This window comes from Medicago sativa, chromosome 7, assembly GCF_051527215.1.
Source record: "Medicago sativa cultivar Bolivia chromosome 7, Bolivia_mono, whole genome shotgun sequence".
In the NCBI taxonomy this organism is placed as follows: domain Eukaryota; kingdom Viridiplantae; phylum Streptophyta; class Magnoliopsida; order Fabales; family Fabaceae; genus Medicago; species Medicago sativa.
Genome location: NC_140755.1, coordinates 79,648,216 through 79,792,394, shown reverse-complemented (window position 1 = coordinate 79,792,394; position 144,179 = coordinate 79,648,216). Strand labels below are relative to the sequence as shown.

General features: G+C 34.3%; 8 protein-coding genes across 19 annotated transcripts; 7 read left to right on the top strand and 1 right to left on the bottom strand.

Moving 5' to 3' along the window:
• The first annotated feature begins 36,671 nt into the window (after positions 1-36,671).
• Positions 36,672-41,849, top strand: LOC146908992 (uncharacterized). 4 transcript variants are annotated; one of them, XM_085723358.1, is made up of 9 exons: positions 36,672-37,210; positions 38,134-38,228; positions 38,588-38,656; positions 38,826-38,941; positions 39,029-39,083; positions 40,077-40,197; positions 40,650-40,697; positions 41,039-41,133; positions 41,291-41,849. In XM_085723358.1, exons 1-9 carry the CDS (start codon positions 37,126-37,128, stop codon positions 41,291-41,293), a joined length of 687 nt encoding a protein of 228 aa, XP_085579484.1. In that variant the 5' UTR covers positions 36,672-37,125; the 3' UTR covers positions 41,294-41,849. The 4 variants fall into 4 exon arrangements, with proteins under 4 accessions (XP_085579484.1, XP_085579482.1, XP_085579483.1 ...); XM_085723356.1 differs by having other exon boundaries at positions 41,287-41,849; XM_085723357.1 differs by having other exon boundaries at positions 38,119-38,228.
• Positions 41,850-47,312: 5,463 nt separating this feature from the next.
• Positions 47,313-48,391, top strand: LOC146908991 (Mitochondrial transcription termination factor family protein). The gene has a single exon (XM_085723353.1). It carries the CDS (start codon positions 47,313-47,315, stop codon positions 48,165-48,167), a length of 855 nt encoding a protein of 284 aa, XP_085579479.1. The 3' UTR covers positions 48,168-48,391.
• A 559-nt stretch (positions 48,392-48,950) lies between these two features.
• Positions 48,951-53,710, bottom strand: LOC146908990 (smr (Small MutS Related) domain-containing protein). Its single transcript, XM_085723352.1, has 5 exons — positions 53,364-53,710; positions 51,788-52,652; positions 50,276-50,676; positions 49,730-49,799; positions 48,951-49,433 (listed from the first exon to the last, which is right to left on the bottom strand). The coding sequence occupies exons 2-5, from the start codon at positions 52,546-52,548 to the stop codon at positions 49,370-49,372; spliced, it is 1,296 nt and encodes a 431-aa protein (XP_085579478.1). The 5' UTR covers positions 52,549-52,652; positions 53,364-53,710; the 3' UTR covers positions 48,951-49,369.
• Positions 53,711-61,793: 8,083 nt separating this feature from the next.
• On the top strand, positions 61,794-66,465 carry LOC146908989 (cysteine protease ATG4). Of its 3 annotated transcripts, none has more exons than XM_085723350.1 (10): positions 61,794-61,890; positions 62,968-63,146; positions 63,249-63,500; positions 63,585-63,670; positions 63,792-63,842; positions 63,983-64,362; positions 64,976-65,114; positions 65,567-65,622; positions 65,769-65,839; positions 65,936-66,465. In XM_085723350.1, exons 2-10 carry the CDS (start codon positions 63,029-63,031, stop codon positions 66,148-66,150), a joined length of 1,368 nt encoding a protein of 455 aa, XP_085579476.1. In that variant the 5' UTR covers positions 61,794-61,890; positions 62,968-63,028; the 3' UTR covers positions 66,151-66,465. The 3 variants fall into 3 exon arrangements, with proteins under 3 accessions (XP_085579476.1, XP_085579477.1, XP_085579475.1); XM_085723351.1 differs by having other exon boundaries at positions 63,242-63,500; XM_085723349.1 differs by having other exon boundaries at positions 62,968-63,500.
• Positions 66,466-69,391: 2,926 nt separating this feature from the next.
• On the top strand, positions 69,392-76,995 carry LOC146908988 (2-dehydro-3-deoxyphosphooctonate aldolase). The gene is made up of 15 exons (XM_085723348.1): positions 69,392-69,453; positions 69,568-69,620; positions 69,747-69,844; positions 70,487-70,583; positions 71,477-71,542; positions 72,970-73,029; positions 73,137-73,211; positions 73,324-73,408; positions 73,644-73,702; positions 74,161-74,205; positions 74,887-74,985; positions 75,147-75,194; positions 75,320-75,367; positions 76,293-76,357; positions 76,639-76,995. The coding sequence occupies exons 2-14, from the start codon at positions 69,585-69,587 to the stop codon at positions 76,347-76,349; spliced, it is 873 nt and encodes a 290-aa protein (XP_085579474.1). The 5' UTR covers positions 69,392-69,453; positions 69,568-69,584; the 3' UTR covers positions 76,350-76,357; positions 76,639-76,995.
• A 4,882-nt stretch (positions 76,996-81,877) lies between these two features.
• Positions 81,878-87,288, top strand: LOC146908987 (uncharacterized). 7 transcript variants are annotated; one of them, XM_085723347.1, is made up of 13 exons: positions 81,878-81,978; positions 82,128-82,343; positions 83,166-83,758; positions 83,842-83,931; positions 84,054-84,293; positions 85,115-85,336; positions 85,418-85,712; positions 85,798-86,123; positions 86,220-86,329; positions 86,417-86,520; positions 86,611-86,684; positions 86,777-86,879; positions 87,012-87,288. In XM_085723347.1, exons 2-12 carry the CDS (start codon positions 82,151-82,153, stop codon positions 86,876-86,878), a joined length of 2,349 nt encoding a protein of 782 aa, XP_085579473.1. In that variant the 5' UTR covers positions 81,878-81,978; positions 82,128-82,150; the 3' UTR covers position 86,879; positions 87,012-87,288. The 7 variants fall into 7 exon arrangements, with proteins under 7 accessions (XP_085579473.1, XP_085579470.1, XP_085579472.1 ...); XM_085723344.1 differs by having other exon boundaries at positions 86,414-86,520; XM_085723346.1 differs by having other exon boundaries at positions 83,163-83,758.
• Positions 87,289-90,575: 3,287 nt separating this feature from the next.
• On the top strand, positions 90,576-95,066 carry LOC146908986 (uncharacterized). Its single transcript, XM_085723340.1, has 5 exons — positions 90,576-91,068; positions 92,163-92,261; positions 92,680-92,724; positions 93,871-94,008; positions 94,386-95,066. Exons 1-5 carry the CDS (start codon positions 90,694-90,696, stop codon positions 94,710-94,712), a joined length of 984 nt encoding a protein of 327 aa, XP_085579466.1. The 5' UTR covers positions 90,576-90,693; the 3' UTR covers positions 94,713-95,066.
• A 1,914-nt stretch (positions 95,067-96,980) lies between these two features.
• On the top strand, positions 96,981-99,223 carry LOC146908985 (uncharacterized). The gene has a single exon (XM_085723339.1). The coding sequence runs from the start codon at positions 97,738-97,740 to the stop codon at positions 98,896-98,898; it is 1,161 nt and encodes a 386-aa protein (XP_085579465.1). The 5' UTR covers positions 96,981-97,737; the 3' UTR covers positions 98,899-99,223.
• The last annotated feature ends 44,956 nt before the right edge of the window (positions 99,224-144,179 follow it).

Below are 144,179 nucleotides of genomic sequence, written 5' to 3'. Positions count from 1 at the left end.
GAGGGGTTGAAGTAGCACTTGGCACATTTGCCGGATCATCATCATCACCTAAACCACCAATATCCTCCATGTTCGAATCCTCATGACCTCTAAAGTCTCCATCCCCGGCAACGGCACCATTTTGATGAAAGTCTATTTTAGCATCAAACAGGATAAGTATTTTTGTATCGTCTCCACAGGGAATAGTGCGTTATCAATGACAGTTTAACATCGACTATCATTCCAAGTATTAAGAGTACTTGTTTGTTTGAATTGAAATGTAACTAACTAAACTAATTGCAAAAAGTAAAAACTGAGATAAATAAGGATTGAAACTTGTTAGGAGTAGCGTTCCTTAACCAAGCGTCACACGTAACCTAATGATCCATACGAATTCTAGCTTTATAAACAACATTATCACAATCAATTCTAAACTACCCTTCGTGTCCAAAGTGATATAATTATTTCTAAGTTATCGTTTAAACATTCGTGTCCAAATCCCTTAAACGATAACAAAGTCGATCGGATAACCTAATCGACCGTGTCCAGCCTGATTAAGTATCCGAAAGCATTTAACTCTTGATTATGGTGATTATCACAAGATTAACAAAGATGTCAAGTAAGTTAACCTAAGATATATTGCTACTCTAGCTCAAGATTCAAGAGTTTGTGTCCAAAGCATCTTGAATCTCATTGAAAGCATTAACACAAGAATAACAACAATATTGAATATAAATTGCTAGAACCATATATTGCAAGATAAAAAGGATTACATGTTTAGCAAGATCAAGTACCTCTCATCCCAACAAAGGGTATTTAGCTACTCATCATCATGGAAGCCATGCAAGGATGGATTGAAAAGGAAGGATTCATTACACTTGTGATGTCTCAACAAAGTATTAAGATCCAACTTCCAAAACCAATCTCACTCAATGAAGAACTACCTTACTTCTCTCTATGAAAATATCTAAACTAAAACCTAAGAGAAGCTAAGATATGATAAGATCCTCTCCAAAGAGTAGCAAGTGGCTATATAAAGACTTCTGCCCTGCCTGAACTCGCAGATGCGAGCTACATCACTCGCAGATGCGAGTTTCTTGCCTGGACCAATGATATGCTGCCACGTCATAACTGAGGGGATCAAACCGCCCTAACTCGCAGTTGCGAGTAAGGGAGCTCGCAGTTGCGAGTTGCTCGCATCTGCTACTCGCATTTGCGAGTTTGAGTGCGAGCTGCATCTCTCCTGGATCAGCTTCTGCCCAAATAGTGTTTTTTCATGGTTTTGGTCTTTAAGCTCTGTCTTGAGGCTTATTTCTGCACAAATGGATAGAGTAATGATAAGTAAAGCGTAATAAGGCATTTAACGCTTATTTCTCGGCTTTTCCTTCAATAACTTGTAAAACAAGTAACAAAAAGTGTATGAAATATAACATGAATTTAACACTTTTATGACATTCATCAATAATATATGCAAGGTCTGGGGTTCAAACCCTGGACACCACCAAAAAAAAAAGATTCGTTGACTCAAAAATGGTGGTGTGACATGTTTCAATGACACGACTTACACTAGCTGATGTAGAGAATCATCGAAATAGATTAATTATTTACATGTCGTTAATAATATTACAAAAATTAATAATTTTAAAGTACAAACTCAAATGTGTAGAGGATTTTCTTGCAATTCATGGAAGTTTTCAAAAAAATAATATAACACATCACCATTTTTTAATATAAAAATCTTAGGGAGGGACCAAAATTGAGGGTCGGTGTTTTAAACAGGAAATCAATTTCATGATTGACTAAATAAAGGGATCCATATTGCAATTAAGTAAAATTTTAATTAATATATCATTCGTTAAAACTTCAAATCTTAAAAGAGAACTAATGTATTTCATTAAAGATAGAATTAAAAATTTAATGTCATAATATTCATGAATATTTTCAAAAAAAAAAACTAATAATTACTTCATTGTTATTATAAAACATTTGCAGTAAGGAACGGGCCACTTCCTTGCAGAAGGTTGTGTGTTCGATTCCCTCTGCCGATGTGAGGGCAGTGTTGGTGGGTGATCTGTAAGTACCTCTATAAGTGCCCTTTGGGCCCGGAGGCGTGCCCTGACCCTGGTGGTGACCGGAGCCGAACCCACCTAAACTTTTCTGTAACCAAAAAAAAATAAAACATTTGCAGTAAAATAACCCACTTGGGTTGGCATGGTGGTATTGGCTTGGGTCTTGGGAGTGTGCTCCTCCGCAAGGTCTCAGGTTCGATTCTCTCTGGTGCCAATTTGGGTGGGCTATTTAGCTTCTTCAAAAAAAAAAACATTTGCAGTAAAATGATCCTTAGTGGAAATATTTATACCATTATACTCTCTGGTGCCAATTTGGGTGGGCTATTTAGCTTCTTCAAAAAAAAAAAAACATTTGCAGTAAAATGATCCTTAGTGGAAATATTTATACCATTATACTCTCTGGTGCCAATTTGAGTGGGCTATTTAGCTTCTTCAAAAAAAAAAAAAAACAAACATTTGCAGTAAAATGATCCTTAGTGGAAATATTTATACCATTATATAATTTACTTTTTGGTGAAGTTAAATCATATATATTGACAACTCCAAAACTAACTATAACTATTTTTTATCATTCCTCAAAAAAAACTATTTTTTATCGGACATTTTCTTTAATCAATTTACCATTAACAACTCAATATTTTTTTCAAATTTAAATTTATATCATAATCATAGGGAACTCAATAAATAACTTTTTGTTTTTTGAAGAAACTCAATAAATAACTAACTACCCATTTTAGTTTAATATTTTTATGGGCCAAACTTATCCTTAATAACAATATTTTCTTCAATACTTCTATTACTATATTATCATATAAAAAGACAACTCCAAAGTTAACTACCCTATACCTTGTTTCCTTTGAACATGTGAGTTTGGTTCAGTTGGTAGGGACAATATATAATATATACACCGGTCGGAGTTTAAACCTCGGACTCCTCACTTCTCTACATTTAAAATGTGTGATCTCCGACCACTATGCTCCTTTAACCAAAAAAACTTGTTTCCCCTATAATTCCTATATACAAACACATCTTCTTTTTTTCATTTTATTAAAAAAAATTGTAGTGTATTTAATGTGTTCATTTTATGTATGAAGGTACATAAAATACCTTTTGTATGTAGTAAAAAATAATCACTAGTAGTATTTCAATTTTCATGTGATTGGTTTAATTTTTAGATTAGAAGGGGAGGGAACCAAAAAGTGAGCATTGATTAAATAACATGGGATGTATGTTGGACATTTTAATGAAGATGGAAGGATTCGGAAACAAATTGAGCAAAGAAGAGTAATTAATAGGGAACCAAGTAACATATGTGTTTCTTTTTCCTCTTTTAATAGATCTATTTTTTATTATTGCCCAAACCTACTAGTGATTATTTGATTGCATGTGTCTAACTATTAATTGTTAGATGAATATTCACTCAGAATTGCTCATTAAAAAGTTTATACTGTAACTTACTACTATGATTTTAAATACTCCCTCCGGTCCTAAATATAAGCAAATTTAATTTTTTAGGTTCATTCAATTAATGATGTATGTGGTTCATATTATGGACCACATACATCATTAATTGAATGAATCTAAAAAGTCAAATTTGCTTATATTTAGGACTAGAGGGAGTATAAGCAAAAGTCAACCTTAGACAACATTTGTTTCCAATTGCCCTCCAAACCCAATAAGATATTCTATTGGTTCCTATTTACAATAGCAACACATGCGCCTTATGCTGAGTTAATTGACTTGCAAACAACTAGCAAGTCATGTGATAAAAGTAACAACAAATAGACTATAATTTCAACCAAAAAAAAAAATCAAATATGCTTCTCCTTTCTAGCAATAAGAATTACTATTGAACTTAATTTTGTCGATGCAATAGGCAACTAACTTGTAATTCTTGTGTTTCACTCTAAAAGTTTGGAAAATCTCTCAATTTCTCCTATATATCCTTAATAATTTAGACAGCTATTAAATGTGTGAAAAAATAGCCCCAACATTTTGTGCTCCATTGAACACTAAAGAACATTTTAATTTATAACAAAGATACCAACAAAATTACCTATAGAAGCATTCTTAAGAATTTCTATGCTTGTAATTTGGAGACACACTAGTAAACATTGACATGAAGTGTAAACATTATACACATCAGAAACTGATGATAAACTTGAATCTGAACATGAATAATGGAGTGCAAGAACTAAGACATCAAGCGTTCTTCAAATGAAAGTGATAGATTTTACCTAATAAACCAATAAATAAATTACATCATTCTGAAATATAACTCACATCTATCTACACATAAATGAAGGGAATCTTCCATTGCTCACAAAGTGAATAAAAATAGTATTCAGAGCAATTGCATCAACAAAACTGGCATTAACAAAATAGTGGAGTACCAAAACTAATAACAAATGAACTCCTATCACACACCATTACACATATCCACCAACAATAGTAAAATAGAATTAACATGTTGCAATATAGATGCACTATCATTGTCTAGTGATTTAATGCACTATCATTGAAAAATAACTTCTGGCCACTCAAAGTGAAATGGGCAAGAAATAAAAAAACCCTAATCAATTGGATCCTGCATAATTAAAAGCTTGTCAACAAACAAGATATATATCAATGGTTAATTTTCACAACCATAATAGAAACAAACTCAAAATAAATGTGCCTAAAGGATCATGTATAAGCACCCCAAAAATAATGTTAAGTACTTTTGCCATGGTAACTCTTTTAACACCATTTCCACACACTTTAATATATACCTCTTGCTACTAATTTTGTTAGTAATGACAACATTAAAATTGTACATATACACTCAGCAAAGTTAGCATATACACTCAAAATCAACAAAGCAAACAATAACTAAATGTTACATGAAAACAATACAAGGTCGGATCAAATCATTAAAATATGTTTACTTCTCAATATTGGTGATCCTTGGTTTGCCAATGTAGATCAATTTCAATATGAAAATTCATTCCTTATTCTCATTATTGAATGTTTGGTACCATAAAAAAAATGTCCAAATTTACAAATCCCCACGGTGTGCCACTGAGGATCAATTTCACTCTATGAGCCATATACCCATCCTTATCCTTATCATTGGATGTTTGCTGCCTTAAAATACATGCTTAAATTCACAAATGTATGTAATTCAATCCTTAAAATACACGCCTAAATTCACAAATGATATATACCCATTTTGGACAAAAATTAAAGTATTAAATGTTCTCCTCAAATTCTCTAAACAACAAAATATACACTACAAATTTTAAAATAGGCATTTCATAACCTGATATCAATATGAAAGTTCTTGCATTTTTCATAATGAAAAAGAAGATAATTAAACACTAGAAAGTTATATTCTAGCTATGTTGTCTTGCGATGGATTCATTGCATCAGATGTGCATGTTCTAATTTCGAATCTCCTAACCATAACCACACATAACCATATCAAAGTTTATAACAAGTAAAACAAACCAGAAGAAAGAAATCAGCAACAAGAATATAAGAAAAAAAACAAATTAGGAAACAAAAATCTAGACCTACAAAAAGAAAACAGTAACACAATAGGAAAAGAGGAGCATGTTGGAATCTAATCTTAGCACCACCCATAGTTGAGTATCATATTGTGATCTTATAAAATTAGGGTTTAGTTTTAGAAAAAGAAATTAGATTAGGGAGAAACGATGGGTTGGTCTGGTGGTGTTGAATTGGGACATTTGAGTGTGCTCCTCTTTAATCTCAGATTCAATTTTCTCCGGTTTCGATTTGGGTAGGCTAGTTTAGCTTCTTCAAAAAAAAAAAGTAGGGGAAAATATATTAAACAGAGCAATGAATTCTACCTGACACAAGGAGTGCTAAGAGAGAACTCAGAAGTTTGAACAAATAGTTATAAACCCACAATAAACAAAACAGAAGCAACAAAACAAAAAAGCTAAGTGAGAAAACCCAAGAACATTAGGGGTCAAGCCACCAATTATGAAAGAGAAACTTTCAACCACCAAAAAGATTGAATTTTAATTTTATCCAACAAGTGCTACAACGATTCCGACTTATGCTGAAAAAATGTGGCTATTCTTTTTTCCTTCTAAGTCACCTAAATGCACGATTATCAAATCAAATGTAAAGAAGACTGGAGAAATTTCGAAAAACCTCCCAAGTGACCAAATTGAATGAGATAATCTGATAACCGCAACAGAATTACCAAGTAGATGCATATCCATTGCCTAACAAGATTCAAGATGCTCCCAAATATATCACAGCCCAAAAGCAAATGTTCAACACTTTCCCACATACCACAATCCCTCACACAAAGTAGAGAATTAGACTGAATGATACCTCGTCTGACCAAGTTATCTTTGGTAAGAATCGGATTTCGAAGAATATGTCACACAAAAAGAGAAACTTTTACCATGACTGCTTTATTCCAAATAATATTGGTAATATTGGAATGGTCAGGCTGCTCCACCAGAGCCAACAAATGATAAACTCGACTAATTACATAGCCTTTGACCGGCTCTAAATATCCTCTCCATGTGGTATCCATGCCAACTTGCATAACGATATGATTTAACATATCACAACACTCCCTCACCTGCTCTTCCACTCAGGCCAACAACCTTCATTGTCATTTCCATGCCTAACTGCCCACACCTTATCCTAAAGAGTCCATATCAGAAATTGTCGTCAGACGGTTCTCTACTAAATCAAAGAGACGTATGAACCTATCACGCAACGAACCACCCTCCAACCACACATCCATAAAAAAATGTACTTATCCCCATCACCTACAACTTGGATCAAATTATCTTTAGGCAAATGTTAACATGTGCCCCAAGGGCATATGTTAGGGAATTTAAAATAGAAATAATTGTCTTAAAAGTTGTGCATTCAACTTTATTCAACTTTTCAAAGTCAAACTTTTGTTCTTTTCTATAAAAAATTTCTAATTTTAGATTCCTTAACTTGTGCCCTAAGGGCACAAGATAACAAGACCCTTATCTTTAAACCAAATATCCACTCTTGATCCCACACAACTGTCAATACTCCTCAAGTCTTTCCACCACACTGATCCTAACCACCCTCCTTCATTAATCCGCCCATCTTCCTCACTGTAACGTGCAACTAAAAATTTATACCATAAAGACCCTCTATCCATATGCATCCTTCGACATCATTTACCTATCAATGTCAAATTAAACTCTCAGATTCTCCAAAACCCCATCCCCCACCTCGACACTCCTTTTTCGAGAAAATTGTATCCCAGTTAACCCATGGAATTTTCCTAACATCCTCACATAAAAAAAAACATTTAAATATAGATTCAATAGATGAGATGGTATATGTGGAAGCTTTGAAGAAGCAAAGAAAGTTGACCGGAAGAGATGACATAACATATTTCAGAAGAACCAAGTGACCATCCAATTATATGTTTCTACTTTTCCAACCTGATAGTCTATTTTAATACGGTCAACCAATGGATAACAAAAATTTAACCGGGTCAAACTACAACCAATAGGAAGCCCGAGGTGCATCACATGAATGAGAACAGTTTTAAAATTCATCACCATAGATGCCTTTGTCAGCCAAGAGTCTGGAACATTCACCCAAACCAACATACTTTTATGAAAATTTACCTCCAACTTTGAAATTACATCAAATAAAATAAAAGCTCTTACATTTGCCCAACTTTTCTCACCCAAAATTAAAGTATCATTCGTAAATTAAAGGTGAAAAATATGAGTAGGCTTGGTCTGACTGGCCTTATAACATGTAAAAATGTATTGGTTAACTTTTACATGACTGTCATAAAAGCCATCTTTGTGGTAACCAAAGAAAAATTGAAAATAAAAATCACTCATTAAGGTCAAATTGTGAGTGTTTTTTTTTAATAGGGTCTTGCTAACCAGTGCCCTAAGGGCATTGGTTAAGGAATACATAAGTAGAAGTTTTCTCTTGGAAATGTAAGCTGTTACATTTGACCAAGTAATGATTACACTACTTTTTATTAAAAACTTGCTTGTTTTAGTTTCTTAACCAATGCCCCTAGGGCACTGGTTAGCATTCTCCTTTTTAATAATACTATTTCCCCTCCGTCCCTTAAAAAATGTCTCATTTACATTTTTTCTCCGATTCAAAATAATTACCACTTGAGATTGTAATGTAACATTTTTCTTACAATTGTATCCTTATTTATTAAGTCTCATTTAGTTTAAAGGGTGTTTTATGTGAAAAAGGGAGTACAAAATTGTATGGTTAAAGGGGTGTAGTTAACAATTTTTCAGAAGAATGCTTTATTGGCATTAAATCCGTAGAGCCCAATGTACTAATATGGGCCAACTTAAATTTTACAGACTAGCTAGTGTCTAAGGAAATTGCTCTTCTCCCTTTTGTTTTGGCTCATTTACATGCCAACGTGAGTTAACTCAAATCGAAAAATGTTCAAGCGTGAGTTAACTCACATTGAAAGAGCCGAATGTGAGTTAACTCACGTTAAGTATAATTAAGAAAATGAGCAATTTTAAAAGGAAAAAAAAGCAATTTTCACTATCTACTCGTATCAGTTTTCTCATTCCCTCGTCTTATTCACATATCCTGTCAAAGTGGTTTTTTTTTTTTCTCTTTTGGTTACAAGTCGAAGTGATTTACTTAAAGAAAAAAAAAGTCGAAGTGATTTAAGTTATGTGAAAATGAAAAAGACAAAAATTAATTGATAAAATCATTATAGTTTGGAGATCAAATAAAAAAAATGAAGTTCATTGTATTGATTAAAAAAAAGTGAAATTTTAAGTCATAATTCTTTAATTTTTTTAACCTTAACTCAAATCAATTGAGCTACGCTTTAGAAAAGGTTAAATAGTTCAACTAGCATTTGCTAATAGATAGAAAGTTATAGATTGTTGGTTCAATTTTTTACAGAACTAAAGGAGTATATTAATAATCTAAACATTTATATTTGAATAGGATGACCATCCCTTTTTTCAAAAAATTGTCTATTCAAACTTTATAAATTATATATAATTTTGAGATAATATAAATTGAGAAAATTCAACAACTAAATATTGCCTTACTAATACGATTATCATGTTTATAAAATTTCAAATAAGTTACACATTTATATTTTGTAATTTTTGTATAAAAGAAGATATTCAAGTATGAATAATGATAAGAACACATTCTCTCGCACACACATATCAACGCAACTCATGACTCTTATCAACTTATGTGGAACCAGTGAAGGATCCAGGAATTTTGAATAGTGGAGGTACTTTTTTATATAAATTTGTAGCACCCGTGAACATATTTTAGTTGGTAGGGACATGTGACATGAATTTTTCGTTACTAGGCTACTTGATCGGAAAAAGAAATATAAATCATAATTATCCTTTATAATTGTTGATATTCTCAAAAACATTGAATGATTTGTGATAATTTTATTTCATAATAACAAGTTATTGTTTTTTATTTTTAGAAACATGAAGGTTGTTTTGTTACTTGTTGTGTCAAGTGATTGATTGTATGTGTGGACCAAGAGGGAAAAGATTTGTAATATGTGTGGGCTAATAGTCAAAATATCATTTATTTTTTTTTACTATACTATACTACTAAAAAATAAGAAATTAAAAACTTAGTGCAGACACAAGCCTACATAGCTTGCCACCTACATCCGTCCCTGTGTGGAACCCGTATAAATTTGGTGAGAAGCACATAAATTTCAACCGATAGAATAAAATGTGTATTAGACGTTGTGTTGCTAACACTTCTCAGTAAAGTTCATGTGTGTGTCCATGGAAAATGACAATCGATCACAATTTGTCGTCACAAGATAGATAGAATTACATAAGTGTTGCTTCTATTTAAAAACATAATAGAAGAATTGTGATTAAACATTAAAATAACTTTGCGCAGAAATTACACAACTCATGATTTCATTTTATAATGGATATTAGTGTTACTTTAATCCTAAAAAATACATAAAATGTTTCTCACTTTTTTGTAAAAATTATAATGGATATTTACCTATCCTTTTAAAAGTACATTAATATATGTTTATCTTTCTAAAGGAGAAAAGTACAATGTCTTGAACTAGTAAAATAACTCTTTTGAAAGGGGAAAAAACTATAGGTCTAGGACCCAAAACCTTTCTTAAAGCACATACTCTACGTTCATCAATTCAGGTAGCACACCAAACATTCGAAAAAAGTGGTCATTATTCTTTGCATATATCTTATATTCGTATTATTGTCAAACTAAGCCAAGTCTTTTTCACGTGGAGTGTCATATTCTATACCTAACAATATTAAACTTTATTTAAAAGCTAATTCGTTAAAGATGCTTCTATTGTGCCCACCCCGCGACTAGTAGTACATCTGTACATGTTTAAAGTTTAAACCCATAGACTAACCGTGTTAGGAAACTTTCCTTCAAAAACATGTTGCAAATTGTTTTCTCAAAAAATGTCGCATAAACATTCTCATAAAATTTGAGCATTTTTCTTTAGAGATCATGAAATTTGAGCATTCTCATAAACATTCTCATGAATCAACATGTTTAAAGAAGATGAACTTGCGAATGTTTTTGCTTATAAAAAATTTCATTACCCAAAAAAAAAAAGCATACAAACAAATGTTGGTGTAACATGTTATACTTTATGCACAATAAAAAGTTTTTTGAAAAGGTAAATGACACAAATTTTGATTTTTAAATTGTTGTCAGATATTTAAAAATAAAATGCACAAACACATGTCATATATACAATAAGTATAAATAGAAGGAAAAAAACAATTTCAGTAAAAAAACTATGTATATACATTGACTATAGCTAATATGAGTTTGTCGTAGCATGCGGCAATTTCACGTCAAGAGACTTCCCTTGATGTTGATATAGAACTAAACGACTGGAACTCACTATCTTGTTCTTGTCTTCCAAATCTTATGTTTTGGAAACCTTTATTAAGTTACAATCTTTTACTTTTAAATCATGTAACCCTAGTCTTGTCAAAAAAAAAATCATGTAACCCTAGTAACAAAAGAATGTTACCTGTTTTGGTGTGCACTTTTGACACCGGTTCAAACATGTTTGACTATAAGTCTCACGTCATCACTTATCAAAGTACATCTCATTCTACACCTCTCATCCTCTCCAATTACATACTTAACTTGAACGGTGGAGTGTTTGCAATTAAACTCCATCAAATATACACTCAATAATAAATATTATGTTTAGAATGTATACTAATTAACTTTCTCTCAAAAATATGGTCAAAATCATTAATGTGATATAGTCAGGTAAAATTCCATCCAACCATAATCCACAGTATAGCAGCAACCCACAAAATAAACGAAAAGGTACACGTGACTGATAAGTGTTTAAAAGTGATATATTTCGCATAGGAGTTTAGGCGTTTTAGTGACTTGTTTTGCAAGATTCTCTATGGAAAACTCCAAATATTGTGTTAATATGTCATTTATGCTTTTGAGCCTTAGTCTACCCTTTTTGTGCAGGAAATTACAAGCAAGGAGCAAGAAATGTCAAAGTTCAAAGAAGCTACGCCATTAGCGTGTCCTACGCTATTGGCGTGATGAAAAAATGCCAAAGGTCAGAGGGATACGCCATTAGCGCACCTGGGGCGTGGATCTGGAGCACTCTTGAAGAGTACGCTAATAGCGTATTCTGCGCTATTAGCGTACAATGTCCAGAGAGCTACGCTATATGCGTACCTGGAGCGTGGAAGCAGAAGCTGGGTTTGAAGAGCTACGCTATTAGCGTATTTCACGCTATTAGCGTAAATGCTCCAGAGAGCCACGCTATTAGCGTGGCTGGAGCGTAGCAGCAGGGCAAGAACAACGTGGCAGGCTCCCATTGGCCAAATTATAGGCCGCCTTACCACGCTATTAGCGTGAGTTGCGCTATTAGCGCAGGTGCAAAAACACAGGCCATTTAAATAGCATTTTTACCTCTCTTTTAGGTATTCACTATTCCATTAAAAACATTTTACACATTTCTAGAGAGAGGTTAGAGCTATTTCATAGAGAGAAACACAAAGCAAGTGATTAAGGAGTAGATTCAACCCTAGATTCATTGAGACATCAAGGATCTTGGCATGGAATCTTCATCTTTCCTTCATTCCTTGCATTAGTTTACATGTCTATATGTAACTAACCTTCTTTGTAGTATTGAGGTAACTATCAAGCTATTATGTAATCTTTTGATCTTTTAATATATAAGGTTCTAGCTTAATGATTCAATATTGTTGTTATTCTTGCTTTAATGCTTTCAAAGAGATTCAAGATGATTTGGACACAAACTCTTGAATCTAGAACTAGAATAACAATCTATCTTATGTTATATCACTCTTGACAAGTTTGTAAACCTTTGATAATTACTTTTAATCAAGATTTTAATGCTTTCGGATACTTAATCAGGCTGGACACGGTCGATTAAGTTATCCGATCGACTATGTTATCGTTTAAGGAATTTGGACACGAATGTTTAAACGATAACCTAGAAATAACGATGTCGCTTTGGACACGAAGGATATTGTAGAAATGATTGTAATAATATTGGTTATAAAGCTAGAGTCTGTTAATCGATCGAGAGATTGCTGCTGTTATGCTTGCTCGTTATCTTATACCGCAAGCGAAATAGTTCGATCCCCTCTCGTTTTTACTTTAGTGTCAAATATGGATATAGTGTTACAAACAAACAAATTATATCCAAACCCTTAATGTGAACGATTGTGTAAATGCTTATGATTAAACGTAACTCCCTGTGGAAACGATCCTATATATACTCACGTGTACATAGTTATATGACGTGTAGGAAAAATCTTACATCAAAATGGCGCCGTTGCCGGGGAGTAACGGAAATTTTTATCATAAGTATTGAAACAATTTTGTCATGTTAAGTCAATTTTGCACAAAATTCTTTCATGCATATACTTATACACTTATGTCATTCATTATTTTTTATGCTAACCACCTGGTATAGTCTTGGTGAACTTTGTTTATGCGAGGTACCGTTGATAAGGAAGACCTACAATTTGATCCTGAAATTGAGAAAACTGCTAGGTTACTTAGAAAGCAAGCAAAGGAAGCTAGGAGATTAGCCAGGCTGGCTCAGCCGGAATCTTTACTTTTTATTCCTTCTCCGTCAGGTTCGGTGCATACTATATCACTAGGTGATTCTTCATCACATTCTTCTGCACATTCATCTCCGAGGAGTGATCCAGAAGTAGTCATGGCTAATGAAGATGAGAATGCTCTACCTATGTGGGTTAGTCCGAGGAGGCTAGCTAATCTTGGCAACCGTAATGCCAAATCTTTTGAGCTGAAGTCTGGGTTGATAAACTTGATAACTCATAACCAGTTTACCGGTATGGATCATGAGGATCCATATAGACATCTTACCAACTTCTATGTTACCGCCGGTACACTTGGTATGAAGGAAGATGAGGAAGAGGGTGTGTTTGTGCAATTGTTTCCTCATTCTTTGATCGGGAAGGCTAAGGAGTGGTATCTTGATCAACCAACTTCTTTGATGGAAAATTGGGGTGAGCTAGAGAAAGCATTTCAAGAAAGGTTCTTTCCGGAAGATAGGCATCTTGAGGCTAAAACTTCAATTACAACTTTTGCTCAAGGCCAAAGTGAGACTCTTTGTGAAGCTTGGGAGCGTTATAAATCATTGCTAAGGAATTGTCCAAAGCATGGTTTTGATAGCCAAATGCAACTATATCTTTTTCGTCAAGGGCTTCAAGACATGTCCAAGACGATGCTAGATGCAAGTGCTGGAGGTTCTATTGCTTTGAAAAACCCAGCTGAAGCTGTCAGAATCATTAACCAAATGGCGCTCAACACAAGAAAATCTTCTCACAATCGGAATTCTAATCAAAGGAAAGCCGGTATTCTTGAGCTTGAAGCAAATGATGCGGTCTTAGCTCAAAATAAGCTTCTCACTCAACAATTAGAAGCTATGCAAAAGGAGATGAAAGCTATGCCTAAACAAATTCTTGAATCTCTCAAGCAAGAAGGAGGAACCGCTCAAGTCTATACTTGTGGACTTTGTACGGGGGATCATCCCACCGGCTATTGTCCCGAGCCCGGTTCTTTTGAAGGGGAAGAGGTCAACTATGTGGGAAACCAACAAAGGCCTAACCAATCACAACAAGCCGGAACCTCACAACAAAATCCGGGTACTTCCAACTTCCAAGGAAGGTATCCGGCCAACCAAAACCAACAAAGACCTTGGAGAACACCGTACAATAATAACTATCAATATCCACCATCAAACTACTACCAACAACCTTACCAACAACCATTCAATAATCAATACCAAAATCCACCACCAAATAACCCCCAACAACCGAATAATTCCCAAAGCACCGAGGAGGTCTTGAAACAATTCATGCAAGTGTCCATGGCTAACCAGAAAAACACCGACGCGTCCATCAAAGGCCTTGAAACGCAAGTTGGTCAGTTAGCTCAACAAATGGCTCAAGGTCCTCCGCAAGGTGGAGCTTTCACCGCTAACACTCAACCAAATCCTAAGGAGCACAACAAGGCATAGCAGTCAAAAGCTATAGCTACAAGGAGTGGGAGAGTAGTAGGTATAGGGGTAGGTGATGATATTGTTGTTGAGGAAAAGGATGATGAAGTTGTCAATAAGGAGGACAAAGAGGAGTTCGAGGAGGATAGTGTAGAGATAGAGGAGGAAGTGTATATAAAGAATAAAGAAGCATTAGTTGAAAAAGAAAAAAATCAAAAAAGAGATCTAGAGTTACAAGAGGAGATGGAGAGGAAGAATAAAGATGTGGGGAGAGATAAAGGGAAGAAACAAGTAGTTGAGAAGCAAGTGGTGGCTCAACGCTTACCATACCCACATGCTCCATCGAAGAAAGACAAAGAGCGGCAATACGCAAGGTTTCTTGAACTCTTCAAGAAGTTGCAAATTGATATACCATTCTCGGAAGCCTTGGAGCAAATGCCGGTCTATGCAAAGTTCATGAAAGACATCCTTTCCAAGAAAAGAAGAATCAACGATGAAGAGACGATCCAAATCGATGCCAATTGTAGTGCTATTATTCAAAGAACAATGCCAAAGAAAGAGCAAGATCCGGGAAGAGTCACTCTACCGGTAGCTATTGGCACAACACATGTAGGTAAAGCACTACTTGATCTTGGATCAAGCATCAATCTCATGCCTTTGTCCGTTGCCAAAAGAGTTGGTGACCTTTGTATAAAGCGGACTAGGATGATGTTGCAATTGGCCGACAAATCCTTTGCAAAACCACTAGGTATGGCCGAAGATGTTCTTGTAAAAGTGGACAAATTTATTTTCCCGGCTGATTTTGTGGTTATGGATGTCGAAGAAGATGAGGATGTGCCTATCTTAATGGGAAGGAATTTCATGCAAACGGCTCGGATGATGATTGATCTTGATGATAATATCATGAAGGTCAAGGTAAATGATGAAGAGGTTACCTTCAACATCCGAGAAGCTTTGAAGTACTCGAAAGACAAGGGTGCATGTTTCAAAATGGATGCAACCGAAGAAGTCATCTTGACTACTCGGAAGCAAATGCACACTAGAACACCCCTTGAGAGTGCTTTGGTGGACGCACTCAATGCTATTGATGAAGACGAAGCAAGTGCCATTGAAGAGTGTTTAAAGGAGCTAGATTCCTTGAAGGAGGTTCTTCCTAATCAAGCCATACTTGAAGATTTGAAAGAAGAATCCAAGGAAGAAGCCAAAGTTGATGACACCAAGGTAGAATTAAAAGTTTTACCATCTAATTTGAAATATGTTTTTCTTGAGAAAGATGGTACAAAACCGGTGATCATTAGTAGCTCCTTGTCCATCGATGAAGAAACAAAGTTGGTAGAGGTTCTCAAGGCCAACAAGGAAGCAATAGGGTGGAAGCTATCCGACTTGAAAGGGATAAGTCCATCTTATTGTATGCACAAGATCATGATGGAAGAAAACTTTAAACCGGTAGCACAACCGCAACGCCGCTTGAATCCAAACATGAAAGAGGTGGTGCGAAAGGAAGTAGTGAAGTTGCTTGAAGCCGGCATGATCTATCCTATCTCGGATAGTGCTTGGGTAAGCCCGGTTCAAGTAGTTCCCAAGAAAGGAGGAATGACGGTGATCACTAATGATAAAGATGAGTTGATCCCAACTAGAACCGTCACCGGATGGAGGATGTGTATAGATTATAGAAGACTCAATCAAGCAACAAGGAAGGATCACTTTCCCTTGCCCTTCATGGATCAAATGCTTGAGAGACTCTCCGGTCAGTCCTTTTATTGCTTCCTAGATGGTTACTCCGGTTACAATCAAATCGCCATGAACCCAGATGATCACGAGAAGACGGCTTTCACTTGCCCCTTTGGTATTTTTGCTTATCGAAGAATGCCATTTGGCTTGTGTAATGCACCCGCAACTTTTCAACGGTGTGTTCAAGCAATCTTATCCAAACTTATTGGAAAATGCATGGAGGTGTTCATGGATGATTTCTCAGTTTTCGGTTCGTCATTTGATACGTGTTTGAATAGCTTGGATACCGTGCTGAAGCGGTGTATTGAAACTAGCTTGGTGCTCAATTGGGAGAAATGTCACTTCATGGTTACCGAGGGTATTGTCCTTGGTCATAAGATTTCTGCTAAGGGTATCGAGGTAGACCAAGCAAAGGTCGATGTCATAGGAAAGCTTCCTCCACCGGTAAATGTCAAAGGTGTGCGGAGTTTTCTTGGTCATGCCGGTTTCTACCGGAGGTTCATCAAAGACTTCTCAAAGATTGCAAAGCCTATGAGCAACTTGCTCAACAAAGATAAGTCTTTTGTTTTTGATAATGAATGTCTTGATGCATTTGAATCTTTAAAAGAAAAGTTGACCACCGCACCAATAATCATTGCTCCTAATTGGGATTTAAATTTTGAATTAATGTGTGATGCAAGTGATTATGCTGTTGGTGCGGTCTTAGGTCAACGTAAGGATAAAAATTTTCATGCTATTCACTATGCAAGTAAGGTTTTAAATGAGGCACAAATCAATTATGCCACAACTGAAAAAGAGTTACTTGCAATAGTTTATGCAATGGAGAAATTTCGTTCTTACTTTGTAGGTTCCAAAATTGTTGTTTATACTGACCATGCAGCTATCAAGTATCTCCTTACTAAGTCCGACTCAAAGCCTAGACTCATCCGGTGGATGTTGTTGCTTCAAGAGTTTGACTTAGAGATCAAGGATAAGAAAGGCACGGAGAATCTTGTAGCTGATCACCTTTCAAGGTTGACAAACAATGAGGTAACCAAGAATGAACCGGAGGTTCGTGAAGAATTTCCAGATGAACGGTTGCTAGCAATCAATGTGAGACCGTGGTTTGCCGACATGGTGAACTACAAAGCAACCGGGTTCATTCCGGAAGATTTTGAATGGCAACAACGCAAGAAGTTCCTTCATGATGCTAACCACTTTGTGTGGGATGAGCCTTATTTGTTCAAAATTGGAGCGGACAATCTCTTGCGTAGGTGTGTGGATGATGAAGAGGCAAAGAAGATCTTATGGCAATGTCATAATTCGCCCTATGGAGGTCACTTCAACGGGGAGAGAACAGCCGCAAAGGTACTTCAATCCGGGTTCTATTGGCCAACTCTATTCAAAGATGCCAACTTACATTGCAAGCATTGTGATGAATGCCAAAGAACCGGATCAATGTCAAAAAGAAATGAGATGCCTCTACAACTCATCCTTGAAGTGGAAGTGTTCGATTGTTGGGGTATAGATTTTGTTGGCCCTTTCCCTTCATCATATTCAAATGAGTACATCTTGGTCGCTGTTGATTATGTGTCAAAGTGGGTGGAAGCCGTAGCATCGCCTAAAGCCGATAGCAAGACGGTGGTGAAGTTCCTAAAGAAGAATATTTTCACCCGGTTTGGTACACCAAGAGTGCTTATTAGTGATGGAGGATCACACTTTTGCAACGCACAACTTGCCAAGGCCCTAGATCATTATGGAGTCAAGCACAAAGTAGCATCACCGTATCATCCGCAAACGAATGGACAAGCCGAAGTTTCTAACCGGGAGGTCAAACGCATACTTGAGAAGACGGTCTCTACATCTCGGAAGGATTGGTCGGCTAAACTTGATGAAGCTTTGTGGGCATATAGGACTGCATACAAGTCTCCTATAGGCCTCACTCCTTTCCAAATGGTTTATGGCAAATCTTGTCATTTACCGGTCGAGCTCGAACATAAAGCCTTTTGGGCATTGAAGTTCCTAAACTTCGATCAAGAGAAAGCCGGTGAAAGAAGAAAAGTTCAAATGCATGAGCTTGAAGAATTGAGAAATCAAGCTTATGAATCTTCAAAGCTCTACAAAGAAAGGACCAAGAAGTATCATGACAAGAAGATCACTCTGAGACAATTCATGCCGGGACAAATGGTATTACTTTTCAATTCAAGACTGAGGTTGTTTCCGGGCAAATTGAAGTCTAAGTGGTCCGGACCTTTCATGGTTAAAGAGGTCAAACCGTACGGAGCTGTGGAACTTGAGGACCCAGTCACCAAAGCCAACTGGATTGTTAATGGGCAAAGGCTTAAGCCCTACTTCGGTGGTGAAATTGATCGGTGTTTGACGACGATTTCACTAATCGAGCCATGATTTCTTCAAAATGCGTCAAGCTAAGGACGTAAAACAAGCTCTTGCTGGGAGGCACACCCAGTTTTGTAAGTATTTTTATGGTTATTGCATATAGTAGTAGTACATATACATTTACAGCAGAAATGAAAGACTTTGAAAAGCTGATCCTGAAGCCTCACGCCAATAGCGAAATTTGCGCTATTAGCGTGAGAGCTCCAGAGAGCCACGCTATTAGCGTGAGTTTGGCGTGGGAGAAAAATTTTTTGTGGGCCCAGGGGATTAACTCCCCATAACTTCTCACAACCCACTCCTCTTATTCCTTTTACGGTTTCATTCTTCCCTTTCTCACTCTCACACACAAAAACTTCTCTCACTCACACACTAACCCTAAAAATCAAAACCCTTTTCTTTTGGGTCAATTGGTTCCAAGCATTCATCTTTGCATCATTCATTCTATTGCTTGCATCCAATCACTGCACTAACAGGTTTGATTCTCTTCCTATCTTTGTTCTTAAATTTGAAAAAAAAAAAAAAAAAAACCATGCTTTTGACATGATTAGAGATGGTTAGGTTAGGGTTAGAGTTTTGATTTGTGAATAGAGATTGTTCTTTAATGATAATAGTTGGAAAAGGAACAATAATCATAACCCACATGCAACAAACATTCATCTTTTGATTTTGACCCATTTTGTAAATTTGAAAAACAAGGGTTTTGAATGATTTGTGTGCCAATGTTGTGATTCTGATTCCTTTTCATGATTCTATTGTGTTTTAGAGACATAAGATGAAACCTAGGGTTGAAATATGCTGGGTTGTGCTGAGAAATTGCAGGAACAAAGATTTTGAACATTTGAAAATTGCAGGAACGAAGAAGTACGCTATTAGCGAAATATACGCTAATAGCGCAACTTTTCCAGAAAAATTTCGCTAATAGCGTATCCTACGCTAATAGCGAAAGTTTCCCAGAAAAATTTCGCTATTAGCGTGACTGGCGCTATTAGCGTAGTTCTTCGTACTTGTCCAGATTTTCAAAATTTTTGATATTTTTAAATGACCAATTGTAGTTTGTGCTAATATTTTCTATGCAATATGTTGGTGTTTCCTGGTTTTGTTGCAGATGGCACCGAAAAATGTTGAAAAAACTACCGGGACTAAGCGTCCTAGAGGCAAAGGTGCCTCTTCCTCTGCTGCACCTGCAATCCCAAACCGTTTCCCCACCCCTGCCCACTCTGCCAGGTTTAAGAAGATGGCACAGTACAAAACCTGGCACGAGAAAACTTTTGACATTCATCCTAGTGGTGAGCATTCTGATATGCTCCACATTTTCACTGGTCGCAAATGGACCAAACTCCTCGTGCCTGCAACCGAGATTAACACCGACCTAATCAGGGAGTTTTATTGTAATGCTGTCCCTGATGCCTCACCCGCTACCTTTGCTGAGACTTTCTCTTGGACTTCTTACGTCCGAGGAAAGCAAATCCCTTTTGATAGGGATGCAATCAATGATTTCCTTGAAAATGCTTTAAACCTTGAGCCATCTGAGGACCCCACAATGCCCACCTTGTGTACCTATGCTAAGAGAAACGCTCAAGGAAATTGGAAATATCAGCAAATTGAGCGTGATATAATGAACAAGGGTAGGCTATTTGTCAAAAATGACAAGGGAGAGATTAGGCATGCACTTACCAAGGAGATGACAGCTACTGCCCGCTTAATTTTCCAATTCCTTGTCCACAATGCCCTTCCAAGAGCCCATACTTCCGATGCCCCAAAAGCCGTTCTACCACTCATCTGGTGCATTATGAAAGAAGTGCCTGTTGATATTGCTCGCATCATTGCTAATGAGATGAAGGCTGTGGCTTTGAAAGTAGCCACTGGTGCTAAGAAGGTGGCTTTGTTCTACCCGGGTTTGATTATGGGATTGCTGAAGGCTTATGGAGTGCCTATTTCTGGACCCTATGATGAAGATATTGAAGGGGTCATTACTGACACTCATATTCGCACCTGGGAGAAAACAGAGCAAAGGGCAGCCCAATACCATTTCTCTGATGATGAAGGTGGCCCATCTGAGGCTGCTGGTTCTTTTGACTTTTCAGGTTTGCAGACCTTTATGCTGGAGCAGCAGATGCATAACCAATACGTGAGGGACCAGAACAGCTTCTTAATGGACCAGAATGAGGCAATTTGGAGGAGCAACATGGGCATACACCAGGACCTCTACAATGCTCACATGCATCCGGGAAATGCTGAGTACCCGGTTATGACTCCTGAGCAGTACCAGGCTTATGTTCATTGGCCTGAGGGCAGGCCAAATCCTTATGTGGGGGTGGCTGATGCTGTTGATGATGAGGCGACACCTGATGATGCTGGAGTCGTGGGTGATGATGATGATGTGTACCAGGATCTTGATATGGATGATGCTGGAGAGGATGATCAGTGAACTTGAGTTTTTAGTGATGTTTTTCTTTTTGCTTTTTAACTCTTTGTTTTTATTTCATGTTGGAACATCTGTTTATTTTGGTTGTATTTTGTACTCTTCAAGCACTGTGGTTTTTAGTGCTTGATTTGTTACTTTGTTACTTTGTTACTTTGTTACTTTATATTTGGTTTAATAACTTAGATTTTTAGTTTAATAACTTATGCTTGGGATGAAATTTTTGTTACATCTTGCTTGTGTCTCTCAAAAGAAAATTGCTCATGAACAATAAATCTTAAAGTGCTCCATGGAGCCATGTTTGAGCAAAAGCAGGTGAGTGATAATGATATTACTTGTGATAAAGCGTAAGGCCAAGGTATTGGTTTTCTTTTATTCTAGGTTTTTAATAAGAATTTGAAACTTGTACTTTGCACAAAATATATATCATTTAATTCTTTTCATAGACATAAATATTTTTGAACCACTTAGTACTTAACATAAATGTGAGGTAGCTTTAATCTGTTGTATATATGCTGGAGACCAATAATCACCGTCTAACTTGTTTTAGTTATGTTAAATCTGATAATTATTTTGAATTGTTTGAAAGCATGGAAAGGATCAAGGCACTTTTTGAATTGAGAGTAACCTACTTGACCACATAAAGCCTACCTGTGAGAAGAGCGAGTATCTGATACCCCAATCCGAGCCTAATGAATCAAGTCCTCAAACATGAACTGTCAATATTCATAAGCACAATGCTTGTTGAATTTGCCTGAAATTTTTCAAAAATCCAGTTCATGGTTGAATCTTATAGGACTTTGATATTTTTACTTTGTTGAACCCTTAACCTTTTTGTACTTTGTCCCTTGCCTTAGGATAGGGGAACATTCAATTAGAGTTTTTGTTGTATTCAAGTTGGGGAGAAAAAGGAGGCATTATATGTTAAGTTCTGGTGAAATTGTTAGAATAACCTGACAACATAGAATCAAAGAAAAAAAAAAAGTTGTACATTTGATAAAGAAAAGAAAAGAAAAAAGAAGAAAAATAAAGTACAAAATCAAAAATAGAATAAGTTGTCAAGGTTATTGGTTTGATTGTTAATCATCAAAGGTTGTAATCATTGGTAGGGAAGATATTGAATTTCAAAGTATATTACAAAGAATGTTCCTCTTTGATAGGCTTTCTGATCAATTGCCCCACATATGACATTTCTTTTGTAGCCCGGCCAAGTTATAACCCTTGCAAGGCCTTTTGATCCATGCTTTTATGCTTTTTGAGACGATATTTGGATGGACACCTAACTTAAATAGGATGTTAGCATGATTGTTGGATGTGTGTTCATTACCTCATTCATTGTTATCATTATTTTGCATATACTTTCAAAGAAGTGTGTTAGGTGTGGTTCATAGATAGTTATGTTTATGTTTTGAAGTTTGTGATGTATAGTTTGTGCTTAGGACATTTTTCGCATTCTTAGTTTGAACCTAGAGTAGCGGAGGACTTCATGCTTGTCCACGCGATCATTTTTGAATCACCATTTGTTTATTTTTGTTTTGAATTGTTTGACATCATGTTGAAAACCTTGTCCAAAGCCTTGTTAGTTTCCTTTTCAATTGATTTGTTTGAGGACAAACAAAAAGCCAAGTTGGGGAGAGTTTGATAAGTGTTTAAAAGTGATATATTTCGCATAGGAGTTTAGGCGTTTTAGTGACTTGTTTTGCAAGATTCTCTATGGAAAACTCCAAATATTGTGTTAATATGTCATTTATGCTTTTGAGCCTTAGTCTACCCTTTTTGTGCAGGAAATTACAAGCAAGGAGCAAGAAATGTCAAAGTTCAAAGAAGCTACGCCATTAGCGTGTCCTACGCTATTGGCGTGATGAAAAAATGCCAAAGGTCAGAGGGATACGCCATTAGCGCACCTGGGGCGTGGATCTGGAGCACTCTTGAAGAGTACGCTAATAGCGTATTCTGCGCTATTAGCGTACAATGTCCAGAGAGCTACGCTATATGCGTACCTGGAGCGTGGAAGCAGAAGCTGGGTTTGAAGAGCTACGCTATTAGCGTATTTCACGCTATTAGCGTAAATGCTCCAGAGAGCCACGCTATTAGCGTGGCTGGAGCGTAGCAGCAGGGCAAGAACAACGTGGCAGGCTCCCATTGGCCAAATTATAGGCCGCCTTACCACGCTATTAGCGTGAGTTGCGCTATTAGCGCAGGTGCAAAAACACAGGCCATTTAAATAGCATTTTTACCTCTCTTTTAGGTATTCACTATTCCATTAAAAACATTTTACACATTTCTAGAGAGAGGTTAGAGCTATTTCATAGAGAGAAACACAAAGCAAGTGATTAAGGAGTAGATTCAACCCTAGATTCATTGAGACATCAAGGATCTTGGCATGGAATCTTCATCTTTCCTTCATTCCTTGCATTAGTTTACATGTCTATATGTAACTAACCTTCTTTGTAGTATTGAGGTAACTATCAAGCTATTATGTAATCTTTTGATCTTTTAATATATAAGGTTCTAGCTTAATGATTCAATATTGTTGTTATTCTTGCTTTAATGCTTTCAAAGAGATTCAAGATGATTTGGACACAAACTCTTGAATCTAGAACTAGAATAACAATCTATCTTATGTTATATCACTCTTGACAAGTTTGTAAACCTTTGATAATTACTTTTAATCAAGATTTTAATGCTTTCGGATACTTAATCAGGCTGGACACGGTCGATTAAGTTATCCGATCGACTATGTTATCGTTTAAGGAATTTGGACACGAATGTTTAAACGATAACCTAGAAATAACGATGTCGCTTTGGACACGAAGGATATTGTAGAAATGATTGTAATAATATTGGTTATAAAGCTAGAGTCTGTTAATCGATCGAGAGATTGCTGCTGTTATGCTTGCTCGTTATCTTATACCGCAAGCGAAATAGTTCGATCCCCTCTCGTTTTTACTTTAGTGTCAAATATGGATATAGTGTTACAAACAAACAAATTATATCCAAACCCTTAATGTGAACGATTGTGTAAATGCTTATGATTAAACGTAACTCCCTGTGGAAACGATCCTATATATACTCACGTGTACATAGTTATATGACGTGTAGGAAAAATCTTACATCAGTGACATATTCCAAAAAATGAAAAGTGGCATATGAAGATAAGGTGATTGCAACTCTCAATAATACTACATCGGGGTAGATGGTTTTTTTTTTTAAATAATCTAATGGCTTTAAATTCATCTCTTAAGATAAATATATAGAATGTCTAAAATTCGATTTTGATTCTGCATATATTATGAATTTATGCAATGTTCCTCCATCTGAGTTCAGCTCTAATCGATCAGATAAATAGGGTTTTATTGATTGAGTTTGGTGACTATGTCTCTATCTTTCTTCTAACAAATTATTCTCTCATCAAAATAATTTATTTTAATTATTTATCTATCAATTAAAATTTACCTATCAACTTTTTTTGTGGTAGTCGGGGTTTGAACCCTAAACTTTTATATATTATGCATTATCACTACCAAATGAGCTAATCTTACAATGATTGTTTAGCTATCAACTAAATACACTAAAATTATCTGACAAAAATGTGTTTGGATTGAGGGTTTAGGAGGGGAAGGGAGGGGAGGGTTTACTTTTCATTTTTAAATTACGGGCACTATGAAATGTTTTTTAAAAAGTTAACGTATTAACATGATAAGCGATTTTCTAAAATAAATTATGTGTAATTGAAGTATTATATAATCGCTTATCATGTTAATACGTTAACTTTTTAAAAAACATTTCATAGTGCCCGTAATTTAAAAATGAAAAGTAAACTCTCCCCTCCCTTTCCCTCCTAAACTCTTCATCCAAACACACCCTAAAGTTACAAAAACTCAAAACCATTTGCATATTTTCCGGATAACAAACCTTCCTTTTTCCTAATCTTTCCTTTAAGATTCGTCTAAGCAACCACCTCAACTTTTGGAAAGAACCGCACAATCACGTCACTAAAGGAATAAAAAAAGCTTCTTTTTTTTTTCCCTCAACTCCTAGAATCATGTGATCATTCTTGCACAAATTTAACATGATTATCTTTTACACTAAACCCACTAAAATTAGCATATATGCGCACACTCATGAATCACACACTCCAATGCCTTCTCATAATTCCCACGTACACAAGTCACACCTCCACAAATTCCAATCCCATACCCATCTATCGTCAACCCCACATTTGCCCAATATACTACTTGATCCGTTTCAAAATGAGTGTCGATTTAGACTTTGGTACACAGATTAAGAGAAACGAAATGAAATAATCATTGGATATAACGCTTTTACTAAACTGCCCTTACTTTATAAGAAAAAGACAAAATTAAAGTTGCATTGAAAATTGTGTGAGAGAAAAGTTGGAGAGTGTAAAGTTGAAAGAAAAAAGTTAAAGTTGTATTGGAAATATAAAGTGACATTCATTTTGAAACAAATTTTTTTGGCTATAACGACACTCATTTTGAAACGGATGGAGTAGCTTCTTCCTTCTTTATCATATTATTGGTGTAGAGTTTTACTTATGTTTAACGAATCATCGTCAAAATATAGGGAAATGTTAACTAGTGTCTTAGAGATGCTAGTTAATGAAGCAAATATAGTAAAAAAAATTGAGAACTTGTATAATCAAGCATTAAAATGTATAGAAGATGTTGTTAGTGTCTCGGAGATACTAGTTAATATGACCAATATATAGATCACATATAATAAAAAAATTCTTTTACAATCTAATTTTCTCCACACGCAAAAGTGTATTAGAACAAACTAATTCATCACTTGTTTAAAAGATTTAAACTACTTTCCACTTGACATCCTTAATATTTCAATGAATTTTTTTCTTATCCATCTCAAGGTCGACCTACGGATACAACCTAACTCCAAGAATTTATTTTCGCTGAAGCTTTTTGTCTTAGGGTTCGTTTGTTTCAGCTTTACAAAAAAATAGATTTTTGGTTAAAAAAATTTAGAGATTTTTTTAAAAGATTTTTTAAAAAAAATCTAAAGCTATTTATGTTTGTTTAATATCATAAAAATCATTTTTAAAGATTTAAAGCTCTTATACTTGAGTTCCTTGTATTTAGAAAAAAAAAATAAGTTTTGATAAAGCTACTTGATCATTTTGAGGCTAAAAAATGATTTTTTTTAACAAAATGAATTTTTAAAAAATCTGAAACAAACACTAAAAAAATATTTTTTTTAGTTTAAATTTTTTTGATTTCTAGTGTTTGTATGACTTTTCTTCGTGCTTTATAAAAGAAGAAATAAAGAGGTAAACTAGTCAAAACTAAGTTGATTAGTATTTTGCATCACTCTGTCTCCCAAAGAAACATGCTCTCCTTTCCCATGACACCAAATCTTTCTTCAATCAACTCCACACTAGTTTCTCAATTTTTTAAAAGTAGAATTATCAAAATTGCATTGAAGTCATACTCCGTCCGTTTTAAAATATAAGCAAAATTTACATTTTAGATTCATTCATTTAATGATGTATGAATGAATCTAAAAGTGAATTTTGCTTATATTTTTAAACGGATGGAGTATTCTTTCTACTCAGGGGCCATTATTTATATGAAGCCGAAAGGCCTACACGTTTGCATAATTATATCATTCGTGTCTCCATCTTTGATGTTCGGCAATTATAGCTCTGCGGGCCTGATCTTATATTCTTTTTTAATTTGTTGATAATCTAGTCATATACTACTATGTTATGTTATACTTTGGCATGACAACATACCATTATGGGATAAGAAAAATATGCTCACGTAGAGTACAAGCATGAAAAAAATCAGTACCTTATTCTATTTTTGGTTACCAAGTCCAAATCTGTACCTTTCCAAATTTCATTATTTTATCAATTTCAAATTTTATATTAAAGTTATCTACAAAATAATTTTTTTAAATGAAAAACTCAACACCCCATATTTGACCTAATATAATTCTTGAAAAGTAGTAGCGTTGTTATATGGACCTGTCACTGTATCATGAGATTTAAAAGAAAATTTTCACAATCATGACAAATTAAATTTAAAATTTTAATTTAGAGAGGTATCCACATTTAGTATTTGACAAATCTCAAATAAGAATACTCTAATGGAAGAAATTTATTGAAAGAAATAGTAGCGACTTTGTTTCAAAATTGTGGTAGAATGTTAAGCTTTTTATTGGTTCCATCAAAATTTTACTTTTTGGAAATCGATTTTCTTTTTAAAAGACAAACTAGCCCATCAAAATTGTTATTAGAGACAATTGAATCTGAAACTTTAAAAGGAACGCACTTCAGGTTCTCAACCAACACCATAAAAACATCCTAAGTGGGTTGAAAATCGCAAATTTAGCATGTATCTTGTTCTAAGTGAGGATAAAAGACTCAACCTCTTTATCATTCTACACCTTATCTATTTCATCTCAACCACTAAACCAATCTTATATCCTTTCATGTGAAATATATTTAAGTGTTTTATTAAGTAATTATAGTTAAAATATTTCTCAACAAATTAGATCGAGTTGAAAGCCTTCACAACAAATTATGTGAACTGATGCCATTTATAATTACTAAATTTTGTTTAAAAAAATTATCAAGAAACCAAAGTATGACTGAGGATGTGGATCTTTAAATTAAAAAGAGTTTAAAGGTATAAACCAATATAATATTTTATTAAATTTTGCTAAAAATAATAAAGTTCACTTTTAAACCGGGTTGATATTAGATTTTTTTTATGATCGATACTCTATAAATGTTGGTTAGTCTTCAAAAAGCAAAGCACCTAAAATAGTGATTACCTCGATGTTAAATTCACCCGCACGTAAAGTAGTTGCAAAAAAAATTCTTTTTAAAGTTTTTTTAGAGGCTTTTAAAAAGTTTTTATTGGACTAGATATCCAAACACCTATTTTTGACACCTATGATATCTTGTTAATCTAGTTCAATAATATGATTAGATAATTCATTCAATTCACGATTTAAAATCATGGTTAATTCAACTGTATGATTAGATAATTTTCAATTTGATTTATACTAACAACATATATTCAATTTAATTAACTATAATCTTGTATATGCTTAAAAAAAGGTGTCCATGAACTATTACCAACAAAAAGATAAATAGCTGTTAAAAAAACTTTTTAAAGATAAAAACTTTTCAAATAAATTAGCTGAAAGCTCTACACACACTTTTCCAAAGGAACGCACTGCATAAATCATGGCTGGGCCATATTTGGTAACACACCATGTGATCGTAATTTCTGTTTTCAAAAAATTAGAAAGCACTGTGTTCGGCCCCAGCTTACACACACACACATGATGCTGTCTAATGTGCCCAAATAAAGTGTCATTAGTTATAGGAAAACTGATTTACGGTAATGAAACTTTGATTGTCTTTTATGGTTTTGGAAAAGATCGATTTTGATCCTTCACAATTTTTGTACGGGACGATATAATCCTTGACAAAAGTAAAATTTAAAGTATTCTATAACATTTTATACAAAGACAAACTAGTCTCTTACGTAAATAAAGATACGAATTTTTCACTAGAACAAAACGTGGTATACTATTGGCTCTAATGATACTAGAAATATAACCCGTGATTTGCACGGGTATTTTTATAATGTTTATTTTTTTAGTTTATTGGAAATAACAAAATTGGTAGATTTCTATTGAATTATTTTTTGATTAAAAAAATGACTATTAAAATATTTTTAAACTTATTATTCTCCTGTCAAATGAATATAGAGTATACAGAAGATAAAAATTACTTTTAACATAAATAATTTGTCATTGAACTCTATTAAAAATCAATAGAATTTCAGTTGAATAATTACTTATAATAAAACTTTTTTAAAAAAAATATATTTTAGTGGTCCAATTTATATATCATCTTTTCGTTTACCTTTATTTAATACATTTTTAGATTTTAGAAAGGCAATTATGAATTATAATTAGATATTATCAAATTTATATTCTAACTTGAGTCAATAAAACTGTTTTATTTAAAGAAAATAGAACAAAATGACTCAATTTTGAAAAATAAAATAAATAAATCAAATGACTCCTTTTTCATATGTATCATTCAAACACTTCATGACGCTATGGTTTTTAGTAAAAAATTTATAATAATTATTCATTTTTCCCTAAAAAAATTATTCATCTTAATCCCTTTTACAAATAATTTTTTATTAATATTTAATTTGAATAATTATAGTTCCATAATTATATTTTTAACACCAAATATGCATTCTTCGTATCTGAATTTTTTTTAATAAATATTTTTTTATGTAAGATATAATCTTCTATATCTAATTTAAAATATTTGAATAAAAATGAATTGAATTTTCACTTCATGTTATATATAATTAATATTTACCTAAATACTCTAAGTTTACACTATTTAAATATATTGTGGTTTTCATTTTTTATTTTTCAAATATATTATACTTAATTGAAAAATAGAAGCCTAATTTATCCTCCTCTCCAAATTCAAATGAAAATATTTGCATAATAAAATTAAGTAATAAAAGGAAATAAGAAAGTTAGAAAAGTAGATTAATAAACATTATATCAATAAAAGAAAGGATCCAAGAGTAATAATAGGACAATAGAAACTTATAAAATAATTGTAACTAATTCATAAAAATATTCATCAAAAGTTTGCATTAATACAACGAGTGAGTAAATTTGGTTGTGTTTCCTTTTTGCACATCTTGTGCGATTGGAACACCTTTGAGCATTAATATATCATTTTGATTTGTTCAAAAAAAATACAATGAGTGAGTAAATTATCATAGTTAAGGAATGTGAAAAAAAATATAGTTCAAAGATTGGTGTGACAAAGTCATTTTAAAAAGATAATAGGATATTAGTATTTAATTAAAATGTAACTGATGAGTTTATTAACATAATTTATTTTAAGTTCTAACTTACAACCTTTCATTAGCATTTATTTAATTGTTCTTACTATCTTAACAAATACAATTATTTTTTGAATAAATATAAAATAATAGCAATAAATATTATGTTAGTGATAATTTTATTTTGTCAACATTTTTCTACCTAAATTATTTTGTTATTATATATTGTATCTTACATAATCTTAAAATATTGAAGTTGCAGACTTCTATGAAGAAAAAAAAATTATTTAATGAGCTTTTAACATTGTAGTGTTCTATATTTTTAAAAAATTAAATAAACATGAAAAATAGATAAAAGATAGTGAAAATATAAGTGTGAAAATAAATATAGATGGGAACAATTATCACTACATTTCTTACAACCTTTCATTAACCTTTAATCAATCTTTTTTTCTTTTTTCAAAATATAAATTATTTGGTCAACCTAAAAGTAACTTGAGTATCTATTACTCCCTCCGGTCTCAAATGTAAGAAAATTTTTACTTTTTAGATTCATTCAATAAATGATGTATGTGGTCTATAATAAAGACTACATACATCATTTATTGAATGAACCAAAAAAGTGAAAATTTTCTTACATTTGAGACCGGAGGGAGTATGTCATAAAAACCAATGAATAGTCAAGAGGTGAAGAGTAAAAAAGAAAAGAAAAAAATATAATACCAAACTGAAGAGGTATCATCCAATAGTTTCTTGGAGAAAGTAATGATATACAACCATGTTTTATAAACTTAGTAACAACCATTTCTAATGCACATAAAAAAAATTCCACACACACATTAAGAAATAAAAGAAAATATAAAAAAAGTCTGAAAAATAGGCTAACAAACATCATATCGATAAAAAAAAAATAGAGCTCAAATATTTGACCAATCTAAGAGTAACTTGACTCTCTATTATGTCATAGAAACCAATTAATAATCAAGAGACGAAGAGTAAAAATGAGTGGAAAAAACAATAATAAAAAATTGAAGATGAACTATCCAATTATTTCTTGAAAGTGGTGTGTTGAAGAAAAACAAAAATTTGGTGCACAAAATCACACATTTATGCACACAATGTTTTTCAATGTAGGACAAATAGTCTCATCAGTAGAAATTAAAAATACTGAGATCATATTAGTGGCGGTATATATGAGTGAGTGAATGGTGGTCATAGTTAAAAAATATGAGTTATGAAATAAATAAATAAATAAAATAAATAAATAAGTAGTATCCCACATTTGTGCTATCCTAATGTTGAAATTTTTCTTATGTATAGCATTGGGAGAGTTTGTTGAGAAATCCCAACCTATGAAAGTAAAAAACATGAAATAAGATTAGAACATTTGGATAGCATGGTAGAGGAAAAGTGTAAAAAGATGTGGTGGAAAAGTCAAGAGAGAATGAGGTAAATGATAAAATTGATCATCAAATGTTACATATTGAACATAAAAGGAATGAGATTAGTGTTGGTTATTACATAGGTTAAAGGGAAATTAGGATGATCTAAAATGTAACATCTTTTCAAACTTTATGTGAAGAATGTAAATAAACACATCCAATGGTGATTGTGCAAATATTAAAGCAATTAATCGAGCGTTTTAAAAAAATAGTAGCCATAAGAATGAAGGATGCCATGTAACCAAAAAATAAAAGGAACGAAGGATGCCAAAAGTTGTGCAGCGGACAATTTTTCTTTTAATTAATTTTTGATTTACATCTTTTCTTATATAGGTGGCAATTGATTAGTGTAACTCTTTTTTTATCAAAATTATGTATAATGATTTGAGGGAGTGACACATAAGCAAAGTAGGAGAATGATAAGTTAAGAATAAAGTTAGAAAGGGGGTCATTCGTGAGGTGACATGTAAGCAAAATGCACCTTAGAATACATGTATATAAGATAAGATAAGATATATAGATAGATAGATAGATAGATAGATATAGATAGATAGATAGATAGATTTGTTTGTTTTGTTCATCTAATGTTGAACCTCCCTCTACATTCTTCGTGATTGTGAGAGAGTTCAAAATATTTGGGATTTTATGCAGTTTGCTTTCCCTCAATATTCAATATTTTCCAAGTTGGCTGAGCCACACTACCTCAAACCCTCCAATGTACCAGGTTTATTACATAAGCATATCTTATTTAGCATTATTAATATTTTTTGGTCAATCTAGCAACATAGAAATCAAAATGTTTTTGTTGAAAAATCCTTTGCAACCCGAACAATTTTAGATCATATTTGGATTTTGGACCTTAATGGGTGACATTAATAGAGATAATCTAGTTTTCCTTCACCAAGCTGACACTTATACTACAGTGGAATTGCTTGAAAGATCATGTATAGGGGTTGGATCAAATGTAACATCAATGAGACCGTTGATTCTAGACTTTGCAAGGCGGCTTATGGAGAGGTTATTTAGGACTCTGGTGGTTGGATAATTTGGGGTCGTGTTCACTGTTCAATCCTCATGGCTGAACTTTAGGGCATTCTCAAAACTTTTCGAATTTCTCAGGATAAGGTTTTTGTCTTATATCCAAGTCATCAAAGCAGTATCTCTAATTAATAAAGGATGATCTCCCTCTCATCCTTGCGCTTATATTGTCTCCCTCATCAATCGTCTTTGGATTGAGGATTGAAAAGTTCAAATCTCGTATTTATAAGTAGGCAAGCCAAGTTGTTGACTGGACTGCAAGTTCAAATCATCTTTTTTTTTTACGGAAAATAACTATCTCATTTCATTAATAAGAACATCTTGTAATCAGGTAATACAGTGAAATAGTGGATACTAGCATAAAATGTGGCCACCCTAGCAAGTCTATGAGCAACCTCATTTGTTTGTCTCCTAATAAACTTTACCCTTGAGTTTGTGAAAAAGCATGAGAATGTATTCCTACATTCTCTGATAATAGCTCCTAAATCAGATACATCATTTCTAGTGTTATGGAAACTATCTACTACCCTCTTAGAATCGAGCTCGAAAATGACATTATTAAAAATCTGCTTCTTTGCCCATCTGATAGCATATAAAAGACCAAGAGCCTCTCCCTCGAAAACAGCTAAGAGCGGCGTTGACCAACTAGTTCTGGCTTTCACTAACCTTCTGTGATCATCCTGATGCATATCCCTATACCAACCTGGTTGCTTTCTTTGAAGAACGCAACATCCACATTGCATTTGAAATGACCTGGATCTAGCTTTCTCCAAACTGTGTCGTCAATACGATGTTGTACACCCGCTCTATTACGGCTTTCTTGCGCGTTTTGCCATCCAGTTAGAAGATTAAGACCTCTGTCACAAACTGCTGCACTAGTCACTTTAGCCTATGTTATGTGGTCTATTTGGAACAGAGAAATTATTCTATCATCGTCCCTTAAACATCGTGATACTTACTTGCACAAGTAAACAAATATTTGTGGATTAAAACCAATGTTATTGTCAATATATCAAATATTTTTACATTCTTTAATTATATTATATATATGATGAAATGTATTTACAGGACAATCGATGATCTTTTTTAACCCTTGGTATTATTCATTTTCCACTATAAAAAAACGTTTTCCACTCTAGAATGGATTTTAATGACGTGCCCCTTCTTTTTTTTAAGGGTCATGTTAACCAGTGCCCCCGGGGCACTGGTTAAGGAAGCCAAAAGTGGAAATTTTAAATCAAAAAGAACACTTTTTAAGCTTTTAATGCAATGACAGCACAACTTTCAATGCAAGATACTATTATATTTAACTCCTTAACCAGTGCCCCGGGGGCACTGGTTAACATTTCCCTTTTTTTAATGACGTGCCCCTTCTTTTTTTAAAGGCTAATGTTAACTTGTGCCCTCAAGGCACAAGTTAAGAAGTAAAAGTAGAAATGTTTTGTTGTAATTAATGCATTTGAATTTAACTTTTTAACTTTTAACTAATTGAATGCACAAAATTTAAGAAATAATTTCTATATTTGGGTTGCTTAACATGTGCCCCAAGGGCACAAGTTAACATGACCCTTTTTTAAAATACATCACTCCCACAATTAAATACTAAAACATAAAAACACCTTACAAGTTGAGAAATCGCATCTTGAGATACGAGTTTTGTGACTTGTGAGTAGGTAAAAGAAAAAGTTGAGCATTTTGGTATTTAATTAGAAGATTGGGGTCTACGAGAATATTTTGAAGAAAAATGATACTACTTCTGTCCCTATATATAAGACTCTTTTGCCAAAATCACGAGAATTAAGAATGTTGAAATTTGTACTCCCACCGGTCCTAAATATAAGCAAATTTGACTTTTTAGATTCATTCAATTAATGATGTATGTGGTCCATAATATGAACCACATACATCATTAATTGAATGAACCTAAAAAGTTAAATTTGCTTATATTTAGGACCGGAGGGAGTATTAAAGATGTTTGTAATCACTACTCCCTCCGGTCACTATTATAAGCAAATTTTGACTTTTTAGGTTCATTCAATAAATAATGTATGTGGACTACATTGTAAACCACATACATCATTTATTGAATGAATCTAAAAAGTATAAATTTGCTTATAATAGTGACCGGAGGAAGTATTGTTTTTTACAATTTTATCCTTTAAGAGAGAGAATTAGTTTATGTTTTCAACACTATTTATTGTTGATTGAAGAAAAAGATGTATAATAAATAAGGGTATGCAAGTAAAGAAATAATTAATGTAGTTGGAAATAACAAAGGGGTCTTACAAAAAGGGACTAAAAAAATTCTCAAAAGGGTTTTATAATTAGGGACGGAGGTAGTATTTATATAAGGAAAATGTTAACGAATATTTCCGGAGCATTCTTTAGGCACTAAAAGTAATAAGATTTTATGAAAGTTTGTGCATTTATTGCATTGGAAATTGAAGTCTTTAATTTTTTTAAAGAATAAATTCTTTTTTAGGAATGCTTAAAGAGTGTTCCAGAGACATTCGTTAACAAGATCCTTTATATAATTCTTTTTTGAGAATTTTTAAGAAAATTTTTATTTCTCCTATATTATTTTCTTTAGGGGGTTTCTCTTATATTCTTATTGTGTGGCTTTAGTTTCTTTTTATTTTTTATTTTTGAAAAAGTTAAATTTTCCCACTAAAATTGGCACTAAGAAAAATCGAATATGAGAACTTGAGAGAAGTATGCTCCAAGGTATCAAACCAACACCATCAGACCAACCTAAATGAGTTTAGTTTCTCTTTATATCTCTTTTAGGGAATTTCTGTATATATCTTTGTTTTTTTAATTATATTATTAGTATGAGATATTACGGCAATCTTTTCTTTGATGATTTTTTAATAATACTTGTTAATTCAATATAATTTTATTCTACTATTTCATGCCATTTCCATTGTTTCATAGTGTTAATTTTAAGTAAATTACATATTTTTAAATTTATAACTTTTTGCTTCCTTTCAAAAAAATATTTAGCTAATAATCTTTTAGATCGAGGGCACTTAAAATAAAGGAATGCTAACAACATTTTCTTTTTAACACTCTCCTAAACACTCATTTTCTCTCTTATTGAATGAAATCAATGTATGTCCCACCACTTTATGTGGGTTCCATTTTGAAAGGGTTGTGTTAACCGGTGCACCCGAGACACAGGTTAAGGTATCTAAAAAAGGAAAAATTAAATTAAAAATGACATTTTTTTGACTTTTGAAGCATTGATTACACAATTTCCAATACAAATGCTACTATATTTGCTTCCTTAATCAGTGCCCCAGGGGCACCGGTTAACATTTCTCTTAAAAAAAATGTTCAAAAGAGAGTGTTGCTAACACTAATCCTTTGAAAGAAATACCTTACTTCAAAGACATTAATGAAGTTTAAACTCTAACTTCTAAATCTAAGACATGTCTTATCAGGTAGGGATTTTTATGTTGATGTTGTTTTGTTTGTAACATTTTTTTTGGTTAATTGTAGTTTTGGTTTTTTTATTTTACTATTTTGCCGATCTGGTCTCTATAAAATACATAACTTGTTCAAAAAAAAAAATGATATGAATACATAATTATGCATTTATAAAAAAAAACATAATTATTCACCGATAAAAATCGAATAAACTAATAAAATCCAAACGCTTTTGATAATTAATTACGAAGTACAATCCAAATGGAATCAAATCGTACACTATTCAAATTGCTTGATTTGAATTGGATGACATTTTGTTTTTAAACGGATCCAAACAAACAAACAAACACCAATCACTTTCAGCTGTAACTAGCATATATTAAAAAAAAAATACACTCTATTAATAAAAAAATGTGGATATGTTTTTTTACCAACATTTTTTATCTTGATTAAAACGAGATTAAATTTGTCAATGAATATTGACTTAATTAATAATAATGAGTTGTCTCATTAATCGTTGATGTAAAATACTCTATTGAGCTTTCGAATCCAACTCATCTAAAAAAAATTGACAAAAAAAAAAGAGATTAAATATTAATAATAAAGATTAGTATCTTTCTGTATTTAGCTTTTTCTAAACTTTTTATATTAGTTTTTAAAGGCAAGCCATTTTGGTAGTATTATATTTTATTTATGAATAATAAAGTAATAAAATGTGGTATACATGAAGGAGCGCAGGCTGAGTATAGTATAATGAAATCTGTCTGTTATGTTATGTTATGTTATGACAAAACAAAGAAAACGCCTTAACGGCAAAATGAATAATCAATCAATGATGCGTTATGCGTTTTTCTTGTTGTAACTGAAACAGAAACAGATCTTGCATTGCACCATAAACCCTATTAGATTCTTTCTTTTCTCTCCATTTTCTTTCTTTTCCGTTAATTTCTTTCCCGGGAAAATCTACAATCCCAACCTGTTCCAGATCTTTCTTCCACTTTCTAACCGTTTCTTCCTCTTTTTTCCTCCGCATTCGATTCAATTCACATTTTCTCTTTCTTTCTTTCTTTCGATTCATTCATTCATCACACTGCGATTTTCCAGTTCGCGGTCGTGGTGGTGATGATCACGATGATGATGATGCAGTGTTTGTTATTTTTGTTGTTGTTGTAACACTGCATCAATCAAGACGAAGAATTGGAAAATGGATGATAGAGGTGGTTCTTTCGTCGCTGTTCGTAGAATTTCACAAGGTCTTGATCGTGGCAACGCGTACCATTCATCTTCCGGTATTCAATTTTTTCCTTCAATTTTCTCGTGATTTTTTCGATTTTCTCTCTCCTTCAACGTTTATTCCTTTCAACTTTTCAAAATTGCGTTTATTCCTCTCGTGATTTTGTCGATTTTTTTTTATATATATTAAATTAAATTGATAAAGTTTTGATCGGATATAGTTGAGATCTATATTGAGCTCAATTTACTATAGAAAATGATGTTAATCTTAGAGCTAAAAGCTGTTTATTATGCTTAATGGAGTAATTGAGTGCTTTATTATGTGATGAGGTTATCGTGTAGATCTAGCATTCATGTCATTCTTAATGGAGTATATAAGTACTTTATATGATGATGATGTTGATCTTAGTACAAAAATAGTGGAAGAATTGTAAATAAAGCAAGCTAGTGGTGAATCCAGTGGCAAGCATTATGATTGAAATAAAGCAAGCTACTATATTCTGTGGTCATATTTGGTTATCGTGTCTGAAAAGAATAAATGATTAATGAGTTGAAACACGTACACGACACTGACACACACACCGGTAACAATTCGAGAACCGGTAACAATTCGAGAAAATGAATTAATTGAAGTAATCACGGGTTGGTACCGTATCTGACAAGGACAAGTGTCAGTGCCGTATTTGACAAGGACATGTGTTGGACACCGGACACACCTTCCATTAGAAGTGTCGGGGCTATTTAGTAACCGAGAAGGAAATAGAGAGTTAACAATGAGTGTTAGCTCATTGTGGTTCATGTAAACCGAGTGCTTTAAGAAACTGAACTGAACAAATGTATTATGTGATGAAGGTGGTTAATTAGTAATAGAACACATGATTTTTCTCGATTAACTTACTAAAAACTTGTATTAAGAAAGTTGGAAACTCGGTCTTCATTTATGTGCAATTTTATTTTGTTACAGCTGAGTTTGTGACAGGATCAACGGCATGGATTGGCCGAGGTTTGTCTTGTGTATGTGCACAGAGAAGAGAGAGCGATGCTCGACTCTCTTTTGATTTAACTCCATACCAGGTAATATTTGTTGGCATCAAAATTACTGAAACAGCACTTCAACACTCTTTAAGGCATTCTTTTAATTTTTCTCTTTTCATCTTTGTACATGGCGTGCTCTGAATATATGTTACGTGATGATTCTCACTAAATAATAACAAATATTTTTCAATTGTATTTCGGGCTATTCATACCGTGAACCGAATGTTCAATTGCTTTCATCACATGACACCAATGTTTCACATGGTTGGGTTTAATGGTTGCCTTTTTATCTTTGTTCATCTTATTTGCCTATGGGATCAAAATAATTTGTCACTCTCTACTCTTTTTTAATATTGCACGCCACAGTAAATTCACAATGCTGAATTTTCCATTTTCAGGAAGAATGCTTGCAGAGGCTTCAGAGTCGTATAGATGTTCCATATGATAGTTCTATCCCTGAGCATCAGGTAGTCTCTTCTATTAAAAATTTGAAGTCTAAGTGATATTGATTGTGATGTGAGTATGTGACAATAACTATGAAGTCCATCAAACACTTCAAGCCATGTACCACACGTGCAAACGTATATATCTTAAGAATGTAACGTTTACATTTGTCTTTATGCATGATGATCTTAGGAATCCTTAAGGGCTTTATGGAATGCTGCATTTCCTGAAGAAGAACTCAATGGCTTGATTTCAGAGCAGTGGAAAGACATGGGATGGCAAGGGAAAGATCCATCAACAGATTTTAGGTAGATAATATTCTGGTCGATGTCATCTCTTGTCCTCATTCTAACTTATTTTCACTAATGATTTCTATTTATGCATATCATTGGCAGGGGTGGTGGTTACATATCATTGGAGAATTTGCTGTTTTTTGCCAGGAATTTTCCGGTATGATCTGTTTTATTTTTGTTCCATCTTTTCTGTGTTGTAATCAATATTTTGGAGCCTTACTTTTTAGAGTTGTATGACTAAGCCTCATTTGAGTGCCTAGAGAGGTTAACAAAGCAACCACATTAGTATATTTCATCCAAAAGAAAGGGAAATTTTATTTCTTAAAGTTAAACAGCCTGGGTAGGTATACATTTTCATGTTTAATTATTATAGGTTTGGAATCAATGGATTGTCATCCATTTCTTCCCAAATGGTCTTTGTTGTTTCATGCATGCTTAATTAGATGGTTGATGCAGGAACAACTAATTAGCTGAATTCCTTGCTGAATAAAATTATTGCTTTCGGGTTTTAGACTTCATCCATGATAGAAAAATTTGGGCCAGATTGATATGTTTTATTGGTTTATATTTGAGACAGGGATTTTGAAATTGATTGGTCTTGTTTTCTTTCGCAATAGCTGCTCTGAAATTACACCAGCTCCATGACGTGAAATAAAAGTACACAAATTTGTAGTTAAAGTTTCTCCCCAATTCCTTCCATGATTTTCTGTTGAAAACCCAAACTTGTCTAAGCATTGTGGACTTGATGCATATTGTGAATTGTGATAACATTATTTAAATGCTGAGATTCCTCAGCAGGTAATTTCCAAAAATATGGTGTATCCTCTTTGTTCGAGTCTTATCCCGAGCTTCCTTGCATATTTTCAGTTTTTTGGGGTTGAAATAGGACTGCATGTTGTGTTTGTTATGAATGGTTGTCTATTCAATTTGGGGATAGTTATGTTTCAGACATATGGCTGTGATCTTTCAGTTTTTTCTAGTTACATTTTTGCATTTTTGTTTTTTTTTTTAAGGAAATTTTTGCATTTTTGTTTGAACCCTGTTTTCCTGAATTGTCTTTATTAATCTAATTTTGGTTTAAAACCTCAAGAACTGTCCATTCAAACCTTAAATCTATTTTGACTTTGCTGTTCATATGTCTTTATTGTAGAAATCTTTTCAAGATCTTTTGCGGAAGCAGGAAGGAGTTCGTTCAGTGTGGGAGTACCCATTTGCGGTTGCTGGTGTTAACATTACATTCATGCTTATTCAAATGCTAGATCTTGAAGCAGGTTGATCAGTTTCTCCTTTTATTATAATTTTTACTCTCAGCATATATCATGTCTAAAAGGATACATAGGGGAGGCATATATATGTACGGGAATATTTGTTTACTTTATTTGAAAGACCAGAACGTGTTGGTTCTAAACCAATCAAATGACATAAGCCCCACCTGTAACTTTATAATCATTTATGTAATAATTCTTCTGTATTATAAAACTTGTTATTAGTTTTTTCCTCACAAATATTACCAGCTATTTGTGTTTTTAAATAAATTTTGATTTCTCTTGGTTTATCTAACAGGATCCGTCCCAAATTTGACTTGTCAACAACCTTTACAATATTTTTTTCTTATGCTTTCTGATGTGACATATATCGTGAATTCATAATAGATGCCTTCCCCAAGTAATGAATTGAATTTGATTATGATGTGATCTGTTACTAATGTTGTTTTCCTTGACAGTTAAGCCACGGACACTGGTGGGAGCAACTTTCTTAAAATTCCTTGCAGGTAGCTTTTATTGTTCATTGTTAATTATCGATTTCACTCATTTTTTCCTACAATTAGGAAGGGAAATTGGAACTTAACAAAATGGGAAATGCTAAATGTTACAAAAAGTACTCCATAAAGTTGTTGTGATTTTATGAAGGCTTTTTGTAAGGAGCATTCTTTATCACCTCTTTCATCTTTTTTCGCTTACTGTTTTCTGATCTCATTTGATTGGTGCTGCATCATTTGTAATTGAATTTAAGAAAAATACTTGTGTTTACAAGAAACAAGAAATAGTGGCAGTATTCACTATAGCTAAACTTTGTTTCTAGTGACTAAATTCATTTATGTATGTCTGACAGAAAATGAGTCGGCCTTTGATCTTCTCTATTGCATAACATTCAAGCTGATGGACAATCAATGGCTTTCCATGCACGCGTCATACATGGATTTTAATGTATGTACTCTTTGTCCTGAGTTTATTTTGTAGATAAAGGGAAAGATTATGCACGAGCAATTTTAATTGAAGTGTAGTGTATAAGTTTTTGAAGATTGTTGGTGATGATTATAGTTGCTTATATGTATAAATGTATTACTTATGTTGTTACAGACAGTGATGAAATCTACACGCCGTCAGCTGGAGAAAGAACTTCTCCTTGAAGACCTTACACAACTAGAAGATGTACCCTCATACAAACTTCTCACACGATAGATATCAATGCATAGTCCGCCAGTCTAGTTTTAACTTGAAGGTTGTTGTACTTGATGTGATGCTACTCGTATTTCTGCTCTTCCCACTTCAACATTTAACTAACATTTGAGCAAAGGCCAAGGTGAGCCATGTGTGATATCATCAAGGGTCTGGAGGCATAGTTAAGATTTAAATCCTGTTGGAGGATGTATTGCTGGCTGACATACAGTCAGGGGAGTCTGAAATGTAGGTTTGCTTTGCTTGGTATTGAAAAGATTAGATTGTAATGATTGTGGTTTGCCTATATATTTCGTTAATGTCCATTAATGGGAAAATACGGATTGCAGTATCATAATTCAGGCAGGTTTACTAAAGTTGGTTGCAACTGCTGCCCTTGTTCGTATACTGCATATTTGTTTGAGTAAAAACACAACGTTTGAGTTGATGAATGCTAGTATTTTGACTACTCTGTTTTGCTAAAAGTATAGTTTATTTTATACACGCTTCCAATCTTTTGGTATTGTTGCCAATTTTACGATCTTGTTCTGTTCTATTCAACAGGTAGTCTAAACTCAGTTGATCATTTCTGTTTCAATGTTTTGCGTTGCTTTTCTAATAACCTAAGCAAATTATCACTGCTTAATTTACAAGTTTTAATTTAATATCTGTAAAAGCTATGCCGTGCTACTTGGATTTGTGATGAAAATACTCAATATTACAAACAAGATGTCTACATTTGAAGTGGGCACTGGCTGTTCTGCTGTATCTATACATACCAGACTATGCCAGAATGTGAATTTTTCGTTTGAGAATAGTAGTAGATGTGAACATCGATGTTTCTCTCTAGCAACCGGTAGAGTGCTTGTCCTTTGGCATGTAACATTTGATGAGATGCAATGAAGTGTCTAGTCTCTATTTTCCTATGGCATGTAACATTTGATGAATCACTCCCTCGACTTTCAAAAAAATAAGATTGTTGCAATGAAGTGTCTGGTCTCTATTTTCTTGCGAAATACAGAAACTAATCTCCCAAACTATAGGTTATATCATGAAATGTGGCTAATGGCAATGGCAATAACGGATTTTGGGGTGTTTGGGTCGGTTTTGAGATAACAAGTCATCCGATCCAAAACAAAAATCATATGTGATTGGATTTGAATGACTATTAAAAAAAGATCAATTAAGATCAAATTTAAATACAAGCTGTTTAATTTGGATTGACTTTTGGATGTCCAAAAATCAACATGTAATTTTTTTATTGATATGAATATTACACATACACATTAAATGATGGGTTTGATGCAAAATATATAAAGAAAATAACATGTTTTGACTCTTTTGTGCTGACTTTTTCTCTTTTCAAAATTACCATAAACTTTCAATACAAATAACACATATGACAATGACAAAAAGATTAGAGTAAATCCAAATATTAAAATAAAAGTGTAACAAACACAATATGAGTATATATGTCCAGATTATCTATACTTCATTTTCATATTCCCAATTATACCATTAAACAACTTTTTTTTTATAATAAAAATTGTTGTTGGTGTCATTAAAAAAAGAATTTAGATTATATTTTCTTTTTATATTGTTGGTTTTATTAAAATAGATAATCATGATAAGTTTGGTTTGTCATAACTTGAATGCTACAAAAATTTATAGTTTTAATCAAAATCAAATTTCGCAAAAAAAAAAAAAAAAAACACCATTCATAATTTTCAAACGTTGGTGCAATAAAAAGAGCGGAAAGACGGACACGTATAAAGAAAATATGAGATTTTAGGTTGGTTTTTTCATCATCCCAATTATATCCTTAAAAAACTTTCTATAATAATGATTGTTGTTGGTGTCGTTAAAAAGATACGAATTTATATTTTTTTGTTGAATTGTTTGTGTCATTGAAATAGTTTTTTTGTTACAGAATGTCATTGAAATAGAGAAACATGGTTGGTTTGGTTTGTTATAATTTGGAAATAACAAGCATTTTATATTTATACATTTAATCAAAATCAAAATTTCATACTAAAAAAATACCGTTAAATCACATTTTGTCATTTTGGGATTATCATAATACATATTAGTCTTGACTTGTTGGTGTTGTATAAGTGACTCAAAATTGGAGTTTGGAGTGCAAAATTGAAGTTTGTTGTAAGACCAAAATCGGCGCCCGATTTGTGGAGTTTGGGGCCCGATTTTGGCTGTCTTTGGGAGCAGTTTGTTAGTGAAAAATCGGCTCCCGAATGGAGGAATTCGGGGCCCGATTTTGTGTGATAGTATTTTTCAAAAACGTATTTTTTGGACAGATTTGTTCCAATTTTATGGGGGTTACTTTTACTATAAATATAGGCATTGTATCAGTGTAAACCTTTGAGATATAGGGGGCTAAAACAAGGGTTTAGAAAGACAACAACAAAACTAGGGTTTGTATAAAGTTTGTCTCTTGGGAACAAACACTAGGGTTTGAGGGTTGATTCACCTTGGGAAACACTATTTGGATTGAGTCTCTTGGTCACGGGAAGAGATTGGGGCTTTGGGTAGAATTAGGCGGGAGACTTATTCTTGTAACCCATTGATATCTCTTTTGTAAAGTTACTCATTTTAGTGAAAGGAGCCCCCCCCCCCCCCCCCCCCATACTAGGTCAATTTGAACCGAACTGGGTCAACAAATTCTTTTGTGTTCTCTCTTTCTTTCTCTCGCTGTTTTCTACTTTTGTTTGTAATTATAACTTCTATACATTTTGTTTTGGTTGCTTGATTATCCCTTGCTCCACACATCAAATTGTTATTGGTGTGATTTTTCATCGAATTCACAACAGTTGGGATTATCAAATTAAATCACATTTTGTTCTTCATGTAAAAAAAAAAAAAAAGATACAGCAGGAAAATATCAAAGTCACGTTACCACTTACCAATAAAGTCCCAAGTTTCAACGAGTATGAATCCCTCTTTTGGCTGGTAGTTGCAGATGAATTAGAGCATACTGACTTTGAAGGACAATCACCACATGGACAAGAACTAATTTGCATATTCACTCAAAAACGAGAAGTAGGTGAATGAGTGAGTGACTGAGCAAAATCTAGTTTGATTTGAACTGTAAATGTATTGCATCTTACAAGAAAGCCAATATATAATTGAAAATGTATATAACATAAAGGAAAAATTAAGTCAGAGTTATTGTCTTTCAAACACCATCGACTCGCGCTAGAATCAAACATAAAAACTCGAGATACAGAATTATAAATATCCTAGCCACCCCTCATCATTCAAATACAAGCTTACATCCCCTTAGACAAGGAGATAGTTTCTGTAACATATGATATTTCGCGTTTAAGTCTATGGAACGCGCACTGTGAATTGTCATGTTACTTAATACTTTTGAACTGCCCATAACATCCCCTGAGCCTTCGTGCCTTGGAAAGCAAGAAAAGAGGAATAGCTTTGCTATCAGAAAGCTTGGCTGTCACCAAATTAGGCAAGCATTTGATCTTGTCTGCTGTTTTTGGAACAAACTCCGTCAAAGGATATACCTTTACACTATGTGTTTTCAATTCCTCTAGAATGGGAAAGGACAAGAGAAAGTCGATGATATGTTTATGAGTGTTGAAATTAATACGATCCAAGTGGAGAGTTTTGAGTAGTGACATAGTATTATTATTTATCTGAGGAATGTGTTAGCGGATTACTAGCTGTTTTAATTTGAGAACAGTAAGCGTCCTACAAGTGAATATGTTGGAAACTAATTTCATGTCTAAATAACCAAAGAACATGTTAAGTTCAAGGGTTTCAGTTCGTCTTTGTATTTGATTCGGTTTTGAGGTTAAAAGTCATCCGAACTGCAAGATAAAAACATGTAGTTGATTTGATTCGGATTTGATTCGTCTTATGTTGCGGTTTAATTTGGTTGGTAAAATAAAAACCGCAAATTGAACCAAACCGTTCGGTTGAGTAAGAAAACGATATGAATACATCCGAACCAAATGTGGTTTTTTGCGGTATCGGTTTGCATTGGTTCAGTTTGCGGTTTTTCTATTGGATTAGTTCGGTTTTGAACACCTCTACTTTAGATGTTGATTAGAGTAAGTTTGACTCAAATGTGGTAGTTTATAGATAGAAATGACACAATGAACTCATAATGTTTATGTTGAACTCTAGGTGTTTGATAAAATGTCTCAATGAAAAATTGTTTGATATTTTGCATGTTAATGATGAAATTAGTTAGAAATTGAATTGTTAATGTTGATTATAGTGAGTTTGAGTGCAATGTGGTAGTTTAGAGATTAAAATGACACAATGCGGTAGTTGGAGTCCAATGTGAATTGTTAATGTTGATTAGTTAAAAATGACATAATGTCCCTATGAAAAATCATTGATTTTGTGCATTGTTTTATGTCGTGTAGGTATGTCTGACAACCCAAACACACAGAGACTTGGCAAGGAGACGATGACCATGAGGGCACGGGCAAATAGGGAGGTTGTGCGCCCTTTTATTAGAAGGAGACGCGATGGTAGGAGTGTGGAGGGGTCGTGTCGTCCCAGACGGGTCTGGCCCAGGTAGTGGACCCCACACACGGTACCGGAGGTTGCACCCAGACCATAGGCTTTGGATTGACGCCACAGTAAGTATAATTTTTGTTAGCTAAATTTTTGTTTTTTATGCTTCAATTTAATTGTTTATTTTAATTATTATTTTTTAACGATTCAATTGTCATATTAAAATGTTTATTTTAATTTTTGTTTTTTACGTTTTAATTGTTATATTAAAATGTATAATATTTATTTTAATTTTTGTTTTTTGCGGTTTAATTGTTATGTTAAAATGTTTATTTTTTTAGTTATTCAAATGTTTTTATTTTTAACGGTTTGTTATTTGTTTTCTTTTTTCGTATTTCAGTTTCATGAGGACCATAAGTTGACCCCTTCCTCGCATGGGAAGAAGATTAGGGCTCACAAGTTGACAATCTCTGGACCTGAAGCAGATTGGTTCTGGGATCTGGTGAATGGATTTGGTCTTGCCTCCCTCCTTCGGACTAAACATTTACATTTATACATTTAATCAAAATCAAAATTTCATAAAATAAAAAAAAAACACCTCCTTCAAAAAAAAAACACCGTTTGTAATTTTCAAACGTTGTTTTAATAGAAAGTGTCCGTCTTTTTGCTAATATAACATAAAATATATTAAAAATATTAACATTATAGAATAAAAATGGTCGATTATGTTTGAAATATATGTAGTAATAATATAGATAAATTAATGCAATATATGAAATTAAAAATAAACCGAAAATAGATTAATGTAATATATAATACTAGTAAAAGAATAAAAAATTATTAAAATTTACATCTGCGATTTGGTTTGGTTTTAACAAAGTGATTCAAAATTTGTTCAAATCCAAACAGTTTTTGCAAAATAACAACCAAACATGTTAAAAGGATATTCAGTTTTTTTATATCCATTTACAGTTTATTTTAAATATGTTTCGATTCGAGCACCCTTGACGAGTACGATTAGTGTGACATTTAAAACACTAACACACCTGGAAAGCAATATTTGAGGAAATCAGCTACGTCATTCAACTATATAGTTCTACAGTTATGATGTTTATCTCATCACAGTCTCTTGCTAAGTTAGCAACCAAATTACATCAGAGCCTTCTTACACTGTGTCTGATGAATGCAGTCAACCATATCTTAAATTTTGTTTTAAATCCATTTCACACTACATATTTACCAAATGGAATTTTTTTTAAAATACTCTTAGTTTGAATATTCATTTCAAAAATATCTGAGAACTAAGACTTGTTTGAAAGGATAAGGTTATCATCATGATAACGATTGTGTGACATGAAATTTTTGCTTCAAAATTATGTAGCGTGACCATCATATTTCTTTTACTTTTCTTTTGCTCTCTTAACTTACACACTCGAGAGAGAAATAAAATGTTCTTCGTCCAATCTTTCCACCAACGCCAAACTCCATCTTCTTATCCTCCCTCTCAATCATCAAACTCTATAGTACCTAACCGTTATCCTAACAGAAACGGTTACATCAAGTTCAGAACAACCTACAATGAAAATCTCCATTACCTAAAATCACTAACCATAATAAACCCCAACACAAAACCAAACAACCTACCTCACCTTGACACCATCAACCACATCCTCACCATCATCACATTCCTCAAATCCCACTCTTTCACCGAGGCCGACATCCCCCGGCTAGTCCACCATTGTCCCCACCTCTTCACCACCTCCATTTCCCCTACCTCCCTCTCCCCCGTCTTCACCTTCCTCACCTCCGACCTCCTCGCCACTGTGGAAGACTCTCGCGGCCTTATCCTCCGTTGCCCTAACCTCCTCTTCACCGATGTAAACCACATCCTCAAACCAACCCTTCACTTCCTCCGCGAGGAAGTTGGAGTTAGTAACCTGAACAGGCCAACTAACAGGAACGCGCATCTTCTCAACACGCGTGTGGAGAAGATGCGCATGAGGTTGAGGTTTCTTGAGGAAGTGGTTGGGTTTACGTACGAGGAAGCAAGGAATGTTTGTGCAAGGTTGCCGGCGATATTGGGGTACGATGTGGAGAATAACTTGTGGCCGAAGTTTGTGTATTTGGTGAAAGAGATGGAGAGGGAGGTGGAAGAGTTGAAGAAGTTTCCGCAGTTTTTTGGGTTTAGTTTGGAGAAGAGGATTGTTCCAAGGCATTTGCATTTGAAAGAAAGAGGTGTTAGGATTCCTTTGAATAGAATGTTGATGTGGGGTGATGATAAGTTCTATGCAAAGTGGAAGTGAAGAGAACTACCATCATCCCTCAGATTATCCAGAAAAGAAGTAGCAACCTAGGAGTTTGTACAGTAATAGATATAATTACATAACCTTGATAATTATGTATTAGATATGGATAGGAAATTAGGCTTTGCATTACTAACATTCTTTTGGTGCATGTAATTTCACATTCGTTACTTTTGATTAAAATTGAGGCAGCAGACCTGAGAGTACACCCTTCTCTTCTGGCATCTCAATTCTCTTCTCCATGTGAGCTTGTTTTCCATGCAATCCTTCTCATTCTTTGCTTTGTAAGACCCTCAAGCTCATGGTCAAACATACCAGTTCAATGCATTATGCAAAAAGCCTATGCAAACATTTCAAGCTTGTATCAGACAATTATTTATAAAACAAGCTGTTCCGGATTCCTTAGAAGGAAAATGCTAACCGGTGTCTCAGATACACTAGTTAAGGAATCAAATATACAGTAGCAGTATTACATTAAAAGTTGTGCAATCAATGTCTCAAAAGTCTAAAGAGTGTCATTTTCAACTTAAAATATACTTTTTTTGGCTTCCACTAGTGCCACAGAGGCATTAGTTGGCATGACCCTTCCTAGAATCCACTGTCACACGGATTTATTCGGACACAAAAAAAACAGTTTCATCCAGATATTTTAAACATGTAGCTCTGGTTTGATTCTTTAATTTATGTGTCTATCAGGAAATGTTCCCGCTTATAACATCTAATAATAGCTCAGATTCTCAAGAAACTACTATCACTTCCCAATAAAGAAATAGCTACAGCAGGTCAAAAAGATATTCAAGCTTGACATATAATTACAAGAGTTTAGAGACAAGATGTAGAAGATTACAAGAGTGAGACATGAAAAGGATAAATCTCTCGTTCCTAAGTGCAGTCACAAATGATACTTAATTATAGTATTCCCTTAACAAGTATAATTCCCTAAAAAAAGAAAATTAAATCACATAGTTTCCACTTTCCAACGCTAAGACTATGACATGTAACACAGAAAAATAAGAATGGAACAGAAATGCAAGACTGTTACATGTAGAATTAAATCTTCCCACTGTTTTTTATTAAATAACAATAATCTCCCCACTGCATATGTGATATAGTAACTCCAGTAAGAGGTACATGATAAAATTACATGAAGTATACAAACTTTCAGATCCCCGCAGGAATACTCAATGGTATAACATTTGTCGTCAACTCTGACGAAATTTGGGCCACACTGTGATTACTCCTGGCCTCATCTCCTCAAAACGATATCTGCAGAACAATACAAATGAACAAATAGTAAGAGGCAATGTAAGTCTTACTACTATGTTGCTAGAGTTACACAAAAAAGTCAGGATTGAACTAAAGTACGGGATATTTATGATGTAAAAATCATTTTAAATGGTACACCATTACACTGTATGTTAAGTTTAACCATTAGATTCATATAAATTTTCCATAACCAATCTAATGACTAGCATACAGTGCTCAATCCAGTGTATCTATTTTTAATTAGTACACCTTAAGTGCAGACGAAATAAAGTATGAGTACAGATATTATGTTGCACCTGTTTTCACTAAGGAAACTTCTTACAGCTGTAGGAAGAGCAGCTTGTCCTCGGCTGTGATTGCCAACACCTGTCGAAATGAAAAAGGAATTAAGGCCATCTTTCATACCGATTGCTGACTGCACGGATATAGGTTCACTTAATGAATCAAATCATTTGAATTTGGCATGTACTCAAGGTACCATTAATAGACTCAAGAATTACTAAGTTGGAAAGGTAAAAAATAAATGTCCGAGAAAAATAATGCGATAAAAGAGGGGTAAAATGTAGGAAATAGAACAAACACTGAATAGGGGTAACGATTACAAAATTAGATTTGAAGAATATTTGCTTCAATAGAATAACAACTGAATTAACAGACATAACCAGAAAACTGTTGAAAGAAAGGGAATAGGATAGGAGATCTCCCAGACAAATTGAAAATAAAAAAGCCTCCTCGTTAATATAGACCTAGAGTCTATACCTGTGCAATCAAAAAGCAATTCTCCAGAGGCGAAATTCCCTATACAAGTATAAATATAGAATTTACATAAGAAAGCAAAATACCTGTTATCACATGTAGAGCTAATGATCTAAGCCTTAATGGCACTTGCTTATCCAAATTTTCCCAGTCCGTTAAATTAAGAGACCCAACAGTTGAATGTGCATCGCCATTCTTCTTCGCATTATTTGAAGGGGCTGAGCTCTTTGAGAAGCCTTGACTTTCAATTCTATGGAGATGTTCTTGCAATGCTTGAACAGCTTCGGCTGCATGAAGACCATGTAAATCCAGTCTCGAGATATCATTATCGCTATTCCTGATACTTAATATTTTTGTGGCTGCCTCAGAATTAAGTTTGTCGGCATTATGCCATTCCTCCCTGGCTCTCGCTGAATGTTGTTGGGCAGAAAAGTGTTCTCCTTTTAGAAAAGCGTTTAAGGCTGCCTTAGAATGTCGTGATGCTGACCTGTTTAATTATTGGACATAAAGCCTCGATAACACTGATAGATTCAACTAGAATCACAAAGCAAGATTGAAGAAAACAATAGAAATTTTATTAGAGAACCCTCTGGATCACATAGGATTATCAGTTATGAATGTAGTATACAGTCTCCAGGGCTCATTTGAGAGTGCCCTCTTGCAATTCAAACTCACTTCCTAGACATCATCTAATTCTCTCTTCTCCTATTTACTACAGACAGTTGTAGCTGTAGTTAGTTACAACCCCCCATATTATCATCTCTCTTCTCACATACACATAAGTGGCGTCCTATCAAAAATGTGGTCAAATTCAAAAGGCTTCGGCTTTAATTATGAGCAAGGTTTAAATCCCTGTGATTGAAGAATATTATTCTTTAGTAAGATATAAGTATAGAAGATATAAGTATAGATTAGAACATCTCCTACAAAAGCAGTGTTTCAAGGAGACAAATATTACGTGGGGTGCATTAATTAGACTATTTGAATCTCGCAGAATATCTAAAAGAATATACAAAACTGGAATATTCTATTAAATAAAGTCAGAATTGCAAATCCAAACAAAATTATTGACAAAAATAAAAAAGCAATGTTGTGAAAATAAATCATTTAACTTATGTTTTCTTAGTATCACTGATTAAGCTTTGGAAAATTTATCTATGCACACTACAAGGAATTCAGAGACAGAGGGCAGAAATATTGTACCTTATAAAATAAAACAATAAGGCATCATCAATTAAATTACAAGTTTGATTTGGAGAATACATATTAAAGCCAAACTTTGTCAACCATTTTAGCAAACCAGAACATATTCAGTGTAACATAATATAATGCAGTCTAACATATTCAGTGTGTTTAGGATGCATGCAAATCAGAAGTTAACAATTGGCACAAGAGAAGTCATAAATGGTGGCCAGGTTTAAGATGTGCTCCATTCCTCATTATACATGTTTTCCGACATATCTTATATAGAAGTTGACAACAGAAGAGGAAAAAAGATATATATACCATGAGAAAAAATTCTTATAAATAAATACAAGCAAAGACAGAACTAACTAATACCCTCTCAAGAAAGATTACATGAGTTAGCGTTCACACACCTCATTGTCTTCAACGCATCCTTTCGATGGCTTAAGTAAATATCATCCTCCTCCCATTCAGGCTCGACCGGAACAGAATTCAAGAGGTCCATTACATCAGAAAACTTCTGACCTGAGGAAGCATTTTTGTTCTCCAACTCTTTATCGTTATCTTGGTGTTGACCAACAATACTGGAACGGAAGAGAATGCCATCTTTGACCATTTCTAATGCATGACTTTCACCGGTCTTCACCTCACGTGTTACATTATCTGAAATAAGTGGTCTTGGATGGGGATTGCTCAATACTTTGCGTTCTTCGAAATTGACTGCAGAGGCCATTGTTTCCAATAAAGCCACAGCCTTATCAACATTATTATTAACGGCAGCCAAAATATCGTCAATCAAGCTATTTTCAGCCCAAGGATGCTGCTCTTGGAGCTTCTTGGTAGCTCCATTAACATCTTCCTGAGCAGTAGTCCCACGAGTTTCAGAACCTAAGACTGCCTTTTGGCCATTCCCAACCTCCTTCAAAGGAGGGAAATTTACATTAGGTACAAGTACCGAAGAGAACGGCTTCAGAGGAACATGTTTCTTCTTGACAAACTTATCACCATGTCGCATAGAACTAGATGAGCCTATAGGTGGGAAAGGATCCTTGTCAACTTCAGATTCAATACTGTTCTTCATTTTCTGCTTGAGATCAAAAGCTGTCCAACCAGAAGGTTGTTTGCCCCTGGACCACGACATCTTCTTAAGGGATGATCCGGCTGAAACGGTCATCGTGGTCCATACACCATAATTTAAGCAGAAACAAAGATATCTCTGTCTGAAGACTTGTGCAGCATATACAGAACAATAAACTAAGGAAGCCACAATCTGAAGACCTGGCTTACAAAAAGTCCAAGTCAACAACTGTAATAACTAATAAGCACTTAGGATCATGCCACGTAACAGTAAGTCAGACAATCACTTGAAAACATAGAGCCTGGTTAAATTGACTTATTTAAGTCTATCCACTAGCAATAGTATTTATGAGACTGTTTGAGAAAGTTTATAAAAACAACTTATGACATGTCCATAGGACCTGTTTGGATAAAAAACTTAATTTGCATCTTATAGCATGAGCGCTTATGTATAAGCTATTTTTATTTTTATAACAAAGGATAAAATAAAGCTAAATTATTTTCGTGTAAGCTCTTTTTATAAGCTCATTCAAACAGTCTCACAAGTGCTTATGTCAGCATATAAGCTCAAATAAGTCAATGAAAAAAGCTTATAGCTTATATGAAAATATTTTGACTTTTGCTGTTGAAATAGTTTATACATAAGCACTTAATTAAACAGTTTATCCAAACAGGGCAATCATAATGATAATTTAAACTTCTCAAACATTTTGATATTAAAATCCATAATTTAAACTAACTCAATTTTAAAATTAAACCATGTAAAAATCACCAATTTAAAATAAACAGAGAATTCAAAGCAAGTACAGCCCAAAAAGTAAGCTTAATAATCTCAAAACAATAGCAAAACCCAGAAACAAAAAAATTCAAATTGAGGTGAAAGAAGAGAACCCAGATGAAAAAAAAACGAACCTTTATTGAGAGGAGAAAGAAAGAATGCTACTTGTGAAGGCCAAAACGTAAAAAAGGAAAGCCAGGAATGGATCTATCAAAGGGTTGAAAAAGCGACGGAAGGTGTTTAGCGACGGAATGAAGTTGACGTGAACCAGAATTGCACCTATTATCCATAAATTTACTTTGTGAATATTGCGGAAGAGAAGACGAAGAAGAAGAAGAAGAAGAAAATATTTTGGGTTTTTCTTTCTCCTTGTTCCTCTTCCAAAAGGGTCTCTCGCTTTCAGAGAAAAAAACTGTATTTGAGAGAGAGAGACAGAGAGATTTGGTAGCCGCCGACGCTGTCACGAAGAAGATGCGACGATAACTTTGAATATTTTTTCGTTATTTATTTTCTTACGTGTAGCTTTATTTTCCACCCAATTTCGGCCACTTTTTTAACTTTTTTATTCAATAATTGAATTTTTTTTTTGACAGAATTCAATAATTGAATTTTTAAAATACTACTGTATGCCATATCTTCAAAAAATATATATGCTATATTTTTTTAAAATATTTGCATAAAACTTTGTAAAAAAAAATTACGATACTTTGAATTATTTTTTTAAACAAAAGTCAAATGAATATGTAGTATATTCTATAAAGCGGTGAGAGGAAGAAAATTAGATGAAAAACCAATCATTGTGAAAGAAACTATTTTATATTGCATTTAAACAATGCTATAATGACACTTGTTAACATTTGAAAAGGAAAACAAAAAGCAAAAATATATCATGAAAATGGATTACAAAAAATTTCATGTCATAGACATATTATGTCTCCAAATTGCACGAACCAAGATATAAACTAATCATAAGAAATATTATGACTCAAATAGATAAGGGATCGAAAATTTGAAATTCCGATGATAAAAAAGAAATTAAATTTCATCTTCTTGGACGTCATCCTTCATCTCATACCGTCAAAAATCAAAATATTTATGGTTTCCAAAGCATCCAAATGCATATTAATCAAATAGATGGATGCATTCAGGAATCTTTCTAGCACTTGATACTAAAGTGAAAATTGATTGGTCATGTACCATACTATTATTTGATAAAACACTACAAAATGCAAGCACTTAACTATTTTCATCCAAACCTTTCAAGAAAATAAACAATAAAAAACAAATATTGTGCATTTTCAATATACCCACATCCACTAACACGCATGTAAGACTCCAATTGGTTAAATACTATGATGCACAAATTTGTTCCATGGAACATCATATATCCTAGTCATCCAAGTTAACTGCACTTATGATTATATGGTAACCTTCTTTCATAGAGTAACCTTTACATGGATTTTGATTCCAAGACCAAATATCTTTCACATTTTTATTTTTATGTGGTTAGTCAAACAATCCCTTCATTCACCCACTAAATCTTTCTCCTAAAGGAAAGATTCATATGCCACCTCCAATCCATATCGCTTAATCTCCATCCACTTTAAACATATTCACTACCGCGGTCGCCTGATTATTGGTGGATAGACTAAAAATTCCGTTAAATTTATCCTTAAGAACTTCAACCCCCTGCCTTACGGTTCAAACTAGAACAAAATGCTTCTACCATCTTCAACCACCTTTGACAAGCAACAAGAGATCCAATTATGAAGAGAACTACCACCACCCCTCTCTACTCCACACAAATATTTCCACCAAGATTAATCTAGACAACCCCGTATGCAAACCACCATTCCTTACCCAATATTTACTTGATAAAATTTTGAACCATAAACCTCATTCTCATCATTCATTCTCCAAAACCATTTTTTCAACAAAGTGATATTAAATGCCTTTAAATTATGTACCTTAACCTCATTCTCTTTAGGTAAACATATCTTACCCCCCCTCCCCGAAATAAATAAATAAATAAGAGATTGTGTAAGGATGACACTTCTCTTAAGATGGTCACAAGTTTACAATCTCAAATATTTGAACGGAGTTGTTCTTCCCACTTTACAATTCAGAAAGGATGACACTTTATTTAACCAAAAACTACTTACATTAATCTCAACCAACACACTCTTTAAAAATTTATCTTTAATCCAAAAACATGCTCAAAAAACATGAGACAAGCCTTTCTCAAACAGATATTTTACCAAGACTTTTCTCCTGTTATCAAGGTAACGCCAATTGAATTTTTATCGCCAATTGAATTTTAGATAGTTTTTTTTTCTTTTCATCAAGTCATTTCAATTGATAAAAACTTACATGAATAAATTACTTGCGGTGAATATAAAGATATACAAAACCAAAAGAATCCATATTTATTAATGGTGGCATTGATAGGATTAGAAACCTCATTCACTCATTACACTTCCTAAGTTTATCACCATTCATTTTCACAACTGATGAAGTTCTCAATTAATCTAACATGAACTCAATGTTGTTTGTCAAATTTTTAACTTGCGAGAAGTTTACATTCAAAGAAATTGGAACCCAATCGATTTCAGAAATTCATCATTAGCCCAATTAAATTCACTAAAGTAATATTCAATTTGCTTGAGTATTATACTTGAGGGAGTGGTCAGAGGAGTAGCCGAAGAAAACATCATCAAAGGGGATGAATAGGTCAAGAATAACATGTTCAAATCATAATGTTGGATAATAATAGAACTCATGAAATCAACGGTGTTTATAAATGGTTTCAAGAATTAGCCCTAAACATTATGAAGTATGATAGGGGAATGTCAGACACCCAAATGCATCCTATGTTGGGATGGATGGGTATTTCCTGTGTGTTTAGTGTACTTAATGTTTAAAGCATCGTAGTTGGAGCAATTAATGGTGACGGTGGAGCAACCATTTGTTCAACGTTCAAACAAAGGACCAACTCATTGTTATTGTTGGGAAGATGAATTTTCACCGTACAAGACATGACTAGTGTGTTCATGTGGCATAGACGTCATAATTTTATTTTTAATATTATTTATTTGTTTATTTTAAGATACTATAGAATATGTTTTATTCATAACTAGTGTCGGACATGCACAAAGTCCGTTTGTATGCTCTATGATAATGTATATAAATTACGTTTTTGTGTAATTTTGATTTTAATTAAAATTATATGTGTATATATATTTTATATTGTCGTATCGTAACAAACTATATTATATTTTTCAATGACACCAACAAATTTTTTTTTTTGACAAGAATGACACTAACAATATAGTAAATATAATATCAAATCTAATATTTTTGAAAAAAAAATCAACAATATAGCATTCTTATTAACAAATTTGTTTAAGGGTATAATTGGAAGTGAAAAAGGCACACCAAAACCATGCATTTCTTTCTATGTAGTAAGATCATATAGAATATACATAATATTGTTCCTATTGTAGTGGGATAGTCCTATTTTAACTTGATTTGCTTTTTTTAATTATGTTTTAAATAATATTAGTAAATGATAAAATAGTAAATAAAATAGTTTAATTGAAGGGTGGAATAGGTAAGAAAAAAGTCACCCTAAACTCATTGTCTTTATACATAGTTTTTTTTGTGGTGGTCGGGGTTTGAACCCCGAATCTTGCATATAATATGCATTGTCCAAGCTCACGAGGACAAGTCTTTATACATAGTTTAAATTATATGATAAAGGTTAAAAGAAATTTTCCTCTCCATATATTTATCTATAATTAATGTGTATAATATTTATATAAAATTATGATTATATATATATATATATATAATTGTAAAGAAATTATTTCTTCAACTGTTAATCGTGCTATAAAATAGAGGATTGGGTAGCTCAACGAGGTTAAGTTAGAGGTAACAAGTAGGATGTCTGTGTTCAAGTCTTGACAAAGAGAAAAAACAAACAAAACAACTAACATACTAACATTGCCGTTTAAATAAAAAAAATGCCATAAAATATTTTAAATAACTGACTTCCATCCAATAATAGATTCAAATTATTTGGTTTAACTATGCAAGTAGGGGCGTGGTTCTCACTACCGTGTCAACCCTTCAAGATAACTCTCATCCTCGCTCACCAAGGCGGGGAGATTTTCTCTTATGTCTCCATCTTCACACAACCTTACGGGTCTCTACGGGCCCGTTCACAAAGGGCAATAATTTTTGTTTCATAATATATATATATATATATATTACAAATATTTAGATGTGAACTAATTGTTTTTAATACTATATATATGTCAAATAATTAGAGGACACCAATCTTTTGTGTTTATATGTTTGCAAAAGTGTCTTATTTTATGCATTGTGGAAAAAGAAAAAAATAAATAAATATAAAAGAATAGATGGAAATAAATAGGGAACAAATAAATAACTTCGTTGATATTCCCTCTTAATTTTAAAGTGGTAAATGATGTACTTTATAATTTCCCTTAAAATAATAGAATTTGCTAAATCTTATGCGATTATTTATAAAAAAAAAAATTAATTCAATTATATGATAGAAAATAGAAACATAATACATAAATGTAATAAGAGTTAAAATTGACGATCTCTTTTTTATTTCTGACATATAATATTTATTCTCATCTGACATGCATGACTGAAAGAGAGTTATTTAATACATGAAGAATGAGAAAAATATGTATTCTTTAAAAGATATATTGGTGGTTCATGCATGTAGTTGATGTTGTTGTTTGTGATTGAAACACATGACTCAAAATTTCATATTTTCAAGATATTTTTGTGGTTCGTGCATGTAGTTTGTGATTTTGTCTATGATTGAAATATATTACTACAAAGTCGTGTTTATTTCATTAGTATAAGAGAAAATTAATTGTGTTTAGTTCTTTTGTCTACAAATTGTCACACAAGAAAATGATTTTGTTTAAGTCAAGTTGTACGTAGAATATGAATTATATCTATCTATAATTAGTAATTTCTAAAATGATGCTCACATCAAGTGGGATGGATATTGTATGTCTTAGTTTGTTGGAATTAACTATATCAAAGTCTTATTGTTTTTGAGGACATGTTTGAACAAATTATACCCACTGATAAATTTAAAAAAAAAATGAAGTTCAATGTAGGATTATACGTAGGTAGAAGACAGACAAACAATGACCGATTAAACATACATTTTTATTATAAAAGGTTAATAGTGTTTTACTCCCTGTAAAATATTTTTTTTAGATTTCGTCCTTGTAATTTGAAGATTTTTGGTTTTGGACCTTCATGAATTTTGATTGTACAAAATTGAAGATATGGCAGGGGGTAAACCAAAATTTGCTCAAATTAACAAGGGGTAAATAGAAATTTGCTCAAATTACAAGGGGGTAAACCTAAATTTGCTCAAATTACAGGGGGTGAAATTTTTCGTGAAGGTCCAAAACCAAAAAATCTTCAAATTACAAGGATGAAATTCAAAAAAGATATTTTACAGGGGGAAAACCGGAAATGACGTATATTACAGGGAGTAAATTACTATTAACCCGACTAAAAAAGTAGATGAATATTTTTACAGGGTTTTGAATATTTATGGAGACCAAAAGTATATTTAACCATGGGTTAATAGGTCTTTACCCCCTGTAATATAAGTCATTTCCGGTTTTCCTCCCTGTAATTTTTTTTTATTTACCCCCTGTAAAAAAAAATTGTTTTGATTTACCCCCTAATAGGCCAAACAAAAACGAAAATTTCTTAAAAAAAATAAAATTGGTTTTTGTGAATTATCAAATCAATCTTTAAAACTAAAGATCGCCAATCAATTTAGTCCATTTGTAATCTAACAAGGTTAACAATGTTGAGTTGGCACATTGTTTACAACACGAGGAATGCTAGCAACACTCACTTTTTAACACTCTCTCTAACACTCACTCTTTTATTAGATGAAATCAATATATGTCTCACCACTTTGCGTGGGTTCAATTTTCAAAGTGTAGACTCATAATGATTTAAACCAATAAAAGAGTGAGTATTAAAGAGAGTGTTCAAAAGAGAGTGTTGCTAGCATTACTCTTACAACATTCTTAAGTAGATTTTGCTTTCATATATTGTTCCGGACCGTCAAGAGCCTAGGGAATACCATCCAAAGGCCTAAGCCCAACAACACACAAGGCAAAAGACTGTGAGGGTGCACCCAAAGGCCTATGTGGACTACCGTACATGAGCAAGCCCTAAACTAATCTCCTCCATCCAACACATTTCTAACTACTCCCCTGGATCACGGGAACAATTAGAGCCCTCCACGTCTATATAAGGGTGACTCAACGTCACCTTCAAGGTATACCTTCATTTTCACCACTCTCTGCACATAACCACATCTCTCATATACTGCCTCGGGCGTATGCATGGCAACAAAACCCGTACCTCCGGGCACCTGCCTAAACTAAACCCAATTTAACGGGTTTTACCCGCTTTGATTGGGTTTGCGTGTGTGTTTCGCTTTTCCCTGATTTCAAAACACAGGTACAGACTAGTAACGAAGATATATGTACCCACCTTGAACCATGCGTAAACTCGTCACAGATGTAGAAAATATTACTCTTTTATATAAATAGAAATACAAACCCTACATCATTTCATTCACATAATGAGTGTCAGTCTATTAAAAGACACTCCCTTATCTAAGTTCTCTCTCTTCTCCTTCCACATCTAACACCCTCGGTCTCTCTTCTCCATCACCATAGTCATCGATCGTCATCATCTACTTGTTGGATAATACATTTCGACATTACATCCGTGGCTAAAAAAATAATTTTTTTTATTAAACAAAAATCCAATGCGGGGATAATCAAACCCATCGGGGACAAGGATAAAATTCTATTTCTTATACCCGTTAGGGATGAATAGGGTAACATGTAATTATATAAGAGTAGGATACGGGGACAGAGAAGGTAAAACTCGTCCCCACCCCGCCACATTGTCATGTCTACTCGGGCATTAGAGGGGTAGCGTGCCTGCAAGGTTAAAAACAATGGTCGCGGTCGCGTATAAGATTTCGCGATTTTGGCTATTACAAGGGTTGCAATACAGATTGCGGTTGTCGCGGTGTGAATCAATCACAACATTGCACAACTCTTAAATAGTGATAGTAACTTAAATAACTTAAACCAGAGATAGATTTGGAGTTCTAAACTATATAAGGTATCTCAATTAAAAAAATATCCAGATTCTATATCTATTGTCATGAACAACATTTTTTTGCAGCCTTGACAGTGTTTCGTCTTGATTTTTGTTCACTCTGTAAAAACTAGTGAAAAATGGTAACGTCGACTACCTATACCTTTTTGTCGCGACCTTTTTCTCGATAACAAATCGTTTTTTAAAACCTTGCCTGCATGCACCTTTTTCCTTCGCTATGGAAGCTCAACCTCCTCCACACCAGAGCACCGTGAACCACCACTCTACATCTTCGATCTTCACTAAATATATCATAAATTTATCTAAAGCTTCCACTGATTTATGTTTTGTAAATTTGAAAGACTAAATTTATAACCCATGATTTTAAACACTGAAATAAAAAAATTAAACACTAAAAAATATTGACTCTAATAAGACATATTTTCCAACTTTTTTTTTTAGACATATATTAACTAATATGTTAATTAATTATATATTTTTGATAGTTAACTAGTACCCCGGGACACTGGTTAAGAAACTAAAAGTTGAAAGAAAAGACATGATTTGCATTGAAAAGAGCAATATTTCAACTTCTAAAAAATACACTATCCAGTTACTATTATAAACAAGACTTTGTGTTTTATATTCATTCATTAAATGATGTATGTGGTCTATAATAAAGACTGTATATATCATTAATTGAATGAATCTAATATGCAATATTTTACCTATAAACCGGAGGGTGTAGACTATATATATCATTAATTACTTCAATAGGAGCTCCACGTTTAAAAAAAGTAATAAAATATGTATTATATGGTCCCACTTACAAAAGAAGTAATATTTTAATAATTAATAGTTGTTTTAAATATTATTTTATCTATTTGTTGTCATTTTAAATAAAATGTAATTCATGCAAATTATTATTATTATTATTATTTTTTAACGAAATAATGTAAAATTTGTAATGTTAATTTTTGCATTTTGGGCAGAAATTTAAGTTTATACGAATAAATAAATATTTTATAATTTAATTTTTTTAAGGATTGTAATTAAATATTATGAGGTAATTTATAATTTAATAAATAAATTATTTTTGTTTAATGAAGTAAAGTTAGTGGGGCCTTTTTAAGTAATTTTTATTGGTTGAGTCCTTAATATATACTTTTATTAAAATATTATAAAAAAATAATATGTAATGTAGGGTCCATTTTTTTTTTTTGATAAAAATAATGTAGGGCTCATTTAAAGAGTTCCTTAAGAATTACCATGCTCTAAATTCCTTTAAAAATTTCTCTGTCACACTTTTACTCAACGAGTTTTACATAGATTTAGCGACAAATACCTTAAAAGTTGAGAAGAAAATCAGAAATTGAGTCCGAACGAAGTCGCATACCTGAACAACAACAATTCACGATCCAAAATTTCTTCATCATTCTCTTTCAGCTACAAATCCTTATCCACGTACGCTACCAATCCCTTATTCTCTTCAATTTTCCATCTTAATTCATTTTTTTATTTTTTAAAAAATTAATTTTTTTGTCTCAATTTTCGTCGTTTTCGTTGCAAAGGTGCTTAACCTTTTCCATCAACGTTGGTTTATACGCCTTCAATATAAATTCTATTTTGGGTCTCTCAAAAGATTCCTTTTTTTTTTTGGGTTTTCTTCATCTTTCAATTTTCATTCATAGTTTCGTGATGTTTATTTGTTATCTTTGAATCTCTTATGAAATTTCAACTTGTTTGATGATGTAATTGATTCTGTGCATCGATTTTGTGTTTGTATAATGTGTTTTCTTTTTTGTTTTGTTTAAGATGGTTATGTATATTTGTAATAATTGATTAATGATTGTTATTCATTGATAAGATTACAAGTTTTTATTTTCATGATGTCAAAAGTTTCAATTTTTTGAACTTCTATAGCTTCCCCAATTTTATTGTTTGTTCAAAAAGCCAAATTTAATGAATTGGATCGAAATATGGTTTATGATAGAACATTATGGCGTAATTTAATCACTTAAGGAGAGATTATGCTTCTGTTTAGTGGTATATATAGGATGCCAAAGGGGCTGGCAAAAGTCAACCTACATGATTAAATTGTAGGACATTTTTAGGGAGCGACAGCTCCATATTTCTTAAAAAGCACACATGATTCCGGAAATACACATCTAGATGGCACGAAAACTGTGTTTTTTCAGGATGTGTACATTTGAAGTGTGAGGATTTTAACTTGACCTGGGCTTAGGGGATTTTGCGGGCGAGGGATGATCATCAAGTTGGACTTCGAGTCAAGGGGGGGATGGAAAGTCTCATTTGGATCCCTTTAACCAGTTGAACTATTCTGTGTTGCAGTTTCTCGACTTTTCATCAATGCAGATTATGATGGCATTTTAGGGTAGCTGATGAATATTTAGCTTAGCTTGAGAAAAGTTTCTTGTCTTATGTTCTTAGATGTTATCTTTACACTATTGGATTGTCTATGAATAATAATCAGCTTATATGTTTGGATGTTTGTTTCATTATTCGTCTCTTTACTTGCAGATATTGACACAAACTTGGTTCGCTTCTATGAGCCAAATTCTATGTTTTACGTGGCTTCATAATGGTATTGAAGGATTTATGTGATAGGATTGTTGCTGCAAAGTGTTCTTCTAAAAGCTCAACCGAGATTGTTGATAATACTCAGGTGCCCGCCTCTTCAAAGGCAGGGTCTAGTGATAGTAAGTTTCCCAAGGCTTCCTTATGGTCAACCTTCTTTACATCTGGTTTTTCAGTCGATGAAACATATAGTGAATCATCATCGTCTTCTGAAAAGAAAACAGTTCATTCTCGAAATAGTGGGTGGGCAGCTGCTGTGAGGAAAGTCGTTAGTGGCGGTTCAATGAGGAGATTTCAGGAGCGTGTACTAGGGTCATGCAGGACTGACGTTTCGAGCTCTGATGGCGATATATGGCTTCTAGGTGTCTGCCATAAAATTTCACAGCATGAATCAACTGGAGATGTAGATACTCGTAACATGTTTGCAGCATTTGAGCAAGATTTTTTCTCTAAAATATTAATAACTTACCGCAAAGGTCTGTTAAATGTATACTACCTTTTTATGCGATGTTTAGATGATAGATAGTAAACTAACCAGTTTTAATATACATACCTTATAGGCTTCGATGCAATTGAAGATTCAAAGTATACTAGTGATGTTAATTGGGGTTGTATGCTTCGAAGCAGTCAGATGCTTGTTGCTCAGGTATTATGCTTTCTATTAAATGTTTGTTTATCAGCAATTTTTTTGTCGCATTTTACCTTAAAATCTCTGAATTTTTTTCCCTTTCGAACTAACACTACCAATACTGCTTTGTCATATTCAGGCATTACTTTTTCACAAATTAGGTAGATCATGGAGAAAATCTGTTGACAAGGTCAGGTGATTGATATGCAACGTGTCAGCAATTAGATTGTTCTTTTTATTCCTTTGTTTTTGTTATTTTTGTGTTTGCGCCTTTGTGTTGAGGTATAACAGCATTAGGTTCACTCATTATTGTATATTTATAATTTACAGCCAGTGGATAAAGAATATATTGACATCTTGCAACTATTTGGTGATTCCGAGGCGGCTGCTTTTTCTATCCACAACCTTCTTCAAGCTGGTAAAGGTTATGGTCTAGCTGTTGGGTCATGGGTGGGGCCATATGCTATGTGTCGCACATGGGAAGTTTTAGCTCGAAACCAGAGGGAGAAGAATGAGCAAGGAGAACAGCCACTTCCAATGGCTATTTACGTTGTTTCTGGAGATGAAGACGGAGAACGAGGTGGAGCACCAGTTGTCTGCATTGAAGATGCCTGCAAACGCTGTTTAGAGTTTTCAAGGGGCCTAGTTCCTTGGACACCTCTGCTTTTATTGGTTCCTTTGGTTCTTGGACTTGATAAAGTCAATCTAAGGTGTGTGGCATTTTCAAGGTTCTATGGTACAGAATAATTGATTCACATTTGAACCTTTTTATACGATTATGCTTGTTTTATTGTGTTGCCTGCCTATTTGGATTCTTTTACACAATAGAAGTGGTAATCCGTAAAGAGAAGTTCCTTTATCATAATTCTTAAATCAAATAAGCCAATATAAACATGGAAATTTGCATTACATTTTACTACAGAGTGACAAAAATTGTTCAAAGCTACAATATTTCATTCCACCCTTTTCTTATACTATCAATTACACCTGTTATGGACATTGAATCAAAGATAGAAACTTCCCTGTCGGTAAAACTTCTATGTTGTAATTATGCCTCGTCTGCCTTACAGAGACACATCTATTAATAGGTTCAAACTTGTAAGTATATCTCTCTCGTGATGTAATATGATTGGTTTCTTTATCTTTGTCTAACGAGTCAGTACATAGCAGAGATAATAACCGGTGTGATGGATGCACATAATATTTCATTCTTGTAGTTGTCTATTTTGATTGAATATGTAGTTTTTAAAAAATAATTTGAGAGTTGTTCAGTTTTCATGATAGTGTAATCACTGATAACTTGCTATTATAAACTGTCATCAGGTACATTCCTTTATTGCAGTCAACTTTTAAATTTCCTCAGAGCCTTGGAATCTTGGGAGGAAAACCAGGTGCTTCGACATACATTATTGGTGTTCAGAATGACAAGGCATTCTACCTTGATCCACATGAAGTTAAGCCGGTATGCAAAATAATCCTTTTTCAGCATTTTTTTTTATGTAATTGTTGTAGAATTATCGTTATGCAAGTTATGGAAGCAAATGTGATAGCACTTACAGGTTTACAAGAGAGCTTGAGATGTATTTTCGTGCATAGGAGAAAACTATACATTTTGATTTTCACTAAGTACCAATATGAGCACCGGTTGTAAATTAAACAAAACTGGCATCATATATAAAGGAAACAAAAAGAGAGTGCAATATATAAAGGAAAGAAAAGAAACAAGTGCATAACAATACAATTGAAAAATGAAGAATAGAAAAGACTACACAATGATGGCCTAGTAGTGGTTGGGAGGAGTGAAATCCTATTTGGTTTCCTTGCTGTTTGTTGTAACTTAAAAAATAGTGTTCAGACTGTTGTTTGATAGGTGAAGATTTGCAGATCACTAAGTACATATTAAATGGTTTTCAGGTTGTTAATATTACTGGGGATACTCAAGAACCTAATACATCATCATATCACTGCAAGTAAGCTTTCTACTAATATTGATTTTCTTATAGTCAACTGCAATTTGTTAATTCGTCTTTATATATATCGTTTATGCTGACCCCCTTTAGTGGGATAAGGCTTGGTTGTTTTTGTTGTATATCTAACTTTTATAGACTCCTAACAGCATTAGCAGGCACATGCCCCTAGATTCAATTGATCCATCTTTGGCTATTGGATTTTACTGCCGAGACAAAGGTTTGCCGTTATTTTGCTATAACTAGTTTAATTGTAGCGAGGCTAATATCTAAACTTTCTGTCAACTGACATTACTTTGTCAATGTTGTCTGCCAGATGATTTTGATGATTTTTGTTCCCGAGCAACTAAGCTTGCAGAAGAATCAAACGGTGCACCATTATTCACTGTAGCTCAGTCTAGGAGTCTCCCAATGCAAGTCACAAGTAATTCTGTGTCAGGTGACGACACTAGATTTGAAGAGGATGATTCGCTTAGTATGAACCTTGTTAATGATGCAGGCACCAATGAAGATGACTGGCAATTCCTATAAATGTCGGGCTACAATATGAATTAAGTAAGGTTGTTGCTTGATTCTCAAGATTGTTTACCACTGCCGAGTTCGGTTGATGCTTGACTTTGCACTCGCACTCTTCAAACGTTTAGTAGGCTTGTAGAAATTTGAACTCATTGTGATTCTTTGGCTTAAATTGTTCACTCATTTGTTCATATGGCTAACCAGGTATTTATTGTACATTAAACTAGTTCGATCATTTGTTGATGAACCCGTTTATTGGCTACAGAATTGTAGTGGATATTACTTTGGCAATGTCAAATAAGTGGTAGAGTAGTTCATATTGAGATGGAATGTTTTCTTGCAATTAAGATGGTATAAACGAAACACGAGCCATTAACTTTTTATTTCGGGTAAATTTTGATGCATTGCAGCTCTGTTGTATCTGCAACTGATGCGAATGATGTGGATAACAATAACATGCCAACGCTACCATTATTTTCATACCACTTTAGTGAGTGATCTTAATATATAAGCCATGGTGAATGTTGTTGGAATGAGAACACAGTTAGGGATCATATTATTCTGGAGCTGAAAATGTTTCAATCAACTAAATATCAAATCTCCACCGCTACAAAATCCTACACCGAAGTCCACCATAATCATTTACCTATGGTTCAAACTCCACCATATAGACAAAAAATAACTCACATACTCACCCTAGAAAAGATCAACAACAAAATACCAGAAAGAAAAAAAAAAAGAACAACAGACGAACGAAGAGATGTAAAAATATCTTGAGCATTATCTTGTATTGTTATTGTTCATTAGGGTTCATTTAACTTACACCACCTAAACTTTGGGTCCAACTTGGACCCATATTTCTCACCATTAGATTCATCTAATACAGATATTTTATGATAGTCCATCTACACATGATTTCTCTCATGCATCTTTTCACATAGTATGTACTCTATTAATTTCCAGAAATCGAAGGCTGGATCTTGAAAGCTCCCATTAACTTCTGCAACAATTTCTTTAAAAAAAACAATTTCTAGATATTTATTTCTTTGGTGAAAATGGAGAACTCTAACACATTGACACTGTAGTTTTTGTAAAAAAAAAACTGCAATTTTTAGTAAAATAAAATAAAATAAACTGTGGTTTGATGCTTCTAAACTCAGAGATTATTGCCGCATAAAAGAATCACAAAGAGGATCTTATACTACTAAAACCATACTTATACTACTGTCAACTGATATGTAATTGCTCTGATTCAACACAAATATGTATTGGTACCTTTGGCATATATGAAACCCATAATCATCAATAGATCCATCATGATCTACCAACCATTGTAAGAAAAAAAAATTCTTAATATAATTACAGGTGTGAGGTAAAGTTGAAGCAAGAAGGTTGAAGAGGGAAAGTAAGGAAGCCTTTTTGCAGTGGAGATTGTGTTTCGCTTCCAATAGTGGTGGTCGGAACTCATCGCGGCAGAGTAGGGTTGAGAAAGAAGGTTGCATGTGAAGTTGAGATGTTGTAGAGGAAAGGGAGAAACAATCAACTGCGGAGGGAGTATCATAGAATAGTGAGGATTAGATGAATCCAGTGATGAGAAATATGGGTCCAAGTTGGACCCAAAGTTTAGGTGGTGCAAACTAAAATCACCCTGTTCATTATAATGTGAGGACCACTGATTGTCCTCTCTACCAACTCTCAAAAATTTAGTTAGAATATTAATTTGTAGCTGAATACTCCCTCTGGAATGAATACACGTGAAAAAAATGAGGAAAAAGATTTTATAGGCTCAAGCTTGTTTTGCTACAAAAAGAATTAAATTAACGTTCTCGCTAACAAGTGTCTTTTGGACACTCAAATGTATTTATTTAAAAAAGTTAAACATTTTATTTAGAATGCATTGAATGCACGCTTTTATATAAAGGGAAATGCTTTTTACAGCAAATCATACATTTGTGGAACATCACGTCAGAGTGATAACAATAATCCTTTGTTTTTTGTCACCGCATGATTGCCAAGTGGGAGCTGATTTTTTTGTTTGTTTTTTTGTAACAAAGCATTTTAGCATTTGGGATACATTTGTGAGACTTTTCTCACGATGTGTAGCATTACTCTTCTATAAAATCTTACTCCCTCCGTTTCAAAATGAGTGTCGCTTTAGCCAAAAAAATTTGTTTCAAAATGAATGTCACTTTCAGTTTCCGATGCAATAATAACTTTTTCTTTTCAATTGTACCCTCCAATTAATACTCTGCACACTACTTCCAAAGTATTACTTTTAAAACTAACAAATAGTTAATAAGGATAATTTGGTAAAATAACCATTCTCTTTCTTTTAATCATTGCATTTCTTAATATGTGTGTAAACACCGAAAACGACATTCATTTTGAACCGGAGGAAGTACTATTTTAAACTTTTAAAGAGTGTCCTAACTCCGTAGCATTTCCCACTAAATTAACGCATTTTCGAAATAAGTTAAGCCAACTTTTTTTAAACAGAGGTGTAATTTTCTCCATAAATTAATAATCTATAAAATTTATTTTCATGCTTGATATGATAGCATATTATTGAAAAAAAAATCCCAGTACACAATACATATGATTGAATTTGAAAGTAAAGATCCAATTTATTTTCAATTTTCTTTCAACCAAATTTTATCTCTTACAAAAAATGATACTCAAGTCAGTCTTTAATATTTCTATATGAATGACAAACCATCCCAACTTATTATAAAAGATGAGAAACTAGTTTTTTCATAAGTTAAAAATGTTGGGAATTAGTGTAGTATTATTATTATTTTTCAAATTAAATTGAAGTGAGAAAAAAATATCATAATTATAAAATTGGGTAATAGTCACTTTGGTCTATGAATATGTAACGATTAATCACAACCGTCCTCATGGTATCAAAATTTCAAAATAGTCTATAATTGCACTTTGTCAGTCAAAAGAGTCTCTAACGTTAAAATAATATCTCAATACCCACAACAACTATTTTCATATAAGGACTAAAATGATAGTAAATAAATATATCATTCTAATATCATGGTTATTTTGACTAATAAAATGCACAATTATACACTATATTTTAAAATTTCTATACATTGAAAGATTATGGTGATTAGTTGTTATACAATCGATCAAAATAACTAACTATTACCCGTAAAACTGGGTGTTGATTAAAAAAGAGAAAAAAAAAAAAAAAACTTCCTAGCATCTTCCTCTTTACTGATGAGTAACTGAAGCATTCACCGACAAATTATTTAGCAACAAATTTCTTTCCTTTTGCAACATCATTCTATCGTTTTCATCTTCACCAAGGTACTCTCTCTCTCTCTCTCTCTCTCTCTCTCTCTCTCTCTCTCAAAGATCAATCACATTTCTGTCTTTTTGAAATCACTGATCAGTGTTTCTGTGCTTTTCATTCCTCTGCAGATTCATTTTCTGTCAAAATGGATCCATCGGCATTGTTATATAACCAGCTCAAGGTTCGTGATTTATTTCTGATTATGAATTTACAGAATGTTAAATTTTGTGGGTCATAATCAAAATGCTAATTTTTTTTTTTTGTTTTTACATCTGATGGGTTGTGTTTGTTTGTTTGAATCCATTAGGCTGCACACCCGTTTTTCCTGTTAGCTGGTCCCAATGTGATTGAATCAGAACAGCATATAATGAAGATGGCTAAGCACATCAAAACTATTTCATCTAAGTATGTTGCTTTCTTTTGAAGTCTTATGCTTTTTTCATAAATGGAAAAACATGACACATACACAGACACGGCACATGCCACTAACACTGACACGTAGATGTGCAATGTGTCGGTGTCAGACACTAGACATGACTTCAATCAGAAGTGTTGGTGCTACTTATTCGGGAAATGAAGGTGATCAAATGGAAATCCTTTAGGTCATTGATAACGTAGGCATGTGGAGATGTGAAACATCTATTTGTTGATTTCGCTATGAATTTTTGGAACTATGTCGAAGTTTAATTTAATGAACATTAAGTAAATGTTTCGCAACTCATCCTAGGTAGTAGGTACTTGTGTAAAACCCTTAGGTTTGAAGCCAACTACTTTCTAGTATTTTGTGTGAAATTAAATCATTTTTCTTCACTATATTTGGAGTAAAAGACTTAGTTTTGATCCATTGTCAGTGTAATAGTTTTCTACACTGCTGTCATTCAAAATCAAAAGTATAGACATGATAACAACTATAATCTTTAACTATAGAAGTACAAGGTTGCATGGTAGTGCAAATTAACTTGTAAAGTAAAATGGCTGGTAGATTTTATATTTGGTTTTATCTTTATTGACAGCTGACATGATTATGAATATATACGTATCTTTCAGATTTGGAATTCCATTGGTTTTCAAATCAAGCTTTGACAAAGCTAACCGGACATCATCAAAATCATTTCGTGGCCCAGGGATGGTTGAGGGATTGAAGGTTCATATTTCTAACACTTAATTGTCATAACATAATTTTGTTGTTTGCATCTTGAGGATTATAGTTGTTATAGATTATCTGATAACATAAGCAATAGAAAATTGTATGATACTGACACAACCCCAAAAGCAAGCTCAAAGGGATACGGCCATCCAATTCATTGTAACCTATAAGGGGTACTTTGGCCATATATCTGCCTATATGGGATCTTAACATTGTCCTTGATATTGTGCATTGCTCCACTCATCCCTAGAGGTTTTTGTGTCAAATGTTACTGGAGGTAGCATATGTGCACCTTCTGGCAGGACCTTTAGGGTATATTTGGATGGAGGACTTGGGATGGGAGAACTTATTTTTCTTTTTGAAGTTAAGTAAGCTATAAAAATATTCTAAAAATAAATTAAGTGTGATTGAAAATTTGAAATGTATGATCATCTATTGTGTTATTCTTTCATTTTATTTTTTAAATCTCAAATATATAATCAAATATAGACTTAGCTCTCCAAATCCTCCCCTCGAAGACCTTAATCCAAACATACCCGTAGAAATGTGGTTTCCCTTGTAAGGATTTGCAAGGATATAAAACAGCAGTACTTCAATCGGTCAATTAACATCTCTTGCGGTCCTAGATATTTCTGTAGCCAAAGCGAGAAAAAAAAATACTATGATAACACTAGTAAAGTTTCAAGCCATCTTGTAGTATATGAAGAACTATGGCATTTAGTTAGCACAAGTGTCGGTATGGCAATACACATCTAGTATGTTTGTTTGACATGTAAGTTGCTTCATAGTAATGTTTAACTATGTTTAAATCAAATAATTTTGCACTGGATAAAGCTCTTTTGTCTTAGTTAAATGAATTTCCTTCTTTATTTTTGCTGTTTTTTCCTTAGATACTCGAGAAGGTTAAAGTAGCTTATGACATTCCTATAGTGACAGATGTCCACGAGGCCAGCCAGGTAAAAACCATTTTACTTTTCCAAAATATAAGCTTTCTGGTTTCACATTTAATTTTTGTCTGCTTTGTTGTGTTTTGTATAATTCATATTCCGTAGCCTTGTTGCCCTTAACTAAACTCCCATACAGTTTTTGGCATATCAATTATAGGTTGTTTGAAGGGATATCATTACATATTTGTTGGTGCTAAAGGAAGAAAATTGGCAAGGTTTTCTTTAAGTGATGCTTAGATGAGTGGGATTGCTACGTAAATAAAATTAATATAATGAAATTGTTTATACCTGGATTAAATTCTTATATATTGATAGGAACCAGACAGATTTTGAAATATAAACTGAATTGAGGGAGATGACTCCTACACCCTTAGGCTGTTACAGATAAACCAACAAATGCAGAAATTGAAAATTACGTAAATAAATGGAGCAATGCTCAGTAAAATGAATCAAAGAGATTAGAGAAAACTAAGAGAGAAAAGTGATAAACTTGTTGGAAAGGAACCCTGCATTCCTCATCCAAAGTTTCCAAATCCACAATTCTACTCAATTCTTGCCTATCCCATTGACCCCCATCTCTCTAATGTATACAAATGATTTTCTCTCTCTCTCTCTCTCTCTCTCTCTCTCTCTCTCTCTCTCTCTCTCTCTCTTCACTCAACAAATGCCACCTATCCCATTATTTTATGCTCCTTTTCCTTCAAACCATTTCCGACTATTGCACAACCTATCATTTATTCCTTGCATGGGCAGATAACTCATGACAAAAGGAATCGGTGAGGTCTATATACTGTATAACAAAAACTACTAGAAAGACATTTTTCTTGGTTATTCCATTATTAGATATATGGTCTTGATAATACTTATAATGTTGGACGATCCTCACTTTACAAGTTGGATTTGTGGGGTTAAGTTAGACTGCAAGCCCAAATTCTTATATGGTATCAAAACCTATGCTAGATATGTTATTGGGTCAAGATCTCTTCTATTTCACCAGCATTTGTCCACACTCTAGATGCCTAGTCCTTGGTGTGAGGGTGTGTGTTGAGAGTCATGCATCACCTGGAAATATGAAATTATGTAGTAAGACTACCAAGAACATATCTAGAGAATACGAAGGACTCTCAGCACACTGCCTCATGCTCCGAACTGAACATTTGAAGTGTGAAATAATGTGGGGGAATAATAGAAATCTGAACAGTTATCTCATCATCAATTATATTTTCCTTAACAATTGACTTACCCATTTAAATTTGGAAATCCAGAGTGGTTAGTACCTATTTTTATTGGTAATTCCATTATATGTGAATTGGTAATGTTAAAATGATCAAATTGGTTATTCCGACATATACTTGGAAGTTGCAAGGAGAATGTGTTAATATGTTTTAGATTCTGACTCTCGATCTGATTGGCACATTTATCTTTGCTTTTGCCAGTGTGAAGCAGTTGGCAGAGTTGCAGATATCATTCAAATTCCAGCCTTCTTATGTCGCCAGGTAAATTTTGTTGCATTCGATTTAACTACCCATCTTTATTTTCTGGCTATTGAATTAAATAAATGTGGTAACATCAACTATTTCTTTTGTTTTTCTTGTAATAACAGACAGATCTTCTAGTTGCAGCAGCCCAAACTGGGAAGATTATCAACATCAAGAAGGGCCAGTTCTGTGCTCCTTCTGTAAGTATTTCCAATTTCATTACTTTCAAATTTTTGAATTGTTAGCAATGACTTAATGAGCGTTGCCTGTTTTTAGCATTATTCATATGATTCTTAATTTTGTTATATATAGGTGATGGCAAATTCAGCTGAAAAGGTTCGGCTAGCTGGAAATCCTAATGTGATGGTTTGTGAGAGAGGAACAATGTTTGGCTACAGTGAGTTGATAACCTTTTTTTAAGGTCTTTTGTATGTTTTCATTTTTTTGAAGTTTTTTGCTGTATTACGTGACGTGTTTTAACTAAGAAAAGGCCGTATCGAGTGATGCTAGTTATTTCTATGACTGAGGTTGAACTTTAAAACTGTAATAAAATTTGCCTTTAAATGGCAAACAATGAAATCAATTTCCCTTTGTTTTCTGATTGATTAAAATATTTTTCCTTTTTTATATAGATGATTTAATTGTTGATCCACGTAACCTGGAGTGGCTGAGAGAAGCCAATTGTCCTGTTGTAAGTAAATATTTCTTTTATAATATCTCTCTGATTATCTCATGAAATTAGTTTCTTTTTTCAAAGTATCTTAGACTGCCTCTTAAAGTTAAATTCCATATTTCTCTGTTTTGCCCATTCAATTAAAATTTGGAATCTTGTATTAGTATAAATAAATAAGGGTAAATGGTTGGTCTTTTTATATAAAATAATAATCACCAATCATATCAAACGGTATTCATAATTCAGTATTTGTTCTTTCTCTTCCTTCTTTATCTAAAATCTTTATTAATTCAACATGCCTATTTAACTGAATGAGATTGAACATCATTTTTCATTATGTCCTTGTTATAAAGAACGATTCCGAACAAGCCCGTTGGCAATGATCTAAAATAATTTCATGGTGAAGTTTCTTGCCACTATCGCTCTCTCTGATGTCTATTTTCTGAAAAACTCAAAATTCCTGTGTTTTGTCTCAGGTAGCTGATATAACGCACTCACTACAACAACCTGCTGGAAAGAAGGTTAGTTTAATATTTCTAATTCCCATGCTTATATTTGATACAAACATAGTAACATGGTTTTGCAACCTTTTATTGTTATTATTGCCTTAGCCTGCGATGCTTCTGAAAATCACAAAAAGGGCGTAATAAACTTGTATCGACGAAGTATTGGTGTTGGCAATAAACATTAGAATATTTGGATTCATAATGTCTTATTACCTTAGTATTGATACTTTTTTTTTTGTGGTTCTCTTTCACATTTTTCCCCTTTATCTCAACAATTTTATTTTTTATATTTGCATTGGGGTTGCCATCGTAAGTGAATACATCATACGCCAAAATGCCCTAGTTTAATTTCACAGAGAGTATAGTAGTTTTCTTTTCAGTTTTGTGATATTAAGCATTCGTAGATGTGGCTTCTATTCTTGGTTGATTCATGAATATCAGGTAGAATCTTCAAGTATTGTTTTTTATCTATTGTGAGTGCGTTTCGTAGACTCACTTCTATTCTATGCTTCATTAATATAATAAATTAGTAATATCGTTTTGTATTTTGTTCTCTCTAAATTGGAGTCTTGCACCATCTTTAAGTATATTTACCTTGAATCCAACTATCAAATCTGGCTTCTTTGATTCCAGCTTTTAAAAAACTTCCTCAAAATGGTACTCTTGGTTGGATTAACATTATACTTTCATCTATAGTTGGATGGAGGAGGTGTTGCAAGTGGAGGTCTTCGAGAACTAATACCTTGCATCGCAAGGACATCAGTTGCCGTGGGAGTGGACGGGATCTTCATGGAGGTACGAAAAATAGTTAGGCTTATTATAATTTGCTAGTAGTGTAAATAAACAAAAGTGATTCACGGAAAAATTCCAAAATGTATTTACCATGTTGGTAATTCCAAAAGCTTCTATTTACTTTTTCTATCAATGAGCTTCTAAAAGATTTCTTGGGTTTTCAGGTGCATGATGATCCACTGAAGGCACCTGTAGATGGTCCAACACAGTGGGTGAGTTGTTGTCTATAAATGTTTTTCAGATTTATAAACACCCTTTCCTCAACACGTGTTTTCCTTTAGATGCTTATTAAATAGTGTGTTAAATGACATATATACAAAATCCCTTTATTTGACAGCCCTTGCGCCACTTGGAGGAGCTACTTGAAGAGCTTATAGCAATTTCTGTAAGTTGTTGCTTGAAATTTATGATTCTAGGTTGCATATTAAATTTTTAGGATTTGATTAATATGCACTGACAATGCAAAGATTTTTTATAATGTCAGTCAATCATAAGTCATAACCATTTGATCATTAGAAGAGTTTGACTTTCATTGTATCTAACTTAAAAGTCGTACGAATGATGGTGTTATATTGGTTGATAGTGTAAATTTTTCACACTGGTAGTGCATCAAAATTATTCTCATAGCTAACTAAACTAGTCTTTGGTACCCTTAGGGACTAGGATTTATTAAGATTTCTTATTATACAGAGAAAAACTGATTTTTAAGTATTTTGTCATTAAAGATATTGAAAACACCCTTAGGGCCTAGGATGTATTAAGATCTTTGGTGACCGGGAGGTATGTCGGTAAGTGCTAGTTTAGATTATCATGTCAAAAAAGATAGGATCCTCGTAGATCAATGTCGAGTGAGTCTTTTTTGATAATTAAGTTGGTAATGTCAGAAAAGCTATAGTATATATGACTTGAGAGTGGCAAAATCAGAATCCATACCAGAGGCTAGCCCTCCATGTATAAGCCAGAAGGTTCATTGGTTATGGCCTAGTTAAATTCATTGCGGAGAAGGTAGTATTTGACTGTGTAGAAAATAGTGAGGCAAAGATTGTTGTACTTTATTCTCTACCTTGAATCAAGGAGAGATTTTTGGAAACAAAATCATTGAAAATGTGCAGTAAATAAAAAACGAAAGAATCAAACGGATTCTCCAACATACCAAATGGTGTTTGTCCAATGTATACAGTATGGTGCACACATAGTGAAAGTGGCTATACATTTTCTTTTCAACAGAAAGACAAACAATTTGAATGTTCTGTTTTGCTTAGAGTTTTAAGCCGGTATATTTGATTTAATTCCTGCTTCATTAATTGTAGAGGGTAAGCAAAGGGAAGAAGCCGTTTAGCATTGATCTCACGCCATTTCGTGAATAAGAAGAATGGTAAGAAATGCTTTGTTTTTCTCTCTGTGTTTTAGTTTCTCCAGCTAGTTAACAATCCTTTTTCTTTGTTGGTAGTTGAAAAAATGTCTTAAAACCATGTATAAAGGATTTAAAAGCAAATATTTTGCATACTTACATGAAATATCCTTAAAAAATCATATGATTGATAGGCTTCCATTGATAAAGGCTTCAAAAGAAAAATTGAGCATTCAAGTATAAATGCTGTCTATTGTAAAGTATAAATGCTTGCACCGAAATTTTAATGTATTTTCTGTCTGCAGGTGATGGTTGGGTTATTCTAAATACAATTTCCTGAACATTGTTATTTTAAGATCTCGTCAAGATTGAATGCAAAACTGTCTCTATTTCGTGGTACAAGTTCAAGCACCTCATAGGAAAGAGGGTTCATCGTAAAAACTTTGTTTGATGATCTGAGCTTGTTTCTTCGTGTAGTAACACTACCAATTGATGTTTGTCACTGATCATGTGTAGCCTTAATCATGTCAGTTGCTATACTTGAGGTGAATAAGTCTAAAATATAGGTAGAGATTGTTGATTATATCTCTTGTTCGTTAAACTGATTTTGTACTTTGATTAATTAATATACCATCTAAATTAAAAGCTTCTTTGAAACTCAACTTTGTGTAGTTCTTTCAAGGTATTTTTCAGCAACACTTTCAACTATTTTGTTCATTTAGATTTTCAAAGTTTAGTTCATGTTTAAGCAAATAATTCAATTAATGAACACAAATATTAACTAACACCTATGTTGTTGTATAGAAGTTGATTTCTGGACAGTAATTAAACGGGAATAACTAACAAGATGTGGTCTAGGTAGCTTGTATTTTGACCCCTTTAACCATATGTCTGAAGTTCAAAACCTTGTGACAGGAATAGAGTTGTATATTTTGGAAGATGAATTGCTATATTATAAGTTATATATTAATACTTGATCTCCTTAATAAAAAATGATAAATTTAAAATTACAAAAGAAAAAGAAATAACTAAAAGCCGTCTCACAAAACAAACACACCAACTTCACTGCCAAAAAAAAGAAACATAACAACAAAGACAGAAACACCACATGGGGTATTTCGAGTTTTGACGTATTGAGAATCATCTCAATTAATCTTTTCCATTTGCTTTTTTACCTTTTCCATTTTATCTCCAAATACCACATAGGTTGCAGTAACTACCTTATGCAGTTTTTGCAATTATGTTCTCCTCTCACATTGCCCTCCTCCAGCATTGCAATATTTGGCATCATTCTAAAGTTTTTCTTCCTTCCCGCTCTATAAACAAATCTTCCTCTAGAAGAGGCATGATATGGAGAGAAAGCAAATAATGATTATTCTAGTAGTGTAAAATAGAAATAATTTATTCTCGGTGTGTATATGGATTAACGATGAAATTAGCAGAATTTCAACGAACCACAATAGTTTTAGTAAAAGTTACGCTTTTATTACAACCGATAATACCTAGATGCTTAGGAGAGGGAGGCTGCAAGTTCATATGGAGTTTTGGCATCCAAAATCTTTGTAGGGGTTCAATGGATCATGTAACATGTGGTAAGAACCCTAATAGTTACTCTTCCAAAAGATAGCACATGATTACATGTTGATTTTCTTTTATGTGCTTTTAAAGTACTATTCTACCGCGTTGTATGAAACAAAATGTATGATGAATGCGAATTGAAACGATATTGACCAGATTAGATGTATTTAAATAATGCATAATTTTTCTGTGTCATATTTTGACAAGAGTAATTGATTCCTATGCAAAAAGAATTTCTTGCGTTGATATAGGTCGTTACCACCAAAGTGGGACCGCCTCTATTGATTGATTGATGAAATTTCCTTTTGTAGTTTGAGGAATGTTTTTAATTGTAACATGTAGTTTCCTGCCTAAAGGTGGTTATTGCATTTAACAATTAAAAATTTATTTGGGATAAGTTATTGGAGAATGTTTTGAACTAAGGAATTTGCCTACCCAAAGGTGACAAATTTCTGAATTCAATGCATGCTCATTGATTAACTTACCTGAGGTTTTGACTAGGGTTATAACCTTAGTTTGTACATTCTGCCCAAAGGTGATTGTACAATTATATTGGCCTCATTGTGATAGCTTGTTTATTTTGAGCTATATCTTGTCAACTGATATATTTTGATGCATTCAAGTTTTGTCTCATATATTTCCTCAATGGATAATTGTTATGCTTTTATTATGCATGCTCATTGATTAACTTATATAAGATGGAAGTAAGGTTTGGAGTTATCTCTAGGAGAACATGTCTGAACTGAATTAACCTTTTGGTAAGTGGGAGATGACTCACAAGTTAAAGTATCTGACCATAATGGTCTCCATGTGTCTAATGAAAAGTTATTGGATGTAACAATGTTGTAATTTAGGAGTAACTGTGAAGTCAGTGGGAGATGTCAACTTAATTTCAGATTAATATGATCTAGGAGTAATTGTGGAGTCAGTGGGAGATGTCACCATAATTTAACATTCTAGTTTTTTTTTTTAACTTGTTTTCTAGCTTTTTTTTAACTTGTTTTGAAAAATATCTTTCACGTAACCTTCATTTAGGATGAATCCTATTTGTGTTTTTTTGTTGGAGCAACTTTGTTTTAGTTTTACTCTTGGAGGTAGAAAACTAAGTTTGAGATTAAACTCACATAACCTTGCTTCATCCTTTATTCATCTATATAAATTGTCTCTAGTAGATGGTTCATGACTCCCTGGATCTTTTGTTGATCGTTTATTTAAGTTGTCTTTGACTTCACATAACCTTGCTTCGTCTTTCATTGTCAAAACTTTTGTTGCTATAAGGTCTAATGTTGAGGAAGACATCCTTTACTTTATGACATAAGCACTTGGATCATATTTATTAGGGAAAGGGCTGAGAAATTAATCAAAGTAAATATTCTACCTTTCTTAAAGTTTGATGATCCAGGTACTTATGTGGATTGCATTAGAAGCAAATTTACTAAAACCAAAGGTTACACATAACATTTTTGAACCCTTTGAAATTGTCGAAAATGAAATTAGTGGCTCCCAACTCCTATAATTTATGGTAATGAATCATTTATTACATTCATTGGCTTCCTAACCTTGACATTAATTGTTCTTTTAACCAAATGACTTAGGTTCATTGTTTTCAAGAGTCATTTTGAATAACATGAATATTGTGAATTCCTTTGATGCATTTGGTTAGTGGGAGTTTGAATTTTATATTATTAATTTTTGATGATGAATTTTTCTTTCACTTATTTTCTTTGATATATTGATGTGAATTTCCATTCAATTTAATTATTGATGATGAGATGAATTCTTGTATACATTAAATATCAAATGTGAAAAATTATAGCTCAGTGTTGAAGGGATCACTATGCCGGTGATCGACACTATTTTGGAGCTGAGGCATTACATGTGAAAAATTTGAGCTCAATGTTGACAGGATCTTTATGCCGGCTGTTAACATTATTTTGGAGCTGATGTATTATGTGTGAAAATTAGAGCTCAGTGTCGTTGGGATCACTATGCCGGTGATTGACACTATTTTGGAGCTGAGGCAATGTGGTTTTCCGTGGACCACATAATTTTTCTGGCTTTAAGGTATTTGAGAGAAATCACATAATTTCTTTGGCTTTAAGGCATTTGAGAGAAATCACATAATTTCTTTGGCCTTAAGCATTTGAGAGAAATCACATAATTTCTCTGGCTTTAAGGCATTGAGAGAAATTGAGGACCAACAATGAAAATGATAGTATGGTCTATGATCACGTTGACATATCATCTCTCCCCTAAATTGAATTGGAATGCTGACTTGAAACCGTAAAGCACAAACAACGTTAAGGATGAGGCGATGCTTCCACTCCACTCTTCCATTTTGTTGTGGTGTCCCAACACATAATGGTTTATGAATTATACAATGACCATGACTATATTCTTTCATGCAAGTTAATTTAGTACCATTGTCACCACGAATGATTTGCACTTATGCGCTAAGTTTGCCTCTCAACCATTGCTAAAAATTGACAAAGATGTTTAGAGACTTACGTTTTATCAACGAAAAGATAAATCCACACTATTCTCGAGCAATCATCAACAATAGTCAAAATATTATTTAAAGGCACAAAAAGTAAGTATGGTTGCGATAAATCCCCCATAAATCACAATGAATGAAATGAAAAACAACAATTGCTTTATTTTTACCAATGGAAAATTTGTCTCGTGATTGTTTTACTTTAAGGCATATGTCACAAATCTGAGTACATAGATTATTGCTTAGGCTAGGACTAACATTTAGAAGCCGTTGCAGAGCTTTCAAAGATGCATCTCCTAGTCTTTGATGCAACAAATTAAACTAAAGTGGGGCCATGTAAGAGACAAAATTTGTATGTAAAATGGACTATGTAATTAGTTAGTATCTTTATGCAGTTGAGATACTGAAATCAATTTGCATTGCAGATTGGATTGTTAGTTGCAGTCTTTTTATGAGCACCACATTTCCTTCTTTGATGGCCACCGTTTCCTCACCATTTGATAGACCAATGAAATTTAAAATCTAAAAAAGACCAATACTATATTTTTTTTGTTTTGTTCTAGTAGCCTAGTGGCTACATCTCACACATTTATATGTGGAGAAGTGGGGTGTCCGGGGTTCGAACCCTGACCCCAACATAAATTATGCAATGTCCCTACCAATTGAGTTAAGCTCACGGGGACAAGACAAATACTATATTAATTTAGTGATTTGATTAAATTTAGTGAGGGTTATTTCAGAAAATCGGTAGTAATAAAAAATCTTATGAACCATTCGGTCAGTATTATAATCCATTCAGTCACTATTATAAGCAAAAAAAATATTTTTTAGATTTATTAATTAACTAATGTATCTAGTCTAAATTATAAATTAGATAGATCATTAATCAATGAACCTAAAAAATATTTTTTTACTTATAATAGTGACCGGAGGGAGTACATCATTTTAAAAAATATATTTGTGTTTTATTATTTGTCGCTTTGCAATACCAATATATCATTAATGTTTTTTTTATCATACTATTTACTATTTATTGTTATTTCTTCTTTTAATTTTTTGTCTCAGTTACCTATGTCATTAATGAAGGATAATTTTGTAAAATAACTCATAATTTTTCTTTGCAATACATAATTAATTATAATTCTTAATATGTTTGAAAATGTCAAAACAACTTATAATAAAATACGGAAACGAGTTTAAAAAAAAATGTATAAAAATTTGTTAACATTTTTTTTTTTTTTTGAAAGGAAGTTTGTTGCAAAACATGTTTTGTCCAATTATGGATTTTTCTTTTTTGATTTAACACTACACATGGGTGAAAAAATATTGAATATTAATAAAAATATGTTTTCATCTCCTTCCATATTTTTATTTTAAAAATAAAATCTCCTTCCATATTTTTATTATCAAATCTTAATAAATTTATTTTATTTAAAAAAAAATATAATTTGTTTTTTCCTCTAAAGTTTTGGGTCTTCCTTCTTTGGTTCCTATTTGATTCATCCGCTCTCTGTGGTTTTCTATATAATCTCTCGATTCCCAAATTTCTCTCTTTTATCAATTTCAGAATTAGGTTAACTTCCAATTTTATAATTTCAATTCGATCAATTCAATATTATTGGATTCGGTTCCTTTCATCTTCATCAATTTCAGATTTTGATTTTAGGGTTTTGTAATCCGAATAACACTTTCTTGTGTTGGGAATTTCATTGCTTCGATTAGGGTTAAGAAATCTAATCCAAACCATGCCTCCGAAAGTGGTGAAAAGAGGTTCTGCGGCAAAGAAAGCGAAGGTTTCTTCAAAAGCCACAACTCAGAATCAACAGCAAGAACCTGAACCTGAACCTATCCAGAATCATGAAGATAATCATGTTGTTGATGCTGCGGTGGAGGAGAATTCAGCTGAAACAGTACCTAATGGTGTAGCTATGGTGGAAAGTGAGTCCCTTTTCCTCTTTTTATTTTTTATGATTTTTTGTGGGATCTTTTCATTCTTTGGATATATGTAGTGTTTTTTTATTATGTTTGATGCATATTGTGGCTGTTATGTGATATGGGGTTGTTCAAAATTTCAAATTTTTGTTTATATTAGTAGTGATGATTATCAAGTGAATTTAGGTTAGGGAAAATTTTCTACTGGTGTTGTTGTCTTTATTGTTGTCAAATAGTGGCTGTAGGCTATAGCACATAGCGGAATTCGAAAAAACAGACATTGTTTGTTTCGCGATACGAGTGTTGTCTAATAGTGGATATAACATTATATCATAGCGGAATTCGAATAAACCGCTGTTTCCTGCGATCATGGATTGCCAACTTTGGTTGTCTTGTGAATTTTGATGGTTTTGGGAGACTACTGGTGATAGTGAATGAAGTGATGGAAATCTGTACATGACATGTTCCACCAGCCCTTGGTGTACTTTGGAAGTTATGGGATTTTTGGTAGAAACTAGAGAGCGTTTCTTTGATAGACCGTGATTAAATGGTACTGCACATTATCGTTTGTTTTGTACTTCTGTCATTTTGGGAACTTGAGGTAACAACTATTGTGTATAGGATCAGATATACCGTGAAGTTCTTTTATTTTATTTTTTAAATTTGCTCTAGTTCTTTCTCTATCTTGTGTTAGTGTTTTATCTCATGTGATGCGGGATGCTGGATTGATGTTAGAAAATGGACTACCCTAATTTTATAAATACTATAATGTTGGAAAATTCGAGAGTGTTTTGATCAGGATGGCTTTAAATATTTATCTTATAGCAGACAATGTAGAGGAGGTTAAGGAGTCCACAGATGAATATGAAAAAGATGAACACTTAGATTTTGAGGATAATTATCAGGAGTATGATCCTGAGGAGTATGTTGGTGATGACTATGATGAGAGGGAAATTGAACAAGACGAGGGTCAGGAGGTCGAAGGTGAAGTGGAGGAAGAACCTGAAGAGAATGTGGATGACGAAGAGGGTGATGCAGGTGATGAGGAAGTTGAAGAAGTTGAATATGTTTATGAAGAAGTTGAGGGTGATGATGATGATGTTGATGGTGATGTTGCTGGTGATGATGAGCATGCCAGTGAGGAGAACGTGCATGAGCATCTGGCTGATGTAAAGGAAGAGGAACAAGTTGAAGTTAGAAAGGAAACACAGAAGCAGAAGGAATTGGAAGTATTTGTTGGGGGCCTAGACAAGGATGCTACAGAGCATGATCTGAGGAAGGTTTTCAGTAAAGTTGGGGAGATTACTGAAGCCAGGACGACGTTGAATCCTCAGACTAAAAGGAACAAGGGATTTGCTTTATTGCGTTTCGAAACTGTTGAACAAGTGAAAAGAGCATTGACAGAGCTAAAAAATCCAGTGGTAATCTTTGATCTTCTCATGGTTAAAGCAGATTTACAATTTGCAGTGTCTTAAATCATATCTTTTCATGACTACAATTTCAGATAAATGGCAAACAATGTGGTATCACCACATGTCAGGACAGTGATACTCTCTATTTAGATAACATTTGCAAGACATGGAAAAAGGAAGCTGTAAGTCTTTTTTCTGGGTCTATTTCTTGCCGCCTTCAAGGCCCGAGTAATGCTTACTACTATTACATCTTGCCACCTTCAAGGCCCTTGTTTTTAACTGTTAATGAAACTTCTGATGCCAGTTAAAGGAGAAATTGAAACATTATGGAGTTGAAAGTTTCAAGGATTTGACTATAGTAGAAGATGGTAACAATGAGGGAACGAACTGTGGATTTGCACTTTTAGAATTTTCGTCTCGTTCAGATGCTAAGGAAGCCTATAAGCGATTGCAGAAGACAGATGTTGTTTTTGGAGTTGATAAACCTGCCGAGGTTTCCTTTGCAAACTCCTTTATTGACCTGGGTGATGATATTATGGCACAGGTATATTTCTGGATCTCATTTCCTTGCTTTTGTCAAGGGCCTGATATATTGAACCTGCAAAAGATGGTTCTTTGATCTCATTCAAGCGTTTGGGAATTGGGCCATCGGTACACATTTATGTTGGCTTAAACCTCAATAGTGGTTCAGTTTTATAGTAAACTATATTTTTGGTGTGATTATAACTTTATTTTTCTACTAATTACTTATAAAAGCAACACTGGGTTCAGTTTAAGACTGATTAATTTAATAAATTTCTACATATTTAACCTAGTCTACTCTGGAGGCTGGACAAGCAACACAAGATGAAACCTAAAGTAGTTTTAATGTCTAGACAAGCTTGTATTCCATCCTTGCCATGTCCATTGCTTTTCAGATTTTATTAATCAAATACAACTTAAAGTTGTTGATTGCTATGATGCATGGACACGACACAGATATCGACATGTACATACTGCTAATCTGCAAAATACAAGACACTGACAGAAATAAGATGATGATCGGAGAAGATTAAGATGTGTGTATGTGCAAAGATGTGCATATGCAGAACTTCCTAATGTCTAATTAAAATACTATTATCGCAATTTTAAAAGTGGTTTTTTTATTTATTTTTTAAAATGTGCTCTCACTGTCTGTAGCTATGTCAGAGGTATAATTTTCAGGGACACTCATGTGAGAGATGTGATACATGTTGTATGTTATCGTATGATTGTGGCTGACTGTTGGACATATGGACACACCTAATAAGAGTTTTGTGCTTCATAGGTTGGTGAAGTTGTGCCATTTGTTTTTGGTGTAACTGATCAAATGCATCTAAATTGCAGGTTAAAACAGTATTTATTGATTTACTGCCCCCTTCATGGGATGAAGATTATGTCCGAGCTCTTCTTAAGAAATATGGGGCGGTTGAAAAAGTTGAGCTTGCTAAGAACATGCCAGGTGCTCGCAGGAAGAATTTTGGATTTGTTACGTTTGGTACGCATGCTGCTGCTGTGGAATGTGCTGAGAGCATTACCAGTGCAGGGTTAGGCGAAGGCAACAAAAAGGTCTGTTTGGCTTTTAAATTTGATGTACATGTGCAATAGCTAAATATAGCTTTTTACAACGCTTCTTGTTACTTCTTTCAGGAAAAAGTTAGGGCTAGATTGTCGAGACCTCTTCCGAAAGTTCGTGGTAAACATGTTACTCACAGGGACATTTCTAGCCGCAAGATTGGAAGATTGGCAAGGCCTTCACGTGGTCGACCTGCACCACGTAGTCGACCTGCACCACAGAGTCGACCTGCTCATGTGTTCAGAAGACTTGGGAGTCGTGTTCCACCAGTTAGACCTTCTAGTGAGAGAAATAGACGTCCTGTTACGTCGATGCCTGTAAGAGCTAGGCCAGCCTCTCCTCCAGCTAGATCCTACAGGAGATTAGCAGGTATGAATTACATTTTTTCCATAGTAGAGATTCTGTTATTAGTCTTTCTTTATGATAATATATTATTATACTCTCTTGTTCTCAGCTGCGTATCCAAAAAGTAGCACGAAGAGAGATTATGGTCGACCTGTGGATCTGCCACCTCCAAGAAGTAGAGTTTCTACAGATTATGGCTCTCAGGTGGCCTCTCAAAGACGTCCATCTTATAGAGATTATCCAGCCCGTGACTCTGGCTACCCTGACCTGCATAGGGATACGTCTCGTACTGCACCAAGGAGGGGTCATCTGGATGATGGTTATGATCGAAGACTTGAAAGGCCTCCTTCTCCACCTCCCCGTCTAAGTTATCGTGAAGGACGCCCCCGCGATTATGACACACTATCTGGCTTGAAACGTCCTTATGCTGCCATAGTAAAATTCTATTTTAAACATTCATTTTAATGGTCTCATTTATTTTATTTCTGATCTTAGCAAATTAAATTCTGCTTATTTTTCATTTCTCATCAGGATGATATTTCTCCACGGTATGCTGATGCTGGTGCTCGCCAATCAAGATCTCGTTTAGACTATGACTATGGAGGCAGTGGTTCCCGATATAGAGAGGCTTATGGTGATGGGTTAGTTACCTCCAAACAACGTTATGCATTCCCTCAACCTGATCCTGTTGTTCTTTGCTAACTTATTCCTCACATTTTGATTAGTAGGCTTGAAAGATCTAGTCTAGGATATAGTGGCAGTAGAAGTTCTCTATCTATTCAAAACTCACATGGGGCGTACAGCAGTCGACAGGAACCGAGTTATGGCAGAGGTGAATAATATTGCAAATAATCTGATATGTTGTTTTGAACATCAAATTTTATTTCGTAGTCTTACAACTTTCTTGTATGTTGTGTGTCAGGCTCTCTTGGTGGTAGTGATGGGGGCATCTACTCATCAAGTTATGGTGGTGATTACTTATCTCGTGGAAGTGATGTAATGTTACTATCCTTTCTGATTGGAAGTAGTGTTTTATATATGGCTAAATATTGGTGACATTCTTAAATTTTATTCTGCTGGTGGTTTAGGTTGGTGGCAGCTCATATTCGTCCATGTATTCTAGTAGGGGTATGAACGGTAGTAGCAGTTATATGAGTGGTAGCGGTGGTGGATCTAGATCTTATTATTGAGGTAAGTCATCTTATTCTTTAGGCGGTTTTTCTATCCTCAAATGACATCTTTATATTTCTCCCAATGGGATGACGTCAAAGATTGCAGACCTGGTCACTGGTGAATTTGTCTAAACATATCTAAATGTAACAGGCTGGCTGCTGTTGGATGTGAATTTTGTAGCTTATGGACGTCCTGATGCCCGTCATTTTGAAGAAAAGATCATTGCTGAGTTATAGACTGATTTGGAATTTTCCACTAATCAAGGATTACTTCAATCCAAGATATCTTGGATCTTCTCTTGATACAGTTGAAGTTATTCAATATATGAGGTTAATTCTAAATGTAAAGAGGAGTGTCAAACATGTGATGTGTAATTAAAACCTAGTTTTATATGATAGCTCCTGGCTCTGTTCATTTGGAAAGAAAATAAGGTCCATGGATTTGGATTTTTTTTTTTTTTTTTTTTTTGCTGTCGAAAAAGTTGGTTTATTAAATTGATTTTTTTTAGTTTTGATTAGTTTATTCTTTTGTCAGTGGAATTATGATGAACATGAGTGAACTATCTAGCATTTCGTTGACCTCAGAAGAGAGGTAACTAAGATAACAAAGGGGGGATGCGTTGACTCCAGAAATATCTCAATTAAAAGTCTATTATTTTTTGAAGATTTGATAATCATAATTGATTGACAATGTTAAAACTCTATTTTTTTTTTGGTGAACCCTCGTTAAAACTCTATATTAATAATGTATATAAAGTAAATGATTTTTTTTCAAATGTTCAAACTATGTTTATATTCATAATAATAATGAGTACTTTTTAGTCTATGAGCATAACTCAGTTGACAAGGATCCAGAGTTCAAATCTTGGACAACCTATTTATTTACTTTAAAAAGTGAATTTTAGCCACTAAACTATTTGACAGAAATAAATAATGAGTACTTCCATTCATATCGTCGGTGTAAGGCTACATATACCGGGTGCGTGTGTCAATTAGTATTGGCTTATTTATTTAGTACTATTTTTAAATTTGAAAAAATAAAATAGTTTTTTTTTTTGACGAATACTTAAATTTTTTTTTTATCAATACTTAAATGTAGTTGTATTCATTGTATTTAGTTTCATACATGATTTTAGTTTTCTATTTCTAGATTTATAATTCTGGTCCTCAATTTTAATGTCAAAGTTTTAGTTAGTAATAGAAAGTTTAAAGGTTTAAATGCTCTTTTGGTCCCTTAACTATTTATTTGGTATCGCTTTGGTCCCTTAACTAAAAAAAAGATTGTTTGAGTATTTTATCTTTATCTCTGTTACCTGTTTTGGTCCCTTCCGTTAAATAAATTCAAAAAAACGTTAGGGTTTGTACCAACCCATATTTTGGGACCAAAACGATACCAAATAAATACTTAAGGGACCAAAATAACATTTAAGTTTTTTTTATCATCTTCTTTTTCTTCATCTTTTTCCTTTCTCCTCTTCAACATTTTCTTCATCATCTTCATTTAAATCTTCATCAAAAAACTGGTGTAAAAAAACATCCTATTGTTTTCTTCTTAAATCATTACACCATAACCATCATCTTCATCCTCTCATCACTACTATTAACAACAACACCTAATATCATCATACCCATAAATATTCTAACAACAACACATAACATTGAGTTCAAATTCTGCAGAAATCTTCATAAATCCAATTGTTTCATCAGCATCACCAAAACCATACCTACATATCATCAGAACCTCAAAGCTTCATCATTTACCACTTTCTTCACCCAAAGTCACAAATTTTTTTTTTCATTTGGATCATAAAGATCTACTTTTTTTTAAAAAAAAAAAAAAGAAGAAGAAAAAAATGTTTGATTTGGAATCTAAAAAAAAGAAGAAAAATATGTTTGATTTGGAACCAATTAGACGACCTAATGTTGTTTGTGTTTCTTCAACTTGTTTTCATTTCCAGAAAATCAGCTTGGTGATTGAAATATATAGAATTGATCCAACAAGTTTTGATCTGTGTTGTTTAACTATATTAATTTTGATATGATTCTGGATTTGAAGTTTGAACTCAACATGATAAAAATTAAGAATTTGAAAGGGCTGGTGTAAATAAGTTTTGATTTAGGTAAGGTTTTTTAATCACAATGGGTGATTTTGCGATTGTTATATTTAATTTGTAGCTCTGGTAATAAATTTGAAGAGATGAAGATTGAAATTTACAAAAATAAAATTGAGTTTTTTTATTTTTTATGGGTTTGAAGATATGTGTATGTATATGATGAAGATGACGAAGAAGAGGAGGGAAGAAGATGAAGATAACTAAAAACAATTGATATTCTATGGGTATGATGATATTAGGTGTTGAAGATGTTGAAGAAAATGTTGAAGAGGAGAAAGGAAGAAGATGAAGAAAAAGATGATAAAAAAAAAACTTAAATGTTATTTTGGTCCCTTAAGTATTTATTTGGTATCGTTTTGGTCCCAAAATCTGGGTTGGTACAAACCCTAACGTTTTTTTGAATTTATTTAATGGAAGGGACCAAAACAGGTAACAGAGATAAAGATAAAATACTCAAACAATATTTTTTTTTTAGTTAAGGGACCAAAGCGATACCAAATAAATAGTTAAGGGACCAAAAGAGCATTTAAGCCAAGTTTAAATGAGTTGGATTTCAATGACTCGTTAGGTGAAACTTTGTAATAGTAATTATTATTGTTACTCCCTCCGTCTTACAATTATTGTCTCTTTAACATTTTTTCTTTTTCTCAAAATAATTGTCACTTTATAATACCAATGCAGCATTTATTACTTTTTTCCATTATTATACCCTTATTTATTGAATTTCATCCAACTTAACTACTCCACTAACTACAATTAATAAGGATGTTTTAGTAAATGTTACTAATTTTACTATTGAAATCAACACAATTAATCATTTCCTTAATAACCGTGCACAAACCTTAAACGATTAATATTGTGAGACGGAGGGAGTATTATTTTTAGGGAAATGCTAAAGAGTGTCCTTGGAGCATTGATTAAGATAATATAAATAGAAATAATTTGTTGAAAAATAGTGAAAAGTGTTGAATTCAACTTTTTAAAAGTCAAAAAGTTGTAATTTCCAATGCAAAACTACTATTTTTAGTTTTTTGGGTTAATATATGTTTACCCACAGTAATATTAGCGATTTCCGGTTTACCCCCTTTTAAAAAAATTTGTTTAGATTTCAACCTTGTAATTTGAAGATTTTTTGATTTTGGACCTTCATGACATCAAATTATAAAATTTAAGATACTTTCGCCCCTTGTAATTTGAGAGAATTTCAATTTACCCCTTGCCATATCATTGATATTTCGGTTTACCCCCTGTCATATCATCGATTTTGTACAGTCAAAACTCATGAAGGTCCAAAACAAAAAATCTTCAAATTACAGGGTTGGAATCTAAACAATTTTTTTTACAAGGAATAAATCAGAAATCACTAATATTACCGGGATAATCATATATTAACCCTAGTTTCTTCAACCATTGCATGAGGGCAGGTCAACAAGACCCTTCTTTTTAAGGAACTTTGTAATAATTATCATGCTTAGGAGAAAAAGACAGACAAAGAAAAAGACACAAAAATAGTAGAAGAAAAAAGAAAAAGGAAAACATGAAACGTGTCGTAAATTGGTAGTTGATGGTGACAATGAAGCATTACTTTTAGCATTTGTATCCAACAAGTTCATCGTGAAAACAATATGAAAAGTTACCAATGTTGTTGTTCTCCTTCTCATCACACTGTCCTTCGTCAAAAAAACCGAACAAAGCCACCAAATTTTCCATACTCTGAAAATGGGTCGTCGCCAAAACGACTCAGATTTCGGTAAATTCACCCTCCTCATCTTTTTCATGATTGGTGCAATCTCCTGTTCCGCGGTGTACCTTTTCCTTACCATGGTCTTCAGACAGAGCAGTACTGAATCCGTGTCAACAACGTACGAGGTTTTGGATGAAAAGAATGGTTTTGAAGGAAAATGTTGTAGAGGGGTTGAGCATTTGGAACTATGGGGTGAGGCTGTGAAATGGGGTGATGATTTTAAGGTGAATTCTTCTGAGGAATGTTGTAGGGCTTGTAAGGATATGTGTCGTGGTGATGGTCGTGGTTGTTTGTGTAATTCTTGGGTTTGGTGTGGTGATAGAAATGCTTGTGGACCTAGATTTGGTGAGGTATTATTGTTGCAATTCTATCATTTTTATTGTCTCTGTATTTCTTTTGTTGATATCCTTAATTAACCATATTATAACAAAAACTTTAGGATTTAATCCATATATACAACATTGTGAATGATAGAACATTATGGGGCTGACCCCACTTAGTAGGATAATGATTGGTTGTTTGTCGCTGTTACAGCGTCGTGAATGTAAAGATTTTTTATAGTGTAAATTAATGGTCACACATATGTAATTGAGAGTAATTTGTTGACAGTGTATCAAAATTAAACTCAAACTTGTATGTTATGTTCCGTTCCGCTTTTAGTTATCAAACACCAACTTTGTAGGCATTTAGACTCAGCTTGAATTGTTGATTGATTAATTAATTATGATAAATGAACATGGGTTTAGTTGTTGATTATTTTTTGTTTTTAATAACAGAAAGTACAGCTCAATGATTTAGGGAACCTTTGACTGACTAGTGACTGCTTTTTGTTGTACATTTGTCTGTATATATGAAGTAACTTTATGTTGGTAAACTGTTGCTTCTTTTACACCCTTGCCAATTCATTCCAATTCATTTTCTCATAGGTTTATTTATTACCAAAAGTTGCATAGTGTTTAAGAAATTAAGATTCATTTTAGTCAGTTGGAAGCACTTAAATGACTTGATTTAGTTAAATATTTTTTGAAAATGTTTCCCTTCTGAAGATTCTTAAGTTGTTAGCTACCTTTCTTATTAGTAAATAATTCTTTCAATTTTTGCCTACTTTCTGGTTGGTATGTTTATTGAACACTTGACGCATAATGAACTTGTAGAAAAGCTTATAACAAACATCATTTTTGATCGATATGATTCTAGGTGGCTTAAAGCCTTTTTGCCTTAACTGAATTATACTCATAAAAGGGTTATGATTTATATATTTTTTCGGGAAACCTGTTTCGTACTGCAGTACCACCACTGTAAAGATATTCTCTTTTAGCTTGTGTAGTTTATGATTGCTTGAAATGTAGAATAGTTTGAGGATTTGTTCCAGTCTCTTAGGCATAGAATGTCATATGCACTTTACCTAATATTATACCATTACCTACTTAAACTTTCATTTCAGTGTTGGTTAAAAAGACAAAAAGATGCTTTAAACCCTGATCGATTTGGCTCGGGAGATAGAGTTATGTGGACTTCTGGATTTGTCTTTGATAAGGGCGAGGTAAGAATATTGTGTTATTGTAATTATTTCTCTCATTGATATGTACTAAACATACCTATTTGAGATATGTATCTGTGTCAAATTCTTTTATATGGATTTAAAAGTATTACGTCTCTCATTCTCTACCAGCTATTTAATCAATGTTTTGTGAATCCAACTTTATGCTTGAATCACTTCATTCTAAGAACTGAATATGTATTAATGTATTTTGTTTTTTCATGATCTTGAAACTGTCTACAAGTGTATTTAATTTGTTAGCAATGCTTTATTATGTTCATGATAATGCACTCAAAGTATATTTTTATTATACTTTTGTTCTGTGTGCTTCTTTAAGCTATGTGATTGTTACATATGGATTTTTGTTTCTCTACTTTTTTGAACTATATATTTATTTTTTCATTATACGTTGTACTTTTAGGGAGTTGTTGGGTTGGAGACTGACTACGGGATTCTTCGCATACAAGTAAGTATTTTTCTACATCTCCACTTTATTGTTTGTCTATGATGCTCATTGCACACTTTGCATTGTTATTTTGTATTCAAAATGCTGAATATGTCTTGCATTTTGTCATATTTCTATTGTCTATTTCTTAACTTTTAATCTGGCAAATGAGACATGTCCAATGCGGATGCAAAACCCATCTAAAAAGTTTACAGTATCCGTAGATTGCTTCTTCTTACCTCTATGTATTTGTGAGTGTCTTACAATAATAAAGGACTTTGCTGAGCTTACGTTAATACTTGGCTTGGTTGATAAACTTTACATAAAAAGTTCCTGCTGATAGCATCAGCCACAGGATTGAACAGCACGGATTGGAAACATTTTACTGGGTAGAAGATCACTTTGAGGACAATATTTATAAAAGTCTGTAAGGGTAGTTTTTCGTTGCATTTAAGCTTTGATTGCAAGTGTTTAAAAGTTCCAAGGAACCTGGTTTCTTACTTGGGTTGATAAAAGCCCTATTTGCTAAACAGAGTTTGGGACATGTTCAATATCAGAGTGCAACTTTAAATAGCCAAAAAGTGACTCTAGTATTAGTGTAAACCAGTATACTCAAATAGCGGCTATTGTGTAGCGGAAATTGAACAAATTGCTATTGTTCTGTGAAACGCTATTTAGTATGGTGTTGTCAAATAGTAGCTATAGCAATGTAGCATAGTGAAATTCAAATAGAGCACTATTTTCCGCTATCCGCAATTGACAACACTGGTATAAACTGTACCGAGCAGTAGTTATATACCTTTAAGACATTCCATACATCCTCATCTTGTCTTCATACTTTCCATTTGTTGGAGTGTGTGGCTATGTGGAAGGAGGTATTTAGGTTTGAATTCTGCTTCTAGTTTTTCCCTTGTTAGAATTAGGATAAGGATTCTATCCTCTCTAGGTATCAATCATGCTGTTAACGTGACTTGTAATGCTATTTCACGACTGGTATATGAATTCTGATAATCTAATGTTAATATAGTTTGCTTGTAAGATAGGTTGAAAGTTGGAAACTGGAAACTTGTGTTCTTACCATAATTAGTTTTTTTTTATCTATGTTTATTACTAGAGTTAAACGTGAATGTCATTTCCTTAATCCTTTATGAACTTTTATTTCTACAGCTTTTGCCACACTGTGCTCCACATTCTGTTTCCTACATTCTTGAACTGTTGGCATTGCCAAATTGTGTTGGTTGCCAGATTTATCGCGCTGAAACCCGGGGAATTCTTTGGGATGAAGAGGGAAACCACATAAAAAAGGTAAGGTTCATCATGTAAATAAAAGTGCAAATTGTCATGGCAGAGTCCTGAAAGTGAGTTTATAAGTGGTGACAGTCTTCATCTAATAAGACAATTTTGTAAGGGTTGACTTAAGCCCAACCCAAATTCTAAGAATTTTAAACAGTCTTTGCATTCGCAACAGGTTGATTTCACAGCTTATACTTGTGATCTCCTAATCACATGGCTGCAACTTTAACTTACACGAATGATTATACATAATCGTGCATCTATATCATGTGGACATTGCTAAAGAACCTAGGTCTACCTTTAGTTAAAATGTCTTGAAGATGCTCATATGTTATCCTTCTCCCTTTTAAAATTCTAATGTGTATTTTCAAATTTGAATGATGATGTAGGCTACATTTGGACCTCCATTTGCATTAGTTCAAGGAACATTGGAATCCCATGGGTTTGAATTCAAGGATATTCCAAAAGAACACTGTCCTGCCATAAAAAGAGGATCTGTGGCATGGGTTGGTTCTGGTCCAGATTTCTTCATCAGCCTTGCTAATCACAAGGAATGGAGAGATTCATACACTGTCTTTGGCTATGTTCTATCCGAAGATATGGAAATTTTAGAGAAAATTTCTCATCTTCGAACTAGATCAGAGATTTGGAGTAACATTGCTGTCTCTCTCTTAAAAAAGCCGATTTTCTTACGGTTCCGAAGAATAAACACATGAGCCACGAGGTGCCGAATCTGTTAGATTGTTCCGTTCATTATCTCAAAACTTGTTTTTCCCTTTATTAAGTGATAATGCTATCAATCAAGGCGACATAGGAAGGGATCTCGTCTCAAGTTCCTTCTCTACATACTTGAATGCATAAATGGGATTCAAATAAATTTAGGTGTTACAACACAAAAGTTATAGGTGATTGCAAAACAAATAGAGTTGAATATGCTTCAACTAGTTTGATAGGTATGTGACTTTGAGGATTTTTCTTGATTTGTTTATCTCTCTTTTCCTTTAAAGAAACTGATATAGATGTAAAGAAAAGGAATGCATACAGGAAATGAAAAAAAAAAAAGTTTCAAAGATACCAGAAGCATTATGAGCTATAAAAATTAGTGGATATTTCATAATTATGTGGACATCGACTTTTATTGTCTATAATATTCACCATATCTTTCATAATGCTCATCAACTCTATCTTTTTTTATTTTATTTTGAACAAGCCAAAATCTCATCAACTCTATCTTGATAAGGCTTAGTCAAAAGAGTCCTGGTCACGTCTGTATTTTCTCTATTTATTTGCTGCACTTTCACATTCAATAAACAGGTCATTCTCATAACTGTTGATTGGTTTCTCTTTAGTTCTTATTGAAATAATGAACATAAAAAATTCACATATATCATTATGTATAATTTCAACAAGGTCACTACTTCTTGTAACTTTTTTTTTTGTTTATTTTTCTTTAATAGTACTATTTCCTAGGTGGATTCTAGGACGTGTTGGAAAAATTAGACATAAAATAATTATAAAGTGTAAAAATCAAATAGAAATACAACACAAATAAATTGACTTATAAGATAAGAAAAACTTATCGATTATTGACTGAGGCGTGCTATTTATTAGGCTTAATAGTAATTCTCCACTATAGGTAGGTTATCCGATGCGGTTGATCACAAAGCTAGCACTCATACAAAAATCAATTCTAACTAGCACCGCATGTGAATTAGTTAGGTCTCATGAACAATTTTATCAATAAAGTTTGTTATAAGAAGGAAAGAAAATTGAAAATCCATTCCCAATGTTACGCCTATTAACTAGGTTTGACATGGCAAGTAAATAGCAACAGTTTGTTTGACCAGGTAGTGTAATCAAAAGAAAACGTGCAGCCACTTAGTAAAACAGAAAACTAATTGATTATAATTATGGGTCTTGTTAACTAATGCCCCGGCCGCCGGGACACTGGTTAAGGAATCCAACAAAGGAAAATTTGAATTAAAAATAACACTTTTTTAACTTTTGAAAAAATGGTTATACAATTTCCAATACAAAAGCTATTATATTTGCTTTCTCGGGGAAAAAATGGTTATACAATTTCCAATACAAAAACTACTATATTTGCTTTCTCAGGACATTCGTTAACATTTCCCTATAATTATTAATAAAATTAATAATAAATATAATAACACTTTGAAATAAATAATCAATTAAAAATTCCTACAAGGTGATGACTCGATACTATTATATCTCTAATGGTTGAAGCATTTGAATCCTACGAACATAGTCAAAACATGAGGACAAAATTGTGTGTAATAGATCTAGTTCATATGATTAAATCTGAAGGTGAATCTTTTCTGCTCTATTGGTGAGAGACCTGATAGAGTCCTCAACCTAGAATCTATCATATTTCCGATGTCTCATATTAATTGATCTAATTTGGTAATGTATATTATTCAAGTAACATATTTTGATTATACTTTTTTTTCTTCTGAGTCTTGCTAACAAACAAGTGTTCTAAAAGACAATGTTTAAGGAATCCACAAAAAGAAATTTTCTTTGAAAATGTGAGTCAAACACATCTTAAAGTCATAAATACATAATTTTCAATATGAAAATTACTACTTTTAGATGTTTAAACAATACCCTAAGAATACTTGTCATCATATAAAAACAAGCCTTTTTGTTTATAAAAACAAACGATAACCTATAAAATGTTGGATTTGCCTTGATGAATATTTTTAAAATATTAACTTTTATAATTTTTGTTGATAGATAATTGAAGATCAAAATAATTCATTAAAATACTTAAGAGAATAAACTATATCACTCAAGTGTTGAGTAGTTCCATTAATTTGAGTTAAAAGGAGAAAATACTTCATCAGGTGACATTTATAAGCAAAAAACCACTTCTTATATTCATTAAACAACTAATGTACTCGATGAACTTAAAAAGTTGTTTTTTATTTATAAATGTAATCGGAAGGAGTAGAGTCGGAGGACATCCATTTACACTCCATGAGATGACAAAAATGTTTGGTTTGAGTTCCCAAGTCCATTGTGAATGTGATGACGTGAAGCCAAATTCACCCAAAATTCTCAATTACCCACTTTAGCAAAATTGCACACCCATCCCTCTCCAATAAATACAATGTACCCCCCACCACTTATAGTAAATACTAGTAACACCACACCACGTTTTATTTATCGGTCAATCCAAACCAAACCAAACCCCTATTGCCACCACACACCATCACCCAAAATCAAATCATCTCACCCCATTTCCCATTAAAATTGTTGGTTGTTGCTACTAAAAATCACTAACCAAAACCCAACCAAACCAAATCACATACATGTCACCCCACTTATCATTTTGTAATTTTTTTTGCTCTAGCCTCTAGGCCAACCACAAACAGCTAATTTTGATGATGATGACAAGAAAATTGAAGAGATTAGATTTGGTGGTGATGGGCAAAGTCAGAAGTGTGGACCTCACCACCCCTCCGCGCACGTTAGCCCTCTCACCTAAACGGTGGTCGTCTCCTCATCCACCCACGTCACCTTATCATGCCGCACCACCCTCTTTCTTTTTCCATACCCTCCTTTTTTCTCTTCCACCCTAAAAAAATTCTCTCTTTTTTCTCCTCCACCATAACAACCACCACTCTTCATTATAACCCTAAAATTCTAACCCTAAAAATTATTTAACCTTTTTCTTCTTCATCTTCTTCTTCTTCTCGCTCTCTGCTATCATACGCCATGGCAACATCACCACCACCATCTTCTCCAACTGAATCGATCCCATCACCACCATCAGCCGTACCTCTCCCTCTTTCCCTCCCAGCACCACCACCACCAACCTCATCTCGCCGTCTTCCACCACCGTGCTGGACACCGGAAGAAACTTCTGCTCTGATCGATTCCTACCGCGAAAAATGGTACTCTCTCGGTCGAACAAATCTCAAAGCAACCCATTGGCAAGAAGTTGCAGATGCCGTCGCTGTTCGTTGCCCTAACGCTTCACCCGTCGCTAAAACTGCCGTTCAGTGTCGTCACAAAATGGAAAAGCTCCGTAAACGTTATCGATCTGAGATTCAGAAACTTAGATCTCTTCCTGTTCCGAGATCTCGTTCTTCTTCTTCGTGGGTTCTCTTCAAAGCTATGGATTCTATGGAGAAAGGTCCTTCTCCTCCTTCTCCACCGCATAAACCAGAAAACCCTAATCATAATCATATCCATTGCCATAACCTTATTAACCACCGTGAAACACTAAATAACGACGATTATGATGATGATGATCTTTATGAGGAACTTAGAAGCGCTGCGGGTGGTGGTTCTGGTTCTGGTAATACCAGAAGTCTTGATAAGCTATACCGGAATGGAGTTTCCGGTGGTTCGGGTGGTTTTGGTGGTTCCGGTGGTGGGTTTCGGATTAGGATTCCAACGGGTGTAAGCGTGGCGCAACCCGGATCAAAATTCTATCCAAAAATGAACAATTCAGAATCTGGGTCTAGGATCAATGGTGGAACAAGGCTTGTTAAGGAGAGAGTTGTGTTGGGGAAGAGAGAGAGGGAGAGAGAGGTTGAGAGAGAAAGGGAAAGAGATCCAATTGGTGAAATGGTGAATGCTATTAAGGTTTTGAGAGATGGGTTTGTGAGAATGGAGCAGATGAAGATGGAGATGGCTAGAGAGATTGAAACTATGCGTATGGAGATGGAGATGAAGCGTACTGAGATGATTTTGGAGTCTCAGCAGAGGATTGTTGAAGCTTTTGCGAAAGCTGTTTCGGAGAAGAACAAGAAGAGGAATCTACGCAAGGGTAATAGTATCAACAACAACATCAACAACGATGTCAACAACAACGACAACAACAACGACGACAATAACAATAACAACATAGCTTCACCCTCAGAATCGTAGATAAATCCATATAGTCAATAGTGGTGGTAATAAAAATCGAAACTTCTTCGATTCTTGTTTGCATTTGCACCCCCATGAGATAAAATCATGTTTTTTCCAACTAGTTTAGTTTTTATTTTAGGTAGGTTGACACAATGATGTTGCTATATTCATCTGTCGACCACTTTTGTTTATCTTTGGTAAATTTTGGAACTTGATTAGTTTTAGATTGATGTATTGTTTGGTGAATTTAGTAGTTTTTAGTGTTTGGTTTTCTTTGGTAATTATGTTGCTGCCTTGTATTTAAATTATTATATGATATGGTGATGATTTGACTCCGGGGGAACATGGATTCATATTGATCTTGTATGGTATCTCGATGAAATTATGAATTTTATGTGCTTAATTTGGTAGGTTTATGTTCTGTTCTGCTGTTGTGTTTTGATGGCGACCATTGTCAATTGTAGTTAAAGGGAATCTTGATGAAGATTTCGTTGTTGAAAATACTGTTGTTTTAGTTTAGGAGTTCACAAATAAGAATGGAAATTGAGAATCTCAATCTATGGTGCTGTTTTCTGTTGTTTTTAGGTGCTTTAGCAATCTGTTTTTTATAGTATAGGACAGGATTCAAGGATGATGGTGTGTGTTTTTGGATTAAAGTGTGGTTTGAACAGTATTGACAGAACACATTATGTTCTGTCAATTGAATTGAAAACTTGGTTATCTTAGTTTGGTGTAAGAATGAATTTGAATTTTGTTAACTATCTGATGTATTCAGCAATATACATCATTGGCTGCTTATTTTTAGATTCTTTCTAATTCGTGCTTATTTGCTATGTGGAATGGTATGTGTAAATGAATGATGCAAGAGTAAACCACACTTTATGCCAAGTATCTCAATGAATGAGAATACATTGTTCTGATTTCTGAAGTCACTTTGGCTGTATTTAGGTGTGTCAGTTATCCCTTGCTTGTTGGAGAGTACAAGCCATGATAACACAAAGTACATTACTCGGTGTCAAGGGTGTAGTTCATTTTTTCATCGTTTGCTGATGTGTGTGTGATAGCGGATAGTTTTCCTTTTTGACACACGCAAAGCAATTTATTTAGTACAGCTAATCATTCTCGATAATTATACGATGAATTTATTAAGTCTTGTCACCGTGTGACCTGACAAAGACTGGTACAATCATTTATCAGGTTCTGTTTGTAGAAAAATATACTCCCATAATATACTTATTATGCATGCCAATGCATAACTTTGAGCTTAAATATCTTGAATAATGTATTAGAAGGGTCTTATCTTGTGTCCTTAGGGCACAAGTTAAGGAATCTAAAATTAGAAGTTTTTCATAGAAAACATCAAAATTTTGACTTTAAAAAATTGACTAAGGTTGAATGTACAACTTTTAAGACCATTATTTCTATTTAAATTCCTTAATATGTGCCCTTGGGGCACATGTTAGCATTAGCCTGTATTAGAAAAAATTATGAAAATTTGATATTTTGAAAAGGGGACTGTTAACTTGCACCCACCTAAAAACATTAAGGTGAAAGTTAACAAGATGCATCTACTTGTACTTTATTAAAACACCATTTTGTTTCTATTAAACTTTATTTTAATTAAAATGACATTTTTGTAAATAGCATAAATAATATTTGTTTATAATAGAAAAACATGAGTGTTTTGGTAAATAACTAGTAGGTGCAAGTTAACAAGCTGCACCTACTTGTACTTTACTAAAACACCATTTTGTCTCTATTAAACTTTATTTTAATTAAAAGGACATTTTTGTAAATAACATAAATAATACTCCCCCTGTTCCTTTATATGTGTCGCTTTTGCACATTTTGCTACAACCAATGCATAGCATAATTAGCTCTCTTTTTCCTTTTCTACCCTTATATCTTTAGTTGAACTTTTCCTTGGTACTCCAAATGCATGGCTCACTTTTTTGACAAGAGCATTGGAAGCCCAAAAGCCAATGCAAGGAGCTCATTAATTTATATTTTAGTATCTCACCATTTTATTTTCAATGCAAGGAGCGATTCAAGAAAATATTGAAGTCACATACCATGATTTGGACAATGGTATAGATATGAATTTGGCGTGTATGAGTACTGTGACAAATTCTTTAGCTAAAGATATGCATTTAGCTCATTCATTAAAAAAAATTCTTAAGATATGCATTTAGCTCATTCATTAAAAAAAAATCTTAAGATATGCATTTAGCGTGTATGAGTACTGTGACAAATTCTTTAGCTAACGATATGCATTTAGCTCATTCATTAAAAAAAATTCTTAAGATATGCATTTGGCTCATTCATTAAAAAAAAATCTTAAGATATGGATGTAACTTTGCACCTTTGTTACACTACTAAAGTTTTCTTATTCTTCATTTTTCTTTAACGTGCATACTGTGACAAATTCTTTAAATGTAATATCCCGCCTAGCAGTATCGGTGTATTACCAGTTGATCGTGTCAGAGGAATTAAATTCATGGAAAGTAAGTTATTGGAAATATTTTATGATATGTCAGCTATTTACGGGAAAAGTGTCAGAGACGTTTTAAACACGCTAGAGGCAAGGGCATAATCGTAATTTCACGCAGAAAGGATATTTAAATGGTTTTTGGGAAAAATATCTCATTATCTCAATCTCTTTCTCTCTCTAAGATGGAAGGAGTATTTTCTCTCCCTTCTCTCTCTCCTTCTCACGCCACTTTTCCCTTCTTCTTCTCCATCAATTTTCCAAATCTTCTTCCTCTCCATAGCAAGTGAATGATATTACTCCCTCATGATCTCTTGTACAAGTAGAAGCTTGATTAAGGTTGGATTTCTCTTTTTCCACCTCTCATGAAGTTCATTCCATCTTTTCTCCTCTTCACCAATCTTAATGAAACTTCATCCTCTTTTGGTAAGTTTCCAAACTTGTTCTCTTATGATCATTTAAGATTAAGGAAGTATGGATTATGTTTGATTTTCTTCTATTTCTCCTCTTGAAGAAGTGATTGGAAATCTAGGGTTTGGTGTATGGTGAAGGTGAATCCTAATTGGTGCAAGGTATGGTCTCCACATGAACAAGGTAATAATAATAAGTTTGAATGGATAAATATCTCTATCCTTCCTCACCAAGAATTCCTTTTGACATTATGTTTTGAATATGTGTTTTGAGGGTAATGTTGAAGTATGGTTTTGAGCTTGAAATGGTGTCTTGGTTTGCAAGAAAAGGATGATAGGTTTGAATGGTATGAGTAAGGAAGCAAAGGGAGCAAAACTAAGGTTTTGGGCATGTTTGAGCTTGGCGCTTGGAGTTGCTTCAAGATTATGATTAGGTGAGTTCCATAGATAGACTTCCCACCCTTTGGGATTATGATTATGCCATGTATGTCTATTATGAATAATATGAAATTCTAGGGTTCAAGTATTAGTCTAGTTACCCCTTTTTATGCCATGAATGCTATACATGATAATTCTTGCCATATACATGTTTTACAAGTTTTATATGATCAATTATGTTCCAATATGCTTAGAGACAATTGGTTTGAGGTTTTTGGGTCAAAAATACCAATTTGCTCGCCCCCAACTCGCAGCTGCGAGCTGCTGCTCGCCTCCCCAGCAAATCTACTCGCCTAGGCGAGTAAGACAGGGAGAAATCCCATTGTTTTGCTTGCTTCAGGCAGGCGTGGGGATTCGCGACGCAGTTTTCTCTGTGGTGTCTTTTAACGAATGTAAACCCCTCAAACCAAGGTCCTAAATGATTATCAATGAAAGCATGATTTTTTTATGATATGAGGCAAGTATTAAGCATGTTAGTAAGGCATGGCATACGAGAGAAATCATGTCATGAAACGGGTAGCAAATATTCATTAAGCAAGGGAAAACTAGAGCCTCGACATAGTCGTTGAGAACTAGCAAGTTAGCAAAACTTCTAGAATGCTAAGACGCGAAGTATAAACTCTTCGCATATGCTAAGAGTGTTTAGCAAGCATGATAAGATGTGGTTTGATTAGTTAATCACTCCACCACGATTAAGTATGTACATGAACAAGTATAAGTTTACCGCTAATCGGATCGACTCAAGGGTCCGAGGTAATAAGCAAGTAAGTATGTATATGTTTAACTTATGCACGACAAGACCATGACTAATAAGTGTAGGTGACATGTCTCTTGATATCCACATCAGGGGGATACAAGGGGTTCTCATTATGAGAACGATTTAAGCCGTAAGGGACCCGCATGTCACTGAGTAACAAGACGTAGGTGCTCGTGTCTCTTGTTATCCACGCCAGGGGGATACGGGAGGTTCTCTACCTAAGGGGAACGGTTTAAGCCGCAAGGGACCCGCACGACACCGAGGGAGTCCGATGTACGTACATCGGTCATGTATGGGATTGATCTCGGGGTTACTCCACCCGGGACTATCCGTAAAATGAACCAAGATAATTGTTTGTTCAACGCTAACATAATAATGAATGAACTTAGATACGTTTATGTATGATATGATTATGATTACGTTATGTTCATGATTATGCAAGAGTGAATCCATACAAGTTTATGTTTAAGAATAAGAGCATTAGATGCTACATGACAAGTACAAGGCATGGAATAGAACAAGTAAAGAACATGATACCGATGACGATCTTAGGATTCCCCTAATCGTCCGGTTTAGAATCGTGCCATGATTATGTTATGTTTAGGCCTTGATACATAGAGTGTATTCTTGGCAATGCGGTTTTAGACTCCCCCTCGACCGCCATGACACGTATAGGAAGTGAAGCCTATAACAAGATAAGATAAAACTATGACGGCTCTAGTATGCACTACCGTCTAAGTATGCAAGTCCCCACACACGTATAATCAACCGTCAGGTTGTAAAGTAGACACGTGGTGACCGTAGGTTTCCCTTGAGGTTGCCTATAGCCTAGGATTAGGTGGAACTCACTGAGACATTATGTCTCATCCCAATCCTTATTTTGTTTCAGATAAACAGGTCGGACGTAAAGCTAGTTGCCAAATGGATGTATCAACAAGTGTTCGTTCGTACCGCTGGAGAATGATATGGATGTTCAAGGATGCACCTTTTATGTTTTGGACAAGTTGAGTTGTATTTTTATGTACGAACACATTTAGTCGTATTTTGTATTCATTCGAAGTATTATTTGTTGTAAATTTTTAATGTATCCAGTACTAAATTAACGCACTTGCTAGAATTTCTAGATACGTCTAGTATGGGTGTTACATTTGGTATCAGAGCAGGTCGATTCAGACCGTGCCTTGGGTCATTAAATTACAACTAAGGTAGTGGGACCATTGGGTTCCGGGTAAATGTTCTAGTTGTTGTTGTTAGTTGAGCCTGATCAACTCAAATTAGCATTCAACGATTAGAATGGATGCCTGAGAGCTGAATAGGACCCAGGAGGAACGAAGTATGGGATGAAGTAGTTGATCGTGCCAAAAGGTGGCCGGTGAACTAATCAAGTGGAAGTGTGAATCCTCCGGGAATGTAAGGCATGTTAAGAAGGGATGTTCCGACAATGTCGGGTAAGATGTTAGTAATACTCCATGTACCCGAAAGAGAAGAAGTTGGATATATGTATCTAACCATGACCGGAAGTTTCGGTAAGAGTTGTTGTTGGAACGAGTTTATGATATTTTGAAATGTCAGTACAAGGCTACAAGGTAGTAAGAGGTCGACATATGTTGACGGAGACAGCAGGTTCTCAGGAATAGCAATATGTAAATGAAGTTAAGGACATGAAGGTTTGTCAAGTTGCGTAAGTGGCAACGTAAAGAAGTAAGCTATTCGTAGTGGAGGAAATTAAGGATTCAAGAGAAAGTTTTATGTTATCATGATTAAGGCATTGATTTCCGACGTGCCAAGAATTGTATCGAAAAGGTTGATGTTGCCATGCAAATGTTATAGAATGTTTTATGATGCTAGGAATGAATGATGTGCATTGGTTACTTGAGAAAAAAATAATAATAATATAATTGGAGAAACTCATCCATAGCGAACTTGGAACGAAATTTCCGTTTTTATGAAATTTACCCGTTCGTTCCAAAGGTTTGCAATGACTATTGGTGAGATGTCCTCACAATAATCTTTTATGTGATGAAAATCTTTTATGACATCAAGTAACGAATGCATATCATCTCCTAAGATTTTCAAGGAAAAAGGCATAGGCAACGATCAACGAAATCGATATGGTTTAGGGTAGCTTTGGAAGTTAATGTGTCAAGAGTCAAGAAAGAGCTCAGATCAAGAGATTGGAAGTTCCGGTATTGGTACGGAAGTCATAGATGTGAAGGTATGAAGAAAGAAGTTAAAGCGGTGCAAGTTATGGAAAACACAAGGTTCTCAGAATTATGACGTATCTCTCGAATCTATGTTTTGCTTAATAGACTTGCTAAGGCTCGATATGATGTTGAAATATAAAGTTTAAATAATTTTAGAAAGATTGGTGCCTATGGGTGATTGAAGTTGACATTTGAAAAATTCATAGGAAATTTTCTAGGAACCGGGTTGCTACGACACTTGTAGAGCGGGCTAGACTCATTAGAGTCTAGGTTTGGTGACACGTATGTGTTATCAACTCGTTCTATGATTCCCGAAGCAATGGCCGGGGCCTAAACTTGATATATATTTATAAAGTAGAAAATCATCAACGTCAATGACCCATGCGCTATTTTATGAAGTTTTCTTAAAGGAAAAATTAACGAGCAAGCAATGGTATGGTTCAGCAAAATATAGTATGCGAGAATGCGAAGGTACAAGGATTAGATGTTCAAGAAAGATATGTTCAAGTGCAAGATGAGTTTGTCAAAGAATTTGAGTTTACTCGGAAATAAGTTCAAGTATGATATGTATGATAAATGCAACCAGCTAGAACGTAAGGTTTACCCCCAAGTCAAGTATTATGAGTACAAGGCAAGTGTAAGGTGGTGATGTTGGTTGCAACATGGAAGTTCTCAAGAAGTAAGTAATCAAGTGATAAGCATGAATTGAAGTCTCAATTGCTTTAATGGATTATAGTATTTGTTTAAGCCAACCGGAGGGAATCAGAGTAGCGCCATGAAAGTTAATCGGTAATCATGAAATATGGAAAACTTGTAAGATTCAGAAGGTTTGACTTGCGACTCAAGTAAAGAATCAAGTTTAGTGTTCCGAAGAAGAGGAACAATGTTAATGTCAAGAGGTTCAAGGATTTCCTACGGATATGTAAGCAAGTTATCATGAGAGAGAAGCAACTTTTAAGTGATGTGCAATGAGATTCATACTCTTGTATGAAATACTTGTTGAGTGAAAACGATACTTGTTAAGACATTTCAAGCCATGATTTTATAACTTTTAAAGCTAAGATTGGTATTTAGGAACTTGGGAACGATACTTATTTTTTTTACTCATGAAATTTTACGTTTTCAAAACTGATAAGATACATCGTAAGTAATCTCACTTAAGACGTACAAGCTTCAGAACCAACTTGTCGTGGACAAGTTTGGGGCGAGTTGTTAAATCTTTTTCAAAATATAGAAACTCGTCTGGTGGTTCTGTGGTACCATTACACAATCAGTTTTGGAAATGATAAAACCTTTTTAGTCATGTGTACATTCGTTCCAAGAACCCGAATACCAAAGTTTAAGAAAAATTTCTTTAAGAAAGATTTTAGAACACGTATCGTTATCATTTAACAAGAGACGTCACTTGAAAGAATGCCCATGCTATTGGAACGACAATATTCGTATGAAGTCAATATCATATAGGATACACGGAAGTGTATTAAGAGTATACGATGTATGTGCAAGTGGATATGTTAGGAAGTTTCAAAAGCATGTGAACCGCAACGTTGGTTATTAGATTGTCAGATGAAGTGGCTAGTTGATTTCACTTTTTCAGGTCAGGCAATATGAGTTACCCATTAGTTCGGATGCGATAAGAATGCAATGAGATTGCAATGAAGTCGAAAGATTTCCTAAGGTTCTGAAAAGAGATAAAAGATTCATGAAATCGTTTACATGAGTAATACAAGTAAGGAGCATGTGTCTAGAAGTACAGTAAGTAAACCGATGTAGGAAATATACGTTTACCCGATAAGATTATGTATGCATGGAAAGATGATTCAAAGTTACAAGTAAGCACTGTAGGGCAAACCTGGTTTCCGGTAGGACTCCAGTTAAAAGGCAAATCCTGATTGTTCATGTTTATGATAAGATACATTTATGAAAGGTTTATGTTAAGCGGGTAAGATACGAGTTCAAGACAATGAGTCTATGTGTAGCAAGGAAAGTTCTAAATCATGATGTATTAAATGCCTTCAAGTTAAGTGATATTAAGGTCAAGAAAGCTATATGCTTAAGTATGTGGATTGAGAAACAGAACGAAACACAAGTAATGACGAACTTCTTCAGAATCTGTGTTTTGAATATGTATGGTGCAGACCAAAGATGGTAAATTTTGTCATGATGATAGATAATCGATATCTAAATTTCGAGGACGAAATTTTTTTAAGGGGGGTAGAATGTAATATCCCGCCTAGCAGTATCGGTGTATTACCAGTTGATCGTGTCAGAGGAATTAAATTCATGGAAAGTAAGTTATTGGAAATATTTTATGATATGTCAGCTATTTACGGGAAAAGTATCAGAGACGTTTTAAACACGCTAGAGGCAAGGGCATAATCGTAATTTCACGCGGAAAGGATATTTAAATGGTTTTTGGGAAAAATATCTCATTATCTCAATCTCTTTCTCTCTCTAAGATGGAAGGAGTATTTTCTCTCCCTTCTCTCTCTCCTTCTCACGCCACTTTTCCCTTCTTCTTCTCCATCAATTTTCCAAATCTTCTTCCTCTCCATAGCAAGTGAATGATATTACTCCCTCATGATCTCTTGTACAAGTAGAAGCTTGATTAAGGTTGGATTTCTCTTTTTCCACCTCTCATGAAGTTCATTCCATCTTTTCTCCTCTTCACCAATCTTAATGAAACTTCATCCTCTTTTGGTAAGTTTCCAAACTTGTTCTCTTATGATCATTTAAGATTAAGGAAGTATGAATTATGTTTGATTTTCTTCTATTTCTCCTCTTGAAGAAGTGATTGGAAATCTAGGGTTTGGTGTATGGTGAAGGTGAATCCTAATTGGTGCAAGGTATGGTCTCCACATGAACAAGGTAATAATAATAAGTTTGAATGGATAAATATCTCTATCCTTCCTCACCAAGAATTCCTTTTGACATTATGTTTTGAATATGTGTTTTGAGGGTAATGTTGAAGTATGGTTTTGAGCTTGAAATGGTGTCTTGGTTTGCAAGAAAAGGATGATAGGTTTGAATGGTATGAGTAAGGAAGCAAAGGTAGCAAAACTAAGGTTTTGGGCATGTTTGAGCTTGGAGCTTGGAGTTGCTTCAAGATTATGATTAGGTGAGTTCCATAGATAGACTTCCCACCCTTTGGGATTATGATTATGCCATGTATGTCTATTATGAATAATATGAAATTCTAGGGTTCAAGTATTAGTCTAGTTACCCCTTTTTATGCCATGAATGCTATACATGATAATTCTTGCCATATACATGTTTTACAAGTTTTATATGATCAATTATGTTCCAATATGCTTAGAGACAATTGGTTTGAGGTTTTTGGGTCAAAAATACCAATTTTAAGTGTTCTGGACTGTCCTAACTCGCCACGGCGGGCAATTACTCGCCATGGCGAGCTAGAACTGCGAATGGGGGGTTTTGCTCGCCCCCAACTCGCAGCTGCGAGCTGCTGCTCGCCTCCCCAGCAAATCTACTCGCCTAGGCGAGTAAGACAGGGAGAAATCCCATTGTTTTGCTCGCTTCAGGCAGGCGTGGGGATTCGCGACGCAGTTTTCTCTGTGGTGTCTTTTAACGAATGTAAACCCCTCAAACCAAGGTCCTAAATGATTATCAATGAAAGCATGATTTTTTTATGATATGAGGCAAGTATTAAGCATGTTAGTAAGGCATGGCATATGTAACACCCTATTTCTAATAAGCGGTAAAACGCGCGAATACATCAGACATATTCTAGAAATAGATGCTACGTCTTCGAATAAACCACAATACAATACATGCATAAAGATCTTGTTACACAACATAGCAGCGGACATACTTAAAAATCATAAAACATCTCCAGATCTCAACAAAATACAATTGTATTCTCCAAATCCTAAATAACAGAATATATCAACAACTCCAAGATACATAGTCAAAATGGAACAACATACAAGGACTATCCTAGATCAGAGCCCTAATCTAGACACTTGCATGAAAAAGAGGAACTCCACTCCTCGGCATCAACAAACAACAACTAAGCATCCTGCACGCCGTCTACCCATCCATACAGAGAGGTAGGCGGTCCACCACAGACCACTGAGGGTTAGCATTACATCATCATAATTCATAAAAGATTTAAACAAGAACATTGGAAATGAAAGATATATTCAAGAATACAAAATAACAAATCATACATGTATTCACAGTATTCATGATTCTCATACCATTCAAACCATTCCATATCATCATTCCAAGTTCATATCAACAAGTGTATCATACACGTATCACATATACATAACCCTCCCTCCTAGAACACTAGCATCACATGATCATTATTATCCCCCATCACTTACATTTCAAGCTATCACATTATTATCATAGCATAGCATACATATTTAACCTCTAATCAAGTCATCAACAAAACCTCATCATTTATCAACATTAATCAATGAAAACATTACTCACTTCATTACTCATCTAGCATGCTTATCTCAACAAGTACAATTCATCATATCGAAGTTATAAGCAAGCCATCATCATTATCAAAGAACATCACCACATCATATATGTATATATACATCCATCCACACAATCACAACATTCACCAAATTTCACCAATACACAAATTCACCAAGTCATATATTCAATTATGACACAACTCATCAATTATTCAAATGCATGCAATGTTCTAGACTCTTCTCTAGATGCATGTGGTACCAAAACACCTCAAGGTCGTCACCTTCGATGCAACAAAAACATCGTACTCACCTCAATTGGATATAAAATCCGCCACCATCAGTCTTGGATATAAAATCCACCACCATCAGTCATGAATGCATGAACATATGACTCGACTCAATGCATATGTTCACACAAACAATAATCACCTCAACATCACCAATACTTGTACATATGCAATCAACAACAATTCACCACCACTTAACATATGTACAATCACCAACCACATCCATAATTCAAGCAACATATAGTTGTCACATATATACACCACCAACAATCAACAATTAACATGTTCAACAAATAACATAACATAAACATGTTCATCACCCTTCAATTAGTATATATGCATCGACAACATTCACAATACAAGCAACATATAGTTGTCACACGCATATACATCACCAATCATCTCCACATAAATCGACATATAGTTGCCACATTTCCATATAATTCTTTACAATCCAAATAAAGGAACAAATACAACATATGATCACAAACATCATATTCATCACTCAATAACCATTAATACACCATTTCATAGTCATATTAATCTATTCATAAAGGGTTCATAAGCAATTGGCTCTCAAAAATCATTTTATACCAAGTTCGTCTCCAAAAACACAACGTTGAAAATAATTGAGCACCTAAGCCAAAACCAAGTAAACGAGCTCAATTGCCTATGCCATGTATCCTCACAAGTCACACATATGTGCAGTAGAGGTTACATAAGCATTTCATTGGCCAAATACGATGAATTCATAAAAATCACAAAGTTCGTCTCACCGAAACACTTTTCACAAAATTTTCCATTTTCAAAGCAAAACAAGTTAGATCCATCACCTCATAGATTAGATAGTATTAAACACCTTAATTGAACTCATAAAACTCAAGTTTGAAGTTTGGAAACAATCCATAAGGTTTGGGTTGACTTAGAAATAGTTATGCGGATTTTTCGTAAAATTTTCTTAAGACCACCTTGGAGTATTTTCCTCATAACTCACAAACCAAAAATCATTTGCAAGTCAAACCAAAGCCTCTGGAAAGCTAACAAAATTATCTACAACTTTCATGTTTACGTCAAAAGCCAAATCAAAACAGAAATGTGAGAAAAAGACGCAAGAACACAGAACAGGAGTGCTGGCTTCTGATCTGGATCAGCTTCTGATCAGGATCAGCTTCTGATCAGGATCGCTTCTGATCTGGTTCGCTTCTGAACTTGTTCGCTTCTGAACAGTAGCGCTTCTGAACAATGCTTCTGAACAGTAGCGCTTCTGAACAGTAGCAGATTTTTTTAACCTTCACGTTTTCGCGCATAAAAACCAAACCGTTAATCCGTTTTCGACGCCGTTTTCGCCTATACGCTCCTGACACTTAGCTCTATCATAATATACAAAAAAATTCAAGTTTCAACCATCCCAAAATCATTTCTCCCAAACCTCACATAATCATTTTCTTTGCAAAACCGCTTAAACACCGACATTTCATACGAAAAACCCGTTTTCTCCCAAACAACTCGACTAACACAATCACAATATGAAAACAGAAATTCTACCAATTCCAATTCATCCAAAAACATCAAAAACTCAGTCAACAACCTCATATATCAAAATTTCATTTGGGTCCTTCACATGAACAACTTGACACAAATTTCACCAATTTGAACAACAACAACAAATCTCATCATAATTCATCATTTCAATGATACCCATTGCATCACTTCATCAACAACACATGTTAAAACAACAACAACAACATTTGAACATGAATTCATCAACAATTCAACAACCACAACTTCATTCTTCATCAATTTTTGCTCAAGAACACAATTTACCCACAATTATGCATTTCAACATGTTAATTCACATACTAGCTTGCAATTATCATATAAATCATGTTCTCAAACATAACAACAACAATCATGCACGAATTTACAACAATTAGATTCAATTCATCAATTTCATAAAAATGGGTAAGAAAGAAAAAGTTATGAATTATGGTTGAATTCTAACCCTCTTACCTCTAGCACCAAGACTCTCTAACCCAAGCTTCAATTTAGCTCCTAGATGATGAATCCTCTTTTGCCTCTAACCCTTGTTCTTGTTCTTCCTTCTAGCCTCTATCTCTTTTCTTCTCAAATGAAAAATGTTGTGGAAAAACCCTATTTCTCTACTAACATTAGTTTATAAAGGCTCACTTAATGGGCTTATCTCACAAACCTTAATGGGCCTAACCCATTTCTATTCCAACCTCAAAAATGTTATTACTCTCTTAACGGTAAAATACATCACTAACGGTCACTTACCGGTAAATAAAATAATTACTACGCTCTCTAGTAAGTTGGTGAAATAATGACTCTCACTAAGTACTAAAAATAGTCCTCAACTAATTTACAAAATTACCCCTACTCTCAAAATGACTAAAATGCCCCTAAGTCCAAAATGACTAAAATACCCTTCTAACTCCGAATTCTATGAATCCCAACCAAAATACACACAAGAGCAAATAATCACAAATAAACATATATAACACACATAAATAAATAATTAAAAATAAATCTAACGCAAAATCGGGCTGTTACAACTCTCCCCCACTAAAAAGAATTTTCGCCCTCGAAAATTACCTGAAGGAAACAACTCCGGGTACGCAACCCTCATCCTACTCTCCGATTCCCAAGTGGCACTCTCACCTGTCGGTCCAACCCAAATCACTTTAACCAAAACGATCTCCTTGCCACGCAGACGCTTGACTTCACGATCCTCAATCCTAACTGGCCAAGTCTCAACAGTCAAATTATCCCTTACTTCCAAATCATCCACTTGAATCACATGAGACACATCATACACATATTTCCTCAACTGAGACACATGAAACACATCATGAAGATTCGATAAAGATGGCGGTAACGCAATTCGATACGCTACAACCCCAACCTTCTAAACAATCTCAAACGGTCCAACAAAACGAGGAGTTAACTTCCGACACTTCAAAGCAAGTCCAACACCAGTTACAGGATTTACTCTCAAAAACACATGATCACCAACCTGAAACTCAATATCCTTCCTCCTCTTATCATGATAACTCTTCTGTCTACTCTGAGACGCTTTCATCTTCTCTTGAATCATCTTAACCTTTTTCGTAGTTTCTTGCACCACTTCCGGTCCTAACAAGGCACTTTCTCCTGATTCATACCAACACAAAGGAGTTCTACACCTCCGACCATACAAAGCCTCAAACGGTGCCATCCCGATACTAGAATGAAAACTGTTGTTGTAAGTGAACTCAATCAACGGTAAACATTCAATCCAACTGACACCTTGCTCCAACACACAAGCTCTCAACAAATCTTCCAAACTCTGAATAGTCCTCTCTGTCTGACCATCAGTCTGAGGATGATAAGCAGAACTCAATCTCAACTTAGTTCCCAAAGCATCTTGCAAACTCTCCCAAAACTTAGAAGTAAACCTCGGATCCCGATCCGACACAATACTAGAAGGAACACCATGCAATCTAACAATCTGCTCAATGTAGATCTCAGCCAACTTAGCCACAGACATACCGGTCTTGATAGGAACAATATGTGCCGACTTCGTCAACCGATCAACAATCACCCAAATCGAATCAAAACCCTTAGCAGTCTTCGGCAACGCTCCAACAAAGTCCATTGATATACTATCCCATTTCCACTCTGGCACAAACAACGGTTGCATCAAACCTGATGGCTTCTGATGTTCAATCTTAGATTTCTGACAAACCAGACAAGCATACACAAACTCTGCGATCTCTTTCTTCATTCCAAGCCACCAAAACAACTTCTTCAAATCCTGATACATCTTAGTCGCTTCGGGATGAATACTCAAACTACTTCTGTAACCTTCTTCCAAAATCTGCCTCTTAAGCTCAAGAACACTTGGTACACAAACACGATCACGAAACATCAAAACACCGTTCTCATCCAACCTGAAGTCTCCACCCTTACCTTGGTTAACCAACACCACTCGATCTACAAGTTCCAAATCCTCCTTCTGACCATTCTTGATCTCCTCCAAAATATTACTTGTTAACTTCAACATTCCCAACCTCACACCATTCGGTGTCAACTCACTAACCAAACTCAAATCTCGAAACTGCTCAATCAACTCTAACTCTTTAACCATCAAAGAAGACATATGCAACGACTTCCTGCTCAAAGCATCAACAACAACATTAGCCTGTCCAGGGTGATAACTCAACTGGAACTCAAAATCCTTAAGATACTCCAACCACCTTCTCTGCCTCATATTCAACTCCTTTTGGTCAAACAGATACTTCAAACTCTTATGATCACTGAACACTTCAAACTTAGAACCATACAGATAATGCCTCCAAATTTTCAACACATACACAACGGCCGCCAATTCCAAATCATGAGTCGGATAATTCTTCTCATGCACTTTCAACTGCCTTGAAGCATAAGCCACCACCTGACGATTCTACATAAGCACACCACCAAGACCCATCTTAGAAGCATCACAATACACAACAAATGATTCCTTAGGATTCGGCAAAATCAACACCGGAGCTGACGTCAACCTCTTCTTCAACTCTTGGAAACTCTTTTCACACTTAGCATCCCAAACATAAGCTTGTCCTTTCCGAGTCAACTGCGTCAATGGCAACGCCAACTTAGAGAATCCCTCAATGAACCTCCGATAGTAACCTGCCAATCCAAGAAAGCTTCTAACCTCAAATACGGACTTAGGTGATTCCCACCGCAACACTGCCTCAACCTTCGACGGATCCACGGCAATACCACCTTTAGAAATCACATGACCAAGGAAACTCACTTCCCGCAACCAAAACTCACACTTCGACAACTTAGCAAACAACTTATTCTCCTTCAAGACTCCCAACACAATCCTCAAATGCTCGGCATGTTCTTCTTCAGACTTCGAATATACCAAAATATCATCTATAAACACCACCACAAAACGGTCCAGAAAAGGATGAAATATCCTATTCATGTATTCCATGAAGACACCTGGCGCATTAGACACTCCAAATGGCATCACAGAATACTCATAGTGTCCATACCTCGTTCTGAACGCAGTTTTGGATATATCTTCCGCCTTTACTCTAATCTGATGATATCCTGACCTCAAATCAATCTTACTGAACACTTCTGCACCAACCAACTGATCCATCAAATCGTCAATCCTCGGAAGCAGATACCGATTCTTGATTGTCACCTTGTTCAACTGCCGATAATCCACACACAATCTCATGCTTCCATCTTTCTTCTTAACCAACAACACAGGAGCTCCCCACGGAGAAACACTCGGCCTGATAAACTGTTTCTCTAACAACTCTTCCAACTGCTTCTTCAACTCTCCCAACTCTGATGCAGACATCCGATACGGCGCAATCGAAATAGGACTCGTTCCAGGCACCAAATCAATTGCAAACTCAACCTCTCTCTTCGGCGGTAACTCGGTAATGTCGTCCGGAAAAACTTCTGGAAACTCTTGCACTACCCGCAAATCACCAACTCCTTTCTCACCACTCTCCTTCAAGGAAGCAAACATCATGAACACACTAGCTTCACCATCCAAGGACTTCTTCACTTGCTCCGCGGTTAAGAACCTTCCGCCTTCTTCAGCTACCGGCTTAGAAAACGTTATACTCTTGGTCAAACAATTAATGTTAACACCAAAAGTCAACATCCAATCCATGCCAAAAATCACGTCCATATGCTTCAACGGAAGACACACAAGATGCAACTCAAAATCAACATAAACCTTAACACAAACCACAACCAACTGAGCCTCCGCAGCCAAAGATAGCTTCCCTTGCCAGACCCAACAAACCTGAAGCAACCTGCTACTCCCCCACTAAGCTCAAGCCCACCTAAAAAAAACGGAACAACAAAACAAGTACCGACAGTACTTCCGTACATGTCGTATACAAACAGGAAAATCAACGGGTTTTGGTCTGGACAAGACCGACCACGGCTCTGATACCAACTTGTAACACCCTATTTCTAATAAGCGGTAAAACACGCGAATACATCAGACATATTCTAGAAATAGATGCTACGTCTTCGAATAAACCACAATACAATACATGCATAAAGATCTTGTTACACAACATAGCAGCGGACATACTTAAAAATCATAAAACATCTCCAGATCTCAACAAAATACAATTGTATTCTCCAAATCCCAAATAACAGAATATATCAACAACTCCAAGATACATAGTCAAAATGGAACAACATACAAGGACTATCCTAGATCAGAGCCCTAATCTAGACACTTGCATGAAAAAGAGGAACTCCACTCCTCGGCATCAACAAACAACAACTAAGCATCCTGCACGCCGTCTACCCATCCATACAGAGAGGTAGGCGGTCCACCACAGACCACTGAGGGTTAGCATTACATCATCATAATTCATAAAAGATTTAAACAAGAACATTGGAAATGAAAGATATATTCAAGAATACAAAATAACAAATCATACATGTATTCACAGTATTCATGATTCTCATACCATTCAAACCATTCCATATCATCATTCCAAGTTCATATCAACAAGTGTATCATACACGTATCACATATACATAACCCTCCCTCCTAGAACACTAGCATCACATGATCATTATTATCCCCCATCACTTACATTTCAAGCTATCACATTATTATCATAGCATAGCATACATATTTAACCTCTAATCAAGTCATCAACAAAACCTCATCATTTATCAACATTAATCAATGAAAACATTACTCACTTCATTACTCATCTAGCATGCTTATCTCAACAAGTACAATTCATCATATCGAAGTTATAAGCAAGCCATCATCATTATCAAAGAACATCACCACATCATATATGTATATATACATCCATCCACACAATCACAACATTCACCAAATTTCACCAATACACAAATTCACCAAGTCATATATTCAATTATGACACAACTCATCAATTATTCAAATGCATGCAATGTTCTAGACTCTTCTCTAGATGCATGTGGTACCAAAACACCTCAAGGTCGTCACCTTCGATGCAACAAAAACATCGTACTCACCTCAATTGGATATAAAATCCGCCACCATCAGTCTTGGATATAAAATCCATCACCATCAGTCATGAATGCATGAACATATGACTCGACTCAATGCATATGTTCACACAAACAATAATCACCTCAACATCACCAATACTTGTACATATGCAATCAACAACAATTCACCACCACTTAACATATGTACAATCACCAACCACATCCATAATTCAAGCAACATATAGTTGTCACATATATACACCACCAACAATCAACAATTAACATGTTCAACAAATAACATAACATAAACATGTTCATCACCCTTCAATTAGTATATATGCATCGACAACATTCACAATACAAGCAACATATAGTTGTCACACGCATATACATCACCAATCATCTCCACATAAATCGACATATAGTTGCCACATTTCCATATAATTCTTTACAATCCAAATAAAGGAACAAATACAACATATGATCACAAACATCATATTCATCACTCAATAACCATTAATACACCATTTCATAGTCATATTAATCTATTCATAAAGGGTTCATAAGCAATTGGCTCTCAAAAATCATTTTATACCAAGTTCGTCTCCAAAAACACAACGTTGAAAATAATTGAGCACCTAAGCCAAAACCAAGTAAACGAGCTCAATTGCCTATGCCATGTATCCTCACAAGTCACACATATGTGCAGTAGAGGTTACATAAGCATTTCATTGGCCAAATACGATGAATTCATAAAAATCACAAAGTTCGTCTCACCGAAACACTTTTCACAAAATTTTCCATTTTCAAAGCAAAACAAGTTAGATCCATCACCTCATAGATTAGATAGTATTAAACACCTTAATTGAACTCATAAAACTCAAGTTTGAAGTTGGGAAACAATCCATAAGGTTTGGGTTGACTTAGAAATAGTTATGCGGATTTTTCGTAAAATTTTCTTAAGACCACCTTGGAGTATTTTCCTCATAACTCACAAACCAAAAATCATTTGCAAGTCAAACCAAAGCCTCTGGAAAGCTAACAAAATTATCTACAACTTTCATGTTTACGTCAAAAGCCAAATCAAAACAGAAATGTGAGAAAAAGACGCAAGAACACAGAACAGGAGTGCTGGCTTCTGATCTGGATCAGCTTCTGATCAGGATCAGCTTCTGATCAGGATCGCTTCTGATCTGGTTCGCTTCTGAACTTGTTCGCTTCTGAACAGTAGCGCTTCTGAACAATGCTTCTGAACAGTAGCGCTTCTGAACAGTAGCAGATTTTTTTAACCTTCACGTTTTCGCGCATAAAAACCAAACCGTTAATCCGTTTTCGACGCCGTTTTCGCCTATACGCTCCTGACACTTAGCTCTATCATAATATACAAAAAAATTCAAGTTTCAACCATCCCAAAATCATTTCTCCCAAACCTCACATAATCATTTTCTTTGCAAAACCGCTTAAACACCGACATTTCACACGAAAAACCCGTTTTCTCCCAAACAACTCGACTAACACAATCACAATATGAAAACAGAAATTCTACCAATTCCAATTCATCCAAAAACATCAAAAACTCAGTCAACAACCTCATATATCAAAATTTCATTTGGGTCCTTCACATGAACAACTTGACACAAATTTCACCAATTTGAACAACAACAACAAATCTCATCATAATTCATCATTTCAATGATACCCATTGCATCACTTCATCAACAACACATGTTAAAACAACAACAACAACATTTGAACATGAATTCATCAACAATTCAACAACCACAACTTCATTCTTCATCAATTTTTGCTCAAGAACACAATTTACCCACAATTATGCATTTCAACATGTTAATTCACATACTAGCTTGCAATTATCATATAAATCATGTTCTCAAACATAACAACAACAATCATGCACGAATTTACAACAATTAGATTCAATTCATCAATTTCATAAAAATGGGTAAGAAAGAAAAAGTTATGAATTATGGTTGAATTCTAACCCTCTTACCTCTAGCACCAAGACTCTCTAACCCAAGCTTCAATTTAGCTCCTAGATGATGAATCCTCTTTTGCCTCTAACCCTTGTTCTTGTTCTTCCTTCTAGCCTCTATCTCTTTTCTTCTCAAATGAAAAATGTTGTGGAAAAACCCTATTTCTCTACTAACATTAGTTTATAAAGGCTCACTTAATGGGCTTATCTCACAAACCTTAATGGGCCTAACCCATTTCTATTCCAACCTCAAAAATGTTATTACTCTCTTAACGGTAAAATACATCACTAACGGTCACTTACCGGTAAATAAAATAATTACTACGCTCTCTAGTAAGTTGGTGAAATAATGACTCTCACTAAGTACTAAAAATAGTCCTCAACTAATTTACAAAATTACCCCTACTCTCAAAATGACTAAAATGCCCCTAAGTCCAAAATGACTAAAATACCCTTCTAACTCCGAATTCTATGAATCCCAACCAAAATACACACAAGAGCAAATAATCACAAATAAACATATATAACACACATAAATAAATAATTAAAAATAAATCTAACGCAAAATCGGGCTGTTACAGCATACGAGAGAAATCATGTCATGAAACGGGTAGCAAATATTCATTAAGCAAGGGAAAACTAGAGCCTCGACATAGTCGTTGAGAACTAGCAAGTTAGCAAAACTTCTAGAATGCTAAGACGCGAAGTATAAACTCTTCGCATATGCTAAGAGTGTTTAGCAAGCATGATAAGATGTGGTTTGATTAGTTAATCACTCCACCACGATTAAGTATGTACATGAACAAGTATAAGTTTACCGCTAATCGGATCGACTCAAGGGTCCGAGGTAATAAGCAAGTAAGTATGTATATGTTTAACTTATGCACGACAAGACCATGACTAATAAGTGTAGGTGACATGTCTCTTGATATCCACATCAGGGGGATACAAGGGGTTCTCATTATGAGAACGATTTAAGCCGTAAGGGACCCGCATGTCACTGAGTAACAAGACGTAGGTGCTCGTGTCTCTTGTTATCCACGCCAGGGGGATACGGGAGGTTCTCTACCTAAGGGGAACGGTTTAAGCCGCAAGGGACCCGCACAACACCGAGGGAGTCCGATGTACGTACATCGGTCATGTATGGGATTGATCTCGGGGTTACTCCACCCGGGACTATCCGTAAAATGAACCAAGATAATTGTTTGTTCAACGCTAACATAATAATGAATGAACTTAGATACGTTTATGTATGATATGATTATGATTACGTTATGTTCATGATTATGCAAGAGTGAATCCATACAAGTTTATGTTTAAGAATAAGAGCATTAGATGCTACATGACAAGTACAAGGCATGGAATAGAACAAGTAAAGAACATGATACCGATGACGATCTTAGGATTCCCCTAATCGTCCGGTTTAGAATCGTGCCATGATTATGTTATGTTTAGGCCTTGATACATAGAGTGTATTCTTGGCAATGCGGTTTTAGACTCCCCCTCGACCGCCATGACACGTATAGGAAGTGAAGCCTATAACAAGATAAGATAAAACTATGACGGCTCTAGTATGCACTACCGTCTAAGTATGCAAGTCCCCACACACGTATAATCAACCGTCAGGTTGTAAAGTAGACACGTGGTGACCGTAGGTTTCCCTTGAGGTTGCCTATAGCCTAGGATTAGGTGGAACTCACTGAGACATTATGTCTCATCCCAATCCTTATTTTGTTTCAGATAAACAGGTCGGACGTAAAGCTAGTTGCCAAATGGATGTATCAACAAGTGTTTGTTCGTACCGCTGGAGAATGATATGGATGTTCAAGGATGCACCTTTTATGTTTTGGACAAGTTGAGTTGTATTTTTATGTACGAACACATTTAGTCGTATTTTGTATTCATTCGAAGTATTATTTGTTGTAAATTTTTAATGTATCCAGTACTAAATTAACGCACTTGCTAGACTTTCTAGATACGTCTAGTATGGGTGTTACATTAGTCATGACTTCTTCCAACTTATTTGTTCATTTATTGTCCTTCTTATTGTTAATTTTAGGATCAATTCAAGAAAATATTGAAACCAAATAGTGAAAGAAATAAACTAAGAGTTTTAAACAATGAAGAGCGCAAATCTGTTTATCATGAGCTACTGCAAAAAAGTGTTGAATAATGAAGAGTGGGTTTATTGCATTTATTAGCAGAAAGCTTTTTTGTGGCCTCAGTAAAAATGTTTATGATGGAGTAGAGGAATTGGATTAGGCTCAAATAATAATGCAATTAATGTGGCAGATTTAGTAATTGATAGGTTAAGGGTATAATTGACATATTACACTCTTAAACTCTAAAAGTGACACTTATTTAGGAACAAATTTTTTTAGCAAATGTGACAGTTAAAAAGGAACGGAGGGAGTATTTGTTTATAATAGAAAAACATGGGTGTTTTGGTAAATAACTAGTAGGTGCAGCTTGTTAACTTGCACCTACTTGTACTTTACTAAAACACCCTTTTGTCTCTATTAAACTTTATTTTAATTAAAAGGACATTTTTGCAAATAGCATAAATAATATTTGTTTATAATAAAAAAACATGGGTGTTTTGGTAAATAACTAGTAGGTGCATCTTGTTAACTTGCACCTTAGTGTTTTTAGGTGGGTGCAAGTTAACAACCCCCTTTTGAAAATACTCATCGAGACAGATCTAACGACATCTTATATGATATTATTTATCTTTGTATATTAGTAGAAAAATACGGTCAAAGTAAGTTAGGTCAAAATTGCACATTTTCAATTGGGTCATCTATTGCGGGACGGAGGGAGTACTTATTTGTGCATAAGCTTAAATAAAAATATTTGGACACACATTCAAAACTAAATTTTCTAACAGAGTAAAATTAAATAATGTCAATTGATGTTAATAATTTTTTGATTAATTTTGTTCATTTTATGTGAATGTATCTAAATATTTTTATTTGGGAATGTGTTCATGGAAGACTTCTTTGAAAAATCTACTACTTCTTTGAAAAATCTACTACTTTGATATGTTATGTTGATGTTTTTAATTTAAAAATAGAATCGAAAATTAGAAAAGGGGACATGCACATAAGTGTTTTAAGTGTTTTTTTTTAAACGACAAATATTATTGAAACCGAAACTTTAGCAAGATGCTTAGAGGCGGTGAAAAAACTACAAAGATGCTGCATATAAGCGTAACATTTACAAAAAAAACACCTAATGAAGCACGTATCCGTAAAATGGGGAAGTACTCGGTGACTTATTAAACTCTTAGTGTGATGTTTTTGTTGCGAATTGAATAATTTATCTCTTACATATTATATTATATAACAAAACATGATTATATTGACATATTCGTATATTATTATTTTTTAAATTTGCTGTATTTTTGTATCGGATACAGTATCCATACCTATTGCAACATAGATAAGAAGTTAAACATTTGACAATTATGTTTAAAAAGTGGTTATAATAAAAGCTTACATGTGTAAAATTGGACTACATTGTGGGTGCATCTCCTTTAAATTCATAGAAAATTATCTTGTTTCGAATTGAAGAGTAGAACAGAATGGAGCTATAGGATAGAATTTCAATGAAATTTCTAACCAATTCACAATATTTTATTCTATCAATCCAAATATAGGTGTAAATCCTTTGTTGTTTTCATCATGGGACCATTTTTGTCTTGGCCTTCACTATCGTCAGCGGTGCAGGCATTCAAATTCAAAATTATAAGGTAATGTGTGGCTCATTCACAACAGAGGAACATATACCTTTATAACGCAGACCATTTTTGTCTTGGTCTTCACTACCGTGTCTTCAGAATGAAAAAAAATTCAAATGTACCAATCATCCACACTCATTCTATTTATCAAAAAAAGGAAAATCCATATTCATTTCAAGCTTCAAATTAAAACGCCCAACAAAAGCGCCAAAACAAGGAGTGTATTTAATTTTTTTACAAGATCACCATCAAGTTTTAATCACCATCATATGATCAATTTCATCCTTCTAAAACCTCAGCCAAATCATCAAAACTAACCTCAATTCCCCTAACTCTTGATTTCCCTTTATATAAGAACCTCCAGCTCAAGTAAACCATTAGAAACGTCACTAGCCCACAAATAATTGAAATCCCAACAGCCCCTAAAGTTGCAAACCAAATCAGAGGCATCTTGAGTGATCCACAAGCAACACCAGCTCTTGAAGCCTTGCGAACAAGCTCAGGGAAGTAAAAAAGGGGTGCAGATATCAATAGTAGCATACAAAAAATCTGCAGTCCAGGTTGTAGTAGAACAACCAACACCAATGTCAGAAAATAACATAACATGAACTTTGCTATATGTGTCATTTCTGGAAAGAATGCTTCAAATGCTTCCCCAAGGCTTAGTACTAGTGATTGTGGTGCATTAGTTGATTTTTTGAATACTAAATCAAATGGAGCAGTGGTATTTTTGGTTTGATAACCAAGGAAACTTCCACATAGAATGAGTAAGGCCCCATGATATTTTGGAGGAATGTTAACTACACTCTCACGTGTGTAACATATAAAATCGTTCCAGGTCAAAGATGTTGCTCTTAAATCCTTCCGGAATAAAGGAAGAACATATTCTCTATTACCCTGAAGAAAAGCATGAAATATACAATCAATCAATGTAGTTTCACAATAGTTTTTTTAAAATTAAAAGCAAAAACTTATTTTACTTCCTAAATAAATGAAACCATGTTCAGTTCTTTCTTTAAAAAAGTCTACAAAATACAAATAGTAAGTTTTTTTAAATGCTAATTTGAAATACAACAGTTAGTCTTTGACAAATTTTTATTATCAGTACCCCCGATATAGGATAAACTCGGGACATATTAGTCCCTAAAAAAAAATTAAATGCAAAAATAATGCACACAATACCTACAAATGGACTAATTTATCCTAATTTTATATTTATCAAATTAGTTTCTAATAGATTCGGATTAATTTATAAAGCTTTAACAACACAATTGAAAATCTTTAAATGGAGTGCCAACATAGTTAGAAGTAAGTCACAATGACGAACTTTCAATTGGTTTAAAAAAATAAAATCTTAAAAGTGATTTTATGAAACAGTCTTTCACCAATGAGCACTAAAATGTTCCTAAAAATATCATTCAACCCTAGTTAAAATTTTGAAGGACAAATTTTTATTTATTTTTTATCGACCAAATATGTCTATTCATTTTTACACATAAAAAATAAATAAATGCAGACCGTGAGCTTATTAAAAAGTGATTTTATGAAACAATCTTTCACCGATGAGCTCTAAAAATGTTCCTAAAAATATCATTCAATCCATAGTTAAAATTTTGAAGGACCATTTTTTTTTTTTTCTATCGACCAAACATGTCTATTCATTTCACACTTATTAAAAATAAATAAATGCAGATGTTCCTGTGAGCTTAGCTCAGTTGGTAGAGATATTGCGGAAGAGAGCATTAGAATGGTCTTAATTCTTGAATATTTAGACAATTAAACAAAACATTGAGACAATTATGAATTCCTTTGAGTTTCCTTTACTTGATCAAAAAACCAAAAATTCAGTTATTTCTACTACATTAAATGATCTTTCAAATTGGTCAAGACTATCCGGTTTATGACCACTTCTCTATGGTACTAGTTGTTGCTTCATTGAATTTGCTTCATTAATAGGATCACAATTTGACTTTGATCGTTATGGACTGTTACCATGATGAGTCATAGAACCCCAGACACCCCACTTCTTCACATTTATTAAAAAAATAAATGTGTGAGCTATATTTTTTTTTAATGAGATATCATTCTATAAAGTTTTTTATTTTTCGAAATAATATCATTATATAAAGTTGGTCAGTATATTCTAAACTCATTATAGTCAAATTTCCTTGTTTTATCAATTTGAAATAAAAAATCTTTCTCTAGATATTTTTTTTCTTTGTTTGACTGTAGTATATATGTTTTTCAACATGGTATAATGTGAAGAAACAGAAGAGTAAGCAAAGTAGCAAACTCACATTCTTCTCAATAATCTTGGTATTATAATCCTTTAAGCTCTTAAAAAATGCGTCGAACGAACCCCAGGAAGATTTATAAGGAGGCACTGCATACAGCAAAACATTAGAGAATCCATAATACACCATACAACCCTTCATCAATTGTTTTGTAACTAATAATTAAAATTTAAAACTCCATAGCTTATGAAAATGGGGTCTAACGAAAATACGACACAAATTAAAACTTTTGAGAAAGAAGGCATACCAGACGCTTCAAAATTACAAGATGGATAACTACCACACCATGACCAAGTACTGACAGTACTGTCAGCACACCAAAACCACTCTGCAACACCACTCTGCAAAACCATAAATAATAGTAAATCATAATAAATAATTTTGGTCGAATAATATCTTGAACACACTATGTGAGTTCTACACTCAGTCAAATTCACTTCTATATGCAAAAGCCGATGTAGCTTCTGATATCTTCGTTGTGATCCATCGGGTGCCGAGTAATTTCTCGCTTTATGAATTAAGATAATGTTGGTTAGTTTTGGATTTTAGTTATTGGTTGTTGATCTTATTTCAAAACTGTGCTGATGCAGAGTTTGCACTCTTAAGTGATCTCTTGAGTGGGAAACATATCCCACCCAGCCAGCCATGTATGATGTATGCTCCCTTACTCTCTGCTTCACTTTTTCTTGTTTTTATTTTATTGCACTTGGTATTTTGTTTAGTGAATCTTTGATTCATAGAAGTTTTGGCAACTTGTGCTTGACATTTATTTGATTGAAAAGTAGCATTCTGGATTAAATAGGCACCATTGAGGTAACAAGAAATGAATACCTTTGGAGAATGGTATGCCAAAACACAAGGGGTAGTGAAACTGTTGGAACATGTGTGGAAATTGAGTAAAAAGACTATAAACACAAATTCCCATGTTGGGTAGAACTAGTGTTGTGTGAATTGAAAAAAAGTGGAAGTCCCACATTGGATGGAACACACACATTAGTAGTGTTTATATAGTGGGGGTGTACCTCTAATTAATGGGGGTACATAAGCACTAGAGAAAAAAAATATATATTGATATATATTTTTATTATTTGGAAATGATAAATTAAATAATTAATTTAATCATTATTAGAAAGTGCTTTCTTAGTCCCCAAGTTTTGCTAAAATATTTTGGTACATAATATAATATATTTTTGTACTAAATTTAATATATTTTAGTACTCAATTAAGATATTTTTGTACTAGATCTAATATGTGAATTACTTAATCACAAAGTAATATGTTACTTGTTCCCAAAGTTTCTCATACTACTTGTTCCCAAAGTTTCTCACTTATTAGTTGTGAGTTTTCCCTATAAATAGAGAACTCACATAGTGCATTCCACACACCGAAAAGAATTTCATTGAGTTGTCGGGAATTCTTTTCTTCTCTTCTCCCTCCGACTTGTGTTAACAAGTTTCTTCTGCTTCTACTCTTTTCTGTCCCTTTCGGTATCAAATAGAGCGGTTACGTACCGTATCGAGTGGCTTCGATCAATCGATTGAACCATATTTTAAGAGTGTTCTTAAGACCATAGTCCCTATTTCGGTTTAATGTCCCTTCGGAATTAAGAGTGGTCTTAAGTTCATAGTCTCTTTCGATAATATATGTCCCTTCGGAATAAAGAGTACTATTAAGATCATAGTCCCTTTCGTAATAATAATGTCCCGTCGGAATTATGAATGATCTTAACAGTATATAAATTATTTAAATATTTTTCTATTTGAGGAGAAATGGTGGTATCACCATATTTGAGTGGTCGTAGTACCATATTGAAAGTTTGGAGAACTTAAAAGTTAGAATGGTGGAAACACCATATTTGAGTGGTCTTAGCACCATATAGAATGGTAATAATACCATATTAAATTGGTTTCAGTATTAAAGAGTGGTCTTAGTACCATATTTGAAGGTGTAATTCTCGAACGGTTTTCTACGGTGCAGTAGTTAACCGCACAGTTGTAGCTGGGCTTGTTTTATCCTGGAGGCGGCTGAAGGTGAGAAAAACACAAGAAGGGGGGTTGAATTGTGTTTTGAAAAATTCTTCGTTTCTCTAAATAACTGAATACACTGATCAGAAGCTAAGTGAGACAGCTTCTGAAGTGATGATCAGAATCTAAATGCAGCGGAATAAAACAGAGAGAGAGAAGAAGAACGACACAAAGCAATTATACTGGTTCCTTCCACAATCCGGAAGTAGTCCAGTCCCCCTTGCACTTCCAAGGAGATTTCACTATGAGTAATATCTGATTACAAATGCTCAAGCACACAAGCAAGAGACTTCCAATGCTCAAGCACACAAGCAAGAGACTTCCTTTGCTCAAGAACACAATCAAGAGACTTCCTGCTCAAGCACAACTGCAAGAGACTTCCTAACTAAACAAAATTACACAGAAAATTGTTTAAGGTTGAACACTTGATATACAATCAGAGGTGCTCACAATACAAATCAGATACAGACTCAATGGACTTAAGAATTTCTAAGATATGACTTTGAGACACAGAAATTCTAAGTGAATGCAGAACAATTTCAGCAGAGGTTTGGTACTTGTGAAAATCTTGTGAGTCTTTCGTTCAGCGTTCTTGCATTACCAATTCTCTAGGTCTTCACTCCTTTATATAGAGGTGTGAAAGAGACGTTGTGAAATTGCCAGCACACCAAAGAGTCGTTGTTGAAGCTTGATCTTTCACCAATGATCTTTTGCCTGATTTGGTTGTTGTCCTATGAAGAACAAATTTGAAATCCATTCCTTATCCAAAGGAACATCTATGCAGGCGAGACCGTATTCTGGAGCTGTTTTCTTGTCTTGAAGTGCAGACACAAAACAGAGTAGTGGAGAACGTGGTTGTACAATTCGTACAAAGTACAATGTCAACGCTTTCGTCCAAATTGCAAACACACACCTTCAAACACCTTTGAAATGACCGTTGCAAGCTCCACTAATCCTTTGTTTGTGTTTTCGAATCCAATAGACAGCTTTTGCATTGATGATTCTTCAATTCTTGATTCTTTGCAAATCCAGTTGATATTCAGCTTCTGGTGAAATGGCTTCTGATGAGGCAGCTTCTGATGATGCAGCTTCTGATGAGATGACTTCTGCAGCTTCTGATGATGCAGCTTCTGATGATGTGACTTCTGGACCTCTTGTCTTCAGGAGCACTATTCTTCAGGAGCGCTATTTCTTCAGGAGCAGCTTGACTTCAGGAGCGCTTTTTCTTCAGGAGCAAGTTGCCTTCAGGAGCGTCCAAGCTTCAAATTTTTGTTGTTTCCATAGCTCTTTATTTGCTCATTCAGAACCAATGATGATGTAACTTTATAATTATGGTCCTGTACACTTGAACAAATATTAGCTAATCCAATTTACAACTTTTAATACCTTGTTATCATCAAAACTCTTTAAGGTTTATTGTTAAACACATTTTGTTCCAACAATCTCCCCCTTTTTGATGATGACAAACAAAAGTATTTAAAATTGATCAATTGTTGTTAATCTAATTAACAAGTTGACTTTGGGGTTCTGAGGTTTGTAAGCTCAGAATCTGAGGTTTGTAAGCTCAAACTCCCCCTGAGTCTGATAGTCTTTAAGGTGAGGTTTGTAAGCTCCCCCTAAGTTCTATCCAGGTTAATTAAATTCATTTTGCGCGCAATAATTATTATCAGAGCTTAAAAGCAAAATTGAATCATTGAAAGAATTTACTTATAGATAAGAAGAATGGTTCAATTAACTTTACTTGAATTTTGATACTCCTTCGTTCATTCATAGCTTATACCAATAAGGTAAAAAGATAGAAGTTTTTCAAAAATTTCAAATGCCATTAATGGGGCTCAGAGCCTTTAAATACTTGTCACATATACTCCCCCTTTTGTCATTATCAAAAAAAAATTAAAATAAATCTAAGCACAAAGACAAAAAGATATGAGAAAAACTCAAACGTGAGAGAGTATACTAAGCAATGAACTAAATAAATCAGAGCAAAAATCATGTATATTCAATTGTCAGAAGCAGCTAAACAGTCAGAATCAGTAAGCATTCAGAAGCAAAGAGAGTTAAAACAGAATGATTTCAGAAGCAAGGACTAGGAATTCAAAACAAACAACAAACAAAAAGAAAAACACAAGGGTGTGCAACTAAGTGTTGGTTTGATGTTGTTTCTTCATCTCCTCCATTTCTTCAATCTTCTTCTGCAACAGTTCTTCAAGCTGTTGTTGCCTCTGGAGAAGAGCCTGTTCCCTTTCCTTAGCTTCTTGCTGCTGCTGTGCCATCTGTTTCTTCAGAAGCTTACACAACCTTGCTTCTCTGGTCAAGTAATCCGTTTCTAAGAAGAAAGGCTGGTTTGCCAGGAGCAGTGTAGAACTTCTTACTCTGAGACTCTGATTCAGATGCTCCATTAACTTCCTGACAGAAGCTTCCTTGCTTCTGATGCACTTAGCCCTTAAGCTTTCAATTAGCTCAGTTGCCCGGTTCTGAAGTGATGCCCAGGAGTCTTCATATGCACTTGTGAGATCAATTGTCCTTCGTTGATCCACAAGATTAAGCAATTGACTAAGGATTGTCAGAAGCTCAGAATTGATATATCCAGATTCCAGGATGTTTGTGGGTGGATGTTCAAGGATTTCAAGATCAGAATCACTGATTTCTAAGTCTTGAATAGGGTTAGGAACTGGAATGGTAAGGTGTGTTTGTGTGTTAGAAGATGAGGGCTGGTCAGAATCAATGTGTGTGGTGGAGGTTGAGGCTTGAACATTGACTAGAGAGATGTCAACATCCATGGGAGTTGGTTCAGGAGAGTGTTCAGGTAAAGGTTGAAATTCAGTTTCAGATGGTGGTTGTTGTGGTGAAGTTGATGTTTGAGTGTTGAGTTGGGGGTCAATGGTAGCTGTTGGTGATTGTGGGGGTGTTGTGGGTTTTTGTGGTTCAGGTGTTTGTTGATGGGGGTTTTCTGAAACAACATTTTCAGAAGCAGCTGCTTCTGGAGTTGTTTCAGAGGCTTTTTCTGAGGCTTTGTCTATGGGTAACTCACCTGAGTAGTGGAGAGCAAGATTGTCTAAGACAGAAGTGTCTTCTATTGGTTCAGGTGCTAATGGTGAAGAGGGTGAAGTGGGGATGGAGGTGACTGGAATCTGGATTACCTGATCTGCAGGGCCAGCTTCAGAAGTGATAGTACTAGGTGCTTTCAGAACCGCTTCTGAAGCTTTAACAGCCACTTCCTTGACTTCTTCAGACTTCTTCTTGAAAAATTCATCACAATTCTCCAGACCTGAAGCCTTGAGCCTTTGATCCCTCTCCAAATTGTATTGAGCTTCTTTCCTTTTTAATTCAGCTAGCATCTGAACAGCTTGCCCATCAGCTTCTTTCTCCATATCAGAAGTTACTTCAACCATTGGAGTGAAGGTTAGTTCAGATGCCTTCTTCTTGTGCTCATTTGCCTTTATCCCATCAAGAGCTTTATTCAGATGCTCTTCTGTGATGACTGACTCTGATCTGTCCTTGCTTCTTTTTATGGGAATAGAAGCAGCCCTAATTCTCTTCTTCTCCTGTAACTCTGATAACTTAAAAGCAGCAAATTCCTTAGCCATTCTGGCCTTGGCAGGAGTCAGCTCAACCATAGAGCTTTTTATATCAACGGGTGCCTTTTTCTTCTTCAGCTTGGGCTCAACTTCCTCCTTTTCTATTTCATCCAAAGCTTCATCCAGTTTTTCCTTGTGATAAACTGTTTCAGCTTTCCCCCTCTTTCTTTTGACATCCTTCTTTTGCTTGCCCTTATCAGTAATTGCTTCTGATGCAGTGGCACTCTTTACCTTCTTTACTTTAGCAGGAACAGCTTCCTCCTGAGTGCTTGCATCTTCTTCCAGGACATACTCAGCTACTGATTGAACTAGGAAATCAGAGTCACTTTCCTTAACGATGGGAGGAAAGTCCCTGATTATCTCAGTTTCAGCAGTTGTCATCTCTAACCACTTTTCATCTTTAGGGGCTTCTTTGATGAACTTCATAGAGCATAAGCTCCTGCTACTGATAGTCCTTTCAGCAGTAGAGACTTCGAAACATCTATCAGAAGCACTCCTTGTCCTTTTTAAGAACTCCAGCACCCTTCCTTGATAAAAGATTTCAGACAGCAATCTTCCATAGGGTACTTGTTTTCTTCCTCTGATAGTGCTTTCATTTATGGCCCAGCAGAGATGATCCATTACATATCTTGGGAAGTTTATCTTTTCCAAAATAGCCATGAAGTAAATTGCTAGCTTCTGTTGATTGTTGGGTTGGTCAGATCCTCCTTCTCTTTGAAAGAAGCAATCATTACTGAATTTCACCAACATCCTGTTGTGAATCTCCATTTCAGAAGGCTTTGCATCCTTCTTCCCACCCAAAAGAGTGTTGTAGTAACCTTGTAGCAGGACATCTTCCTTCCTGACTATTTCTTGGAATCTTCCCTCTGCATGCCTTCTACAAGCTTTAGCTATAACTTCCTCAGTGATGGTTATAGGAATGCCCATCACTTCAGACCTTATTTCTAAGCTGTCAAATGATGTAGGATTCATATCCATGACCATTTTCCCTTTCTTTGACCCAGCTTGTTTGCTTACAACTTTTGCAGGCTTTTCATTGTACACTTCAGCTTTTAACCAAAAGTCCTTGACCAAATTCACATATGTTGGCCCATTTAGCATTCTGAAATACTCAGACAGCTCCTGTGTTTCTATTAAGCCTTCCATGTTTACTTCGTACTTCTTGAGTGAAGTAAAATCCACTGGTGACTCTATTTGGACTATCAAGGATTCCCATGGAATATCCATAGTCTTTTCTTTGTAGATGGACCCAGATTCTGATACGCTTTGCTTGTTTGAAGTAGATTCTGAAACTTTTGAGCTTGATGATGCCATTTGATGATTGACGAAGATTTGAAGAAGATGAAGATTTTTAGGGTTCTAAGGTTGAGAGAATGCGCTTACTTCGCAAACGGTTTGAGAGCAAATGTGTTTGTTGTGAGTGAGTAGTGTGTGAATTGACAAAGTGTTAAAAGTAAAACGATTGCAATTCAAAAGAGACAAACAAACATAACATTAATGACAAAATTGGGGGCGCGTGAAAAGTACTTTCAAAGCTTTTAAATCATCATTGCCCTTTTTAGTTATACACCAACACATACAGGCCACGTAAGAAGTTCACAGAGTAACTACCAGGTTAGTGGGCCAGAAGTTACTTTAAAAAGTAACTCCCAACGTTTCCACTTATTCAACTATTCAGAAGCAACAAATCCAGCTTCTGGACTTCAGATGCTGATGTCATCATCAGAAGCGAGTTTTCCTCAGAACCTCAATAAAGAGCTTCTGATGGACTACTGCTTCTGAACTAACTTCAGAACCTAAAATCCTATTCAGGAGCAAGCAAACATTTAATCAGACACGAAGTGCATGTTCAAATTTTTCTTTATAAAATCAAATCTTTCAACAGTTAAAGGCTTAGTAAATATATCAGCCCATTGATTTTCAGTATCAATGAATTGTATATCTAAAATTCCTTTTTGAACATAATCTCTGATAAAATGGTGTTTGATTTCAATGTGCTTAGCTCTTGAATGCAAAATTGGATTTTTAGACAAACAAATAGCAGCAGTATTATCACAATAAATGGGAATACTGTTAGCAGTTATCTGATAATCTTCCAACTGATGTTTCATCCAAAGTAGTTGTGTACAACAACTTGCAGCTGAAATGTATTCTGCTTCTGCTGTAGACATAGCAATAGTTGTTTGTCTTTTGCTAGCCCAGGATATAAGATTATCACCCAGAAATTGACAATTGCCACTGGTTGATTTTCTTTCAATCCTATCACCAGCATAATCAGCATCACAGAATCCAATTAGCTTATAATCTAAGGATTTCCTATAAAGGAGTCCAAGATTAGTTGTTCCCTTCAAATACCTGAAGATTCTCTTGACAGCAGTCATATGAGATTCTCTAGGATCTGATTGGAATCTTGCACACAAGCATACACTGAATAAAATATCTGGCCTAGATGCAGTGAGGTATAACAAAGAACCAATCATACCTCTATACAGCTTCTGATCTACTTTAGCTCCTTCATCTTCTTTGCTCAGGTTGCACGTAGGATGCATTGGAGTGTTCATCACTTTACAATCTTCAAGTTTGAACTTCTTCAGAAGCTCCTTTGTGTACTTTGATTGATGAACATAGACTCCATCTTTGCATTGATTGATTTGAATGCCAAGGAAGAACTTCAGCTCTCCCATCATGCTCATTTCAAATTCATCCTGCATTAACTCAGAAAATTCCTTGCAAAGAGATGCATTAGTAGAACCAAATATTATATCATCAACATATATTTGCACAACAAGAATATCTTTCCCAAGGGTCCTTCTGAAGAGTGTAGTGTCAACCTGTCCTCTCTTAAAATCATTTTTGATTAAGAAATTACTTAGTCTATCATACCAAGCTCTGGGAGCTTGTTTCAAGCCATATAGTGATTTCTTCAGTTTAAAAACATGGTCAGGATATTTAATATCCTCAAATCCAGGAGGTTGCTTAACATACACTTCTTCTTCTATGACACCATTGAGAAATGCACTCTTGACATCCATCTGATATAATATTATGCCATGATTAACTGCATAGGAAAGAAGTAACCTGATTGCTTCCAATCTTGCAACTGGAGCAAACGTTTCAGTGTAATCAATGCCTTCTTGTTGACTATACCCTTGTGCAACAAGTCTGGCTTTGTTTCTTGTTACTTCACCTTGCTCATTCAGCTTGTTTCTGAATACCCATTTTGTTCCAATAATGTTCTTGTGCTGAGGTTTGGGTACCAGATCCCACACATCATTTCTTTGAAATTGATTCAACTCTTCTTGCATAGCTAGGATCCATCCATCATCTGAAAGTGCTTCATCAACTGTTGTAGGTTCAATCATTGAGATTAGTCCAATCATTGACTCTTCTTGTCTGAAATGTGATCTTGTTCTTCTTGGACTATCTTTGTTTCCAATGATTAGCTCCTCAGGATGTGAAGACTTGTGTTTGAATGTGTTTTTGGGAGGATCTTCTTGATGTGAGCCATCTTGTGCTTCATCAGAAGCAGTTTCATCTTGCGCTTCTGATGTGGGTTCAGCTTCTGGACTATCTTCAGACTCAGCTATCTGATCAGGTTCTGGAGTAGCTTCAGGAACCTGTATCTCTGTAAAACTTTCACCCTGCTTTGAAGTTTTATCTTCAAGCTCCTTGTCATCAAATTTAACGTGCATAGATTCTTCAACACAGAGTGTTTCTGAATTATACACTCTGTATGCCTTTGACCTTTCAGAGTAACCTAAAAAGATTCCTCTTTGGGCCTTGGCATCAAATTTCTTTAGGTAGAGCTTGTTGTTCAGAATGTAACAAGTACATCCAAATTGATGAAAGTAAGAGATACTGGGTTTTCTTCCTTTAAAGAGTTCATATGCTGTTTTCTCCAAAATAGGTCTAATATAGATCCTGTTTTGAACATAGCATGCTGTATTCACTGCTTCTGCCCAAAAATGTTTTGGTAAATGGTTTTCATGAATCATGGTTCTGGCCATTTCTTGTAAAGTTCTATTCTTTCTCTCTACAACTCCATTTTGTTGTGGTGTTCTAGGAGAAGAGAATTCATGGAAAATTCCATGTTTTTCACAAAAAGCTTCAAATGGCTCATTTTCAAATTCTCCACCATGATCACTTCTGACTTTCAAAATTTTTGATTCTTTTTCAGATTGAATTTGAGTGCAGAAGCTACTGAATACATCACACGCAACATCTTTACTCTTTATGAATTTCACCCAAGTCCATCTGCTGTAATCATCAACAATGACTAATCCATATCTACTTCCATATAAGGATGCAGTACTCACTGGTCCAAATAAATCAATATGGAGTAATTCTAAAGGTCTTGAGGTTGAGACAATGTCTTTGGTTTTAAAAGATGATTTCACAATTTTCCCTCTCTGACATGCACCACAAAGTGCATCTGAATGATAGTCAATGTCTGGTAGCCCTTTCACAAGTTGTAACTTACTAAGCTTAGAGATTAACCTCCAGTTAGCATGTCCCAACCTTCTGTGCCACATCCATTTCTTATCATTCACTGATAGTAGGCAGATCACCTTCTGATCAGCCAGTTCAGAAAAATTGATTTTATAGACATTGTCAACTCTCTTTCCCTTGAACACAATGGATTTGTCTTTCTTGTTGATTACTGTACAGTTGGGTTTTTCAAAAAGCACATCATAACCATTATCACAAAATTGACTTATGCTCAAAAGGTTATGTTCAAGACCATCTACCAACCATACATTATTAATTGAGGTAGAGGAATTACCAATAGTTCCTGTACCTATGATCCTGCCTGACTGGTTGCCTCCAAATTTCACATTTCCTCCCTCTTTCATTGTTAGGCTGAGGAACATGGACTTGTCTCCTGTCATGTGTCTTGAGCAACCGCTGTCTAGGTACCATGATCTTTGCTTTGGCACTGCTCTTAGACATACCTGCATCATTGACATTTTTAGATTTAGGTACCCATTGTTCTATGGGTCCTGGAAGGTTAGTACTTAAGGCTTTACTCTTCACTTCTTGTACCTTGTGCTGTGAGTTGGGTTGCTTCTGATTAACCATCACCTTTGGTTTTGGTACTTCAGAAGCAGTAACTGTCTTCTTCTGAAACTTAGACTTCAGAACCCCAGATTTTGGTTTCACCAAACTCTGAGGAATAGGTTCTGATCTTTTCAGGATCCTAACCTTTGAAGTTTTGGAATCAGATTTGATCATAGCCTTTGACTTAGAGTTCTTTGGCTTTGAAGTAATCTTAGCCTTAGAACTAGAAGCTTCAGGTTCTGATTGAACAACAGTTTCCAACTCAGCCCCTTCTGGTACAAAGAATGTTTTCAGACCTTCCTTGATGCATTCACAACAAGACTTTAGATTGGTTTTCTCCAGTTTCACTTCTGGAAAACCAATTCCTCTGCCATTGTTCTTGTAAATGCTATAAATCATAGAAGCCACTCTGCTTCTGTCAATGCCAGATATAATAAAATCTTCAAGAGCAATTTCATGGTTACTTAAAGGTTTTTCATTACACTTTTCTTGTAGCTTCTGACATAAGAACTTGAGCTGATCTTCATATGTTTTACACATGAAGTCAAAGCCCCTAAGTCCCTGTTCAGAAGCTTTCAGATCCAATAGAGTTGATTTTTGCTGTTCTACCAAATCAACATATTTTTCTTTTAAATCCTTCAACTCATTGGTTCTTACTTCAAAATGTGTAAGAAGTTCTTTAAGTGACTCAACAAGTTCATCTCTGGGAATTTTGGAATATACCTCATTTTCATCTTCTGAGTCTGAATCTGATCCAGCTTCTGAAGTTGCTGTTGCTACCAACCCAACAGCTACCTTTGCATCTTCATCAGCTTCCTCTTTATCAGATCCAGATTCACTACCCAAATCATCCCAGGTTGCCATTAAACTCTGCTTAATCTGCTTCTTGAGTTTGCTTGGTTTGAAGGTAGACCTCTTTGACTTGTCCTTTGACTTTTCTCTTTGAAGATCAGGGCATTCAGCAATGAAGTGACCTGGCTTCTTACAGTTGAAGCATCCCTTCTGATCTTCTTTCCTTGAGCTTCTGGAGTTACCCCTTCTGGAGAGAAACTTTCTGTTCTTCTTGGCCAGATATTGAAGTCTGTTTGAGAGCATGGCCATTTCAGCAGCATCTGGTTCAGAGTCTGAACTTGACTGTTCTTCCTCTTCAGATTCAACCACTTTGAGAGCTTTTGATGACTTGCCTTTGGATGGAAGAGCTATTGATTTACTCTTCTTAGTAGACTCATGTTCATTAAGACTTAACTCATGAACTTTGAGAGAACTAACAAGATCTTCGACACTTAAAGTGTTTAAATCTTTAGCTTCCTCAATGGCAGTCACTTTTGGTCTCCATCTGGCAGGTAAGCTTCTGAGTATCTTGCTTACATGATCAGAAGCAACATAGCTCTTCTTTAGAATCTGTAGACCAGAAACTAAGGTTTGAAACCTTGAGTACATCTCCTCAATAGTTTCATCATCCTTCATTTTGAATAACTCATACTGATGTACAAGCAGGAGAGCCTTTGCTTCTTTGACCTTCTTGCTCCCTTCATAATTTGAACAGAGAGAAGCAAACATAGCTTTAGCAGTGGATTTGTCACTCATCTTCATGTATTCTGCTTTGGGTATGGCAGTGACAAGAGCTCCTCTGATAATATGATGCTTCTTGTAAAGTTTCCTCAGTTCTGGAGTATGTTTCTTTCTATCCACAGCAGCTCCTTCTTCATCAAGGACTAAACCACCAACGCCGTCTTCCAGAATATCCCACAATTCTTCATCTAGGCTCATGATGTAACTGTAAAAATTGGTCTTCCACCAAGAGAACTCTTCAGCATCTCCATTGAACTTTGGAACTTTTCCAACACTGGTTTTCTTACTATCACTATAATCATGTGAGACATTTTTATAGCTAGTATCACCATCAGGAGGAGGAGTAGTCATGTTTTTCTCAGATCTTTGACTGTTGCACGGTTAAGTGATACACAACAGACCAAGGCTCTAGATACCAATTGAAGGTGAGAAAAACACAAGAAGGGGGGTTGAATTGTGTTTTGAAAAATTCTTCGTTTCTCTAAATAACTGAATACACTGATCAGAAGCTAAGTGAGACAGCTTCTGAAGTGATGATCAGAATCTAAATGCAGCGGAATAAAACAGAGAGAGAGAAGAAGAACGACACAAAGCAATTATACTGGTTCCTTCCACAATCCGGAAGTAGTCCAGTCCCCCTTGCACTTCCAAGGAGATTTCACTATGAGTAATATCTGATTACAAATGCTCAAGCACACAAGCAAGAGACTTCCAATGCTCAAGCACACAAGCAAGAGACTTCCTTTGCTCAAGAACACAATCAAGAGACTTCCTGCTCAAGCACAACTGCAAGAGACTTCCTAACTAAACAAAATTACACAGAAAATTGTTTAAGGTTGAACACTTGATATACAATCAGAGGTGCTCACAATACAAATCAGATACAGACTCAATGGACTTAAGAATTTCTAAGATATGACTTTGAGACACAGAAATTCTAAGTGAATGCAGAACAATTTCAGCAGAGGTTTGGTACTTGTGAAAATCTTGTGAGTCTTTCGTTCAGCGTTCTTGCATTACCAATTCTCTAGGTCTTCACTCCTTTATATAGAGGTGTGAAAGAGACGTTGTGAAATTGCCAGCACACCAAAGAGTCGTTGTTGAAGCTTGATCTTTCACCAATGATCTTTTGCCTGATTTGGTTGTTGTCCTATGAAGAACAAATTTGAAATCCATTCCTTATCCAAAGGAACATCTATGCAGGCGAGACCGTATTCTGGAGCTGTTTTCTTGTCTTGAAGTGCAGACACAAAACAGAGTAGTGGAGAACGTGGTTGTACAATTCGTACAAAGTACAATGTCAACGCTTTCGTCCAAATTGCAAACACACACCTTCAAACACCTTTGAAATGACCGTTGCAAGCTCCACTAATCCTTTGTTTGTGTTTTCGAATCCAATAGACAGCTTTTGCATTGATGATTCTTCAATTCTTGATTCTTTGCAAATCCAGTTGATATTCAGCTTCTGGTGAAATGGCTTCTGATGAGGCAGCTTCTGATGATGCAGCTTCTGATGAGATGACTTCTGCAGCTTCTGATGATGCAGCTTCTGATGATGTGACTTCTGGACCTCTTGTCTTCAGGAGCACTATTCTTCAGGAGCGCTATTTCTTCAGGAGCAGCTTGACTTCAGGAGCGCTTTTTCTTCAGGAGCAAGTTGCCTTCAGGAGCGTCCAAGCTTCAAATTTTTGTTGTTTCCATAGCTCTTTATTTGCTCATTCAGAACCAATGATGATGTAACTTTATAATTATGGTCCTGTACACTTGAACAAATATTAGCTAATCCAATTTACAATTTTTAATACCTTGTTATCATCAAAACTCTTTAAGGTTTATTGTTAAACACATTTTGTTCCAACAGCGGCGTGGTTGATAGTCTACCTTGCACAATTTTGGGTAGTGCCACGAAACGTCTTAAAGAGAGCGACCTGGTCGTGACTCAACCTAGTAACAACTTCGGTAGATGATAGAATTTGAAAATTCAAATTTAACAGTTTGGAAATCCAAAAAACAACAATTTTAAGACGTTTCGATCTGTTATGTCTACTGAAGAAGTTACTTATTGAGGTTAAGTTGTCCCTAAATACATTAAGGATAAATCAAGCTATAGAAATACATCTTTCGACTGAAACAATGAAGTTTCTGTTGTTATAACAACAACACTAATAAATTCACATATAGCTTTTAATGGTAAAGCATGGAGTTAATTGTGTCCCTCCGGATATCCATATAGTTCGACGTATATTGCATAACAGAATGCTAGTTAAATCCTATTTATTTGATAGAAGGATTAATTATGCATGCAATCTACACCATGAAATTGCTAACCGCATGTTTATGGTGCTTAAGTAATATGAAGTGCTTTGCTTTCCGTCGCCTATTGGAATTATTTTTAACCGATCCTGCTCCAATCAAAGCTATTTTTAAATAGCTTGAATGTACCAAGCATGTGGAGGACAATTTTACCAATCATTACTATTTATATGTGAAATGTGAACATTGAAAAATCAAAGAATGAACTTATTCAAAATGGTTTTTCGATGAACTGGAAATTATACGAGAAATTTGTTCCAAATGTTTCGTATAAATAAGAAAGAATCTGAATTTCAGATTTCTATTGAATAAGACTGAGTTGACTCAGACTTAAAGAGAGACTTGTGTGCTATGCACTCTTGTTGGAAAAAGATGGCATGTTCAAAATTAAAATTCTCCTTCTATTTTGTTAGTTGTGTGATTTTAATATTTGACATATCAAAATTGATCACGAACAAGTGTTTAAAAACTTGAGTAACTTGGAATTAATTCTAAAGTTATATGATTGAACAATTTTATTTATTGCAGTCAAGATATATGAACCAAAAGTTCATATAAATCAGAATTTAGAGAATATGAATCTCTAAACATAATAAATTATGATATGTGTGAATTTGATGACACATAAATTAGAAATGATAAAATGATATTTTTATCATATTTATTAATGACTGTGAATTTTGAAAAATAAAATTGATATGCTTGATATGTTCAATTTTTATAACGAAAATTGAAATTTATGTTGGATAGAGTATCCAAGTCTAAGAACAAAAATTCTTATAAAGAAATTTTTGATGAAAAGACAACCCAACTTGTCTTATTTTTGAACTTGGGATTGTCTGAACTATATTTGGATTCTGGACCCCGAGAGTTGAACTCACTAGTAGAGCCTATGAATGTGTATTCATCGGGTATGCGATAAATATCGAAACATATAGGTTTATGACCTAAATGTTAAAGTGATCATAGAATTAAAAGATGTTGATTTCTATGAAGTAAGTACCCCTGTAAATTAAAGAATAGTGGGGGCACTAGTGGGGGTTAACTAAATTCCCTTCTAAAAATTAAGAACTAGTGGGGGCACTATATCTAATCACATTCATGTAATTAGAAATAGTTATGAAAACATCATATGAGATGTTATAGAACCTCAAGGAGGTAAGAAAGCTAAAATTGCTAAAGAGTATGAACTTGGTTTATACATTGGAAGAAGATTCATTAAGCCTTAAAGAAGTTATATCCTTAATGGATGCTGAATTATGGCAAAAAGCAATAAACGATGAAATGAATTTTCTAGAGTCTAACAAAACGTGACACTTGGTTGACTTGTCTCATAGTTGCAAAACCAATCGGTTGTATTTGGATTTGGAAAAGGAAACTAAAACCTCACGGGACGGTTGATGAATACAAGGCTCTCCTTGTAGTCAAAGGTTTTAGACAAAGAAAAAAATATAGACTTCTTCGACATTCATTCACCAGTCACGAAAATCATATCCATAAGAGTACTAGTCCCTTTAGCCGCCGTTCATAACTCGATAGTACTCCAAATGGATGTGAAAGTTGCCTCTTTTTATGGTGAACTAGAAGAAGAAATCTATATGAAACAACCTGAAAGTTTTGCGATTCATGGACAAGAAAACAAAGTCTGTAAGTTAGATAATTCTTTGTATGGTCTAAAATAAACTCCTGAGGAATGGCATGAAAAATTTGACATTCTAATGTTATCGAATGAGTATAAAGTGAATGAAAGTGACAAATAATATTTGCACGATCATATGTCTCTATGAAGACGACTTGCTCATATATGATTTAAAGATTCATGTTATGAATTATGTGAAATCATTGTTTATCAACAACATTGATAAGAAAGACCTAGACAAAGTTGAAGTAATTCTTGGTTTCAAGATTACTAGATCGAAAAAAAAGAACTTTTTTGATAAATCTCACAAGGTTGAGAAGTTCTTAAGGAAATATTATTATTTCGCCGTAAACTTGCAATCATATATTATGATCCAAGTGTAAGAACACTTGAGATGGAGTTAGAAAAACAGAATATGCGAGCATCATTGGTTGTACTTAGGTATGCCACTGAATGTATTAGATCCGACATTGCCGATGTCGTGAAACTCTTGTGCAAGTTTACTAGTAGACGGATGAGAAGCATTGCCATGCTATAGAAAGAGTCATGAGGTGCCTTAAGAAGACTATGACTCTAAGATTACTTCACTAGGAGTAACCTATTGTACTTAAATAGTACAAGATATAAAATAGAACATCTTTCAGATGAATATTTAGCGACTAGTGTTTGCATATTGAGCATCACTAGAGGAGTTGTTTGTTAAAACAAATGATATTGACTCAGTCCACTACGGAATGAATCTGAGATGAGAACACTAGAGAAAACTAGTGAAGAAGCAAGTTGATAAGATACTTGCTAGTTGAGATCCCTTAGTGGATAAAACCGTTTCCAGAAGTGTTAATTCATTGTGATAGTCTGCAGCTATTACAAAAATTGAGAATCGTTAGAGACGATTATTAAGGCACGAACACATAGAGAAATAGAGAGCTAGCTACTCTCAAAAGGAACGGTTAAAGTAGATCATGTACGTATTGATAAAGAATTAGTCAATCCTTTGACGAAAGGAATTACTAAAAAGAAAGTCCTAAACACATCCAATAGGATGGGACTAATGCCCAAAGGTCACAAGTGATGGTAACCCAACCTACATGACTGGAGATCCCAAGAAATAGGTTCAATGGGTAATAACAAGTCACAAGTGATAGAACATGCTATGTTAAAAGTAAGAAAGCATGATTCCTGCAGCGATAGAAGGATGAGATAATAGAAACTCTTAATGAGATCTATACTGTATTTGGAGTGGAGTACATAGCTACAGGAGTACTCTTGATAGACTCACCTATACGAATGTGGAACTAAGGGCCGGTTCCTATGGGATTCGGGGCAGAATACCTAGAGCGTTCGTTAAAACCGGGATACACGTGTAAGGCCATAAACGCACGGGCTTTTAGAATACACCTTATGAAAAGGTTTGTGTGTGGGTTCTATGTCTGAGATAGAGTTCAATGCTGTAAGCAACTCTTGTTAATCAGAATTTTACTCGCTATGCAAAGGTTCAAGTTGTAGGCGACACCTTTGTTTACTAGCAAATCTTATGGAGACGTTTTTGACGTTATTTATGAAACCATTTTTTAAATTCAAGTGGGGGATTGTTGGAACATGTGTGGAAATTGAGTAAAAAGACTATAAACACAAATTCCCATGTTGGGTAGAACTAGTGTTGTGTGAATTGAAAAAAAGTGGAAGTCCCACATTGGATGGAACACACACATTAGTAGTGTTTATATAGTGGGGGTGTACCTCTAATTAATGGGGGTACATAAGCACTAGAGAAAAAAAATATATATTGATATATATTTTTATTATTTGGAAATGATAAATTAAATAATTAATTTAATCATTATTAGAAAGTGCTTTCTTAGTCCCCAAGTTTTGCTAAAATATTTTGGTACATAATATAATATATTTTTGTACTAAATTTAATATATTTTAGTACTCAATTAAGATATTTTTGTACTAGATCTAATATGTGAATTACTTAATCACAAAGTAATATGTTCCTTGTTCCCAAAGTTTCTCATACTACTTGTTCCCAAAGTTTCTCACTTATTAGTTGTGAGTTTTCCCTATAAATAGAGAACTCACATAGTGCATTCCACACACCGAAAAGAATTTCATTGAGTTGTCGGGAATTCTTTTCTTCTCTTCTCCCTCCGACTTGTGTTAACAAGTTTCTTCTGCTTCTACTCTTTTCTGTCCCTTTCGGTATCAAATAGAGCGGTTACGTACCGTATCGAGTGGCTTCGATCAATCGATTGAACCATATTTTAAGAGTGTTCTTAAGACCATAGTCCCTATTTCGGTTTAATGTCCCTTCGGAATTAAGAGTGGTCTTAAGTTCATAGTCTCTTTCGATAATATATGTCCCTTCGGAATAAAGAGTACTATTAAGATCATAGTCCCTTTCGTAATAATAATGTCCCGTCGGAATTATGAATGATCTTAACAGTATATAAATTATTTAAATATTTTTCTATTTGAGGAGAAATGGTGGTATCACCATATTTGAGTGGTCGTAGTACCATATTGAAAGTTTGGAGAACTTAAAAGTTAGAATGGTGGAAACACCATATTTGAGTGGTCTTAGCACCATATAGAATGGTAATAATACCATATTAAATTGGTTTCAGTATTAAAGAGTGGTCTTAGTACCATATTTGAAGGTGTAATTCTCGAACGGTTTTCTACGGTGCAGTAGTTAACCGCACAGTTGTAGCTGGGCTTGTTTTATCCTGGAGGCGGCGTGGTTGATAGTCTACCTTGCACAATTTTGGGTAGTGCCACGAAACGTCTTAAAGAGAGCGACCTGGTCGTGACTCAACCTAGTAACAACTTCGGTAGATGATAGAATTTGGAAATTCAAATTTAACAGTTTGGAAATCCAAAAAACAACAGAAACTACTCGTGTTTTGGAAAAATGGGGTAACACTTAACTCTCAAATGTTATAATATATATATATATATATATATATATATATACACATATATATATATATATATATATACACAT

Coding starts and splice junctions, on each gene's coding strand:
- LOC146908992 (XM_085723355.1), top strand. CDS start 37,126: ATGGATGATAGAGGTGGTTCTTTCGTCGCTGTTCGTAGAATTTCACAA. Junction 40,698..41,038: donor TTTCTTAAAATTCCTTGCAG/GTAGCTTTTATT, acceptor TATGTCTGACAG/AAAATGAGTCGGCCTTTGAT. Junction 41,134..41,286: donor CGTCATACATGGATTTTAAT/GTATGTACTCTT, acceptor ATGTTGTTACAG/ACAGTGATGAAATCTACACG.
- LOC146908988 (XM_085723348.1), top strand. CDS start 69,585: ATGGATCCATCGGCATTGTTATATAACCAGCTCAAG. Junction 73,409..73,643: donor AGGAACAATGTTTGGCTACA/GTGAGTTGATAA, acceptor TTTTTTATATAG/ATGATTTAATTGTTGATCCA. Junction 75,368..76,292: donor AAGAGCTTATAGCAATTTCT/GTAAGTTGTTGC, acceptor CATTAATTGTAG/AGGGTAAGCAAAGGGAAGAA.
- LOC146908990 (XM_085723352.1), bottom strand. CDS start 52,548: ATGACCGTTTCAGCCGGATCATCCCTTAAGAAGATGTCGTGGTCCAGG. Junction 50,677..51,787: donor GATGCGTTGAAGACAATGAG/GTGTGTGAACGC, acceptor ATAATTAAACAG/GTCAGCATCACGACATTCTA. Junction 49,434..49,729: donor AGTTTCCTTAGTGAAAACAG/GTGCAACATAAT, acceptor ATTGTTCTGCAG/ATATCGTTTTGAGGAGATGA.
- LOC146908985 (XM_085723339.1), top strand. CDS start 97,738: ATGGCAACATCACCACCACCATCTTCTCCAACTGAATCGATCCCATCA.
- LOC146908991 (XM_085723353.1), top strand. CDS start 47,313: ATGTTCTTCGTCCAATCTTTCCACCAACGCCAAACTCCATCTTCTTAT.
- LOC146908986 (XM_085723340.1), top strand. CDS start 90,694: ATGGGTCGTCGCCAAAACGACTCAGATTTCGGTAAATTCACCCTCCTC. Junction 91,069..92,162: donor GTGGACCTAGATTTGGTGAG/GTATTATTGTTG, acceptor CTTTCATTTCAG/TGTTGGTTAAAAAGACAAAA. Junction 92,725..93,870: donor ACGGGATTCTTCGCATACAA/GTAAGTATTTTT, acceptor TTATTTCTACAG/CTTTTGCCACACTGTGCTCC.
- LOC146908987 (XM_085723341.1), top strand. CDS start 82,151: ATGCCTCCGAAAGTGGTGAAAAGAGGTTCTGCGGCAAAGAAAGCGAAG. Junction 86,330..86,413: donor AGAGAGGCTTATGGTGATGG/GTTAGTTACCTC, acceptor CATTTTGATTAG/TAGGCTTGAAAGATCTAGTC. Junction 86,685..86,776: donor ACTTATCTCGTGGAAGTGAT/GTAATGTTACTA, acceptor CTGGTGGTTTAG/GTTGGTGGCAGCTCATATTC.
- LOC146908989 (XM_085723349.1), top strand. CDS start 63,029: ATGGTATTGAAGGATTTATGTGATAGGATTGTTGCTGCAAAGTGTTCT. Junction 65,115..65,566: donor ATCCACATGAAGTTAAGCCG/GTATGCAAAATA, acceptor AATGGTTTTCAG/GTTGTTAATATTACTGGGGA. Junction 65,623..65,768: donor ACATCATCATATCACTGCAA/GTAAGCTTTCTA, acceptor GACTCCTAACAG/CATTAGCAGGCACATGCCCC.